At 44.3% G+C, this 120,410-nt stretch overlaps 4 protein-coding genes across 10 annotated transcripts; 3 read left to right on the top strand and 1 right to left on the bottom strand.

The window, feature by feature from the left end:
• The first annotated feature begins 12,408 nt into the window (after window positions 1-12,408).
• Window positions 12,409-19,694, top strand: LOC121567707 (phenylalanine--tRNA ligase beta subunit). Its single transcript, XM_041877937.2, has 16 exons — window positions 12,409-12,525; window positions 13,015-13,070; window positions 13,178-13,332; window positions 13,474-13,546; window positions 13,897-14,012; window positions 14,508-14,658; window positions 14,781-14,889; window positions 15,016-15,148; window positions 15,343-15,394; window positions 15,536-15,597; window positions 16,147-16,354; window positions 16,465-16,545; window positions 16,678-16,770; window positions 17,015-17,132; window positions 17,364-17,516; window positions 18,969-19,694. The coding sequence occupies exons 1-16, from the start codon at window positions 12,468-12,470 to the stop codon at window positions 19,118-19,120; spliced, it is 1,770 nt and encodes a 589-aa protein (XP_041733871.2). The 5' UTR covers window positions 12,409-12,467; the 3' UTR covers window positions 19,121-19,694.
• A 306-nt stretch (window positions 19,695-20,000) lies between these two features.
• On the bottom strand, window positions 20,001-46,915 carry LOC121567705 (sphingosine-1-phosphate phosphatase 2-like). 2 transcript variants are annotated; one of them, XM_041877935.2, is made up of 5 exons: window positions 46,789-46,915; window positions 29,042-29,203; window positions 25,089-25,268; window positions 21,411-21,500; window positions 20,001-20,901 (listed from the first exon to the last, which is right to left on the bottom strand). In XM_041877935.2, the coding sequence occupies exons 3-5, from the start codon at window positions 25,266-25,268 to the stop codon at window positions 20,356-20,358; spliced, it is 816 nt and encodes a 271-aa protein (XP_041733869.1). In that variant the 5' UTR covers window positions 29,042-29,203; window positions 46,789-46,915; the 3' UTR covers window positions 20,001-20,355. The 2 variants fall into 2 exon arrangements, with proteins under 2 accessions (XP_041733869.1, XP_041733868.1); XM_041877934.2 differs by lacking the exon at window positions 46,789-46,915 and adding an exon at window positions 32,710-33,074.
• Window positions 42,054-45,346, top strand: LOC121567706 (E3 ubiquitin-protein ligase RNF182). The gene has a single exon (XM_041877936.1). The coding sequence runs from the start codon at window positions 42,830-42,832 to the stop codon at window positions 43,589-43,591; it is 762 nt and encodes a 253-aa protein (XP_041733870.1). The 5' UTR covers window positions 42,054-42,829; the 3' UTR covers window positions 43,592-45,346.
• Window positions 46,916-50,137: 3,222 nt separating the features above from the next.
• On the top strand, window positions 50,138-82,666 carry LOC121567703 (paired box protein Pax-3-like). Of its 6 annotated transcripts, none has more exons than XM_041877932.2 (9): window positions 50,138-50,633; window positions 51,797-52,032; window positions 52,263-52,317; window positions 52,885-53,028; window positions 73,550-73,749; window positions 75,361-75,526; window positions 75,732-75,949; window positions 79,083-79,365; window positions 80,717-82,666. In XM_041877932.2, the coding sequence occupies exons 1-9, from the start codon at window positions 50,549-50,551 to the stop codon at window positions 80,749-80,751; spliced, it is 1,422 nt and encodes a 473-aa protein (XP_041733866.1). In that variant the 5' UTR covers window positions 50,138-50,548; the 3' UTR covers window positions 80,752-82,666. The 6 variants fall into 6 exon arrangements, with proteins under 6 accessions (XP_041733866.1, XP_041733865.1, XP_041733863.1 ...); XM_041877931.2 differs by having other exon boundaries at window positions 52,260-52,317; XM_041877929.2 differs by having other exon boundaries at window positions 52,263-52,389; window positions 80,717-82,665.
• Window positions 82,667-120,410: the final 37,744 nt, after the last annotated feature.

Raw genomic sequence — 120,410 nt, 5'->3', positions numbered from 1 at the left:
GACCAGAACATTGCCAGTATGCAGCTGGGCATGTAAAGTGATCTAGAACTTTGACTAAAGACACGAGGTGGGAAGAAGAAGATCCCATCTCAGACAATCACGAGTGCATCTGAGTATCTGTTCTATTTGAACCCTCCACTCCAAACCAGGACAACTAAGGACATTGTGACCTCTGGTGGACAACCAGAGCCTTACACCCATCGACACCTTCCCAATAGGAGTGACTGAGTTCAACAGAGAGACGACGAACAAAGACATAAACAAGTAAATACATTCATGAATTCTTCTCCGAATGGGCGGTGGTTAGGGTGCTAAGTATTCTGATTACTGTGAGCGTAGTTTCCAAATGTATGTACGACAAGTTTGAATCTCTCTCCCCCTCTCTCTCCCCCTCCACTCTCTCTTCCTGACCCCTCCCTTTTGATAGCCAAGCAGTAATGCTGTTGTTAGTCCACTAGGGACCTGTTTCCATTGTATTACATTTCTAATCAATAACCTATACCGTGTGTGTGTGTGTGTGTGTATGTATGTATTCTGTGTTATTATTTAGTTAGCTAGTAAATAAATAATTAAGCCAATTTGTGTATTGCTTATTCATAAGTAAGGTTAGGGTTCTTGCGGATTCAAGGATTATGCGACGTTCAGAATGAGACTGATATGAGGTAATGATTAATACGTGACTTATCGATATATAACATATATACAGTGAGGGAAAAAAGTATTTGATCCCCTGCTGATTTTGTACATTTGCCCACTGACAAAGACATGATCAGTCTATAATTTTAATGGTAGGTTTATTTGAACAGTGAGAGACAGAATAACAACAAAAAAATGCAGAAAAACGCATGTCAAAAATGTTATAAATTGATTTGCATTTTAATGAGGGAAATAAGTATTTGACCCCCTCTCAATCAGAAAGATTTCTGGCTCCCAGGTGTCTTTTATACAGGTAATGAGCTGAGATTAGGAGCACACTCTTAAAGGGAGTGCTCCTAATCTCAGTTTGTTACCTGTATAAAAGACACCTGTCCACAGAAGCAATCGATCAATCAGATTCCAAACAGGAAAATTGTGAAATTCACACACTTATCAAGAGAACACGTGGTCACCCCTACTGCCTATGTTCTGGCGGACTCACTAAACAGAAATGCATATTTTGTAAATAATGTCTGAGTGTTGGAGTGTGCCCCTGGCTATCCGTAAATTTTAATTACAAGAAAATGGTGCAGTCTGTTTTGCTTCATATAAGGAATTGAAATGATGTATACTTTTACTTTTGATACATAAGTATATTTAAAACCAAATACTTTTAGATTTTACTCAAGTAGTATTTTACTGGGTGACTTTCACTTCTACTTGAGTAACTTTCTATTAAGGTATCTATACTTTTACTCAAGTATGACAATTGGGTACTTTTTCCACCACTGCTGACATCATGATTTGACCTCATATTTTTCCGAGATCCCAGTTGTCTTGAAAGCACCTTAGGTATCACCTTTCCCTTCCCACCTGGGACTGGCAGACCAACAAGGGTGCGTTCACAATACATCAACGGTTCTACCCTGTTACACTTGGTCTTCGATAATCCAGTGTGACTGTGAATTAACTATTTGAAATGGCCGTTTAATTCGATACCAAATGTCAATATGAGACTTTTGGTAGGAGTAGTGCTTTATACCAATAATTCAGATTGGCATTATCCCGGACAGCTACAGCCGGCTTCGAGGGGTCCTTCAGTCTTGGAGGAATTTATAGTGTTGCCAACTTAGCGACTTTGTCGCTATATTTAGCGAATATTCAGACCCCTCTAGCGACACTTTTTCAAACAATCGACTAGCAATTAATCTAGCAACTTTTTCTGGTGTTATTGGATACTTTTGGGAGACTCTGACGTGAAAGCACGTATCGTTCTTACTCTTCTCAACAAGCAGCGGGTGCTGCCGTGGGCCCCACCCTCGTCCCAAAGCACTCACAGGCGGCTCAGTCGACGCGCAGCAGTCCCTCCCAGCTGCAGTCAGAGCAGGAGAAATGAATCGCGCATAAGGGAAGCCGCCGCTGTCTGATCCCGCCCTGGCTTACATTCAGGGCGGGATGTAAATGTAAAATGTTCTTTGTCTTGTCAAAGTCGCGTCAATTCAAATCTGGTATTAGGAACAAAAGAGGTCAACACGACTTCTAAGATATACTAGTTATTTTAATTAATGCAAAAACCTTCAATGGTAAATATGATGTTTCGTATATACAGGCTCTTTGAAATACCTCGCAGGGCATTATCAGAGAACTAACACATTGTTTCAGATTCAATACTCAAATACTCTGACAGAGGGAATTTCCCACTTCTCTGCTGGCCAATCAGAGTAAAGAACTGAGTGTGGTTTAAACTCTACTCAGCCAATCCGTTGGTTCAGGGGTTGGTCTCATCTCCTCGGCGCCATTTGTTGCACACTTCAGCCAGGCACAAGATTATCATAACAACCTATCATAGTGAGAAGAGCCAGCTCCCTTAGACATCATTCCTACGTCCAAGGAAGGCTCACAGATCACAAAGAACCAGTATAGTCTAGAATTTGGAGGCAAATCCTTATCTCCCTTTACCCCCTAATACAGCTCTTCACATCAATCACAGCCTTGCCAGGTGTCACAGCCTACATTAGCCCAGTCAAGAATGCATTCTTTCTAAGTTAGTCATCCCATCAATTTAGGAGAATAATAAATCCCCAATAATCCCCCTTTTCACACCTAATAAGGTGTGATTCAAAAAATAAGAAAACACAGATTGTCATTCATTATAATACAATACAAACAAAAAATCACACTTTTATTAATAGGCCATAATGATACAAAAAAATTAAAACCCTCAGTTCATCTACACCCCACTTGAAAATTGTTACCAGTCATCAAAGAACTTCAAACCATCACATAAGAAAAGACAAACATTCACATGGTTAACTTGATTAATAAAGCATAAAACACAGGATTAATAGAACACAAAACATAAGACTATTAAAACATAAAACACAAACAGAGAAGTATATTTTGGCCCCCTTTAGACACCCTCTAGTGTCACTCCACCAAGCCTGGTAGGTCATATCCTCCATTCCTAGGTTGGAGTCCAGGATTGGGCCGTATCTCACCATCTGTTGGGAAATCACCTTCCCCATCTCCTTTCTCACCAAACCTCAGACACAGGAAATAAGACAACATCCACAAAGAACAAGTATACCCATAGAAGCTATAACTTCACCCAGAATAGTTACAACAATAGTTTTCCATTTATCAAATATGTTATCAAACCAACCGTTTATGGAGCTATCAATACCAGATCTCTCAGCCAGTTTGTTCGTCAGTGTAGTTACTCCCCTGAAGCTCTTTTGTCACGGACCCGTCTGGTGCTATATTGTTTGAGGATGAAAATACAGCACATAGATCCAAACAGAACACAAACTCCGCCCCTCTCAGCCAAAAGCATATCTAAAGCTATACTATTCTGCCTTGTCATTAAGATAGTTGCCGCTGTCTGCTCATCTAATCCCTTTATTGCATCACAAGTGTGGTTTATAAATCTTTGCTGGTTATAGTAAATATAATTTATCCAATCTACGTTTTTATTAATTGTTGACTACCAAAAAATACTTGATTCAAACTCAACTGCGATCTGATTCCTAGCTTTGAATTGTTCTGGAACCTCTCGAGGTACTCCTATCCCATCACAGGATCCTTTCATCAAAGGATCCCGGGAGGAGGTCCTACTTTCTACGTGACAACTCACCAGTCTCTGACACGTTTGATTGTTTGCATATGTAGTTGAGTTCACAATCAGTTATCACCACACAACCATCAGATGTCAGCACAGGCCTGGTTTTAGTTCCTAAAATCCTCTGGCTGCAACAAAGAGGAGTGATTAGTCATGGTCTCTTTCAGTTGTGATATTCTCTGTGTAGGAGCAGAACTAAGATGCCCTACTCTGTATCCTATCTTACTAGTCCTAGAAAAACAATTAGAATCCCCTGAGACTTCAAACGTAGGCAACCTAGGTCGGAATGACTTTGTTATCGGGGGATACAGATAGTTCAAGTTACTACAAGACTCTTTCACCACATTCCCAGGTGGCTTGCATGGAGGATAAACCTGTTTTTGCGTACTTCAGACTTTCAGACAGTACCTACCCTTCTATGGGTCGCACTGCCATTTCTGGTAATTCCCTATTTTCACAATACTTCACCTGTCCCTAAACTGTGCACGGAGACCTACACATCCCCCACGCTCTCGACATGAGCAACTACATAGTCCCAGGATGTACACGGCGACACACATAGAGTGATGTCCTCCCCTAAAGTCCCTAATCTTCCCCTTTCCCTACGTCTAGCTGTCTCCTATGCCTTCATAGACTGTGCTCAGGTATTATTTTATCAACTTGTTTTAGGTTAACTACTACTTTAGGAATATGGCCCCCACAATCAGACAGCTACCTACCGTCAGGAGACCTGTGAATCCCCACCTTTGCCCTGAGAACATGTCAGACGCCAACCCATTGCTTCACCTTCTACCAAACTCACACAGGGATGATCAGACAGGGTAAGGGAATCTTCGTTAAGGAGCCAACCCCCGAGCCCTAATGGTGATCGGATCTTTCTCCTAACTCTGTGTTTGTTCATCAGGTGTAACTGGGTTTACCTTTTTGCAGTGTGTGACATGCACCCAAATGGATCTAATAGGACTTGATAGGGCCCTTCCCAACAGGCCTGCTTCCAGTTTTTCTTCTTTTAGGGACTGGATCCACACCCAGTCTCCTGGTGAGATAGAGTGGGTCACCTTCTCCCTTTAGTTCACCTGTGGGGCACAAAACCTCTGACATACGGGTGTGGTTAATAAACTATCTTCACACATACATGTTGAGCTCTCATTTCTATTGTTGTTTTTTTATTTGTATTTAATCCTATCACTATTATTTAATCCTATCACTATTATTTAATCCTATCACTATTATTTAATCCTATCACAATCTTACCCCCTTTTTGACACATGATTTGCCCATGTGTCAATATTACCACCTTTCTAAACCATTCCTTATGTAATTTATCATCCTATTGCCATGCCTTTCATTTTTGGGATTATCTTTTGCTTCTTTATTGCTCCTCCCACTTCCTTTGTCTTTTATGGCAGCTAAATTCAACTTTCATCCAGTTCAGAATCAATTAGTAATCCAATCAATCAATCTCTTATCTTGTAAAAACACTTATGTTTAGTTCAAACTCTGTTCTACCCAGGCTCTCCCGGGCTTGACCTGAAGACTAATTGTTGGACATGACAAGTCTATTTCTTAGGTCACATAAGTCTTCTGTCTAGCAACAAAGAATACAAATTTCTATGTTCATGATTAACCCAGTTATATCTAATAGCCCACCAAAAAACTTCATCATCTTTAAATCACTACCAATGTCATATCCCTCGTTACTCTCTACCATTTGGATAACATCCCTGATGTATGTATGCCTCCTTAGAGTTCCAAATTACTTTACCATGGGCTACCATTGCCTTCTCATAGATAAGATCACTTAATTTACCCGTATGCAGTACATAATGGAGTACGCAAACTTTACAGCACTTTATCATTACCAAAAAGCTCATCATTTGTTTTTTGTTTTAACGGTTTTGGCGCTTCAAATATAGCAGTTTTCCTGGATGAATTTAACATTCGCCCCTCCTGTGTTATAGTGTATCCTAGGTAAATGACCTCGCTCTACCAAAGTTGAAGTTTCTTTTTGCTCACTTTGTGTCCCTGTTCTGCCAGGAAGGTTAACAATTGGATTGTATCCTTCTTACATCCCTCCTGAGGGGGATTAACCAATAGAATATCATCTATATAAACTAACATTTGCTTCCTTCCCTAGGTTCAAACTTTCCCAAATTCTTAGTTATAGCCTGGGCTAAGATTGTAAGACTTTCCGAGTAGCCTTGAGGCATTCTAGCCTAAGTCCATTTCCTTCCCTGAAAAGTAAAGCCAAACCACCCCTGACTATCCGGATGAACTTGGATACTAAAGAAAGCATTAGATAAATCTATCACTGTAAAATAGGAGTTCTCTGGTTTCAATTGGTTCAGCAATGTATGTGGATCTTGTACACATGGAACTCTGGGAATGATATTTTTATTAAACTAACTGTAAGTCCATGACCATCCTCCAGTCGGCGCTAGGTGCCTCCTTTCTAACAGGAAATATTGGAGAGTTGCATTGTACCACATCTCCAGGAATTATCACCCCTCCCTTAAGTAAATGCTCAAATGTAGGTGTTATCCCTTTTATTGCTTCTGGTTTTCATAGTATATTGCTTTTGGTATGGTCTATTATCGAATCGAGGAATCACTTGTACTGGAGCTACCCCCTTAATTAGTCCTACATCTGTTGTCCTTGTGACCATAATTTGAACGGAATTGCTTCTAACTCAGCCTCCTGTTCCTGAGTTAAGAAAATATCTTCCTGTCATCCATTAAAACTTATCTCCAGATGGACACTGGGCTGGGTTTTTGCTCTCCAATTTAACTTTCTTCTATATCTCCCAGTGGAGTGGCCATACTGATCCCTATTTGGTGTATTCTGCCAGTCAGTAATGTTTTTCCCCTGTTTTATCCATTTACCTAGTGATAACCATTCCTCTGAATGTTATTTCACTAGGGCAACATGGGGGCTCCACCTTTCTCTGTACAGCCTCTGGCTCTGTGAACCCATTTTAACCCAATTTGAAAAAACAACAATCACAAATAGCCAGGCCTCACTCAATTTGATAGCTCACTTTTATGACCTAAATACTGCCTAACTGAGATGAGCTAATCTCTTTCTCCTAGTTATAATCTAAAGATGGTAGTACACACAAAACATGATAGATATTCCCAGTCTTAACCCATCAATAATTGTTTGTATCATTCTAATTCCTCCTAACTAATCCATTAAACCACTCAAAATTCCTCAAGTATACAATGATTATTTAATTGATTACCCTAACTCTGCTACATGTGATCTCATCTCAAATGATCCATTTATCAATTATTTGTTCAACGCCCTAGGAAAATCTGTCTCCCCTTCTATTGTTCCTGTCTCCCCTGTAAATGTCATATTTGAGTTATTAGCCAATACAATCACGGTTACATCAAATGTTCCCTCATTTAATGGTATTTTCTTCCTAATATAACTTCCCTAAATGAGATTAAATCCCCTGCCTTCCTCTACTATCCTTATATCATTACTGGATCAATGATAATAACTGTAATAACTATCAATAATACTTGTAATAACTATTTCACATTAAATTGTGTCTTTTTTCTGATAATGTTATAATTGTAGCCTATTCCATCACTTTAATTTAAAATATAAGTTTATTTAACAAATCCATAACCCACTACAGGCTGGCGCTATTCCCCAGCACAACAGCCAATGCATACTTTCATCCTAACCAAAATAAATTATCGTTCTATAATCGTCCAATTATTTTGTATTTTTCCCGCTAACCCATTTCAGTTCGCTATTCAATTTATTTAACTGCTCTCTCTGATTAGGCCCTAATTAATAAAACAAATACTTGCTATCGTTGGTCAGCATACGCTTAATGACATTCCTACCATCCGAACTATACTGTCTCTCACCCTCCCCTTGCTCCTTCGGGGAGAGCGCATGGTAACCTTATAACATATTTTCATAGACTTTTCTAGAATACTTCTATTTAAGCTATCTCATTCAACCTTTCACATTTCTCATTCCACATAGTAATCTAGGTATATAGCCCCACTGCGAAAGCTTTGTCTACTGTCCCTACCTGTGTTCGAACCAGGGACATCGCCAGTCACTCCACACCATCTGCGATGCTCTCAAAGTAACTACTCCCAGTTCATAGAGCAAGTGACGTCACCAAATGAAAATCGCAGTAGCTTTCACCTCAGCAAAAACAACTCTCTCTCTCTTACTCATTCCCTATTGAATATGTGAGTTTTTCTATTTAACCCCCTACAAATAGTCCATTCAACATTACCAAACTAAATACTCCATCGTACTCATTCAATCAACACATCAGCCGTGGAATTTACACTCATAAATGCAGATTGTTACTCCATGCCTTGAAATGATAAATAGATTTCCACCAATAGTACCATTAATGATCTCATCTTACCCTCTGACACAAAATGAAGTTCCCTCACTGTACTACGTTAGCTCTACCATGATAATTAGTTCAATTTAACCCTCTATTTGCTTTGTACTATATTATACATTACGTCTAAAACAACATTACTTATGGTCAGTTTATTCCAATCACATTATCCAACAACGCCACAATCTTAAACTCATATGGGGCGGCTGGCAGTTTAGTGACCAATAGCGCCGCGCCAACAACCGAGAGGTCGCCGGTTCCAATCCCCGAGCCGACCAGGCGAAAAATCTGCCGATGTGCCCTCGAGCAAGGCACTCAACCCCAATTGCTCCCATAAATCGCTCTGGACAAGAGCGTCTGCCAAATTACCAAAAACGCAAATGTAAATATTCTCTACTTTCCCACCCATGACGCACGTCTGCGTTCGGTGAGCAAGTTTAGAACATTCTCTCGTCAGATACCCACATGCGTTCCCAGCCATCTCCCAGTCTTTTCATGGCTCCAAAAGCCACACTTTCGCTCTCTCCAGCCCCTCCCCTCGCAACTCTACCTTTTTGAGGAGCTGCTTCTCGTCCCAGCGTGCCTCCAATATTCCGCCGTTACTCAAAGTACTCCAGTCCATTTATTTAAATCAAATAATTCCCACCTAATTAGTTAAAGTTGGTTCACGTTTATAAACCGAATTATTTCGGTCTAATTGTTTAACCAGTATTTTGCACGGTCAAACATCAAACGTTAAATCAAATAATAAACCAAATAGCCCAAACCAAGCACCTAAAACCAGTATTATGCTATGTCAAACATCAAACCTCAAATCAAATACTAAACCGAATTGCTTCGACACAACTATTCAAAAGCAGTATTATGCTATGTCAAACACCAAATGTTATATTTCAAATATATCAGTTCAAACGTTTTAGTTCAGTCACACTCATTCATCACTTTTTATTTCATGTTTTCGATTGTCACTGACGGGTTATATGGTTTGAGTAACCACAAATCCAACATTTATTCCCAAATTATACCGTTTGAACAGCCACAAACGTCTTTTGATTCCCAATTTGTTTTCTATCAAGGTATACAGGTTTATTATTCACACTTTCATGCATACAACAACACTCGCACTGTCTAACTTTTTATAGTACCTCCTATGGGTGTCTTTTGTTAACGTTTGCACAATTTAAACCTTATTTCCTATTTGTAATTCTCATTATTTACTGTTTTAAAATATTCTTTGTATTCACAGCCAAAAATGGTACACAGTTAAGCGTAGTATACAGTTATCACACAGCAAAAATAGTACACAGTTATCGCCCTCACTCACAATACACAGTCATAATCCTATCATACAGTCAAATATGTCACACAGTCATAAATGACACCCATGTCACACAGTCATAAATGACACACTTATATTCCACTCACAATCTATTTGGGCACACAGCCCCGTCTACTATCTTTAAAAAATACTCCGCTGAACCTAGCCATATCCTCGAAGTTATGGACCTTGCCAGTCGCTAGTATTTATCTAAAATTTCCCGAACCTAGCCGTATCTCAGTTACAGACCTTGCCGGTGTAATTCTTCGAACCTAGTCGTACTGTCGTAGTTACGAACCTTGCCGATAGCAATTACTTAAACCAATTATTCCCTATATCTTCCGAACCTTAGCCGTATGTCGCAATTACGGACCTTGCCGGTAGATGTCAGCATTGTCTCCTGAACCTAGCCGTCTCTCACGGACCTTGCCGGTAGAACCAATGCTCTCTGTGGTACCATGGTTTAACATCACATTTATCACAGGTTTGCATGTCACAATATTGTGCTTATCTACTCATAATAGTTTCATAATTTAGTTCACTTACATCAGACAGGTGTTTCACAAAATTAATTTGGATACAGCCAATGTGCAGATCTTTGGTTATTTAACAACAGGTATCTGCTTACCTTTTTAGAAGCCCGGGCAGTTTGTGAAACACAGGTTCGATGAAAGAGTTGACCAAATGGGCCGGACAGTATCCAGCGAAGTCCCTTCTACCAGATCACGTCGGGGTCACCAATTGTCAAAGTCGCGTCAATTCAAATCTGGTATTAGGAACAAAAGAGGTCAACACGACTTCTAAGATATACTAGTTATTTTAATTAATGCAAAAACCTTCAATGGTAAATATGATGTTTCGTATATACGGGCTCTTTGAAATACCTCGCAGGGCATTATCAGAGAACTAACACATTGTTTCAGATTCAATACTCAAATACTCTGACAGAGGGAATTTCCCACTTCTCTGCTGGCCAATCAGAGTAAAGAACTGAGTGTGGTTTAAACTCTACTCAGCCAATCCGTTGGTTCAGGGGTTGGTCTCATCTCCTCGGCGCCATTTGTTGCACACTTCAGCCAGGCACAAGATTATCATAACAACCTATCATAGTGAGAAGAGCCAGCTCCCTTAGACATCATTCCTACGTCCAAGGAAGGCTCACAGATCACAAAGAACCAGTATAGTCTAGAATTTGGAGGCAAATCCTTATCTCCCTTTACCCCCTAATACAGCTCTTCACATCAATCACAGCCTTGCCAGGTGTCACAGCCTACATTAGCCCAGTCAAGAATGCATTCTTTCTAAGTTAGTCATCCCATCAATTTAGGAGAATAATAAATCCCCAATAGTCTAAAATAAATCACTGCACAGAAATAAATCACTGCATTTGACTCACACAGCCTCAGTCACTTACTCACCTCGTCCACTGTGTGTGTGCCTCTCTGTGACATAAGCTAAACATCTAGCTGGCTAGCTCATCATGTCTCAGTCTAAACTGTACACTCAAAAATACAGAAAGGAGTGGGAATCAAACCCTGAATTCAAAGGCTGGTTGAAGCCGTTTATTGGAGATGATACACGGGCATACTGCCTGTATTGTAAGGCTGATTTCTATGCCAAACTTAGTGATGTAAAAAAACACATGACAACTCAAAAACATACTCAAAAGGCAAAGCCTTATAACAGTTCCACCCAAAACAAGCATCCATGTACAGTGATCCTCAAAACATATTGTATCTGACTTTTTTGAAGTCAGTGCTGGGTGAGATACAGTTGGCCATCAAGGCTTTTGAGGAAGAGCAAGTAGATCCTCTTAAGCTACTTGACAGCTTGGTTAGCCTGATCAAGTCTGTGAGCAGCAGGGTGCTGAATCCACTGGCAGATGTTTATGTACTCAAAGGGCCAATAGATGGATACATCAGTCCCAAACCGTACCTTGGTTACCTTTTTGAGTCAAAGGCAGCTGAGCTCCACCTTGCGCCTGAGGATGAAAACAATGTCTGAAAGCGGTGTGTAGCCTTCACCATCTCCCTCACTAATGAGTTGAGGGTGAGACTGCCGGACAACATCGAAGCATTGCAGTACATGTCAGTTTTCAATGTGGAGGAAACTCTAAAGAAAAAATAGCCAAGCTCCTTGGCTACTCCCCTGCAGAGATAGACAAGATTGTCCAGCAATGGCGTGCCATCCATCTTAGTAAATGGAATGAGACAAAAACACACTGGGCTTCTGGAGTGAGATTTGGAAGTTCAGGGATACAGCTGATATCAACCCATTTCAAGAACTTGCCATGGCTGCTGTGTCTGTGTTGTCCTTGCCAGACTCGAATGCTGAAGTCGAGAGAGTATTCAGCCAGATGAGTGTGGTAAAAAGCAAACTTTGAAATCGGATGTCCTTGCAGACCCTTAACTCCATCCTGTACATTCGATATGGACTGAAGCTGTCTGGTGAGGCTTGCTATGAGCACCAGTTGCCTGATAATGTTTTGCAGCTTTTTGGCACATCAGCTGCTTACTCATTTAAGTCAGCTCCCTCAGTTGCTGAACCTGCCATAGAGAGCCTTGACCAAAATGACCATGGCCCACTCTTTCTGTGTGTGTGTGGAGGGGGGTCTGGGAAAAAAAAAAAAAATCACCTGAATTAGGGCCAGACTAGTTACCATATTTTTCTCACATTGCCATTGACAGTTTTTTCTATTGTCTCTTTTTGGTCCATTTAGATTGTTAATGTAGATTGTATACAAAAAAAAATGTTTAAATGTTATGGTTAAAAATGAAAGCCTTGTAGTTCTAAACATATTTAGGGTGTTTTTTACTCACTTTTTGTCTCTCCCACGACGTTATTCCTCTCTCCTACAGCGTCCATCACAATTACATGCATATGGCAATTATGCATATTAGGTAATGACGTCATTTAGCGACTTTTAGGACAGCCAATAGTTACTTTCCTTACTGAGGAATTGGCAACACGCCAGAGGAAAGAATAGTAGCTAGCGGTTAATAGTGGTCAACATGCCGACTGTCAGTGTCAAAAGGGATCTTCTGTTCCATGCCTTGGGCAGAACATACAGTAAGAAATGTTACTTACCTTTTTAAGTAATAGATATTCAGTAAATTGTACAATTAAACTAGTCTGTTTCTGCGTTGTGTTTTCAGACAGAAGGTACCTAGATATAGCGAGATAGCTACCTAGCTGCTGTGGCTACTTAGCTTTAGCTAACAGTGGCTGATGCCGTGGCAATAACAGCATATCACGCTTTTTTTGTGGGTTGTTTAACAACATATCACATATTTTACATACACAACGGCATCTACTCTGTTTCTACTGAATAGTGATTGAAAACATGATTTGATAGTGTTGACAGAACTGATGATGCTTGTTATTTCACGACGATTGCATCATTTCCCTGTCCAGACCTATCCTAGCCTACTACTGAGCACCACATAGCTACGTCCATTTAACTAGTAAAATCTGATTAGATGAAGAATGGAGGTGGGACCATAATAAACGAATTATTCCAACATATTAAAATGTTATTCTCTTTCCCCTTGATTTCAGCTGATGAAGAATTTGATGAGTTGTGTTTTGAGTTTGGGCTGGAGCTCGATGAGATTGTGAGTAGAAGACTGTGAGGATGAACCTCAACCATATCCACTTGTTTGTGTGATAACCAATTTAGGGTTTTCTGGCAAACTATCCTCCCTCTAACCCTGTCCTTCAGACCTCCGAGAAGGACATCATCAGTCGTGAACAGGGGGACACCAAGGCAGAGGGGGCGTCTGATGTGATTCTGTATAAGATTGATGTCCCAGCTAACCGCTATGACCTGCTGTGTCTGGAAGGACTGGTCAGGGGCCTGCAGGTCTTCAAGCAGAAGTATGTAAACACATCTATATGGAGAATTGTGTGCTTAAACATGACTCTTACATTGCCAAAGTATTTCAGCTTGTGCTGCTTTATCGTGCGTGTTGTGTCTTCAGCTGTGTATTGACATGTCCATGTGTGTCTGCGCTCCAGGATGGAAGCCCCTCGCTACAGGCGTGTGAGTCCAGCCAGCAGAACGCCTCAGAGGCTGGTCATCACAGAGGAGGTGGGTGGAAAACACGGACCAGAATATCTGTTTAATGACCTGGGTAGAGTGTAGGGTTGGTTCATTTGGTCATCACAGAGGAGGGGGGTGGAAAACATTGACTGGACTTTCAGTTTAAGGTTCTGGGCAGAGTGTAGGGTTGGTTCATACATCTTGTCATGAATGAACCACCTCAGCAGTCCTTTGTGACAAGATGATGAATTAAGATATTGAACTGTTGATGAATGCCTCTACATTTGTAGAGTCTGTGCAAAGGAGGCTTTGGGTCAATTGTTGGAAGTAAGATCTTTTTTTAGAGATGAATGAGAGAATCCTGACCGACTTTGGGTGCCCCTGTGTGCCTGTCGCAGACGGCTGCTGTGCGACCCCATGCTGTGGCTGCAGTCCTGAGGAACATCACCTTCACACAGGAACGCTACGACAGCTTTATCGAACTACAGGAGAAACTCCATCAGAACGTCTGTAGGTTAGTCAGACACCTATCACATCTCTACCTTCATAGAAACATATATAGAACTCACACACACACACACAGGTTTAACCAACTCAGTGGCCTTGAGGTTAGTGTCCGCCCTGAGATTTGATGGTTGGGGGTTCTGTCCCCGTTTGAGTCATACCAAAGACTCTGATGCCTCTATGCTTGGATTGGGGTAAGGCCCTGCGACAGTGTAGCGTCCTGTCCAGGGAGTGTACATGTACATCAAGCTGTCTTACGCTACAGAAACAGGAGATAGGCTCCTGGCCATATGGGCCATTCTGGCTCGGACAAGGTTTACTTACACACACGATTTTACCTCTGCATATTTATTGTCAATGTTTTGGTCAGAGACCTTTTTCAATACCGTGCCTCATACCTCCGTGATGGCTTTCAGTCTATTCTTCTCTGGGAGTCTCTGAGATGTGTTGTCTCAGTGGATGTTGTGACAATGTGTGTGAGTTGACTGTAATGTGTGCTCTGTAGGAAAAGGACTCTGGTTGCCATCGGCACCCATGACCTGGACACCATTTCAGGCCCCTTCACCTACACAGCCAAGCCACCTGGTGACATCCGCTTCAAACCTCTCAATCAGGCAAAGGAGTACACCGCACAGGAACTCATGAGCCTCTACAAGGTGAGCAGGGATTGGCTACAGAGATCATGAGCCTCTGTAAGATGAGTTGTGATTGGCTATGGCTAGAGATCTTTTATTTCTGTCGTCCAATGTTTCAATTTGTTTGTATTTCTCCCTCTCAGACAGACAGCCACTTGCGACACTATCTGCACATCATTGAAGACGAGCCTTTATATCCTGTCATCTATGACAGCAACGGCATTGTCTTGTCTATGCCTCCAATCATCAATGGTGAGGACACACACATACACACAGGTTATAAGCCAAAACTATTAACCTAGTGGACTTCCAATATTGATTAACCCATCGTATGCTGTAGATACTGTTCTAACAGGTCCCCCCTCTGTTGTTTTTCAGGGGACCATTCCAAAATCTCCTTGAATACAAAGAATGTTTTTATCGAGTGCACAGCCACTGATCTTACCAAGGCAAAAATCGTGTTGGACATGATGGTGACGATGTTCTGCGAGTATTGTGAAGAGCCTTTCACGTGAGTCCAGGCAACAGCTGTTTAGATTTCTATCACTGAAATGAAGTAACTAATAGCTGAACCTAATGTTTTTTTAGTGTAAAATAAGACCATGAATTATTGGAAATCTGTCAAAGTTATAGTCGTAAGAAGTTCCTTTGCCCGGCCCCACTTTAAAAGACTAATCTTGATCTATCTCACATTATCTCTCTCAGGGTAGAGGAGGCTGAGGTGGTGTACCCAGACGGCAGGACCTGCCAGTACCCGGTACTGTATCCCCTACCATCACTCTGTAGTCTGTATCCTATTGTGTGAAAATATATTAGAACCCACTGGTCAATATGTACATTCAGACTACCACATGCTATTCGTAACCCTCTACCTTCCTGCTATACCATGTGACCTCAGGAGCTGGCTTACAGGAAGGAGACTCTGTCAGCAGACTTCATCAACCGCAAAGTTGGCATCAGGTAACTAAGTGGCTTCAAATAATATCCAACCCTGTTCGTGTAGAGCAACCATCCTGTAGGTTTTCACTCCAACCCTAATCTAGCGCATATGATTAAATAATTAGCTGGTTGATAAGCTGAATCAAGTTAGTTACAACTGGGGTTGGAGTGAAAACCTACAGGAGGGTAGCTTTCCAGGAACAGGGTTAGAGTTAAAACCTACAGGAGGGTAGCTGTCCAGGAACAGGGTTAGAGTTAAAACCTACAGGAGGGTAGCTGTCCAGGAACAGGGTTGGAGACCCCTGCTCCAAATGCTAAGTAGAATGCTTCCAACATGCCTGCAGATGCTTATAAATGGTTTACATTTACATTGATATATTTAGCAGATGCTCTTATCCAGAGAGACTTACATGAGCGATTAGGGTTAAGTGCCTTGCTCAATGACAAAAAAAATGTTACCTAGTCGGCTCGGGGATTCGAACCAGCAACCTTTCAGTTACTGACCCAACGTTCTTATCCGCTAGGCTACCTGCTGCTGTTTAATGGTTGTTATGGTTTGTTTGTCTCCAGTGAGTCGACTGAGCACATCGCCCAGCTATTGACCAAGATGTGCTTGCTCTCAGAGGTCATGAGCGACGGCGAACAGATCGAGGTGGAGATCCCGCCCACGCGCTCTGACGTCATCCACGCCTGTGACATCATGGAGGATGCCGCCATGGCGTACGGTTTCAACAATATTCCCCGCACCACGCCGCGCACCTATACCGTAGCCAATCAGGTGAATAGATTCTTCAGCAGGTTATTCATTAACGAAGTTGATTGGTTGTTGCCGGGCGCTGCTGGTTGGGTGGTATTAAGTGGTGAGATCTGTGACTGTTGTGTTTTTAGCTCCCACTGAATAAGCTGTCAGAGCTGCTGAGACAGGACCTGGCTGCTGCTGGATTCACGGAGGCCCTCACCTTCGCCCTGGTAATGACCTCGCACACACTCACTCTCTCTCCCTTTGTGGACCCCAGGAAGAGTAGCTGCTGCAAAAGCTAATGGGGATCTAAATAAATACACACACACATTTTCATGTGTTCTATCTGTCTTCCTGTGCAGTGTTCTCAGGAGGACATAGCTGACAAGCTGTTGAAGAACATCTCAGAGACCAGAGCATGTCACATCTCCAACCCCAAGACAGCTGAGTTCCAGGTGAACCACCATTACCTTAGATGAATCATGTCTCAATGATAACATTATAAACGGTCCCCCTTTGGTCTCTGAATGATCTCTTACGATTGGTATACACTACACCAATTATCAAGTAAAACAGTTGAATGGATTCTGTCACCCCCTGTTGATGTGAGGGGTTTTCTACATAAGAGGGTGCTGTGTGACTTGGTGGGTGTGTCAGGCTCGTGGTGGCGTTAACGGCGGCGCTCGTCTTCTCCACCAGGTGGCGCGCACCACCCTGCTCTCAGGCCTGCTGAAGACTGTGGCTGCCAACAGGAAGATGCCTCTGCCTCTCAGGCTGTTTGAGATCTCAGACGTGGTGCTCAAGGATGAAACCAAAGGTGTGTGTGGGTGTGACTCAAGTATTCATAATAGAGGGTATTCATGGATATGTGTAGAAATAATGTCATTGTATACCTGCCTTTCTAATTTCTTTATTAGGACAAACATTCATTTACATACTGATTCCCTCATACTCAAGAATACACACACTGTCTTTTTCAGTTTTTAAAGACATCCTACAGTATATCCTAACAGCCATGTTGTCCTCTCCTCTACTCTCCCTCTGTCAGACGTGGGGGCCAGGAATAACCGTCGTCTGTGTGCCGTCTACTACAACAAGAGTCCTGGGTTCGAGGTGATCCACGGCCTGATGGACCGGGTCATGCAGCTGCTGGAGGTCAAACCAGGCCAGGGCAAGGGCTACCACATCCAGGCTGCCGACGGTAAGACAACCAGGGAACCATCTCAGTCATTTAAATTGGACTCCGTTTCCTTCAATGGCAACTGATTGGTGAAAGCTCTGGATAGGTTTTCTACTGTAATTCAAAAGACTATTGTAGTGTGAGACAGTCCTGTCATCCCAGTGTGGGACTTGGGCCATCTCAGTAGTCTAAACTGGAAGGAAATAAAAATAGTCGTTTAGACTACTGAGATGGTCCCATACTGGGATGACAGGACTGTCTCACACTACAATAGTCTTCTGAATTGCAGTAGAATGCCACCTAGAAAGTCCCATATCAGTTCACGCCTATCCTCAACATACAGTACAGTTGTGGCTGTATTTCCAGAGCCGGAATGAAATATTGTGATTATAGGGGGTATTTTGTCGACTCTAGCGAAGTGAATGTTTTCCCATTGCACTAATGAAGCCTGTTCCACAAATCAGTGTTTTTATGAGCTGTGGGTTCTGCAGGGCTCCAGTAGCTCTAACCCCTCCCACTCCCCTCACCACAGGATGTGTGTGGCTCTCCTGACACAATCAGACATTGGGGAAATCGATCGGCTCAAGTACCACAGAAAGAGGGGGGGTGAAGAGGGAGAGCAGGGGTGTGGAAGGTGAAGTTAGAAAGAAAGAAAGAGGGAGATGGCGGGTAAGAGAGCGTGTAGTCAGCAGTGGGAGGCAGACTGCATGTGAGTGATGCCGGCCTGTTGGGGGGGGAGAGACTCACTCACTCACTCGGGGCTGAGTGGTTAGGGGAAGGAGAGCCTCTTAAAGCGCAGATGCCCACGTTTCACTTAACAACTGTGACAAATTCAGCCCTTCCCCTTCACTGTTAAAGACTGTACCCTCCTGACTGTCTGGCTAGTGTTGACCCTGGCTCAGTGAGAATGAATCTGAGAGGGTATTCAGGGTGTGTGGAATTGGTTGTCACTTGTCAGGCTGGCTGTCTGGCACTTAGCTATTAGTGTACCATTTATAAAGATGGGTTGTCATGGTGCTGTCCTGCTTTGGATAACACACAGATCATGTAGAGAGCTTTCTGATGCTAGTTATGAGTAAGCATCTGAACGGTGGGCTCAGGAGTACATTAGCTTTAAGGAGCAAAGCTGCGTGGGAAGAAGTGAATCACCATGGAAGAGAACAGAACAGCATAGGAACGGAACGTAGCATGTCTGTGGAACTGGAGTCATGGCAACCCTGAGCCTAGATGGTCTCCTCCTTGAACAGCCTCTAGCAGTCAGTGTTTTAAAAAACTTAATCAGTGAGTTGTCTCTCACATCTGACAATAGTTCTGTCTCATTATGTATTGATCTTGGGTCTCTCGTCTGTGCAGAATCATTTATTCAGAGACTACACTTATGATAATGCTTATTTTAACTGGACCACTGTGAGAAACCTCTTCACCTCTCCTTCCTTACCGTCCCCCTCTTCTGTTTCCCCTCTTTTCTTTCAGATTCCACCTTCTTCCCTGGTCGCTGTGCTGAGATCTTTGCGCGAGGGAAGAGCATAGGACGCCTCGGGGTCCTTCACCCTGATGTCATCAACCGCTTTGAGCTCACCATGCCATGCTCCGCCCTGGACATCGACATCGAGCCCTTCCTGTGATGTCACACGCCGAACCTGTAACACCACCAAACTCATCAACCAACACAGGTTCATCTACTCATGCTCAGTCCATCTCAACACAGGCTTTCCCAGCTCCAGCAGAGTACGGCCCAACCTGCCCCAGCGGAACTCACATTTTCACGCAAATCTCCCATGGACATCACATTGAAAACTTGAGATATGAGTGCGAAAGTTAGGATTCGGCCCCAAATGAATTGTTCAGTTTATATAATGCGTGGTATTTCTGTTGGACAAATGTACAACTGTGTATGAAGTAACCATATAAACTGTAGGCTGGTAGATACAAAGTATGTGGCTGTATTTTTATCTCCATGGTAATTAATGTTAATATAAGATGTCAGCCTGACTCAGTCCTGTGTTTCTGAATTAATCTCAGTCCTGCTTCACATGAGCTTTAACCCATATACTGTACTGTACCATTTAAAGACATTGCTCTAAGCAATAGTATTGATTCCAGTCATTTACATTTTAAAGGTTTGTCATACAGTATATAGGCCTTATGCACTGTATGAGTATTAAATAACAGGAAGCCACGAAGCTGTGGTTCAACAGGTTTCATTGTGATGTGTCTGACTGGTATGGTCTTGTTAGGTGGGTTAATGCTCCTGGGCGGAGCGTCATCTACTTGATGAAAGATACAACAGGACATGAACTCTGACATACGATACAGTACTGTAACTATGCAGGTGTTGCTTAGGTATGTTTCAATGTGATGTGTGTGATAGTGAGAAAAGAAGAAGGAGATATGGGCGGCAGGTAGCTTAGTGGGTAAGAGTGTTGTGCCAGTAACCGAAAGGTCGCTGGTTCTAATCCCCGAGCCGACTAGGTGAAAAATGTGTCTGTGCCCTTAAGCAAGGCACTTAACCCTAATTGCTCCTGTAAGTCGCTCTGGATAAGAGCGTCTGCTAAATGACTAAAAAAAATTAAAAAATTATCAAGGACTTACAAAAGTAAAGGGATAAAACAGTCAGAAATAACAAATAATGCAAGTAACATGTTGAAAATAAAATCGGTGTAATTTAGAATCTTTTAATTTGTCTTCAGTCTTACAAAGTTACACGATAATGTGTGAAAAATATAGAATCAATGTCAGATGTATAAAACATTTAAATTCCAGAGAACACTTGAATGATGACAGGATCCTACCATGTTTATGTATATATATATATATATATATATATATATATATAGTAACAGTTCATAAAAGCATTGGGTCATAGCAGTGCCAGTCCTATGAACAGTCTATTGACCAGAATAGAGTGGACCAGGCCTATGGATATATAGGTGGTGAATTTATACGGCACCTCGATCTCCTTCCTTCGCCTGGCGTCTCTGTCTTTGACTGACACTCCATACCAGGAGCACAGCACCCACAGACTGGCTGTCTTCATCATCTGTCGAGTCGCCACCAACGCCACGACACCCACCACAAAGCGGGCGCTGCCCAGGGCTAAGCCACCCAGTGTCAGTGCTGGCAGGGGTATGGGTAGCACCCCCTGGGGCTCAAACGTCTCCCCCAGCCTCTCATTTACCCAGTAACCCACAGAACAGCCTGCACCCACCCCCAGGATAGTGGTGGTGTCCCCCCGCGTGGTGGTGTAATGGTCCAGCTCAGGGTAGGTGTAGCTCAGGAAGAGGGCCAGTACCAATGCCCCGATGGGAGAGAGTGGGGAGGTGAGCTGGAGCCGGTCGAAGGTTTCCCAGTATGGATAGGTGACCAACATCAATGTGGCTGAGATTAGAGCACCACAGATCACATCCTGAAACCAGCAGGGCGGGTGAGTATATAGATATATATACAGATATATTCATAGTAGTTTGAAAGGTGAGTGGTCTTTATGGTGATGAAGTGCTAGTCTGAGTCAGAGGAGGCTGGTGGGAGGAGCTATAGGAGGACCGGCTCATTGTAATGGCTGGAATGGAATTAATGGAACAGAGTCATACATGTGGTTTCCATATGTTTGATACCGTTCCATTTATTCCTTTCCAGCCATTACAATGAGCCCGTCCTCCTATAGCTCCTCCCACCAGCCTCCTCTGGTCAGAGTGTTACTCTGGAACCTCCCTTATCTCCTCTTTACTCCAAAAACCCTTTACAGGTCATAATGAACTACTTATTCTAATGTAATGACATGATGAGTGTCAAAGTGAAAGGCAGGTCCCCCTAGCTAAGAGTGCCAGCCAGACATACAGTATGAATAATAAATCCTGCATTGGGTCTGAATGCTTTATACAGTACTGTCGGGGCAGAGCATCGGAAGAGACTCACCAGAGCAGAATGCATGCCTGTGTACAGACGACTCAGACACACCAACACAGACAGCACCACCGCCACAAGCAGACCCACTTCAAACTGGAACTGTGGACAGAAAATAGAGGTACACACAAATCACACTCAGACCACAGGAGGACGGGCTCGTGGTAATGGCTGGAGTGGAATGGTATCAAACACATGGTTTCTATGTGTCTGATGCCATTCCATTCTCTCCATTCCAACCATTATTATGAGGCGTCCTCCCCTCAGCAGCCTCCACTGACTCAGACGTGGGTACACATGTGCACACACAAACTACTACAAAATACACAACTATCTGATAAGAGACATTCTCTGATACTCTGATAAAGGATGGATACGATCTGAAAACCTCATCAGCTTGAGTCTGTCAGACTATGAAGGTGGAACCAAGAAATTCCCAACATTTTTCAGTACAGAGAGTATCGGAACGTGCTAAATCCACCTAGCCAATCGGAGGGAAATGGATGTATTCCTTATACACCTTTCCAATCCTCCAGATCTACACACGGCTCTAGGGGTAGGGGTTGTTTCTGGGCAGGGCCCTTATCTTCCACTTCTTTCTCTCCTTCTCTCTTTTCCTCTTTGTCTAGCCTTTTCCTCCTGTTGATCAAGTCCTCCTTTAGTCAATCCCCCTAAGACAACTACATCTTCTGTCATCCATCTATTCTGCCACTGACATATAGACTTCCTTAAAGTCATCCTCTCGTTTTACTCAACTGTCTCTCTCCATCTCCCCTTCCTTCCCGCTCCCTCCTTTCTATAATTTACCTGTTTGTGTTTTTGTTTCCCTCCATTTGTGAAGAGAGCCCATGTCATGTGTATTCATTGACCTCCTTTTCTCCTTTTCCCCCTCTCTCCCTCTCTCCCTCCCTCCCTTCCTGCTTCTCTCTCTCTTTCCTATGTCTGTTCCTTTCCCTTGCAGCTGGGGGGGCCTTTCAGAAGAAGTTACTGAAGAGAGGACTCTGAATGGACACAAAGCATGCTGGGATGGAGGGGCCACTGTGATTGACTGTCCTGACCTTTCACCCCTCAGAACCTACGAGATCGCCTCAGGCCATTCAGACCACTGCACCAGACCACTAAACATCTATAGCTATGTGCCCTCTCAGAAACAGAAACTAAGTCACCACATGCGTAGCTATGCATGCTCTCTCAGAAACAATGTCACCACTGCAGCACACTACCACTGTATCTGAGGCTGGTGTTGTTTGAGTAGCTGATTGATTGATTGTTCTGTGTGTGTGTGTCTGTGTGAGAGAGAGAGCGAGAGAGAGAGATTGACAGTCATTTACTCTATGTAGTCTATCAGAGGAACAAACAGCAGCTGTGTGGGTGTGTCTGATGGTGACTGATGGTGACTGGCCACTCCGCCCCTCCCAGCACATTGTCCAGGAGGGGCAGTCAGGAGTCAGGGTCAGGACTCAGGAGAGACAAGCCCCCTCAACAGAGATGCTTCCACCTATTTCAGGTCCTTCAAGTCTGCATACACTGAAGGTCTGGAGGCAAGTGGTTGTTTTCGGACAAGGCTGTACAGAGTCCGGCAAACTACACTGAACAAAAATATAAATGCAATATGTAAAGTGTTTGTCCCATGTTTCATGAGCTGAAATAAAAGATCCCAGAAATTTTCCATACGCACAAAAAGCGTATTTCTCTCAAATTTTGTGCACAAATTTAATTTGTTTATTTCCCTGTTAATGAGCATTTCTCCTTTGCCAAGATAATCCATCCACCTGACAAATGTGGCATATCAAGAAGCTGATTAAACAGCATGATCATTACACAGGTGCACCTTGTGCTGTGGACAATAAAAGGCCACTTTAAAATGTGCAGTTTTGTCACACAACAAAATGTCACAGATGTCTCAAGTTTTGAGGGAGCGTGCAATTTGCAGGCTGACTGCAAGATTGTCCATCAGAGCTGTTGCCAGATAATTGAATGTTCCTTTCTCTACCATAAGCCGCCTCCAATGTTGTTTTAGAGAATTTGGCAGTACGTCCAACCGGCCTCACAACCGCAGACCACGTGTAACCACGCCAGCCCAGGACCTCCACATCCGGCTTCTTCACCTGCAGGATCGTCTGAAGAGGGGTGGGGTGCTGAGGAGTATTTCTGTCTGTAATGAAACCCTTATGTAGGGAAAAACTCATTCTGATTGGCTGGGCCTGGCTCCACAGTGGCTGGGCCTGGCTGCCAAAGGGGTGGCAGGCTAGGCCCACCCATGGCTGCACCCCTGCCCAGTCATGTGAAATCCATAGATTAGGGCCTAATGAATTTCTTTCAATTGACTGATTTCCTTATATGAACTGTAACTCAGTGAAATTGCTGCATGTTGCGTTTACATTTTTGTTCAGTATATACACTACATGGCCAAATGTATGTGGACACTTGCTTGTTGAACATCTCATTCAAAAATCATGGGCATTAATATGGTGTTGGTCCCCCCTTTGCTGCTATAACAGCCTCCACTCTTCTGGGAAGGCTTTCCACTAGATGTTGGAACATTGCTGCGGGGACTTGCTTGCATTTAGCTACAAAAGCATTAGTGAGGTCGGGCACTGATGTTGGGCGATTAGGCCTGGCTCGCAGTTGGCGTTCCAATTCATCCCAAAGGTGTGTTCGATGGGGTTGAGGTCAGGGCTCTGTGCAGACTAGACAAGTTCTTCCACACCGATCTCGACAAACAGTAAAGGTCCTTCCCCAAACTGTTGCCACAAAGTTGGAAGCACAGAATCGTCTAGAATGTCATTGTATGCTGTAGCGTTAAGATTTCCCTTCACTGGAACTAAGGGGCCTAGCCTGAACCATGAAAAACAGCCCCATACCATTATTCCTCCTCCACCAAGCTTTACAGTTGGCAATATGCATTTGGGGAAGTAGCGTTCTCCTGGCATCCGCCAAACCCAGATTTGTCCGTCAGACTGCCAGATGGTGAAGCATGATTCATCACTCCAGAGAACGCGTTTCCACTGCTCCATAGTCCAATGGAGGCGAGCATTACACCACTCCAGCCGACGCTTGGCATTGCGCATGGTGATCTTAGGCTGGTGTGTGGCTGCTCGGCCATGGAAACCCACTTCATGAAGCTCCCGACGAACAGTTCTTGTGCTGACTTTGCTTCCAGAGGCAGTTTGGAACTCGGAAATCTTTACGGGCTACGTGCTTCAACACTCGGCAGTCCCGTTCTGTGACTTTGTGTGGCCTACCACTTCGCGGCTGAGCCGTTGTTGCTCCTAGACATTTCCACTTCACAATAACAGTACTTACAGTTGACCAGGGCAGCTCTAGCAGGGCAGAAATTTGACGAACTGACTTGTTGGAAAGGTGGCATCCTATGACGGTGCCACGTTGAAAGTTGCTGAGCTCTTCATTATGGGACATTCTACTGCCAATGTTTGTCTATGGAGATTGGATGGCCATGTGCTCGATTTTATACACCTGTCAGCAACGGATGTGGCTGAAATAGCCGAATCCACTAATTTGAAGGTGTTTTCACATACTTTTGTTGGCACCAAACTCTCCATGTTTACTTTACATCTATGGTTCTGTACAGGCCTTGTCCCAGGGGAGTGTGCAAGCGATGGGTCTCCCCCAAGACTGAGTAGCAGAAGCTTGGGACCCAAGGGGATCAGGGCGCTGCTTGGGCCTCACCTGAACCCTGGAAGGGGCACTGAGGAGGAGGGTGAAGAAGATGGCGATGGTGGCCATGACGTGGGTGGAGGGAAGGCCATACTCAGCGTCCACACGCTTCTCCAGCTTAACCACCGGGGGCGATAGAGGGCGAGGCAGCTTCAGCACATCCTTCAGGGCCTGGCCGATGTACATAACCATCTGGAGTAGAGGAAAGAATTAGAAGAGAGGAGAGGAGAGGAGGAGAAAAGGAGAGCAGAGGAGAGGACAGGAAAATAGGAGAGGCGGAGAGGAGGGTAAATCTTCGTGAAGGGCTTTACAAATACATTTGATTGATTGGTTGAAACTCTGTACACTTTTACTGTGGAAATAATAAATAAAAAACATTCTAATGTATGAAGCTAACCTGATTGTTCAATGCTCCATTAAGAATGGCCACATAGTATCCTATAAATAAGTAATCATTCAGTCGGTAGCAACCGGTTTGCAAGAAGACGCAAGGCACACTTCTATAAAAGGAGCACAGTCTGCAGTTGCCCAGTAACACAATCTACTTTAAGAATCAAAGACAGCCATGAGCTGTTGACACAGTGTCTTCAGTTGATGGTGACTGTCTACCCCTACAGTAACACAGAGGCCCTGTACACTCTCAGGTTCTGACACAATGATTATGAAACAACTGATATTTTAGTGATACAACAGAGAGTTTGTGCAGAAAAATGATGTTGTATCACAACTTTTGTGCGACAAATGCATTGTACATCAGTTGTACAACCTGAGTGTGTACGGGGCCAGAGAGGGTGTGCAGTGTGCAGGCCATGCCAGGCCAGGGATGTGCGGCCAATCAGTACACACTGACTGTCTACTACACATCCTTAGGAGACGGCACTAGTGGGACATGGGGGCTGACCCTCCACCCAGGCTGGGGGGGGGGGAGAGAGAGAGAGAGAGAGAGAGAGAGAGAGAGAGAGAGAGAGAGAGAGAGAGAGAGAGAGAGAGAGAGAGAGAGAGAGAGAGAGAGAGAGAGAGAGAGAGAGAGAGAGAGAGAGAGAGAGAGAGAGAGAGAGAGAGAGAGAGAGAGAAATGGGGTAGGAATGAGTGTGCAAGCTACAGAAAGAAAGATATAGAGGTGGTGACTATTCCTACTGACAGGATGGGGACACTATAATCAGTGAGTGTTTGTGTAACCACGGTCCATGTGAGATAAAACTGCCTACAGGCTTCTTATCCTCATGGTTAACATAGCAACCAGAGATTATAGACTGAAAGAGAGAGGGAAAAGAAGAGGAGGAGGGAGGGAGGGAGGGAGGGAAGAGAGTCACTATCTATCTCTTTAGCAATCAACCGTTTGTTCCCTGGGAAGAAATACTGTCCCTGATACTACTGCCTCCAAGACACGGGCACTGTTTACTCTGCCTCCACCCCAATGGACATTTATTTATTCATCACTGCTACAGTTATGAAGTATATAGTGCTATTTCTGTTTATATTGTTGTAGTTTTTTTATGACCATTTTTATTATTTTATTTCACTTAGTCCTGCATGTTGCAAGATGTTCACTGTACCCTGCAATCACACCTGCAACCCCTGTACATGTGACTATTAAACACGCTGAATCTGAATCTGAATAATACTGTACCCTGCCCTTGTTAACAGGCCACCAGTCATATCAATCCCACTGATACTGTCATCAGATCAACCTATACAGTGGGCCGACACATTAGGCTCTTTGTGTGGGCCACATCAAAGGACTGGCCAGGCACCATCACATGAAGAGATGAGTTAAAGATGGTCCAGGTCATAAACAGATTGTAGCAGTGCAGATTTAGCTGAATGAATGAGAGTATTGATCGGGCCCAGTGTCACTCTGGACTTTGATCTGTCAACATGGGAGGGTGGTGGGAAAGGAGGGGTGGGGTGGGTTGGGGAGGGGTGGGGTGTTCCTGCAACAAGATCTCATCGTTTCCCTTTGAAATCTGATATATTATGGATGAAAGTCTATTTTAGATGCATTTATTCTGAGTGGTTACAGCAGAAATTCCGCGTGGTTACAGGGTTAAAACAGAAACAACTCAAAGGTTAACAGTTTAGGCATTGATTCCGAGGGGTTAAGGTTACGGTTTGGGGAAGGCTTAAAACAACGTAATAAAAAACAACTTGGTTGTGCAGTGGTCTAAGCAGCGCACTTGAGGTTTGAACATTATCGAATTATCGACATTCTGGTGACCTTTGCAAATATCAGAAATCGAAGTTTATTTCTAGTCAGACTGGCTAGAGGGGGCAAAGGGTCATCTGCCCTGCTGTCATGGAGAACACATACAGTAGTTGGTTTGTTTTATGATTATGTAATAAATGCTGGCGTAAATCCTGTCAATACAGCATGCTTTAGGAAGAGGACCAGAGTGGAGAGGGTCACAGACTGTAATTTAGTGATGTTAGTTATGATCATTAAGAAAAACCATGTGTTACCATGGCAACTGAAGTTACCCTGTAAGTAAGGTGTGTGTTGTGATAAACGAGAGGAGGAGTGTGCGTGCGTGTGTGTGTGTGTGTGTGTGTGTGTGTGTGTGTGTGTGTGTGTGTGTGTGTGTGTGTGTGTGTGTGTGTGTGTGTGTGTGTGTGTGTGTGTGTGTGTGTGTGTGTGTGTGTGTGAGGGGACAGCGTGAACCCTAGAAAACACCAGCTTCAAAATAAAAGGGGGCTTTACAAGTGCAGGGCTGTTTGCCCTGAGGGCCGTCAGACCCAATGGTTCCCATAGAGAGAGAACCTCAAAGCAATGACGTGGTCAATAAAACAGACTGTGTGTGTGTGTGTGTTTGTGTGTGCGTGCGTGCGCGCGTGCGCGCGTGCGTGCGTGTGAGTGAGCAAGCAAGCATGTGTGTTGGAGTTTACAGGTGTCTGGGTGTTCAGAGTTCACTCCCCAAACCGTTCCTCCCCTGGGGCAGAACATGGGCAGGTCGCTCAGAGGACACACACCTTATTCTGGAGGAGAGGACACATACTGCACACAAACTCACTGTCACTCAAATCAGAGCGTGTGTGTGTGTGTGTGTGTGTGTGTGTGTGTGTGTCTGTCTGTCTGTCTGTGTGTTTGAGCTTCATGGTCAAAGCATAACTAGATGCAGGAACATGGATGATCTATGAGAATAAACGATTCATTATTAGATTGTTTACAACTCAGTAATAAACAGTTATAACACAATGGTTGAAATTGTGTGCTTGTTAATTGGTGCTTGTCAAATAGTGAGTCATTTAAGGACCCTCCTGTTCTGTTATATTGCCTGTCGCTTCACCCTGTAGTACCAGTCAACCTGGCCCATGTGGTCCCTGTGGCCTGGGGACATGGTGGTGAGGTCAGAGAAGGGTAAGGGGGACAGGGATGCAAGGCTGGGTCAGAGAGGGGTAAGGGGGACAGGGATGCAAGGCTGGGTCAGAGAGGGGTAAGGGGGACAGGGATGCAAGGCTGGGTCAGAGAGGGGTAAGGGGTGAGAGGAGGTGAGGGAGAAGGAGTAGAAGAGCTTCATTGTCTCACACTCTCTCTCTCTCTCTTGCACATATAATAAAACATGAGATTGTATGGGATGTTCAAGCAAGGCATCAGTCTGTGACCTCCAAGTCATACCATATCTGACTTATGGTGTGGTTATTTCCAACAGTTTAACATTTATTTTCTGTAATGAAACCGCAGGTGTGAATTGAATAGGTAGCAGTGGAAGAGAGAGAAGAGATGTATGTGTGGGAGGATGGTTTGAAGAGCAGAGAAGACTGTGTCTGCATCCAAAATGGCACCCCAATCCCTATATAGTGGACTCTATTGGCCCTAGTCAAAAGTAGTGGACTATATTGGGCCTATATAGTCCACTATATAAGGAATATGGTTCCATTTGGTATGCAGAGTACAGTCTTCTCTGCTCTTCAAACCATCCTTCCTCACATAAATGTGTTCTCTCTTTTTGCAACCACTGGTGACTTACGGTCCAGATGTTGACGAGGCGTCTGCAGAGGAAGGGGTCCAGGTTCCAGTGTAAGCAAGGCGGGAAGGTGATGTAGAAGACCTCGTGACCCAGCCCAGCTGACACCAGGAACAGGAAGTATAGAAGCCGGTTCCTCACCTCATACTGGGGCCTAGCCGACACCTGTGGGTGGGTACAGAGTTAGGACCTCACATATTCGAAGAGGAGTAGTCTCTCTAGACAGACAGGTTTCTGAGACTAGCATTCACAGTGTAAAAGCACAGTAGCCTACAGTATAATAACAAAAAGGAGGCTGATTGCAGGTCATTGTCATTCCAATAATTTTCACTCATCTGTAACCATATGCTGAACAAGATAACCACTTGTAGCCTCAAATGAACATATAGTGAAATTAACTATTTGTATATGACCTCGGCTCGACCTGTACAACTTGTACAAGTTGGCAGGAGCAGACTCATGTAGAAAATAATAGACCATGAAGCATTGTTATCAATTCCAGCCTTTGGACAGCTTTGTCAGTTGCAGTCTTTATGTCACGAGTCACATGGATAGCCTATGGAACGCGATGAATGGCAGTTTACTTCTGATTTCAATGTAGAAAAATGTTTTGTCTTTTGGAAAATAATTTGACAAACATGTTTTAGGCACTGCCATTTCCGGGAGTCACCATCAGGACAGCCAATGTGTGATGGCGGGAAAAGAGAAACAGAAGCATGTCTGATCCAGTTGTGATAGCATCCTCATCCGCACCAGCCAAAAGACCATCGACAGTCCTCATCAGGTTCGACCTGCTTTCGATATTGAATGTCTGTTGTATCTAAGTTTAAAGTAGCTTAAACTAAATAATAGCCTAGGCTAACTGCTCAAGTCAGGTCATGGGCTATGTAGCCTATGTTAAGTCACATTTGAATAGCCTAACAAACACAGATGATGGGTTGTTTGTTTAGACTACTCATAGCCTACTTGGTTTCATTCTTCAAAACAAATGCAATGAATAAGAATGCAAAACAAATCTTGGCTATCGGATAATCAATCAGTAAGCAATCTGTAGGCTACCTTCAATCAAAGAAAGGTGGACTAACAAGAAAAGACTGTCGGAAGGTACAGGGCCGGCGCCAGAACGAATCAGTTGGACGGGCATTTGATTTCCATAGGGGGCATGTTATTTTCACGGGACAATTTTTTAAAATTGGTTTTATAGTAAAGACATATACATTCTTAAGAGTCAATTGATGCACTTGTGCGTCAATCTAAGTAACATAATACAAAAATCCCATCAAAATCTGTAAATTTAAGCTAGAGATATCTGCATGGGCTGCGTCTCAATCCACCACATCAGCCTATGTCGGCCTTCCTCATCAGCGGTGGAAGGTGGCCGAGCTACAGCGGTGTTTGTCAGACCATGAGACATCCTGAAAATCGGTCTTCTCACAAAAATGTCTGTAGTGTCCGAACGGTTACAAACTAATATGACCACTCTATGGAAAGATGAGACTCTCACGAACACAATGGTGTTCTCTGTTTTGCTCTACAGACCCCCACAAGCTTCATGGACTCGTCTGAAGGTAACCCGGTACCAGTAAAAAAATTTATGAAAGTATGGAGGTAGTTTTTTGCCAACAAAAAAAAGGGGTTAAATATGTGTCCAAAAACGTAAATATTTCCTGAGCTTTCCTATATCTCCTAGATACAGGGCAGACATTTCAAAATCCTTATTCCTTATGATTTATTTTGGGATTGTCTGTTTTGCCATTTATGAATGTGTTATGTAATGCCTTCTATGGGCTATAGTAGTAAAGGCCACATTCAATATTTTATCACATTATTTGTTTGTTTTTTTAAATGTATACCTACAGGGGTCCTAAAATTCGAAATAAAATAGCTAAATGATTCATGGCCATCTTAAAACAGTTCCATATAATAATATGCCATTTAGCAGACGCTTTTATCCAAAGCGACTTACAGTCATGTGTGCATACATTTTTACCTATGGGTGGTCCCGGGGATCGAACCCACTACCCTGGCGTTACAAGCGCCATGCTCTACCAATTGAGCTACAGAGGACCACAATGTTAGTCTAGTAACGTGGCATGAACATAACCAGTCAATATGTTTTCATCTGATTGTCAAACAAATCACTTCATAGGCAGCACATAAGTTTCAAGTTTGGGGAAGCTTACAATTTATTCTACTATTTCTACCAATCTGCGTGCCAGTTATGATTTTCATTTATGCATTTTCGTTGAACAGGTTCATTTCAATAATAACGTTTTCATTTCTCAATATCATTATGACTTGGTTAATCATAAAAATCTGAATTAATCTAAAAGTTCAAATGGACACATTGATACACCGTGATCTAATTGGTGGCTAATGAACTGAGCGCATGCATGGAACTTAGAGATAGCCTATAGGCCAATGTAGCAGTAGGCCTATAACTTCCATTGTAAACTAAGTAAATATACATAAAGCCGACAAATAAAAACAGTAGCAAATATCCAGATGAAAATTCAGGTTCTTTCGATCACATTCATCTCTCTACTCCGCCTGTTTGCCACCCTTTCTATCTTTCTTGACATTAACTATCGCTAGTGAAGTGCAACATTGTATCAAATCAATCAACTGGGTCCAGCCCGCCAGCGAACTTGCAACATTGTATCAACTAGCCTATTCCGGGCCTTCAAAGTTTTCCAGTGAGCTCGGGACAGACAGCTGTTTTTGGGAAAATTGTTCAGGTATTTTATGACGTTTCCACTGGATATATGGGCTCATCAGATAATGATATGTTGCTCTTTCACACCGAGGCTTGGTGATTAGTCTACAAACATTTCCCTCAGCATTTCCCTTTTAAGCCTATTGGACGTGCTGCCTATTCAAAAAGTAGGTTACCTTCACAGGTTCTTCCAAAATAATTCCAGCATCCGAACAGTACACTGTGCCCCCGCAAACCTCCCTTCAATTTGCAAGGCTGAAACTATCTCACTGGAGAAAGCATCCGAGCGAGCAAAACAGCGCCCCTATGTCTCACAATATATAACCCATGTATCTGATGCTATCTGGCCGAAAAGAGTATGACATGCCATACTCTTTTTGATCAGGCAGCATCAGATACATGGGCTACACATACTGAGACAGAGCGGTGCAGTTTCGCTCGCTTGGATGTTTTATATGATTGATGAGTCCTTCTGTTGGTGTGCGTTTCAGTCAAATAAATTATCAATATTTAAATATTTTATTTGGATGGGCAAGGAGGTATGGTATAGGCTACCTTCCCAAGGCCCGCCCATAACGCAGGACCTGGGAAGTTAGCCTATAGCCCACTGGGCACAGACATCATTCAATGTCTATTTTTCATTTACATTTGGTTGAGTTGTCAACTAACATGAATTAAACATAAAATCAACAGAGAATACACCATGTCATTGGATTTACAGAAGGTTAAAAGTTGGGTGAAAAAATGAAAAAATGATCTTACATTGATTACTTGTTACTTTTTGCAAATCCAATCAGTTTTCCACGTTGATTCAACGTCATCACATTGACTTTTTGGGTTGAAATTACCTGGAAACAACGTTGTTTCAACCTGTTTTTGCCCAGTGGGAGCCTACTTTCTTCTGTTTCTCAAACTCAATAACTCATTCAAATCTCATAGAGAAGTTTACACTTACACCAACACCGTATCCATTTTCCTTGTGTTTGTCATTTGAGTTGCTGTCCTGTTCATTGGTAATAGCGTGTCCATTACCGCACCGCAGTCGAGTAAGTTTGTCAGGTGCGTCCGCGTCTTGGAGCGGGGTCTCCCGCGGAGGGTTCGCCCAGTTTCCGTTCTGATGCGCGGCTTCGATGGGGAACAGACCGCATGCCCTCTGGAACTTGGCCACAAGCTCCGAACCATGCAGATATTTAAGCAGTTTGAGCATCGCAACTCTCTCAAGAATAGCCTATGAAGTGCATGAGAATAGACTGGCAGGTACAGACTAAGGCAGAGCGCGTTACTCACCCTTGGGCTCATCCCACACAGAGGTGTGTTCTCTGTGCATGCAGGTGCGGTTTGACAGGTGTGTGTGGGATACGCCAGGAGCACCGAGCTGTCATAAAGCAAGACGCATTCACCGACCTTTATTCTAGGTGATAAGATCAGCCACTCTTTTTGAAACCCTTATATTTACTTTAAAAAAGATTGCCAATGTATTCTAATAGTCTATGCCAATCGGCCTGTAATTTTGAGATAACAATGTAGCCTATGTTTATCTGCAGGGCCTGTGTGTGTGTGTAGTGTGTGTAGTGTGTGTGTGAATGTGGTGTGTTACATTTTAGTCGTTTTGCAGACGCTCTTATCCAGAGCGACTTACAGTTAGTGAGTGCATACATTTTCCATACTGGCCCCCGTGGGCACACATTTTCCATACTTGCCCCCGTGGAAATCGAACCCACAACCCTGGCGTTGCAAGCGCCATGCTCTACCAACTGAGCTACAGGAGGCCTGTATGTGGCATATGTGGTGTATGTGTGTATGTGGTGTATGTGTGTGAATGTGGTGTGTTTGTATGTGGTGTGTTTGTGTGAATGTGGTGTATGTAGTGTGTGTGTGTATGTTGTGTATGTGGTGTATATGGTGGGTGTGTGTATGTGGTGCATGTGGTGTATGTAGTATGTGTGTATGTGGTGTGTGTGGTGTATGTGGTGTGTGTGGTGGGTGTGTGTATGTGGTGTATGTGGTGCATGTTGTGTATATGTGGTGTATGTGGGTATGTGGTGTATGTGGTGTGTGTGGTGTATGTGGTGTATGTGTGTATGTGGTGTGTGTGTGTATGTGGTGTGTGTGTATGTGGTGTATATGGTGTGTGTGTGTGTGTGTGTGGTGTGTGTGTGTATGTGGTGCGTGTGTGTGAATGTGGTATGTGTGTATGTGGTGTGTTTGTGTGTGTGAATGTGGTGTGTGTGTATGTGTTGTGTGTGTGTATGTGGTGTGTGTGTGTGAATCGAACCCACAACCCTGGCTGTGGTGTGTGTGTGTATGTGATGTATGTGGTGTGTGTGTGTATGTGGTGTATGTGTTTATGTGGTGTGTGTGTGTGTGTGTGTATGTGTTGTATGTGGTGTGTGTGTGTGAATGTGGTGTGTTTGTGTGAATGTGGTGTACGTGGTGTTTGTGGTGCTTGTGTGAATGTGGTGTATGTGGTGTATGTGTGTATGTGGTGTGTGTGTGGTGTATGTGGTGTATGTGGTGTGTGTGGTGTATGTGGTGTATGTGGTGTGTGTGTATGTGGTGTGTGTGTGTATGTGGTGTATGTGGTGTGTGTGTATGTGGTGTGTGTGGTGTATGTGGTGTGTGTGGTGTATGTAGAGTATGTGGTGTCTGTGGTGTATGTGTGTATGTGGTGTGTGTGTATGTGGTGTATATGGTGTGTATGTGGTGTGTGTGTGTGAATGTGGTGCGTGTGTATGTGGTGTGTGTGTGTGAATGTGGTGTGTATGTGTGAATGTCGTGTGTGTGTATGTGGTGTGTTTGTGTGTGTGAATGTGGTGTGTGTATGTGTGAATATGTGTTGTGTGTGTGTGTATGTGGTGTGTGTGTGTGAATCGAACCCATAACCCTGGCGTTGCAAGCGCCATGCTCTACCAACTGAGCTACAGGAGGCCTGTATGTGGCATATGTGGTGTATGTGTGTATGTGGTGTGTGTGTGTATGTGGTGTATGTGGTGTATGTAGTGTATGTGGTGTGTGTGTGTATGTGGTGTGTGTGTGTGAATGTGGTGTGTGTATGTGGTGTGTGTGTGTGAATGTGGTGTGTGTGTGTATGTGGTGTGTTTGTGTGTGTGAATGTGGTGTGTGTGTATGTGTGTATGTGGTGTGTGTGTATGTGATGTATGTGGTGTGTGTGTATGTGGTGTGTGTGGTGTATGTGTTTATGTGGTGTGTGTGTGTGTATGTGGTGTATGTGGTGTGTGTGTGTGTGTATGTGGTGTATGTGGTGTGTGTGGTGTATGTGTTTATGTGGTGTGTGTGTGTATGTGTTGTATGTGGTGTGTGTGAATGTGGTGTATGTGGTGTATGTGGTGTATGTGGTGTGTGTGAATGTGGTGTATGTGGTGTATGTGGTGTATGTGGTGTATGTGTATGTGGTGTGTGTGTGTATGTGGTGTATGTGGTGTGTGTATGTGGTGTATATGGTGGGTGTATGTATGTGGTGTATGTGGTGTATGTGGTGTGTGTGTGTATGTGGTGTGTGTGTGTGTATGTGGTGTATGTGGTGTGTGGGTGTAAGTGTGTGTATGTTGTGTATGTGGTGTATGTGGTGGGAGTGTGTATGTGGTGTATGTGGTGTGTGTGTATGTGGTGTATGTGGTGTGTGTGGTGTATGTGTTTATGTGGTGTGTGTGTGTATGTGTTGTATGTGGTGTGTGTGTGTGAATGTGGTGTATGTGGTGTATGTGGTGTATGTGGTGTGTGTGGTGTGTGTGAATGTGGTGTATGTGGTGTATGTGGTGTATGTGTGTATGTGTATGTGGTGTGTGTGTATGTGGTGTGTGTGTATGTGGTGTATATGGTGGGTGTGTGTATGTGGTGTATGTGGTGTGTGTGTATGTGGTGTGTGTGTATGTGGTGTATGTGGTGTGGGTGTAAGTGTGTGTATGTGGTGTATGTGGTGGGAGTGTGTATGTGGTGTATGTGGTGCATGTGGTGTATGTGGTGTGTGTGTATGTGGTGTGTGTGTGTATGTGGTGTATGTGGTGCATGTGGTGTATGTGGTGTGTGTGTATGTGGTGTGTGTGTATGTGGTGTATGTGGTGTGTGTGGTGTATGTGTGTATGTGGTGTGTGTGTGTATGTGGTGTATGTGGTGTCTGTGTGTATGTGGTGTGTGTGTGTATGTGGTGTATGTGGTGTGTGTGGTGTATGTGGTGTGTGTGGTGTGTGTGAATGTGGTGTATGTGGTGTATGTGGTGTATGTGTGTATGTGTATGTGGTGTGTGTGTGTATGTGGTGTGTGTGTATGTGGGCTCATCCCACACAGAGGTGTGTTCTCTGTGCATGCAGGTGCGGTTTGACAGGTGTGTGTGGGATACGCCAGGAGCACCGAGCTGTCATAAAGCAAGACGCATTCACCGACCTTTATTCTAGGTGATAAGATCAGCCACTCTTTTTGAAACCCTTATATTTACTTTAAAAAAGATTGCCAATGTATTCTAATAGTCTATGCCAATCGGCCTGTAATTTTGAGATAACAATGTAGCCTATGTTTATCTGCAGGGCCTGTGTGTGTGTGTAGTGTGTGTAGTGTGTGTGTGAATGTGGTGTGTTACATTTTAGTCGTTTTGCAGACGCTCTTATCCAGAGCGACTTACAGTTAGTGAGTGCATACATTTTCCATACTGGCCCCCCGTGGGCATACATTTTCCATACTTGCCCCCCGTGGAAATCGAACCCACAACCCTGGCGTTGCAAGCGCCATGCTCTACCAACTGAGCTACAGGAGGCCTGTATGTGGCATATGTGGTGTATGTGTGTATGTGGTGTATGTGTGTGAATGTGGTGTGTTTGTATGTGGTGTGTTTGTGTGAATGTGGTGTATGTAGTGTGTGTGTGTATGTTGTGTATGTGGTGTATATGGTGGGTGTGTGTATGTGGTGCATGTGGTGTATGTAGTATGTGTGTATGTGGTGTGTGTGGTGTATGTGGTGTGTGTGGTGGGTGTGTGTATGTGGTGTATGTGGTGCATGTTGTGTATATGTGGTGTATGTGGGTATGTGGTGTATGTGGTGTGTGTGGTGTATGTGGTGTATGTGTGTATGTGGTGTGTGCGTGTATGTGGTGTGTGTGTATGTGGTGTATATGGTGTGTGTGTGTGTGTGTGTGTGTGGTGTGTGTGTGTATGTGGTGTGTGTGTGTGAATGTGGTGTGTGTGTATGTGTGAATGTGGTATGTGTGTATGTGGTGTGTTTGTGTGTGTGAATGTGGTGTGTGTGTATGTGTTGTGTGTGTGTATGTGGTGTGTGTGTGTGAATCGAACCCACAACCCTGGCTGTGGTGTGTGTGTGTATGTGATGTATGTGGTGTGTGTGTGTATGTGGTGTATGTGTTTATGTGGTGTGTGTGTGTGTGTGTGTATGTGTTGTATGTGGTGTGTGTGTGTGAATGTGGTGTGTTTGTGTGAATGTGGTGTATGTGGTGTTTGTGGTGCTTGTGTGAATGTGGTGTATGTGGTGTATGTGTGTATGTGGTGTGTGTGTGTATGTGGTGTATGTGGTGTGTGTGGTGTATGTGGTGTGTGTGTATGTGGTGTGTGTGTGTATGTGGTGTATGTGGTGTGTGTGTATGTGGTGTGTGTGGTGTATGTGGTGTGTGTGGTGTATGTAGAGTATGTGGTGTCTGTGGTGTATGTGTGTATGTGGTGTGTGTGTATGTGGTGTATATGGTGTGTATGTGGTGTGTGTGTGTGAATGTGGTGCGTGTGTATGTGGTGTGTGTGTGTGAATGTGGTGTGTATGTGTGAATGTTGTGTGTGTGTATGTGGTGTGTTTGTGTGTGTGAATGTGGTGTGTGTATGTGTGAATATGTGTTGTGTGTGTGTGTATGTGGTGTGTGTGTGTGAATCGAACCCATAACCCTGGCGTTGCAAGCGCCATGCTCTACCAACTGAGCTACAGGAGGCCTGTATGTGGCATATGTGGTGTATGTGTGTATGTGGTGTGTGTGTGTATGTGGTGTATGTGGTGTATGTGGTGTATGTGGTGTGTGTGTGTATGTGGTGTGTGTGTATGTGGTGTGTGTGTGTGAATGTGGTGTGTGTATGTGGTGTGTGTGTGTGAATGTGGTGTGTGTGTGTATGTGGTGTGTTTGTGTGTGTGAATGTGGTGTGTGTGTATGTGTGTATGTGGTGTGTGTGTATGTGATGTATGTGGTGTGTGTGTATGTGGTGTGTGTGGTGTATGTGTTTATGTGGTGTGTGTGTGTGTATGTGGTGTATGTGGTGTGTGTGTGTATGTGGTGTATGTGGTGTGTGTGGTGTATGTGTTTATGTGGTGTGTGTGTGTATGTGTTGTATGTGGTGTGTGTGAATGTGGTGTATGTGGTGTATGTGGTGTATGTGGTGTGTGTGAATGTGGTGTATGTGGTGTATGTGGTGTATGTGTATGTGGTGTGTGTGTGTATGTGGTGTATGTGGTGTGTGTATGTGGTGTATATGGTGGGTGTATGTATGTGGTGTATGTGGTGTATGTGGTGTGTGTGTGTATGTGGTGTGTGTGTGTGTATGTGGTGTATGTGGTGTGTGGGTGTAAGTGTGTGTATGTTGTGTATGTGGTGTATGTGGTGGGAGTGTGTATGTGGTGTATGTGGTGTGTGTGTATGTGGTGTATGTGGTGTGTGTGGTGTATGTGTTTATGTGGTGTGTGTGTGTATGTGTTGTATGTGGTGTGTGTGTGAATGTGGTGTATGTGGTGTATGTGGTGTATGTGGTGTGTGTGGTGTGTGTGAATGTGGTGTATGTGGTGTATGTGGTGTGTGTGTGTATGTGTATGTGGTGTGTGTGTGTATGTGGTGTGTGTGTATGTGGTGTATATGGTGGGTGTGTGTATGTGGTGTATGTGGTGTGTGTGTATGTGGTGTATGTGGTGTGGGTGTAAGTGTGTGTATGTGGTGTATGTGGTGGGAGTGTGTATGTGGTGTATGTGGTGCATGTGGTGTATGTGGTGTGTGTGTATGTGGTGTGTGTGTGTATGTGGTGTATGTGGTGCATGTGGGGGATGTGGTGTGTGTGTATGTGGTGTGTGTGTATGTGGTGTATGTGGTGTGTGTGGTGCATGTGGTGTGTGTGTATGTGGTGTATGTGGTGTGTGTGGTGTATGTGTGTATGTGGTGTGTGTGTGTATGTGGTGTATGTGTGTATGTGGTGTGTGTGTGTATGTGGTGTATGTGGTGTGTGTGTATGTGGTGTATATGGTGTGTGTGTGTGTGTGTATGTGGTGTGTGTGTGTATGTGGTGTGTGTGTGTGTATGTGTGAATGTGGTGTGTGTGTGTATGTGGTGTGTGTGTGTGAATGTGTTGTGTGTGTGTGAATGTGGTGTGTGTGTATGTGGTGTGTGTATATGTGGTGTGTGTATATGTGGTGTGTGTGTGTGTGTATGTGGTGTGTCTTTCTTTTTTTCTTCTTTTAATATATATTTTTCAACATATAACCTAATGAGGCCAAATGTGGTTAAGGCTATGCTATATGCCTTTATTCAATAAGTGATATTGAACATGAAGACTTAATGGGTCAAATAAAATACGTATCTACTTTAGGCCTTATACAGAATAATAAAACAAATAGGCCTAGTCTACAATATTCCCAAAACGGGATATGCTGCAAGGTGCAAATTGCCTATGTCCGTTTAGGTTATAGGCCAACCGAAAATTATAATATCCTCCTGAGATCCGGAAAAAAAGTTTGGGATTGTTTTTTTAGTGTTTGGGGTGAGAAATAAAAACATGTTACCAAGAAAAAAATGTGAACAAATATTGTTATTTCTCTTTTATTGTAAGTGCAAAATTGTCCTCTGTAGTGGTCATCAGGACATACAGGTAAAAGTCAGTAAATTAGAATATTTTGAAAAACTTGATTTATTTCAGTAATTGCATTCAAAAGGTGTAACTTGTACATTATATTTATTCATTGCACACAGACTGATGCATTCAAATGTTTATTTCATTTAATTTTGATGATTTGAAGTGGCAACAAATGAAAATCCAAAATTCCGTGTGTCACAAAATTAGAATATTGTGTAAGGGTTACATTTTGAAGACACCTGGTGCCACAAACTAATCAGCTGATTAACTCAAAACACCTGCAAAGGGCTTTAAATGGTCTCTCAGTCCAGTTCTGAAGCCTACACAAACATGGGGAAGACTTCAGATTTGACAGCTGTCCAAAAGGCGACCATCGACACATTGCACAAGGAGGGAAAGACACAAAGGTTATTGCAGAAGAGGCTGGCTGTTCTCAGAGCTCTGTGTCCAAACACATTAATAGAGAGGCAAAGGGAAGGAAAAACTGTGGTCAGAAAAAAGTGTACAAGCGATAGGGATCACCGCGCCCTAGTCAAGATTGTGAAAAAAAACCCATTCAAAAATGTGGGGGAGATTCACAAGGAGTGGACAGCTGCTGGAGTCAGGGCTTCAAGATCCACCACCAAGAGACGCTTGAAAGACATGGGTTTCAACTGCCGCATACCTCGTGTCAAGCCACTGTTGACCAAGAAACAGCGCGAAAAGCGTCTCACCTGGGCTAAGGAAAAAAGAGCTGGACTGCTGCTGAGTGGTCTAAAGTCATGTTTTCTGACGAAAGCAAATTTTGCATTTCCTTTGGAAATCGAGGTCCCAGAGTCTGGAGGAAGACAGGAGAGGCACAGGATCCACGTTGCCTGAAGTCTAGTGTAAAGTTTCCACCATCAGTGATGGTTTGGGGTGCCATGTCATCTGCTGGTGTCGGTCCACTCTGTTTCCTGAGATCCAGGGTCAACGCAGCCGTCTACCAGCAAGTTTTAGAGCACTTCATGCTTCCTGCTGCTGACCTGCTCTATGGAGATGGAGATTTCAGGTTCCAACAGGACTTGGCGCCTGCACACAGCGCAAAATCTACCCGTGCCTGGTTTACGGACCATGGTATTTCTGTTCTAAATTGGCCAGCCAACTCCCCTGACCTTAGCCCCATAGAAAATCTGTGGGGTATTGTGAAAAGGAAGATGCAGAATGCCAGACCCAACAACGCAGAAGAGTTGAAGGCCACTATCAGAGCAACCTGGGCTCTCATAACACCTGAGCAGTGCCAGAAACTCATCGACTCCATGCCACGCCGCATTAATGCAGTAATTGAGGCAAAAGGAGCTCCAACCAAGTATTGAGTATTGTACATGCTCATATTTTTCATTTTCATACTTTTCAGTTGGCCAACATTTCTAAAAAATCCCTTTTTGTATTAGCCTTAAGTAATATTCTAATTTTGTGACACACGGAATTTTGGATTTTCATTTGTTGCCACTTCAAATCATCAAAATTAAATGAAATAAACATTTGAATGCATCAGTCTGTGTGCAATGAATAAATATAATGTACAAGTTACACCTTTTGAATGCAATTACTGAAATAAATCAAGTTTTTCAAAATATTCTAATTTACTGACTTTTACCTGTATATATGAAGAATAACTACATTACATTAAAACACAGCTTCTAAACCAAGAGGCGTAACATCGCGAGACTTCCGGGAATGCTTGGGAAACAGACCAAACAGACCGCCACCTACCGTCCTGGAGTGTGGGCCAGAGACAGGGATAAACTAAATCCTACCTGCCAACCCCGTTTCTCTTATAAAAGATAACAAAATATTTGAGACTATATCTAATGACGCTCTACTCAATATACTCTTTAAACTAATTTCCTGTATCCCCTTCTCCCTAATACTAAATCTGATCCTCTCTCTTTCCCTCTGATACTGCCCACACTGTTGCCCATACAGTCTCTATTTCCTGACAATCATGTTCGTCTATATATCGAAGGCGTGCTTTGATTGATGGACTGCACATGCGCAGTTTGGCGCGAGACGACCGTTAGTCCGGATGAAGTGTTTCTACGCATGAGCTTTGCTAGCCAACGTTGTCATGAAGTCGCCTACAAGTGTGATCAGCCTATCTTCACACCGTACTGCCTTTGACTACAGACAATGGGTACAGTAGGTGAAAAACATAGTTGGGGCATCTGGTAGTCCACTGCAGAGGACATTTCTTCATAAACTCTTATTTAATCTATTTTTTTTTAATTTTTTTTTACAGTCTTGACAGCTGACTTAAATGTTGCTGAGATATTCACTTAGGCCTACTAGAAACAATTTGAATACCAAACTCATAAAAAATATCATTAATAGTTAGCCTACACACACTTCTTTTGAAATGTCTATAAAATGTGCAAAATTTTGATGGCAGACATTTCTTTTGACCAGGAAGATAAAGTCAATGTCACACCCCCACACGTGATATCACTGAAAAGCTCAGAATTTCCTTTCAAAGGCACAACAGGACTTAATACAGTGGTTTGAATGGCTTCAGAGATACAGACCAAGAACTGACGACCACTAGAGAGGGCAAAAATGAATTGCTGGGTCTCAGGAGGATATAAAACCAAACAGTATGAACACAGTTTATGTCACAGGGGGCCCAATATTAAACTTTGCATTTTTGACAGAGTCTATAGTTTGAACTCATGAGCTGTTTTGATTTAATGATGGCGCATCCCTTCTGTATAGCATGATGGCGGCGGACCTTGTTTTCTCTACATCGCCTCTCGTTCAGACTCCCAGAGAGGGCTGAAAACGGTGTCTCTTGTCCTCTCCTTTCAACCCAGGCGGTTTCGACCAACCGAGAAGAAAGATAACAACCATGAACTGTGTGTTGATCGCCGCCTTACTGTCTCCTCTCTCTGCGGGCTGAGCACAGATCACTCCCGCGGATTAACCCCAACCCTCGCATCGAAGAGTCATCACGAGCATTACATCACCCGATTCCCACACCCCGAAGCGTAAAATGAGACCCCATTTCATATTTAACCAGCGGATCTGAACACTGGTGATGATGGGTGACGCCTGGATTTTCATTTTTTGACATCGTGGGGATTATACAAATATATCAACAATGTCAACGTAGGCTATACAATTCATCAGAGAGATGATGTCGCTTTTATGAACAGGGGATAGACGAACACCGTCATCCGCATCTCTGCCTGTCGGCTCCTTTGTGTTCGTAGAGAATGTGAATGGCGAAAGATGACATGGCAGAGGTAGATTCAGCATCAAGTGGAGCGGAACCCACGGGCGGGCTGGAGATAGCATTCCCGTACGAGGAGTATGAATGCAAAATATGTTACAATTATTTCGACCTTGACCGTCGTGCGCCAAAGATTTTAGAATGCTTGCACACATTTTGCGAGGAGTGCCTGACCACACTCCATCTCCGCGAGGAGCGTCCATGGCGCATCAGCTGCCCTATATGTCGCCACAGGACGCCCGTGCCGGACTATCGGATACAAAACCTGCCCAATAATACCAAGGTAACGGAGGATTTCCCATTGTACATTGACTCTGACCCTCTGCCTCAGGATGCTTTGCCCCTGTACCCTCCCCCGTTGCACCCCGCACTCGTCGCCCTCAGGCGCGAGGAGACATCGGGTGCGTCCACGAGCCAAGCTACCCCCTCCACTACCTTGTCCACGGCCACTACCCTCTCCCAGGACTCCGTGCGCTATGACAGCTGTCAGAGCTGCAAGCGGGTTGCCCTGACTACGGGCTGTGTGTGCGTGATATTCTCCTTTCTGTCCATGCTGGTTCTGCTCTTCATGGGCCTGATCTTCGTGCACAGTCACAGCAGCCCGCCCTCGCCCGCGGGACCCATTTGCCTGTCGGTGGCCAGCATCCTAGCCATGTTCTCGGTAGTCGTCACGTGGCTGATCTGCTGGTTAAAATATAGACCCGATCACGAATCAGGCCGCTCATCTGGAACGAATAGGAGGAACGCCTGATAATGAAGATGAAGATGATGATAATCATGATGATAATGTACTGTGTGTGTGATTATGTATATACTGCTGTATACTAGCACAATGTCCCTCCCTTTCCTTTCCTTTATTTTTTTTATTTTTAGAAATAAACATTGTCCAGAACGGCCTTTTAACAGTAGGATATAGCAAACACCATATAAAGGCCTTCATCTGCTCATTGAGCAGTAAGCCTACAGTAGCCTACCATTGATAAATTCATACATGCACTTGTAGGTCTACCTATGGAAGGCTTATATGATGATGGGTAACCTTGCCTGAGACCTAGATTAACTGCCTTTGCTCCCATACTAGACTGGTTGAATGCACAGAGTTGAGGACCTGGGTTTGATACCAGTTTCCTGAAAAGTATACATTACCCACTATGCCGCTCACTGTATGAAAACCTGTCCTCCCTCCCTTGCATCTCAAAGACGCACCTGCCTATGTTATTGTATTGTGGGCTATACAATTCCACATGCATAGGTTAGAGATTTTGTATCACAGCTATAACAGGCCCACTGTTATTTGAGAAGTCACTAATATATGTAATTGAGAAGTCACTAATGTAAGATGTGTAAATAGTACAGTATCTATGAAGACAGGAGAGGTGTCATTACTGGTATTTAAATGTACATGGTGTTTAGGTTACCAAGAGTAGGTCTAGAGAACAGGTGCCTGCTCCATTCTTATTTGAAATGTGCTCCGGTGGTAGGCCTACACTTGTGTACATCTCTCTGGCCTTTCTCCTGCCTGTGTAGTCAGATCATTATCATCTGCCAGGCCTCTGAAAGCTCGGGTTCTGCTCATATGTCAGAAAGCATCCTCTTCCCTTCCTCCTGCCTGTCAACTGAGCATCACCACCGGTCTGACAGACAGTGAATGTGAAAGCAAGGTTCCTTCCCACCATATTGCTTTGAGTCTTGTTGTCATTCACTTCAGATCATTGATGAGCTTCTTGAAGAAGGGAGGTGGCATTTCCTCAATTTTCGAATGAGGCGCTAATTTACCCCTCTCTTTTGGGAGACTAAAATGAGATGGATTGGATTTGTCAATATTAGTCAATAGGCCAGGGGTATTGAAATCAGGGCCTACAGTGCTGCATTGGTTCCCCTATAATCAGAGACTGATGAGTGGACTCTCTGTCCAATCAATGATATTAATCAATCACTTAACTACCATAGAAGGAGAAATAATCCCAACAGTACTACTGTAGACCACAAGGTTTAGATTTATACAGCCCTAAAGCTATTACATTTTGTATTTACTTTAAACTGTATGTGCTCTGTGTAGAACAGACACTGTTGGGCCCACTTGCTACAGACGCATGTCTTTTAGGATTCACATAAAAATATGCACATAGGAGAAGGCTGGGATTTACAGAGAGTTATATCCAAGCACTTACTGCCCTAACACATTCACTTTAACATTGCCTCACAATCAAACATGATTATGGACCTGGCCTCTAAAGATTGCCACTCCTGCTTCAATCAACCTGTCAGACTGTCAGTATAACCGTTAGAAGATGCACTTTCACCCTCTTATTTGACACAAGTAAAGGGTTTATATACTGTATATTGTCTATTATTGTATTCATTAATTATGGGAAAAAAACAAAAAACGTATGTTTTGGAGTTTGTTGGAAATGTCATTGTTGTTAAGGTACTAAAATGTATTTGCACAGATAAATGTTACGTATGTGCTGTTTAAAACAGTTCAGTAATAAAGAAAACAGTACGATGTTTATGTGCAATGATTCTTTCTCTTAAAACTTTGAAATTAGACATATTGTTGATGGGCATATCAGTAGAGAATACTTAAAGGGATAGTTTGGGATTTTGGCAATGATGCCATTTATCTACTTCCCCAGAGTCAGATGATCTTGTGGAAACCATTTTTATGTCTGTGTCCAGTATGAAGGAAGTTAGAGGTAGTTTTGTGAGCCAATGCTAACTAGCGTTAGCACAATGACTGGAGGTCTATGGGTATCTGCTAGCATGCTAACAGATACCCGTAGACTTCTAGTCATGACTGGAAGTCTATGGGTATCTGGTAGCATGCTAGCAGATATCCATAGACTTCTAGTCATTGCGCTAACACTTGTTAGCAATTGCGCTAACACTTGTTAGCAATTGCGCTAGCACTAGTTAGCAACTTCATTCAAACTGCGCGCAGAGACATAAAAATGGTATCCACGAGTTCATCTGACTGGGGAAGTAGATAAAAGGCCTCATTGCCAAAATCCCAAACTATCCCTTTAAGAACGGACTATTAATTGTTGATTTTTGAGTTATCATAGATGCAACAAGCCATAGAATAGTCCTTGGCTGAAGAGACACCCTCTTGTGGTAGACACAAATAGACTAGACTAGAAAAAAGGGTTTCAAAAGGGGTTTTCGGCTGGACTCATAGGATAACCCTTTTTGGTTCCAGGTAGAACCATATTGGGTTCCATGTATAACCCTTTGTGGAAAGGGTTCTACATAGAACCCAAAAGGGTTCTACCTGGAACCAAAAAGGGTTATTCAAAGGGTTCTCCTATGGGAACAGCCAAATAAATATTTTTGGTTATAGATAGCACTTTTTTTCTAAGAGTGTAGAGCATTTGCTGTATCAAAATGCATACTGTCATTTTGACACTACTGTTTTCTTGAGTTAAATTGTCTGCAGAGTAAATTCACACAAAAAAAATCCTCTCTTCAAGCCCTCTCCGGGCCCAGATGTCTACTCTAAGGTTATCTGTAAGTGACCAACACAATCCATTCAGGACTTGCCATATCTGTGTTCCTGTTGAAACAGAAACTTCCTTTGCGGTTGGAGGAAGGTCATGATTAGGGTTACCAGGGTCAACCCCCTCTCTGCCCAAGATGAGAAGAATACAGCCGCGGGTTCACGGGTCATTACACATTATGTAATATCTTCCACCACCTGGCAATCCACATGGCTTGTAACAACCGTGCCTTGAGTAACAATCTGTTCTGCTTCCAGTATACTTCCCTAAGTGTGGCTTGGGTAGGATGGCAGGTAGACAGATGAGAGAGGGCTTTTCAGATGAGCAAGTCAGGTATTGGGTTGCTTTGGTTCTGAGGCTGAGCCCACCCCTGACCATGCAACATCCATGCACCATTCTGTTACCCCAAGGAGAGAGAGGGTGGGTTTTGGTGCACTGCTGGGAGACTCACCTGAGGGCAGGCCTCGTGGGCCGGGGAGCCATGGTGAGCTCTGGCTGGGGGAAGAGGAGGTGTGGAAAGGATAGGTTCACCTGCAGGCACCTCTACCGCCACCTCCTGGTTAACATCAGAGCGAGAACGAGGCCTGGAGGATCAGGGGAAGAGAGGGTGTTAGCTGAGCTGCCCTATATCCATTCATTCTCCCCTTCCCTTGTTTTCCTTCAATGTTTCTTATTTTTTCCATCATTTTCTCAGGTCAATTTAATTGTCTAGACCATTATGCAAGGATGGAAATCTGCTAGTATATGAGGCCCTGATCCAGAAGTTTGACACCCCTGTTTTACAGGCTGTGGTGATAACATTTCAAACGTTTTGTAATTTGCTAAAGCCCCCCTCCCTCTCTTACCAACCAACTATCCATTCATCGCTCACATTTTTCTGTTTGATTAAACATAATTTGCGTTCCCATATCTCCACTTGTCAGGGCAAACATATTTTCACTCATTTAATTATTCTAACAAGATACTTTTGTGTTAAATGATTGAACACAGAACCATAAATAGCTATCAATATAGCCTATACGTGGCATCTGGTTGAACATAATTACAACAACATCCCCAAATTATTTGATAACTCATAATATGGTGTCACTAAACATTTATATCATGATAAACACGGTAAAACATTTAGAGACATAGTTAGGCATGTTTTTATATAACTTTGTTTAATAACCATCTCGTCAGTCTTCTAGTTAGTCTATATCCATTTGTTAATTCGACTTTTTTTTGTTTTTTTGTGAATTGTTAATCTATAGCTTTAATTTAAAAAATATTGGACAAATAAGTGTTATAGATTTGACTCCGACTCTGTATACCTGATGCAACTAATTTACTTCTCATCAAGTGAAATTTCTAACTTTGAATTTCATCCCCGGTAATGGATTAGACACGGAGATTCTGTGTTGCTTTCAAGAAGGCCGAGATATGCATCATCGCTCTCTGTTTTCCTTCATTCCCTCATTTTTTTTTAGAGTACACTATCCAGTTTCAATAAGTTCAATGACCCCCAAAATCGCCACGTTAGCAAATGTAAGACAAATGTTTTGCCAGAATGTCCAAGAGGGATGACACTGTTAGGTGTAAAGTAAAAAATCCTATCATTTCACTAAAAGGTGACTTTTGATGTTCTTAAACTAAAATATTTATATTTAGGAAAATTGTCCTAATAAAATAACTTTCCACAAATAATCTTTGTGCAGCCCATCAAAGCCTTCCATACACGACATAATCATCAATGTGATCATTGTATTCTTTACAATATGTTCTCACCAGCAACTTCATATTGGCATGTGCCAATATACATTTTCTTCCCATCGAATTGATCTGTAAAAATGGTTTTAAATAGGCTGTTTAGGGAAGTATAAAAGCAATACATCAATGACTATTATAATATTTTTGGTCATCAATATTTGACCATTTTCCTTGTTCAAATAGGCTATTTAAATGTGAAGTAAATTGACAAAACTAATATTAATTTTATTGAATTGGTTTCCTCCTCCTAAGGGTTCAGTGAAGGACAATAATCTGCTCTTTAGCACGTGAAAGGACCCGCGTTTCCCCCGCGTATTTTCTCCCCCCGTGCAGCTATTGTCTACGCGGGTTCTAACAGAAAGAAAACATTTTAAGTGTTTCAAAGGTACAAAAGAGGCTAATGTTAATTGAGGCCATCTAAAGCCAGTGGGATACATATTTTCTACGTAAATAAGAGAAGTATGATAGTGCTTACGTTCGATCTCCCCGCTGTGCCCACTTTTCTTCTAGGTGATCTTACGGGGTTGGAGAGGTGGAGGTAAAGACATAAAAGACCTGGAACATCAGGTGCGTGTGGAAGATTTCCAACCAGTGGCTGCTAATCCGGTTAGAGCGCACCTCGGCACCTGGATGGGTAACGACCTCTGTGATTCTGCACCCCACGCGCAAGCACCACCTTATGGAGATAATAAAATATAAAACGGGTGGTATTTGGGATGACACACAATGAAATGAAAACGCTTACAAAACAATAAATTATAGGCCTACATTATTCACCAAATCGATGAAGAGGGTATTTATGTTACTTATTGCATTTGAAAATATCAGCCAAAAATAAAACAAGGCCATGGGATTAATGTATGACAAAAAAATGAAACGTTTACTCCAACATCATCCAAATACCATTACCATCCAAAAGTGATCGGATCATAAAAACAGAAACATTGTAATACGTGTGTGTTACTCTATATACTCTTGGGACTAAATCAATTAAACTTAAAAGCAAACATGCAACTAACCAAGTAGAGTTGAGCTCCTTTAGATGGACAGTGGAGGGAAGAGGGGTTTTGTCTGAATTCAAAGGTTGGGAAGGAACCTGTGCTCCTTTGATTGATAGGGTGGCTCTAAAGAGCATGGCTGCTTTGACTTCTTCTACAATGCCCTGCACTGCAGCCAAACTTTGAGAGAGAGAGAGAGAGAGAGAGAGAGAGAGAGAGAGAGAGAGAGAGAGAGAGAGAGAGAGAGAGAGAGAGAGAGAGAGAGAGAGAGAGAGAGAGATAGCAATGCCCCTTCCTTGTGCGATTGCCTATAGGGACACTTCGTGTCTTTTCAGCTAGCAAGGCAACTATAAATAAATGCCCGACAACACAATAGTAACGTCTCTGTCAGCAGAGCAGAAGTTCTTTACCGCTGTCCTGGCGTCGTACCCTGCTGGGGCGCGAGTCCCCGTCAGACGGCTCTCCTCTAGGTAGTGCGCAATCTAAAAGCGACAATAAATTCCTCGAGGTGCACTAACTTTTGCTGCATTTGTCTTATCTTCAGGCCATGGAGTGAGAACAAATGGGTGCATGCGCTCTAGGAAAAAAATACCTTAAATTAAACACTATTGTATGTTGAGTGACTAATCAATATGGCAACATCTAAAACTACACGTTACGTCATTTAGCAGACGCTCTTATCGAGAGCGACTTACAGTTAGTGAGCGCATACATTTTTTTTTTTCATACTGGTCCCCCGTGGGAAACGAACCCACAACCATGGCGTTGCAAACGCCATGCTCTACCAACTGAGCTACACGGGATTAACTGTATAGTTAATCAACATCTGCGTGTGAATTTATGATCTGAGGTGCTGTCACATCTGTCAATGAGATGATGGAAGACCGTTCCTCAGTCCTGTCCCAAACAACGTCTCTGACAACAACTGAGGAAGAAAGTTTCCTGCACTGTTAGCCAATCATTACGCACGCCCAAGAGCCGGGTCTGCCTCCTCTAAACCAATCACAGCGCCTGGACCACTGATGGGAAAGAAGTGCAGCACAACTAATAAATGATCCTCTGGGTTTTGACCATCTTCCCTCACTCTGAACGTGTGTCAACAACAATAGCGAGAACAACATCACTTGTATGAGTCTTGATGACACCGCAGATTCCATCACGTATCCAAGTGCCTCTCGACTGGTGAAACATCAACGCACAGGCGCACTCTTCAGAAGTCTACCTCCAGTTATTCCTGATTTGGTAACTTGGGCTCTTTTCTTCGAGAGTCGGGAGTGTTTTTTTTCTCCCGGGACGCTGGTTCCTATCTAGTCCAGTGGCTACCCTATCAAGGCTAACCTTCCACGAACTGGAATACAGGACATTTTTACTCATAATTTCCCCCACTGGTCAAGCTCCATCGTCGGCAGCTCCGCGTTCTCCTCTCTGGCGGGAGGTTAGCAGAAGGCGTAGGGTTGTGGAGGTATGACTGCGTTGGCTGGGGCAATACCAAGGATGATGCGCCCCATGCTGGCTCAGAACTACCCCCACAGTGGCTTCCCATTGGAAGGTAAAATCAAAAGTCGAAACAACTTTTTGAGCACTGCTTGTGGGAAGATTTGGGCTTCGATGCTTAATAATTAAAGAGCGATTATTAATATAGGATACTCTGTGAATTCAATCCTGAAGCCTACCCCATAAGCCCCCCTCCTAAACAGTGGTGGAAAAAATACCCAATTGTCATACTTGAGTAAAAGTAAAGATACCTTAATATAAAATTACTCAAGTAAAAGTGAAAGTCACCCAGTAAAATACTACTTGAGTAAAAGTCTAAAAGTATTTGGTTTGAAATATACTTAAGTATAAAAAGTAAATGTAATTGCTCAAATATACTTAAGTATCAAAAGTAAATGTAATTGCTAAAATATACTTAAGTATCAAAAGTAAAAGTAAAAGTACGAATAATTTAAAATTCCTTATACTAAGCAAACCAAGGGATGTTCTCTTAATAAGTGTGTGAAATGAACCATTTTCTGTCCTGCTAAGCATTCAACATGTAACGAGTACTTTTGGGTGTCAGGGAAAATGTATAGAGTAAAAAGTACATTATTTTCTTTAGGAATGTAGTGAAGTAAAAGTAAAAGTTGTCAAAAATATAAATAGTAAAGTAAAGTACAGATACCCAAAAAAACTACGTAAGTAGTACTTTAAAGTATTTTTACTTAAGTACTTTACACCACTGCTCCTAAACATAAACTTGGTCGTATCCAATTGTAAAAAAATGGATTGAACTGTTAACCTCGTCTTTTCGTCTAGTTTATTTTGTAGTGGTTATTGACATACCTTTTTGTATTTATCTATTTGTTTGTCTAATTTTGAGAATGAAACTATTAATTTAATAATTTCCTAATCTCTGAAAACAAAGTTTTTGTTTATTTACAGAATATGTACAGGGTCATATAAGTAGGCTATACAACTTTCTATATGAAATCAGAACATATCATTACTTAAGGCAACTTTTAAGGCCTTTTATTGTTACCAAAACTTTCAGTTTAAAATACTTATTTTTGTATTAGGCTATTGTAATATTTTTATTTATTTAACAACATTTGTAGTAGCCTTGTGGTGTTATTAGTAGCATATGACGGAATCAATGTTAGTTGTTGTGTTGTAGGCCTATAGTTTATAATCATGAAGCCATCTGGTGACCATTTTGTGTTTTCTTTTACGCAGTCTCTACTCCGTTAGGCCAAGGCAGAATGAACCAGCTCGGGGGAGTTTTCATAAATGGCAGACCTTTGCCCAACCATATCCGTCATAAGATCGTCGAAATGGCCCACCATGGAATCAGGCCGTGCGTAATCTCCCGTCAGCTCCGCGTCTCTCACGGTTGCGTTTCCAAAATCCTCTGCCGGTACCAGGAGACCGGCTCCATCCGACCCGGGGCCATCGGGGGAAGCAAACCCAAGGTAACGGAGAGGGAGCACGAGCAGGTGAAAGTGTTGGGTTTTGTATTGTCATGCATTTTATTCTCCTATTAAAACTGTTTGTCTCGAGGTATGACATGTTGGGTTAAAATGTAACAAGCGACAGGTTGGGAAAGCATGTAAGAGGCCTATATTGTGTTGCTGAGTGCAAGTAGACATGTGCTCTTTATTATGCCTTAATACATTTATATTATTTGTCGTTTCCTTAGCAGGGGACGACGCCTGATGTTGAGAAGAGAATAGAGGAGTACAAGCGGGACAACCCGGGTATGTTTAGCTGGGAGATTCGGGATAAATTACTGATGGATGGGATATGTGACCGGAACACCGTTCCATCAGGTAAAAAGAAACATCTGCATTCTGTCATAATTGCTGCCCATTTAAATGGGTGCAATCTTCACCTGCAGCCGTAGATTGTTCATCATCATCATCACCATCATCATCGTCTTATTTATCATAATGGGCCTCATGTATTTTCCGTCTCAATAACCACATTTTACCACAATAAAAAACAGTTTACTCTCTGAAAACAAAAACGTAAACAACTGCTGAAAATTATTAGTGGGGAAATAATAAATACTATAATATAATTGCCATGTTAAGTTTAAGTTAAGATAAAATCATAAAAATTATTGCAATGCGATTATGGAAGCTAAAGTCAATCGATTTTTAAAAATGATTCATCTGTTAATATCAAGTTATATTTATTTGATGCTTCATCACCGTAGATTAGAAGAAAAAATCAAATCAATAAGTGCAGATTGTTGAACTTTTATTTAGACTTTCCCAGCTTATTATTTATTAATCAGTGCTCTGTAATTTCTTGTAACACAGTGAGCTCTATCAGTCGCATCATGAGGAGTAAATTCGGAGGGAAGGGAGATGACGATGATGATGAAGATGAAATCGAGAAAAAGGAATTAGAAGAACACGAACGGCGGGCCAAACACAGCATCGAGGGCATCTTAGGAGACCGATGTGAGTGCAATCATAAATAAATTAATAATTAATGTTCTCTCCTCTATAGGCAACTTGTGTGAGGCAGTTACTTGTTGCTTAAGGGGGAAGGCCCTTCATATACAGGCCTACATTTTTCCACTGTGCACTTTAATGTTCTTTGAAACGGTGAGGAAACCTCTCGTTTATTCAAAACTCAACAAAGATGGACAGATAAAGGTTTTCATCTTGTTTTATGTAAGCTTATTGACTTTCAGAAATCATTCTTGATAGGCTAGGCCTACATTTTCACCATTGGTGTCACCTGTCCTTACGGGTTGCCATTCATTTTTAGACTTTGTGAGGTAGATAGGCCTAGTCTGTCTCTAACTCTAAAAAGTTTTAGTTGTTGTAAAGTTGTTGCTTTTCGATGCGATGAAAGCACAGGGAGTGTGTCTTCCTTTGTCGACCGTCATAAAGTGCACTGGATTGTTTTGAATTCTTTATCGACCATATCGCTCCTGCTAATGCTTGTCCCATGAGGCGTTAGGATAATTCAAACAGCAGGTGATAGATTTTGTGGGAAAGGGAGGATTGCCCCTTGTGAATGTGTTTGTGTGTGTGTGTGTGTGTGTGTGTGTGTGTGTGAGAGAGAGAGTTTGAGAGAGGGAGAGAGAGAGAGAGATCATTAAAAAATGAAAAGTTAACGAATGTGTAACCACACGTGCTTACACAAAGTGAGCAACACACATGAGATTTGTTACCGACAAAAGGTACAGGCCTCGAATCAGTCGAATGTTCTTCATGCAAAAGTATCCTATAGATTTATTCGAATAGCCGTGCATATTCTACTTCTGCTACATATATTTCCATTGCATTTATTTAATGGTTTATGTTAGGCCACTTTGCTTATATATAGGCAGACTTTACCTTGTAGGCCTATTTTAAAACGTCTTTATCATTCTAATAACATTGTTATTAGGCCTATACATGCATTTTAATCGAGATGCACATAGCCCCGTTTGTTTGAGGAAATACCCCCTATCAAAAGTATATAAAAAATAACCAAAAACTTTTTCAACCCCTAATTGTCATGGTGTATTTCAAACAAAGAAATCTCATAACATCCCTTTTACGGTTTCCTACGATTTATGATGAACGAATTCGCAGACCTATTCCATCTCAATGCAGCTGCTCTCTCCGCTCTACTGTAAAATGCAGGCACAGTAAAACAAATCAGAGAAAAAGACGGGGAGTTGGAGGGGACAAAACATGCCAAATGAGTTGATCAAACATTTGTATAACAGTTCCATCCCTCACAAAGCCAGGCTTCGAGCACACAATCGGACACTTGAGGATGAACTTGGGAGACAAAGGCGGGAGAGTCCATTGAGACTGACGCTTCGGTTTATGCGCGGACAAAGCCTGGCATCGCCGCAGCTTGGTCGCCATAAAAGAAGGCAACCTGTTTATAATTCAGTCAGAAAAGGAGAGGGAGCTTCCCAACAAAAGGCCGAGAAAAGACATTATGAACCCGCAATGAAGGATGAATTATTCAGGTCCGCCAATAGCCGCTGCTCGAGCTAGGTCTAGAGACTGTTCACCATGGAGAAATGGCCGTTTTCACCTACAAAATGTTTCTTTTGGAGTCTTTTTAGGTCGTCTAAAGAAGCCGACTGCCATTCAAAACCTATCAAGCCCCCTTTCACTCTCTCTCTCACACACACAGACACACACACACACACACACACACACACACACACACACACACACACACACACACACACACGCACACACACACACGCACACACACAGCTATAGTGTATAGGCCTAACTGATATTTACAAAACATAACTTTCAAATCAGCTTAACACGCTGATTTAATGGCGAGATGAATTAAACTTCTTGATAATGTGTTACTTTTCATTTTGGACATGCAGAGCATTGCCGACATAATGGTTTACGAAAATACTAACTTTTTGTGTATTATGTGCATTAAGGTTATACATTTTGTGCACACTCACATATTTTACACAGTGTTTAAAAGTTATAGTTTTTTTTTGTGCTTCTGGTTCCTGCTTTCAACACCTTTATATAAGCCTACGTATGTTGTTGTTAATGTCACCGATGATTTATTTAGGCAAGTTACAAATTCCAATACCACAAGATAAGAAATTATATTTTCTGTGTATAGCTCATAAAATGACAAATATTTTCCAAAAGATATGCATGTGCTACTTGATGGTTATTAATAATTTAACTCATAGGCCCAATAATTGTAGTCATTTGATTATTTTTATAAGTACAAATTGTTGCACAATATATTTTTCTTACCAATATATGCCTAATGATATACAAGTGGCTAGTAACATGCCTCTCTGCATGGTCTATTATTAAGTCTTTGATGCCCTATTCCTGCCCTCTTAAACATTAATAATGTCTTCTAAATGATTTGATATTGTGCTATGTCACATTTAATGATCGAGAGAGTGTATTAAAGACTCCTTTGGTGAATGGGGACCAATGTTCTCCCCGGAGAGGCGCGCTTGGCCTCGAGCGGCGGTCACAATGGAACATGCGCACTGCTGCAATCCTCACCCATCATGCTATCACCCCCTTGCGCTCCCAAAATCTCTTCAAGCGGATTAAATCGAGCCCTTTATTTCATCTTACTTTCATCCGGAGAGTGAACCCGCCCCTCTCCCTCACTTTCCTTCTCTTTCTCTCTATGCCTGCGGCGCACATTCGTTTAATATCTATGGTTCATCTTCAGGAGTGCAACCGCTAACAAAAGAAAGTCAGTTCGTTGTAGAAAAGTCCCTAAAATTAAGTTCTCCGCTAAGCCATTGACCCCTCTGATATTTGTCTTTATCTATTGGGTTGCCAATAAATGTCACATTGTTTTATTAATTCCAGAATGTAGGCTATAAGTTAATATTAACAAGCCTAATAGAGTAGCAGTTTCCGTTGTAAACGTTGTCAAGGGTCCACGTTCTCATTCGGGCTCGCTTTACCTCAGTCAGTTTGCTATCCTATTTCCATTCATACCGGTCAAATGTTCATTGTAAACTAAGGGCTAACGAAAAATGTAAATGACCTTTACCACGACAATGCTTTGACTTGAAACGGGAACACGTAACGTTTGCACTAATATCAGTTGACTATTCTAATGCATAGTTTAGGCTATTATGCGTAGGTAATAAGGGTTGTAATGAGCGCACATTCCAAATTGGATGGAGTTTGGACCTGAGGACTAGGCTTTTAATGGCACTCTAGAGATCGTCTTTTATGGGTATAGGGATGCCAGCAACGTAATTTCTCGACCTTTTTTTTTTTAACGACTTTTAGTTTTATCGAGACCTGTGGTGTTCACTATTTTCGTGCGTTTTTTTCTGTCTGGTCTCATTTGGAATGTTGTTTTTACAGCCGCAATTACCATCTGAAAAATATTTTTTTTCAGCCAAGCGGGTCAAACATTGATGAAGTAGATGTTTGTTGAGACCATTGTTGTGCGAGGGAGGAGCACTAGTTGAGCCCCTGGTCGTTCAGAATTCATTGTCATTTCCCTTAAGTGTCTACATCAAAGGCAGCTCGTTTGGATTTTTTTGTCTGGGGGAAAAAAACCGGAAATGTGTTTCGAAAATCTCAAGCTCCCTAAATTGCAGCCTCGTGCACCACAGTGCCTAAAACGATGCGCAAGCATACCCTCACGCCCAAATGTGTTTGGAATAAAGGCTGGTGCAGTTTGACTTGAAAGTAGACAGTAGGGCAGGCTATCTTTCTCAATTCATGTATTAGAGAAAATACATTCCACTTAGAATTACAATAGTTGAACACATTCTGCCATTCTTCAGAAAATACTTTTCTTGATGTCCAGTCAGTGCTCCAGTCTCACTAAATGCCTCATGTACATATTTTCTATTTTGGCACAGTTCCTGCATAACCATTAGTTGATGTTGGATATAATAGTTTCTCTGCCTTCCAGAATCTAAAAGGCTAACATTGAATTAATTAACCCTAGAAATAGAGCTAATGATTGATAATGTACACAGTGGCCCTCCCCTCTCTCCTCTTCTCTCATATTTCCAGTGTATCTTCTTAACCTTACATTGCTAATTAAAATTACCCTGAGTAACACTGATGATACATACAGAGGAGACTTGATGGCCCAGCACATTTCCATTTATACCCAGACACACACAAAATTCCCCATCTGAAAGACAAACAGTCAAAGGGGGATAACTTTATTTTGTGAAAGGGAATCCTGGAAAGGGCTAATTGAATAAGTCTGAGATCTTTGAAAACCTGCCATGGTGAGCGCAGTCGTCATGTCATAATTAGGTTTATTGAGGCGCAATCCGCCAATCTGCTGCCATTCTCCCAGCCTCATTGTGCCCAGAGCCAGGCCAATAGCTGCAGGACAAAAGGGAACCAAGAGCTGACAATACATGAAAGGGCCAAAAGATTTAGCTACTTTTGTTACAGAAACTGAGCAGGACTTTGTTTGTGTAAATAAAGTTGAGGAACTTGGTGTCCCCCGCTACTCAGGCGAAGGATGGAGCTTCTATACAATTTAATATGTGGGCACACACTGGATTAGTGCCTGGAGGAGAGAGGGAGGGAGGGAAGAGAGAAGGGAGAGGGGGGGTAAAAGAGAATGGTTTGAGAGAGTATTAGGGGCTATGTTTGTGTATTTAGTGTGTGAGTGTTTGCAGAGTTATGTTCTGCATGGCTTCTGATGTTGGATTTGTGATGTTCATCATTGTTTTACAGCGGCACTGGAAGAAGAGTGAAGAGTGGTGAGATGAGGGTTTGCTATTGTGGGCATCTGGTTTGTGAAGCTTAAGAGGCATTGCAGTTGGAAACACATTACACACTATACTGTAGCATAGATCCATGGTCAAGTTCCCATATCACGTTCCCATATTCATCATAAGGTTCCAGTTCTTATGTTTTAAGGTGTTAAAGATGCTCCCTGCTGAGAATCAGTTATCTTCAAGGATTCAGTTACACTCCAAAGGCACATTCCAAATAATGGCTGATGCATGCGTGTCACTGAAGCTTTCACACAAGTCATGCATTGATATTTTTGAGTGAAAGTTTTTGAGTTATATGTGCATTTCAAGTTAGGGAACAGAAGAATTAGACTATAGGGAAACTCAGTAAGATGACATGATTGATTCCACTCATGGCACATTCCATGTATACTCTTAAATAGACTTCAGACTTTATTTATTCTCTGTAATTTTCACCTTGTAAACATGACCTCACAATTAAAATATCCAGCAGTAGATGATTCATACATTCATAAAGGTAGTTCATTAAAGAGAGTTATAGAAAACATGACAACCTTGACATCTTCGGTTCTTACATCTTGTGTTCTATACGAGAAGCTGTAAATAATAGTAACTTCTGGCACATTAATGGTTGTTGCTATGCTCTCTAGCAGCGATCAAAGTAGGGTGAAGAAGCTCTATGGAAAATGTACAATATGTGAGTATGTCTGGAACATGAAAATTATTAGAGTGTTGAGTGCTTGTGATTCTTGTTTTAAGGCTTAGAGCGTCAGAGAAACATAGAGTTAGACTGGTTCTATATAGAGTTAGACTGAGGTTATATAGAGTTAGACTGAGGTTATATAGAGTTATACTGAGGTTATATAGAGTTAGACTGAGGTTATATAGAGTTAAACTGAGGTAATATAGAGTTAGACTGAGGTTATATAGAGTTATACTGAGGTTATATAGAGTTAGACTGAGGTTATATAGAGTTAGACTAAGGTTATATAGAGTTAGACTGAGGTTATATAGAGTTAGACTGAGTCTATATAGAGTTAGACTGAGGTTATATAGAGTTAGACTGAGGTTATATAGAGTTAGACAATTTGTAAGTCGCTCTGGATAAGAGCGTCTGCTAAATGACGTAAATGTAATGTAAATGTTAGACTGAGGTGATATAGAGTTAGACTAAGGTTATATAGAGTTAGACTGAGGTTATATAGAGTTAGACTAAGACTATATACAGTTAGACTGAGGCTATATAGAGTTAGACTGAGGTTATATAGAGTTAGACTGAGGTTATATAGAGTTAGACAATTTGTAAGTCGCTCTGGATAAGAGCGTCTGCTAAATGACGTAAATGTAATGTAAATGTTAGACTGAGGTGATATAGAGTTAGACTGAGGTTATATAGAGTTAGACTGAGGTTATATAGAGTTAGACTGAGGTTATATAGAGTTAGACTGAGGTTATATAGTGCAAAATAGCGACTGCCCTAAATAACATGACCATCTGATGACGGGAAATATCAGTCTGTCTGAGGAATGTGTCATTCAGTGTGTCCCTGGGCACGAGGGCACAGGGGGCAAGGGGGAGCACCAAATCACTCTCACTAACCCTCGCCTCGGGCTCTCTCTGTCCCTCTCCTCCTCTACTCTCCTCTACTCTCCTCTATTCTCCTCTCCTCTCCCCTACTCCTCCTCCCCTACTCCTCCGCCTCGCATGAGTTTTTTTAATAATGGCGTGCATGATGACAATCCAAGCATAAAAACATAGTTATCTCCAAATGAATGGGGGCTCTATGCTTCATTAAAGCCCCTTTCTCCTTTCACACCCCTATTGTGACCCTCTGATATCAATTCAAAGGGCAATTAATGAATGCAGGCCAACTTTGAAGTGGGGGGATGGAGAAGGGGGAGGGGCTCGGGGTTTCCCCCTTCACCCGTGATGGACTTGCCACATTCAGCCAAGCTTGCCAAAAGACGGTTTGACGTGAGTGAAAGAGTGAAAAGGCCTGTGAAGGTCAAGGAGAATGGCTGCCATAGAATAAGGCCTCTCTTTATCTGATAGAAGTATTCCACCAAACACAACGGCTAGAGAAAAAGAGAGAGAGAGAGAGAGGGAGAGAGAAGGAATGGGGCGAGAGGTTGTATTTACAAGTGTGTGTGAGTGTGTGTGCATGTGCAGAGGAGGGATTGGAGTGTCAAAGCTGTGGAACGCAGGGCAAAGGCAACTGAATGCAGTGGTTGAACAAGGAAAGGCAGACAAAGAGGTGTCAATCACTTGACTGAGGTAGGGGTATAAGGCTCTGGACAGGGCAAGGGTAGGGGCATAAGGCTCTGGACAGGGCAGGGGTAGGGGCATAAGGCTCTGGACAGGGCAGGGGTAGGGGCATAAGGCTCTGGACAGGGCAGGGGCAGGGTCATAAGGCTCAGGACAGGGCAGGGGCAGGGTCATTAGGCTCTGGACAGGGCAGGGGCAGAGGCATAAGGCTCTGGACAGGGCAGGGGCAGAGGTATAAGGCTCTGGACAGGGCAGGGGCAGGGGTATAAGGCTCTGGACAGGGCAGGGGCAGGGTCATAAGGCTCTGGACAGGGCAGGGGCAGGGGCATAAGGCTCTGGACAGGGCAGGGGCAGGGGCATAAGGCTCTGGACAGGGCAAGGGTAGGGGTATAAGGCTCTGGACAGGGCAGGGGCAGGGGCATAAGGCTCTGGACAGGGCAGGGGCAGGGTCATAAGGCTCTGGACAGGGCAGGGGCAGGGGTATAAGGCTCTGGACAGGGCAGGGGCAGGGGTATAAGCTCTGGACAGGGCAGGGGCAGAGGTATAAGGCTCAGGACAGGACAGGGGCAGGGTCATACGGCTCTGGACAGGGCAGGGGCAGGGTCATAAGGCTCTGGACAGGGCAGGGGCAGAGGTATAAGGCTCTGGACAGGGCAGGGGCAGGGTCATAAGACTCTGGACAGGGCAGGGGCAGGGTCATAAGGCTCTGGACAGGGCAGGGGCAGGGGTATAAGGCTCTGGACAGGGCAGGGGCAGGGGTATAAGCTCTGGACAGGGCAGGGGTAGGGGCATAAGGCTCTGGACAGGGCAGGGGCAGGGTCATAAGGCTCAGGACAGGGCAGGGGCAGAGGTATAAGGCTCTGGACAGGGCAGGGGCAGAGGCATAAGGCTCTGGACAGGGCAGGGGCAGAGGTATAAGGCTCTGGACAGGGCAGGGGCAGGGTCATAAGGCTCTGGACAGGGCAGGGGCAGGGTCATAAGGCTCTGGACAGGGCAGGGGCAGGGGTATAAGGCTCTGGACAGGGCAGGGGCAGGGGCATAAGGCTCTGGACAGGGCAGGGGCAGAGGTATAAGGCTCTGGACAGGGCAGGGGCAGGGTCATAAGGCTCTGGACAGGGCAGGGGCAGGGTCATAAGGCTCTGGACAGGGCAGGGGCAGGGGTATAAGGCTCTGGACAGGGCAGGGGCAGGGGTATAAGCTCTGGACAGGGCAGGGGCAGAGGTATAAGGCTCAGGACAGGGCAGGGGCAGGGTCATAAGGCTCTGGACAGGGCAGGGGCAGGGTCATAAGGCTCTGGACAGGGCAGGGGCAGAGGTATAAGGCTCTGGACAGGGCAGGGGCAGGGTCATAAGGCTCTGGACAGGGCAGGGGCAGGGTCATAAGGCTCTGGACAGGGCAGGGGCAGGGGTATAAGGCTCTGGACAGGGCAGGGGCAGGGGTATAAGCTCTGGACAGGGCAGGGGCAGAGGTATAAGGCTCTGGACAGGGCAGGGGCAGGGGCATAAGGCTCAGGACAGGGCAGGGGCAGGGGCATAAGGCTCTGGACAGGGCAGGGGCAGGGGCATAAGGCTCAGGACAGGGCAGGGGCAGGGGCATAAGGCTCTGGACAGGGCAGGGGCAGGGGCATAAGGCTCTGGACAGGGCAGGGGCAGAGGTATAAGGCTCTGGACAGGGCAGGGGTAGGGGCATAAGGCTCTGGACAGGGCAGGGCAAACTGGGAGGGAGGGAGTTCACTTTGCTCTCTATAGTAGAACCTAGAAACGGCAATATAATGTTTTTTTTATTGTAAGGAACTATAACTTGTTGTTACTATACTATTACCATGTTATTAACATTTAATTACATGGCGTAATGTAAAGCGCTACCAACAGTCAAAGATGACAAGAGCTGCGCTCTTGTAAAAAATAAAGTCGCATTGAGTTAACTCCCCAGTGGTCAGTCAGTGCCTAGCTCTCTCTTCCTGTCAGACTAGGGTAAGTGGGGTCAGAGGTCAACGACGTAGGGTCATTCTCCATCATCCCTACGGGAAACAGGGTTACAATCATATTTGGGTCAACATGACAGGTAACAGCTTCCTGTTGTCCCGCCACAGCACATACTCTCATAACTCTCATTGCTGTCTAGAGGTTTTCTCTCTGGAGGTTTTCTCTCTGGAGGTTTTCTCTCTAGAGGTTTTCTCTCTGTAGGTTTTCTCTCTGGAGGTTTTCTCTCTGGAGGTTTTCTCTTTAGAGGTTTTCTCTCTATAGAGGTTTTCTCTCTCAAGGTTTTCTCTCTAGGTTTTCTCTCTAGGTTTTCTCTCTAGGTTTTCTCTATAGGTTTTCTCTATAGGTTTTCATCGTTTGAGGAGAGCTTGGTCACTCTTTATTTTCTTGAAGCTTGATGAGGTTATGAGTTATGAGTTATTCTTTCTCTCTCACCACATCATCTCTTTCGCACACACACACACACACACACACACACGCACGCACGCACGCACGCACGCTCACATGCACACACGCGCGCACGCACGCACGCACGCACGCACGCACGCACACACACACACACACACACACACACACACACACACACACACACACACACACACACACACACACACACACACACACACACACACACACACACACACACACACACACACACACACACCCTCGTTGACAGTGCAGACAAACACACAGCGCTCTTCACACACTCTCAATTACAGGGCAGCTGTAGAGGTCAGGGCTCCTTCTTAGCAAGTCAAGTGAGCACCCCCAAATCTCCTTTAACAACATGCTAGAGGCGCAGATGGGCCCATAAGCTGTCAGTTAACCATTATCCTTCAGTCCTTCAGGCATCTGCCCAGTCTTCTATGTACTGTTTAATGCAGTTGGGCAGTCACTTAGTCCCCCGGCCCCTGAAAGGGACCAGCGTCACTCCCCGCCCAAATAAATGCTTCATTTGTTTCTTCAGCCTTTGGTTTTGTTTCGGAGGTGGGCACATGTCACTGGCTCAGTTACCCTCTTCATTTACCAACCACCCCAGAAGAACTTCCATGGCTGTACCCGCCGTCCGTCCAGTAACTCCCATGAGAAGGTTGTAAACAGAAACACATATGGTCAGCCACCCTACCCATCCACCAACCCACCATGGCCAAAATTGAGCTCCATACATTCAGTGCATCCCGCCTCCATCTCTCTGTGGACATTTTAAAGCCTTTTTGTCCCCACTCGCAGTCCCCACAAAACCAAGCTGTACGATTTCCAGGAGCACAGTGTGTTTCAGTTAAATCCTCTATTCTTTACCCTCATTTTTTGCTCTTTTGGCTCTCTTCAGGTTGTTTTGGATCAGGCTGCTATGTGCTGTATGCCTCTCAGGGCTACAGTTTGGTTAAATTAAACAGTTTTCTTTTCTGTGCTGCTCCCCTTCTCTCTCTGCGGCTTAAAGCAGCAATGCTCCGGCTCCCCGGCGGTCCCAGCCCAAGCCAGGCTTCTTCTCTGGGTCTCTGACATTCAGATTGCTTTGACTCTTTTAAGGATTGCACTGTGTCTTTTGGGGTTTTACAAACTGGCAAGCCTACGGGTCCAATCCCACACATACTGTAAACCCACTCCCCTCACAGCTGAGTCCAATCCCACACATACTGTAAACCCACTCCCCTCACAGCTGAGGTGAACTGAAAATACATGGAAAAGTACGTTTGAGAGTTTAGCTGGAGTATGAATACAACATTTTAAGATACAGGTTATGTATATATAGATATGTGGGATTGGTGGATAATTTGATTGCAAAGGCTATTCAGCAGTGCCAAATAAAAGCGATGAGATCCATTGATAGGGAAGCGGTGGGCGGCTGCTTGGACTAACGGGGCACTCAGAGACCACAGGTTACAAAAGAGCTGTAAAGGATCTGATTTTCACTGCTGTGTGCCGAGTTTACTAGCTAAAAAAAATAAGCACATTCATCCTGTTATACAATTATTCTTTTTATTTTACGTGGAACTATTCTTAACTCAGGAGTAATGACCAAAGTAGTATTAGGGAAAAATGGTAAACTCAATGCTATGTGCTTAGGCTTTAAATATGTTGGTATGAATTTGTTTGTGTGACCAATGTGTGAAATAGTGAATATCTATGTCTAAATTAGAATGTACTGAAAAAGCAGCAAGTACATGAGTTTATGAGTGAGTGTATGAGTGTATGAGTGAGTAAGTTTATGAGTGAGTGAGTGTATGAGTGAGTGAGTGTATGAGTGAGTGAGTGTATGAGTGAGTGAGTGTATGAGTGAGTGAGTGTATGAGTGAGTGAGTGTATGAGTGAGTGAGTGTATGAGTGAGTGAGTGTATGAGTGAGTGAGTGTATGAGTGAGTGAGTGTATGAGTGAGTGAGTGTATGAGTGAGTGAGTGTATGGTGAGTGAGTGTATGAGTGAGTGAGTGTATGAGTGAGTGAGTGTATGAGTGAGTGAGTGTATGAGTGAGTGAGTGTATGAGTGAGTGAGTGTATGAGTGAGTGAGTGTATGAGTGAGTGAGTGTATGAGTGAGTGAGTGTATGAGTGAGTGAGTGTATGAGTGAGTGAGTGTATGAGTGAGTGAGTGTATGAGTGAGTGAATGTATCTTCACACCACTAGAGTTACCGTAGGGCTGACAAAGCTCATTAACCTAGAAGTAGAAGGATGGTCTATGTAATGCACTGTCAGTCCCAATTTTCACAGTCTACAGAAACCTAGGCACTTGTGTGTGTGTGTGAGAGTGTGTTGCTCTGCGGCAGAGCACTGAGAGCAGTGGGCGTTAGCGGGTGGCAGGGGAGGTGTGCTTACTGCCATATCACCAGGTACACCTTTGGCACCTCAACCCCCTACCACGCCACTTGGTGACGTGATGTGACATGACTCTCTCTCTCTCTCTCTCTCTCTCTCTCTCTCTCTCTCTCTCTCTCTCTCTCTCTCTCTCTCTCTCTCTCTCTCTCTCTCTCTCTCTCTCTCACTGACACACACAACAACAACAACAACAGAAATGCACAGTGATAGAAGCCTGATTGTGGTAGCCTACATTTGAATAGGAGAACAACAAAGGCCTCCTCCTTCCTCTACCCCTCAGGTGCTCCCATGGTCCCCTCCAGGCTGCAGAGGAAGGTTTTGGGGAGCCCCCCAGCTGTGCCCCCCTTCCCTTGCCCCTTTCTGGCCCTCTTTGTGCCCCCCGCTCCCCCGTGGGGCAGGTGACAGGCCCCTCTGTGCGGGTCGAGGCGGCCATGACGGATTCCACAGATGGAGCGTGCAAATCGCCAGCAAAGACCTCAGCCTTAGAGCAACAAAGAGAGAGAAAGAGAGAAATATGGGGAAGAGAAAGAGAGAGACAGAGTAGGCAGAGAGAGAGAGATGGGGACGGGAGAGAGGGATTGGAAGAAGGAGACAAAGAGTCTGTGAGAGAAAGAGATGGGGAGAGAAAGAGTGAGAGAGGGAGGGAGAGGGAGGGAGAGGGAGGGAGGTCTAGGTGGTGTTTAGTTAAAGAGAGTTGCTCTGAAAGGAGTGTTCCGAGTTGGTCTGTGAGTTTAGTTGCAGTATGAGGTGTTTTTGAATTTCTGGTATGTTTGATCTGGAAGTGCAGAAGAGGATTCATCTTTTTATAGTTCAACTAGATTAATGTCCCTAAATAGTTTTGTCACATGAGAGTATATCAAGACGGGACTGCAAACCTACAAGAGGTGCCATACTGACACTCCGTTTGAAAGACGTTCCCTAGGATCCCCAAAGCAGACTAGCCATAACTGATAGGTAATTCCAAAGTAATTAAGGATTTTCTACTCGGCATTCCCAGAATCTAAATCCCTGTGAAATTCTTTGGAACGCTGTTGCATGCTGGTAACTGTGAGGAAACTAAGCATTCCCTATGGGCCTCCAGGAACTGAAGCTACAAAGGCTCCTCTCTGTTTTTCACCAGCAATCCTGTTTCAAATAATGCCCCCCACTCCAACTCCTCCACACCCCAAATTCCTACCCCACCAGCCACCACTACCACCACCTAAAAAACCTCCACCCACCCCTTGGTCCCTCCTCTCTATAATAAGTATTTGCATTTGTCGTTTGGTTGGTGATGTGGCTTGACGATGTTATGAAGTCAGGAATTCAAAGGTTTGTTCTACTGGAAGCTCACAGAGTGAAAAATTCATTAGGCGGTTGGAGGTAGTAGAGATATCGTTTTCCCTCTTGATTCATTGTAATGGTCTTAACCGCGACCGGCAGCCATTTTATGTCTTGGTTCTGTTTAGTGTGGATGGGAGCAGCTGAAAGGCCTGTATGTGTGAATGTAAACAGAACTAGAAAGTGGTAGCATTCTGATAAAGTGCAAAGTAGAATAATCTTCCCAAATACCCAAGGGCAACATCTCTCCCACCCCCTACCCTTTCTCTTTCTCTCTCCCCCTCTCTCACATTGTTTATTGTTTCTTTACCAATTTGCTCTTAATGCATCCTAGTGCCATTGGTGTTGAGAATGGAAAGTGCTGAGGGGGGAGTGGATCAGTTTCACATGAGGAACCCCAAGCTATTCAGGTTTTCTTGTATTTTATTGTTGCTTCTGAGGGGGAACTAATACAGTGTTGCACAAAAACTTCTCCTCCGCTCCAGGGAATTCATTAAGTGTAACACAAAGTCGGCGAGCCAGCCTCAATGAACTTCTATTCTGAAGTAGCTAAAGGCCTACTTGAACTGCCTGGTAGGAAACCAGACCATACGCTTAAGAACAGAGTACACAATTGTATTAAAACTGATCTTACTTTAACTTGAAAAGTAGACATACAAAAGCTGTCAAGTCTCATATCATCACACCAACTCAATCAAGCTGAAGCTTCCACTCAGTGTCTGACTGTGTGTGTGTGTGTGTGTGTGTGTGTGTGTACAAAGTTGAGCTGGGACGATAAACTGAAAATTATAGACACCGACCAAATCGATCACCTATCGCAGGCATTTTGCTGATATTGTTCATTACGATAAGTAGCCTATACTAGAGAAATGTGAAGTTTGAAATGAAATAAGTATGCTAATTTGGGTGATTGTTAATAGGACAATTGACGGTACAACCATAAAACTAGTAGTAGTTTTTACTGTGTTATCTGTTAAATACTGTTAAATCAGAAGTTTACATACACCTTAGCCAAATACATTTAAACTCAGTTTTTAACAATTCCTGACATTTAATCCTAGTAAAAATTCCCTGTCTTAGGTCAGTTAGGATCACCACTTAATTTTAAGAATGTGAAATGTCCGAATAATAGTAGAGAGAATGATTTATTTCAGCTTTTATTTCTTTAATCACATTCCCAGTGGGACAGAAGTTTACATACACTCAATTAGTATTTGGTAGCATTGCCTTTAAATTGTTTAACTTGGGTCAAACATTTTGGGTAGCCTTCCACAAGCTTCCCACAATAAGTTGGGTGAATTTTGGCCCATTCTTCCTGACAGAGCTGGTGTAACTGAATCAGGTTTGTAGGCCTCCTTGCTCGCACACGCTTTTTCAGTTCTGCCCACACATTTTCTATAGGATTGAGGTCAGGGCTTTGTGATGGCCACTCCAATACCTTGACTTTGTTGTCCTTAAGCCATTTTGCCACAACTTTGGAAATATGCTTGGGGTCATTGTCCATTTGGAAGACCCATTTGCGACCAAGCTTTAACTTCCTGACTGATGTCTTGAGATGTTGCTTCAATATATCCACATAATTTTCCTTCCTCATGATGCCATCTATTTTGTGAAGTGCACCAGTCCCTCCTGCAGCAAAGCACCCCCACAGCATGATGCTGCCACCCCCGTGCTTCACGGTTGGGATGGTGTTCTTCGGCTTGCAAGCAACCCCCTTTTTCCTCCAAACATAACGATGGTCATTATGGCCAAACAGTTCTATTTTTGTTTCATCAGACCAGAGGACATTTCTCCAAAAAGTACGATCTTTGTCCCCATGTGCAGTTGCAAACCGTAGTCTGGCTTTTTTATGGCGGTATAGGAGCAGTGGCATCTTCCTTGCTGAGCGGCCTTTCAGGTTATGTCGATATAGGACTCGTTTTACTGTGGATATAGATACCTTTGTATGTGTTTCCTCCAGCATCTTCACAAGGTCCTTTGCTGTTGTTCTGGGATTGATTTGCACTGTTCGCACCAAAGTACGTTAATCTCTAGGAGACAGAATGCGTCTCCTTCCTGAGCGGTATGACGGCTGCGTGGTCCCATGGTGTTTATACTTGCGTACTATTGTTTGTACAGATGAACGTGGTACCTTCAGGCGTTTGGAAATTGCTCCCAAGGATGAACCAGACTTCTGGAGGTCTACAATTATTTTCGGAGGTCTTGGCTGATTTAGTTTGATTTTCCCATGATGTCAAGCAAAGAGGCACTGAGTTTGAAGGTAGGCCTTGAAATACATCCACGAGTACACCTCCAATTGACTCAAATTATGTCAATTAGCCTATCAGAAGCTTCTAAAGCCATGACATCATTTTCTGGAATTTTCCAAGCTGTTTTAATGGCATAGTCAACTTACTGTATGTAAACCTCTGACCCACTGGAATTGTGATACAGTGAATTATAAGTGAAACAATCTGTCTGTAAACAATTGTTGGAAAAATTACTTGTGTCATGCACAAAATAGATGTCCTAACCAACTTGCCAAAACTATAGTTTGTTAACAAGAAATGTGTAGAGTGGTTGAAAACGAGTTTTAATGACTCCAACCTAAGTGAATGTAAACTTCCGACTTCAACTGTATATATATATACAGTGGGGAGAACAAGTATTTGATACACTGCCGATTTTGCAGGTTTTCCTACTTACAAAGCATGTAGAGGTCTGTAATTTTTATCATAGGTACACTTCAACTGTGAGAGACGGAATCTAAAACAAAAATCCAGAAAATCACATTGTATGATTTTTAAGTAATTAATTTGCATTTTATTGCATGACATAAGTATTTGATACATCAGAAAAGCAGAACTTAATATTTGGTACAGAAACCTTTGTTTGCAATTTTCAGAGATCATACGTTTCCTGTAGGTCTTGACCAGGTTTGCACACACTGCAGCAGGGATTTTGGCCCACTCCTCCCCAGATCCTTCAGGTTTCGGGGCTGTCGCTGGGCAATACGGACTTTCAGCTCCCTTCAAAGATTTTCTATTGGGTTCAGGTCTGGAGACTGGCTAGGCCACTCCAGGACCTTGAGATGCTTCTTACGGAGCCACTCCTTACTTGCCCTGGCTGTGTGTTTCGGGTCGTTGTCATGCTGGAAGACCCAGCCACGACCCATCTTCAATGCTCTTACTGAGGGAAGGAGGTTGTTGGCCAAGATCTCGCGATACATGGCCCCATCCATCCTCCCCTCAATACGGTGCAGTCGCCCTGTCCCCTTTGCAGAAAAGCATCCCCAAAGAATGATGTTTCCACCTCCATGCTTCACGGTTGGGATGGTGTTCTTGGGGTTGTACTCATCCTTCTTCTTCCTCCAAACACGGCGAGTGGAGTTTAGACCAAAAAGCTCTATTTTTGTCTCATCAGACCACATGACCTTCTCCCATTCCTCCTCTGGATCATCCAGATGGTCATTGGCAAACTTCAGACGGGCCTGGACATGCGCTGGCTTGAGCAGGGGGACCTTGCGTGCGCTGCAGGATTTTAATCCATGACGGTGTAGTGTGTTACTAATGGTTTTCTTTGAGACTGTGGTCCCAGCTCTCTTCAGGTCATTGACCAGGTCCTGCCGTGTAGTTCTGGGCTGATCCCTCACCTTCCTCATGATCATTGATGCCCCACGAGGTGAGATCTTGCATGGAGCCCCAGACCGAGGGTGATTGACCGTCATCTTGAACTTCTTCAATTTTCTAATAATTGCGCCAACAGTTGTTGCCTTCTCACCAAGCTGCTTGCCTATTGTCCTGTAGCCCATCCCAGCCTTGTGCAGGTCTACAATTTTATCCCTGATGTCCTTACACAGCTCTCTGGTCTTGGCCATTGTGGAGAGGTTGGAGTTTGATTGAGTGTGTGGACAGGTGTCTTTTATACAGGTAACGAGTTCAAACAGGTGTAGTTAATACAGGTAATGAGTGGAGAACAGGAGGGCTTCTTAAAGAAAAACTAACAGGTCTGTGAGAGCCGGAATTCTTACTGGTTAGTAGGTGATCAAATACTTATGTCATGCAATAAAATGCAAATTAATTACTTAAAAATCATACAATGTGATTTTCTGGATTTTTGTTTTAGATTCCATCTCTCACAGTTGAAGTGTACCTATGATAACAATTACAGACCTCTACATGCTTTGTAAGTAGGAAAACCTGCAAAATCGGCAGTGTATCAAATACTTGTTCTCCCCACTGTATATATGAGTCTGTAATACCAACATGTTTCAAGCAGACCACCATAGTCCCCGTGCCCAAGGACACTAAGATAACCTGCCTAAATGACTATCGACCCGTAGCACTGACGTCTGTAGCCATGAAGTGCTTTGAAAGGCTGGTCATGGCTCACATCAACAACATTATCCCAGAAACCCTAGAACCACTCCAATTTGCATACCGCCCCAACAGATCCACAGATGATGCAATCTCTATTGCACTCCACACTGCCCTTTCCCACCTGGACAAGAGGAACACCTACGTGATAATGCTATTAATTGACTACAGCTCAGCATTCAACACCATAGTGCCCTCAAAGCTCATCACTAAGCTAAGGATCCTGGGACTAAACACCTCCCTCTGCAACTGGATCCTGGACTTCCTGACGGGCCGCCCCCAGGTGGTAAGGGTAGGTAACAATACATCTGCCACACTGATCCTCAACACGGGGGCCCCTCAGGGGTGCGTGCTCAGTCCCCTCCTGTACTCCCTGTTCACCCATGACTGCATGGCCAGGCACGACTCCAACACCATCATTAAGTTTGCCAACGACACAACAGTTTTAGGCCTGATCACCGACAGTGATGAGGCAGCCTATAGGGAGGAGGTCAGAGACCTGGCTGTGTGGTGCCAGGATAACAACCTCTCCCTCAACGTGACCAAGACAAAGGAGATGATTGTGGACTACAGGAAAAAAAAGAGGACTGAGCACGCCCCCATTCTCATCGACGGGGCTGTAGTGGAACAGGTTGAGAGCTTCAAGTTCCTTGGTGTCCACATCACCAATGAACTATCATGGTCCAAACACACCAAGACAGTCGTGAAGAGGGCACGACAAAGCCTATTCCTCCTCAGGAGACTGAAAAGATTTGGCATGGGTCCTCAGATCCTCAAAAAATTCTACAGCTGCACCATCGAGAGCATCCTGACTGGTTGCATCACCGCCTGGTATGGCAACTGCTCGGCCTCCGACCGCAAGGCACTACAGAGGGTAATTGCGTGCGCCCAGTACATCACTGGGGGCCAAGCTTCCCTGCCATCCAGGACCTCTATACCAGGCGGTGTCAGAGGAAGGCCCTCAAAATTGTCAAAGACTCCAGCCACCCTAGTCATAGACTGTTCTCTCTGCTACCGCATGGCAAGCAGTACTGGACTGCCAAGTCTAGGTCCAAAATACTTCTCAACAGCTTCTACCCCCAAGCTTCTACCCCCAAGCCTGAACAGCTAATCATGGCTACCCAGACTATTTGCACTGCCCCCCCACCAACAACACCCCCCATATTTTTACGCTGCTGCTACTCTGTTAATTATTTATGCATATTCACTTTAACTCTACCCACATGTCCATATTACTTCAACTACCTCAACTAGCCGGTGCCCCCGCACATTGACTCTGCACCGGTACCCCCCTGTATATATAGCCTCCCTACTGTTATTTTATTTTACTTCTGCTCTTTTTTTCTCAACACTTATTTGTTGTTGTTTTATTTTACTTTTTTATTTAAAAATAAATGCACTGTTGGTTAAGGGCTGTAAGTAAGCATTTCACAGTAATGTCTGCACCTGTTGTATTCGGCGCATGTGGCCAATAAAATTTGATTTGATTTGATTTGATTTGATAATATATATATATATATATATATATATATATATATATATATATATATATATATATATATATATATATATATATATATAATACTTTTAGTGTAGGAGCTGTTAGAAAATGTCAGCCTGTTTTGGTGGGATGGAGCTTCGCCCTGCCTGGTGACATCACCAGGCGGTAAAGTAGTTAATAGACCAATAAAACTTGAGTTCAAACCTTTGCCAATAACAGCTAGTTTTCAGTTTTCCCCTCCCCGACTCCCAGACAGTCCTAAGAAGCAATTTTTGTTTATTTTGACTGTTTTAAATTAAAACAATCACAGTAAGGTACTTAATTGTTACTCAGAAATGATTTGATATTGAGGTAAAAAAACGGCTGCATTGGATAATAAAAAAAAAACGTGGTGCACATTAATGTTATAAAGTATCGTTATATTTATCAATATTGCATAATTTCAGGCAATTCAGGCAAGGATTTTTGTCCATATTGTCCAGCTCTAGTACAAATATGCGTGTCTGTGCACAGAGACAGACGCAGGGACACTGAGGGGCAGAGTAAAGCTGGCCGTTGAACACACAATGGCCTGTTGTCACCCTGGCCTGAGGAGAGTCTCTGATCTCTTGGTCTCCCTGGCCTTGGGTCTGTCTGTCTGTCTGTCTGGCTTGGCCCTGCCCTAGGTTACCACTGTGTTACCACTGGGCCGTAGCTTTAGAGAGCCTCGTCAATTCACTGCCTCTTCTGCTGAATTAGCTTTTAAAGGGCCGGCGTTTCTCTCTGAGCAAACAAGACCAGCATGCACCTGCAAGTGGTGTGGAGGGGGTGTATGGGGGGGCTGCTGCCCAGTCCCTCTCTCCATCCCCAACTGTTACTGGGGCTCCAGCAAGACTGCAACTGTAGACAATGCAGGTTCCCCCCAACACTCTCTCTCTCTGTCACTGACCCCCCTTTCCCCCCTTAAAAAACGAACGGTCCCTGGATCAAAATTAGGCCTTTGTGTGGCGCTTAGTCCTCTCAATCCCACTGCCGCCGCGCCTCGGGAACCTTGTCCTGTGGGATTATTTATAAAAGCACACAGAATTCCCCTCTGAATGGAAGTCTGTTGGTGCACAAGACAAGAGGGAACATTGGGAGGGATGGAGGGCGTTGGGAGGGTGGTGGTGGCCCCTCCTCTGAAGAGGTTTATGTAAACAGAGAGCATGGGGCAAAAAGGAAAGCAAACAAGTTCACACTTCAAGTGGATGGACGGATTCATCCTTCTGTTATTCACTCTCACTCTGAATCACTACACCTCTTTTTCTTGAGGACTCTCCCTATTGATCTCCCTGCATTCTATTTGATCACTGTAGTCGGGACAATGAGAAACTGAAGATGTGTTTTTTAAGACTTTTCTATAAACCAGTCGAGTCAGTTAAGATCAAATTATTAATTACAACGACGGACTTGATTAACAGAATCTAGTTTAAAAAACGTCAGTAACTGTTACCTGTGATAATGATACTGTACTAACAGCATGAGAGCCCTAACTGTGCATCTGTTGGAGCAGCGAGCCACTCAGATGAGGGGTCAGACGTGGAGTCGGAACCAGACCTGCCTCTGAAGAGGAAGCAGCGCCGCAGTAGAACCACCTTCACGGCCGAACAGCTGGATGAGCTGGAGAGAGCCTTCGAACGAACACACTACCCTGACATCTACACCAGGGAAGAGCTGGCTCAGAGGGCCAAACTTACAGAGGCCAGAGTACAGGTAGACTACACACACATCAAACACACACATTCTTTATCACACATCACACACAGAGATGCACACACACACACACACACACACACACACACACACACACACTCACACATGCACACACGCACTGCACACACACGCACACATTTCTGGCCTGCCCCTTCATCCTGTCTTCCCAGGGGTCCAATCTGCAGGGCCAACTCTGATCTACGGCCCAGAAAATTCCCCACAACAGCTCCCATATGGAGGCTGTACCGGGCCCAGCATGGGGCTATTACATATGGAATCAGCATGAGTCCCGCCAGTCACACACACTGACTCTCAGCAGCAGCAGCCATACCCAGCAGAGGGGGGCCTGTTCAGTTAAATGTTAATTTATTGATATGGATGGGTTCATTTAACCGCTCTGTCCCTGTGAATGGATCAGCCAGGTCACCCGTAATACAAGTCAGTATTTGACGTCCATCCATGTCTGAAGATGCTGGGAGATGACGTGGAAACCGGCCACTAGGGGCAACAGTGAGCGCTGTTACGTTCAAGTAGGTTTCGGTTTTGCTAGGGTGTTGTGGACGGGGAGGCGGATGGGTGTAAGCATCTGCCTCTGATTCCAAATGTTGCAAGTTTGAATCCAGCGATAGAAAGTTGCTTTTGCATCTGCCTCTGATTCCAAATGTTGCTAGTTTGAATCCAGCGATAGAAAGTCTGCCTCTGATTCCAAATGTTGCAAGTTTGAATCCAGCGATAGAAAGTTGCTTTTGCATCTGCCTCTGATTCCAAATGTTGCTAGTTTGAATCCAGCGATAGAAAGTTGCTTTTGAGATTTTTGTTTTAAGCCTATCCCAAACCTTAACCACTACCTTAACTATTTGGAGTTAATGACTAACCTTAAGATTTCGGAGATAATGCCTAAACTTAACCCTAACCTTAGAAATTAGGAGTTAATGCCTAAACGTAACCTTAAACACTTCGAAATTTGACGTTTCAGAAACTTAGATTAAAGTCTAATTCTGACGTGAGACTGTGAGAGCTAGTTGGAATGGATATGAGTTTTGAGGAAAGCACAGTCCTCAAATACGATTTTCTTATTCTCATTAACTACAGTATTTGAAGCTTTGGGTGACTCTATGGCTATGGAACAGGACTGAAATAAGACCATCAGTGCTAATTTTTAGTTAGATTAATTTATATGGGGGAAAACCGTGTAAAATATTGTTGTGTTGCTATGGCCAAGTCCATGTTTAAATGATGTTCCTGTGGTGAGGCATGAGATGTGGAGATAGAGAGGGTCTTGTTGGCTGCAGCCAGGAGTCACATGGGCTGGTCTGGAGAGGAACACATGACCCCCCCCCCCCCCGCACACACACACACACTCAGACAATAACACACAGGGTTTACACACACACACACACACACACACACACACACACACACACACACACACACACACATAATACATAGAAAGCAGATACTAAAAAAACGCAAAGTCATACAAAAACATACATTGACTAATAGAGAGATATATACACATATGCACAAATAACAGTCATTAACATTAATTTATATGAGAATGAATGTTTAAGACAATGTAAGATCTCATGTCATGTATTCCTCTTTCCCCAGGTGTGGTTCAGTAACAGAAGAGCCCGGTGGAGGAAGCAGGCTGGAGCTAGTCAGCTCATGGCCTTCAATCACCTGATCCCTGGGGGGTTCCCGCCCTCTGCTATGTCCAGTCTCTCACCTTATCAGCTGTCTGACAGCCCGTATCCGCCTACATCCATATCACAAGGTGGGACACGCTATAAACAAGGCCACAGGCTAAATAACTCCCTGTGTGTTTCAGATATACAGCTATTGCTCTCAGAGTTCAGACCCTTGAGCTTGATTGGCAAAGTCATGTATTGTTAAATATTGACTACAATGTAATAATCTGTCAATTGAGAGACAATATATGTAAATAAGAAGTTCTTCCTTTCTATTTGTCCTTCACTTAGCGGTGTCGGAGCAGGCCAGCACGCTGCACCGGCCCCAGCCCCTGCCCCCGTCCTCAGGCCACCACCAGAGCTCAGGAGGGGGAGGACAGGATGGGGGGTCTGCCTACTGCCTGGCCTCTGGACGCCACGGCTTCTCAGGCTACTCCGACAGCTTTGTCACGTCAGGAGGCCCTCCCAACCCCATGAACCCTGCCATCGGCAACGGCCTCTCTTCCCAGGTGAGTCAAACGGAGCTACGGATCTACACACACAGAAACACAGTTCATATTCTTATCTATGTCGGGAGGTGGAGGTGGAGGTGGGTGTGAGGTGGAGTGCAAGGACTTGAAAAGGACAGAGGACAGACACGGAGGAGGACAAATGAATGAGGAAAAGATGAGACAATTATGGCCAATTATACAGGCCTGAGGCTTATCGTTCCTTTACCTAAACATTAAGGGCTGTCCTAACAGGCAGAAAATGAGATTTCAGACGCCTCAGACAATAATACACAGGGTTTACACACACACACACACACACACACACACACACACACACACACACACACACACACACACACACACACACACACACACACACACACAGAGTGCTTCAGAGTCACTTTAGAGAGTGTGACAATATGGACATGAAGGATGACTGACTGGAGAGGCTGACATGGTTAGGCAAAAATGACATTTACACAGGTCACATGGTGGGAAAGGATTTATTTTTTAAATGTTTGATATTATTGATGAACGTTTAAAATACTTATTGGTAATTTGTGAGACATTTATTTTGTTCCGTTTAATCTACCGAACTGTGTTCAACTGATCTAAATGACAATGAATAGGCTAAGTCATAAGGAGGGGAGATATCGTCTATCAAAGAAAATCTATTGTATTCTCGTCATTTCTTACCAGTCATTGTGGAGGCACTAACTTCACCTCAGTCGGGACTGCTTATTGTCTTGAAAAACTTTTCCAAATACTAAATATTTTCAGACAATATTCAGTATTTTTCTGATGTGGTAGGACAAATATAGTTTTGCTTCCAGTCTCTTCATCATCGCCTCTAGATCTTCCGGCGCTTCAGTCCATCAACACGCGCATAATATCCTTGCGCTTTTGCACGGTAATAAATCAAGGTTCCAGTGTCCAAATTGATTGCTACCGAATATGAATTGAATTATGTGTGTAATTTATGTAGATTACTTCCTATGTTTTGTTACATATATAATTGGTGCAGGCTATCTACATTTTTTTGGTACGTGTGTGGAATGTAGGAATGTATAGTTCTAATTAGTTTAAATTCTGAATTAACTTAAATTGGATGGTTCTTTCATTTATAAAATGGTTATGAAGACTGTATATTGAAGATCAACTAGGCCTACTCTATTTAGAAACTAGAAATAAGACGGATTGATCATTATTATTTGCATGCAAGATGTGGAGAACTTTTGCTGCATGTTGGCACAACACACAATTCTACAAATCGAACACCCCTTATCTCTCCTCTCTCTCTCTCTCTCTCTCTCTCTCTCTCTCTCTCTCTCTCTCTCTCTCTCTCTCTCTCTCTCTCTCTCTCTCTCTCTCTCTCTCTCTCTCTCTGATAAATGGGGTGCCTGACCCCCACATGTTTTCCATTTGTAAGGAACACACCACAACCTCTTCAAGGGTGTTTGTCAAGATCCCACTGACAGGGCTTCTGTATGACAACCATAATGTATGTGTGAGAGTGTGTGTTTTAAGGTTCATGGGAAACTACCCCTCCCTGAATCTCTGTTGAGACTTTCTTTACGTTTATCTACACCTCCCTCTCTTACGCAGTCAATACTCAGCTACCTTAGGCAATCAGGGAAACACACACACACATAAACACACACACACAGACACACACACACACACACACACACACACACACACAGTACATAAACCGGGAGGCTTCTCATGACTGCATTCTTACAATGTTTGTCTCCACATTCCTCAGTATGAAAGTCAAGTCCTCATTTATTTGTATATACAGTATATTGTATGAGAGAAGCAGGAATGTCCTGTACATCTCAGACTTCCCCCATTCCGACATTCTTCCCCGGCTCTCCTCTGCTGTCCGGCTTTTCCTGGACACGCTGATTTGGGGCCGCTGGACACGGCAACGTTCCAACATGGAACACCCCGGCAAAGCTCAGCCAGGAGGCATGTCACGCTAAAGAGACAAGGAGAGAAGAGAGAGTGAGAGATCAAGAAAGAGAGACAGAGAGAGAGAGAGAGAGAGAGAGAGAGGTATAGCGTTTTTTGAAAGCTGTAGTTTCTTGGAGAGACCACGCCAACCGTCCATATACTTTTTCTGTTTAAACAGAGTGTTCCAAAACGCAGGTAATTTTTTGAGAAAATGTTACTGGGGTCGAGAAACACAACTCCCCTCTCAAAATCAACATGGGCTCCTCTGTCCCCTGCCTGGGAAATGACTTAAGCGGGACCATCTGTGTGTGTGGATGTAGAATAATATGTGACTTATAGGGCCAGAAAAGCCCTACATGCAGTGAACCTGCTTTTCATTAGGGCATCGACAGAGGCTAGAGGTCTCTGTTTAGAGGGATTTGATGCATTTAGAGGTAGGGAGGTTTAAAGTGGCCATGTTGGGTTTGGATATGATATCTATTTAGTGAGATGATCTTGAGTCACAGCTATTATCTGTTTATTAGACACTTTTGTTGAACTTTCTTTCTTATCCAGATAAAGTTAGTGAGGGTTTGTTATCGGCTTGTTCTGTCTGAACCTCCTCTACAACGACACCCTTCGGCTCTTTTCCGTCCTTCGCTCGCCAAGAAATATTCCCCCAAATTCGATTATCGGGTGGCTAATCAACAACAGGTCAAAGCCTAGCCTGTTTCTCTGTCTGCAGCTTGTCTCCTGTGGTCCAGAGGTTTTTCTCTCTGTTTCCAAAGGTCTACTATGTTATCTGTGTTGGGAAATCTTTGGTGATAAGTCTTTATCTCATCCTATGCTTTTTGGAGCGGCGGCAGGAGGGAATTTCCAAATAAGTGGAGTAGAGGTTCTGAGACAAATTGGTTAATTCTTCCTCTGTGGAGCTATCTCTGCCTGTCTGGAAAGGCCTGGTGGAAGTGTTTTGATGTCAGTGGAGGGGAACTTCCTGTCTGAGTTAGGCTGTGTTGCTATGTGTTACGGGTGGGGGTTGGGCGTGAGGTATGGAATGATACATAACATAAAGCTTTGCCAAAGCTTTAGATATGAAACCAGGTGGTGTAGGCCTAAGTTCCAAAATCACTTAACCACCTATCTGAATGGAACGTCAATAATGTCACTGTAACGTCAATAAAACTCATCCTCCCTTCCTCTCCCTCCCTCTCTCCAGGTGATGGGTCTGTTGAACCCAGGCGGGGTGCCCCACCAGCCCCAGAGTGACTACGCCCTCTCCCCCCTGACAGGAGGCCTGGAGCCCCCCGGGGGCATGGGGGCCAGCTGCTCCCAGCGTCTGGAGCACATCAAGGGTCTGGAGGGCCTGTCCAGTGTCCCCAACATCCCCAGTCTCCCCTCGCTGCCCAACTCCCAGTCCTACTGCCAGTCCTCCTACAGCGCTCCTGCCTACAGCGTGGACCCCGTGGCCTCCTACCAGTATGGGCAGTACCACGGACAAAGTAAGGTCAATATCGCTCACTTTTATTACCACTTAAACACTAGGAAGTTATCTCTCCAATCACATTAACTGTAGCCGCCTTGAGCTTTCACCGCTCTTAAGTCTACCGCACCGATACATTTACAAAGGACAAATGTGTTGATAGGACTCTAGCAGTGTTCACATGACGTGTTTCCATCCAATAAAAACAGCAGGGTTTCAGACAGGAAGAGTTGTTTGATCCTATCTCTGAAGTAACACTGAGTATATTGGATCATATCTGTCCTTTGGTATATTGTAGCTCACATCACCTCACTTCGCCTGTCAGCAATTCAGTTCATTCCTATCAAACAGTACTGATAGTGTAAGATAGGCTCTCCTGGAACGTTTCCTTATGGGAGGCTTGTTTAACAGTGAGGCGGCCCTTCAGTTCACATTAACATTACACTAAGGTTAACTCTGACATCAAACAAACGTTCATGTAACTCTCAAAAACTGACGTCATCCACATGCGTTCAGCCGTGATTAGAGCACCCTGCAGTTTTCAATTTTCCTCTGTGGGGGGCGACCTGCACGGGTCACCCAATCAGGTCAGTCTCTCGACCTCGCAGCAACCTCGCCCTTCAAAGCAAAGGCAACCGTCCATGTAGCTGACTGCTACGGATTTAAAAAGGACTGCAGGTATCGAGTGAATATTTAACCTAATATCCGAGATAAATAAATGCCTAATGAAATATCTTTAAGAAATATGTAAGTGGACAGAAAATACACACGCACACACACACACACACACACACACACACACACACACACACACACACACACACACACACACACACACACTCACACAAACCCATCAGAGGCACTACATCTTGATGTCATTAATCACAGAGACTGGATACCCATGTGCGGTTAGGTCTGTAGAATGGGAAAAGGTATTTTCTGGGGGGTGTAAGGATCCTAATATCCTCTGGCAGGGCGGCAATTAGAAACAGGTGTGTGGTGTGGGCCTGCTGAGGTCAGCTGGGGAAGCAGTATTGAACTCTGTCCCAGATTCACTTGTATTGGGCCTCTAGTGTCAAGCCTAACCCAGCCTTAATGGGGCTGATATCAAGTCTGCCCACTTCCCCTCTCTAGACCACACACACACACACACACACACACACACACACACACACACACACACACACACACACACACACACACACACACACACACACACACACACACACACTGCTGCTGCACTGTTAGACTGATCACCATGATAATGCTGCTCCCATGGTTCAAACCCTCTTTATCTCTGTCAGTGATATCATCACCATCTTTATTTTTAAATTGAGGATAACTCATAACTCTTCTGTTTTTCCTTTTAGGTGCCCTTCATTATCTGAGACCTGAGATCACCTGAGGATCTGCCCCTCTAAGTGACACAACATTCCAACCATATACTGAGGAACAAACAAAACAAACAAACATGTAGAAAATAAACATGTCAATCAAAGAGGAAGCTTTGAGACATCATCATAAACAGAACTGTAATGTATACTACAGCTCTTCCGTTCCCTTCATTATGTTAAATGCTCAGTGTTTAAAAACATTCTGTTGAACTCTCACTGTGTTCCGTTGATAACGTTGATCTTTTGTAGCTTTAGAGGGATTCCTAGGGTTCAGGGGTGACTTTGGGGAAAGTCACAGGTGAAGGAGGAGGAGGAGGGAGGGTGGACTCAGGGGTTTTGATGGGCAACAGGGCTGATCCATCGAGGGGTGCAGTTCCCCCTCATAGAGGCCTATTAGGTCACGAGGCTCACGACCAAGAGACACATGAGAAAACAGGACCACCCTACCACAGACCAACCCAGCTGACCAGAAGTGCAATATCACGTACCTCAGAGTCAACAATGCCATCAAACAGATTAAACAAAAAAGATATTGTGTCTTAAGAACATTCTGGATAAACATTCGAATCATGTTTGAGTAATTTTTTATTACATGTGCCTATGGAGGCTTCGAGGTCCAAAACAAAGAAACAACAACAACAACAACCACCAACATCGTCAGTACTGCTATGATAGCAAAGCCACAGGGAAAGGTGGGACGCACATTGTGAACCATTGAAGTCATTCCAAGCCCATGTGGAGCAGATTGATTCAAGGAAAAAAAAAGAAGTCAACAAAAAAAACGTATGAAGTATTACGAAGCCAAATAGTTGTTTACATTTTATTCTTTGCTTTTGTCTTTTGGTTTGTCTTGTTGCAAAAACAGAAAGATCAATAGTGTGGTGTTTACGTCATTTCCTTATTTATTCTCTCTAAAGTATCTAAACAATTCTGCAACATTATTCTTAAACTTTCTGCAATGTTTTAGTTAAGTTACTACATCACATATCTTATAGGAATACTGTGTCCGTCTGTTCACTAAATGGTAGCTGGATGTCTCAACAGATCCAAAGGTTGCTACAAGCACTCAGCGGTCAATTGTACATTTGTCTGTAACAGAAAGAAAAGTGTTTTTTCTTTCCAATGGTTTCTTTCATTTTTATATATTTTTTGTATTATTTGACAGAATGATATGATGCAATGTCTTGTGTACAAGCGCAGTATTATTACTATTTATAATAAAAAATACAATGACTAAAATAGTTTTAATTTCGTTGAAAGTTACACTGTCATTTCAAGGTCATTTTCATCTCAATGCAATCTTTGTGTATGAAATGTTCGTCATCAGTGTGCAGTAAATAAATGACAGTGACTCATCGCAATATAAAATACAAAAGAATAGAGAGACAAGCATGTACTTTTCAAATAAACGAATTTAAACCCCTAAGCCCTATGTAAAAATAGAACCATAAAGAGAGGTTCCTGACATGGAGTTGGACTTGAACACAACAGCCTTTCTTATAAATAGTACTCAAGACATTCAAACATCTGCACAACCTATTAAAGCCCACTGGCCCTTGATACTGTAACAAACACACTTCTGTTTCACAAATTCTAAATGAGAATAACCCTCAGAGCGTTTGGACAAACAGAACACCCTCCTCCCCCTCACTCTGCAACCTCGCTGCCCCTTACCCCTCTCAGGCCTTGGTCATACACACAGAGCCCCTCTGTCTGTGTGTGTGTGTGTGTGTGTGTGTATGTATGTGTGCCACCCTGAGGATATTAGCCCTAATTAAAACACTCGTCTGATTAATCGAGTCTCCTCTCAGCCCTTGGAGGGACCACACGCTTTATAAATAAAGATTATGGCAACAGAAATGCTGGCCCACATTGGATCAATCATACAGTTGCCATTTTTATTTACTAATACAAAATAATTGGGCCAATATGAGGACACAAACATAAACTTCCACACACACACACACACACACACACACACACACACACACACACACACACACACACACACACACACACACACACACACACACACACACACACACACACACACACACACACACACACACACACACTGTTTGCTTTCCTAATCAGGCAGTACCATTAAAGATGAAGACAAATCGCTGTCGTTGTAAAAGTCCCAAGCAAATCTGCGACCACAGAAATGTGTTTCACTAATGTAACCTCCTCTTGAATTGAATACACCCCAGAGTCTACTTAGAACCAAAACTATTTTAATGGAGATAAAGATATACATGTATATATAACATTCTTATTTAGCCAGTTCATTGCACCATGGGTTGTCAGTAGTGAATATGGCCCTGTTAGTGGTTACCAGGGGCCTCTGTATCCCTTATTTACTTCACAGTCATTCACCCCCCCGGGTCATGTGAACTAACATGACCCAGAGATCACACTGGCAGCTGCCTCTGTCACTCCGACTTGATGTGTGTGTGTGCTTTTGCTTCTGAGTTTGTGTGTATCGACAACTACAGTATTAGTGTGTATCTGGGAGTGTATTCCTGCATTATACTATATTATACTATAACTATGTGTCACGCCCTGGCTCTGGGGACTCTTTAATGTTGAGCCAGGGTGTTAGTTTCTATGTTTAGTTTTCTAGGTTTATGTTCTAGATCGTGTGTTTTCTATGTTGGCCAGGGTGGTTCCCAATCAGAGGCAGCTGATTCTCATTGTCTCTGATTGGGAACCATACTTAGGCAGCCTGTTGGCACTTTTGTTTTGTGGGATCTTGATCCGTAAGGTTTGTGTTTAACCCTAGGACTTCACGTATCGTTTTGTTGTTTATATAAAGTACTCATTAAAAGATGTACGCCTATCACGCTGCGCCTTGGTCCGGTTCTTACAACGACCGTGACAGAAGATCCCACCTCGACTGGATCAAGCAGCGTGACGAGGAGAGAGGATGGACTTGGGAGGAGATGAGTGCGAGTCTGGCAAGAGGGATGGAGGCCTTGAGCACGGGGGAGAGACAAGCCCAATACATTTTTAGGGGGGGGGCTCACACCGTGGACGGCGAGGCCGCGATAGAGCGGTTCGGCAGGTTTGCAGAGGAGGCCGCCAGGTTACGGGGGCCACTGGTCACGAGGGAGAAGGAGAGTGTAGAGGCACGGCGAGAGGTACTGGGGTGTGTTACCAGTCCGGTCCGGCCCGTTCCTGATCCCCGCACAAGGCCAGTGGTGTGTGTTCCCTGTACGGTCCGGCCTGTTCCTGTCCCTCGCACCAAGCCTGTGGTGCGCGTCGCCAGCCCGGTCCGGCCTGTTCCTGCTCCCCGCACCAAGCCTGTGGTGCGCGTCGCCAGCCCGGCCCGGCCCGTTCCTGCTCCCCGCACCAAGCCAGTGGTGCGCGTTGTCAGCCCGGTCCGGCCTGTTCCTGCTCCCCGCACCAAGCCAATGGTGCGCGTTGCCAGCCCGGTCCAGCCTGTTCCTGCTCCCCGCACCAAGCCAGTGGTGCGCGTCGTCAGCCCGGTCCGGCCCGTTCCTGCTCCCCGCACCAAGCCTGTGGTGCGAGTCGCCAGCCCGGTCCGGCCTGTTCCTGCTCCCCGCACCAAGCCAGTGGTGTGCGTCGCCAGCCCGGTTCGGCCTGTTCCTGCTCCCCGCACCAAGCCAGTGGTGCGCGTCGTCAGCCCGGTCCGGCCCATTCCTGCTCCCCGCACCAAGCCAGTGGTGCGCGTCGTCAGCCCGGTCCGGCCTGTTCCCGCTCCCCGCACCAAGCTTGTGGTGTGCGTCGTCAGTCCGGCACGGTCCGTGCCTGTTCCACCTGTGCCTGGTCCGGCACCGGTCAGCTGCTCCACGCCGGAGCAGCTGACCAGCAGGGCCAGACCACGAGGGCGAAAGAGAGAGTGGTGGTCGCGCCCGGAGCCGGATCCGCCTCCAAGGCGGAATGCCCACCCGGCCCCTCCCCTGTGGTGTTTGGTTGGCGCGGTCGCAGTCCGCACCTTTGGGGGGTGGTACTGTCACGCCCTGGCTCTGGGGACTCTTTAATGTTGAGCCAGGGTGTTAGTTTCTATGTTTAGTTTTCTAGGTTTATGTTCTAGATCGTGTGTTTTCTATGTTGGCCAGGGTGGTTCCCAATCAGAGGCAGCTGATTCTCGTTGTCTCTGATTGGGAACCATACTTAGGCAGCCTGTTGGCACTTTTGTTTTGTGGGATCTTGATCTGTAAGGTTTGTGTTTAACCCTAGGACTTCACGTATCGTTTATTGTTTTGGTCATGTGTGTACTCATTAAAAGAATGTACGCTTATCACGCTGCGCCTTGGTCCGCTTATTATGACGATCGTGACACTATGTGTATAAATAAGTTCTGTATAATATCTCTGTTGGTCAGCGGATGTGTTTTGATTTTGTTTTTATGCCTCGGTCAGCAACCACCCTGTCCAGGCACTTAACCCCTGAACCGGCCAACAGGCAGACAGTCTCTCATCGGGCCCATCCACTGGGCCTGACCTGGGCTCTCCTCGTTCCCCTCACGCGCTGAGGACAACTTAACCACACAACCCCCAGGATATTAGTGCACGGAAAAAAAGATACAGTGAGGGAAAAAAGTATTTGATCCCCTGCTGATTTTGTACGTTTGCCCACTGACAAAGACATGATCAGTCTATAATTTTAATGGTAGGTTTATTTGAACATTGAGAGACAGGATTTTGTTCCACTCCTCTTTGCAGATCTTCTCCAAGTCATTAAGGTTTCGAGGCTGACGTTTCGCAACTCGAACCTTCAGCTCCCTCCACAGATTTTCTATTGGAATAAGGTCTGGAGACTGGCTAGGCCACTCCAGGACCTTAATGTGCTTCTTCTTGAGCCACTCCTTTGTTGCCTTGGCCGTGTGTTTTGGGTCATTGTCATGCTGGAATACCCATCCACGACCCATTTTCAATGCCCTGGCTGAGGGAAGGAGGTTCTCACCCAAGATTTGACGGTACATGGCCCCGTCCATCGTCCCTTTGATGCGGTGAAGTTGTCCTGTCCCCTTAGCAGAAAAACACCCCCAAAGCATAATATTTCCACCTCCATGTTTGACGGTGGGGATGGTGTTCTTGGGGTCATAGGCAGCATTCCTCCTCCTTCAAACACGGCGAGTTGAGTTGGTGCCAAAAGCTCAATTTTGGTCTCATCTGACCACAACACTTTCACCCAGTTCTCCTCTGAATCATTCAGATGTTCATTGGCAAACTTCAGACAGCCCTGTATATGTGCTTTCTTGAGCAGGGGGACCTTGCGGGCGCTGCAGGATTTCAGTCCTTCACGGCGTAGTGTGTTACCAATTGTTTTCTTGGTGACTATGGTCCCAGCTGCCTTGAGATCATTGACAAGATCCTACCGTGTAGTTCTGGGCTGATTCCTCACCGTTCTCATGATCATTGCAACTCCACAAGGTGAGATCTTGCATGGAGCCCCAGGCCGAGGGAGATTGACAGTTATTTTGTGTTTCTTCCATTTGCGAATAATCACACCAACTGTTGTCACCTTCTCACCAAGCTGCTTGGCGATGGTCTTGTAGCCCATTCCAGCCTTGTGTAGGTCTACAATCTTGTCCCTGACATCCTTGGAGAGCTCTTTGGTCTTGGCCATGGTGGAGAGTTTGGAATCTGATTGATTGATTGCTTTTGTGGACAGGTGTCTTTTATACAGGTAACAAGCTGAGATTAGGAGCACTCCCTTTAAGAGTGTGCTCCTAATCTCAGCTCGTTACCTGTATAAAAGACACCTGGGAGCTAGAAATCTTTCTGATTGAGAGGGGGTCAAATACTTATTTCCTTCATTAAAATGCAAATCAGTTTATAACATTTTTGACATGTGTTTTTCTGGATCTTTTTGTTGTTATTCCTTCTCTCACTGTTCAAATAAACCTACCATTAAAATTATAGACTGATCATTTCTTTGTTAGCGGGCAAACGTACAAAATCAGAAGGGGATCAAATAATTTTTTCCCTCACTGTAGGGAGGTTTGTGAGAGAGAGAGAAAGAGAGAGAGAAACAGACAGACAGCCGAAACTGAAATCTTGTTTATACAAAGGAAAACATGCGTCCTTTGTAGTGATCTTGTCCACATTCTGATTGTGCCAACATTGCAGCTGTTGCATCTACACATGGTAGTGAAATGTGTCTCTAATCTGACCAGATATCCTGGACCCTCCCTGTATGCAAATTATTTGACAGATATTATTTAAAAATAATTGTATTTATTTATTTTAAGACGCATATTGATGCCATAAGTCAATGGCGTCACTTGTCAATGATTTTAGAGGGAGGGATTATTATGATTTAAATGGTTACACTGTCCAGATTCATCTACACCTGTAAGATATCCAGACACCACCCACGAGGTGGTCAGGAAGATCAGATCACAATGTCTTTTAATCGTCCACACATGTCTAAAAATGTGGGCACAATCAGAATGTGGACAAGATCAGGACAAAGGAAACATGTTAGAACCAAGTATAAACGGCGAATGAGAGACCAAGACAGAGGAGAGAGAGAGAGAGATAAATTGGCAAAAAACACACAATTATTTTCACAGGGCCGTGGGGTGAGACAGGTACGCAGCCTAAGCCCCAACCTCTTCAACATATATACAGTGGGGAGAACAAGTATTTGATACACTGCCGATTTTGGTAGACCTTACCACTGTGACTGACCCAAAATTAAGGAAATGTACAGACTCAGTGAGCATAGCCTTGCTATTGAGAAAGGTCACAGTAGGCAGACTTGGCTCTCAAGAGAAGACAGGCTATGTGCACACTGCCCACAAAATGAGGTGGAAACTGAGCTGCACTTCCTAACCTCCTGCCAAATGTATGACCATATTAGAAACACATATTTCCCTCAGATTACACAGACCCACAAAGAATTCGAAAACAAATCCAATTTTGATAAACTCCCATATATATTGGGTGAAATACCACAGTGTGCCATCACAGCAGCAAGATTTTGGCAACCAGTGAAGAACAAACACCATTGTAAATACAACCCATATTTATGTTGATTTATTTTCCCTTTTGTAGTTTAACTATTTGCACATCATTACAACACTGTATATAGACATAATATGACATTAGAAATGTCTCAATTATTTTGGAACTTATGTGAGTGTAATGTTTACTGTTCACTTTTTATTGTTTATTTCATTTTTGTTTAACAATCAGCCAGTAAAAACTAAGAGAGAGAGACACCTTATCCTCTGTTTTATTGTAGACTATTACTACCATGACAGAGCTCTGAAAGAGAAAGAGGTTATGTATGAGGTGCAGCACATCGTAGACTGCAGGTGAGTTATCTGATCCTGGCTGTTACAGCTGGGCTGGCTGGCTGGCTGATGGGACGGATGGCAGGCTGCTTTGATGAGGCAGTGCGTTGGCTTAGCGTAGGCAGGCAAAGATGTTTTGACAGTCGTGGAGCCAGGCAAAATATAAATCTGCTGGAGTGGGGGTCACCTTGGTTCATTCCTTTCCTCATACACTGTACCAGAACACTCCTCACATGATAGTGTGTGTGTGTTTGGAAAAAAAGACAGTGGAATGGGACAGACCTGGAAAGAAAATAGTTATATTTTGTTTTTATTTGAAAATACCAACTTTTCAAATACTTGAGGTAGTCGAATATATAGTTTACATAGAGTTTCAACTAAAAAACAACTATTTTCTTTGATATTCAAATACAGGTCTCAGAAAACTATTTGGAATACCTCTCAGAAACCAAATTATATTTGAAGGTATTTGAATATATGCAAGTTATTTGAAAACCCAAGATTATTGATTTCATGGCTTTGTGATTATTACAATAGCAACATTGTTGTTACATAGAACTTTGGAAATTGCTTCATAATTGCATAAGTGGAATAAGGAACAGTCACTATTCCTCGTGTACATTAGTTACAAAAGCTCTGCTCATTGCTTTGCAATTAAAATGCAATTGCCAAAGTATAATGCAACAAGATGCTAATAAAATGATGCTCCAAAAGTAATTACGGTTTTATTACACAGGCACAATAACAGTTTAATGTTACGTTTTACTGAGAATGCTAACAGTAACTAAATATGGATATTAAGTATCGAAAAGAAACCAAATATCCCAAAACTGCCTTCTTGAATCAACTACAGCCAAGGTAGGTGGAAAATCATTTTAGCTTGTATTCTGAGTAAACTATCCCTTTAAAGATGGTATAGTGTGTGTTTGAAACAATAACGCTTACCCTCATATGGACAAAGAGTTTTGAGGTTGTTTTTGCTAAGCATCCAACTTGCTGTTTGCAATGTTTGCAAATGGCTTTGAATTACTCTGCAGTATTTTCAGGTATCATAAAATGAATTGCAGCTTGCGACCTTTTCAGTGGCATGTTGAGTCATACAGTAGTTGAGTGTCAACTTATTTATACATATCTGTACAAAATATCATTGGCTTATTGGTTTGGCTTGATTATGTACACCTTGGCCAATGGACATTCAGTAGAATGGACATTTACAAAATGTTCAGATAGAAATGTATTGTGTAGATCAAATATGACTGTCAGATAGATTGGAATAGTATAGGAGATTGTGTGTGCTCTATTCATTATATTTCTATCTTCAACATGCAGTTCCAGATACAGCCCTGCCATTAATTAAAGGCCAATCCAATAGTTTCAGAAAAGTAGTCACTTCCAGAGGTCTGTATTCAAATAAAAATTTTAAGTAGTTACTTTCTCAGATCTGTATTCAAACAGTTTAAAAAAGTAGTTATTTTCAGAGATCTGTATTCAAATAGTTTAAAAAAGTAGTTACTTTCAGAGATCTGAATTCAAATAATTTAAAAAAGCAGTAGCGGTGCGTGGGTAAAATCACTGGGGAAGCCAAGCCAGAAATAAATGCCATATTACAACCTATGTGTTGTGATAATTGCGTTGTTTGCTCTATTACCTGTTAGTTCATATGCCTTTCGACCGTGATATACTGTATAGGCCTAAGGCCGAGACAATAAGAAGACACAGTGGCAGAATAAATTCAACTACACCTTTGTTTCATCACAAAACCGGAGCACGATCTGTCCGGTGGAGTCCAAAGCATATTACATGTAACAAAACAGTTGCATGACCTACAGCAGGGATCATCAACTAGATTCAGCCGCAGGTCAATTTTTTCTTGAGCGGATGGTCGGGGGGCCGGAACATAATAAAACAAATATTTTTAGACTGCAAATTGACCGCAAGAAGCCTAAAAATATATAATATTTGACTAAAACATAATCATTTCAAACCTAGATTACATTTTGGAACATTGTCCTGCGTAGGGTGCCGTCTTTCGGATGGGATCTAGTAAAGATTCCCTGTCTTAGGTCAGTTACGATGACCACTTTATTTTAAGAATGTGAAATGTCTGAATAATAGTAGAGAGAATGATTTATTTCAGCTTTTATTTCTTTCATCACATTCCCAGTGGGTCAGAAGTTTACATACACTCAATTAGTATTTGGTAGCATTGCCTTTAAATTGTTTAACTTGGGTCAAACGTTTCGGGTAGCCTTCCACAAGCTTCCCACAATAAGTTGGGTGAATTTTGGCCCATTCCTCCTGACAGAGCTGGTGTAACTGAGTCAGGTTTGTGGGCCTCCTTGCTCGCACACGCTTTTTCAGTTCTGCCCACAAATTTTCTATAAGATTGAGGTCGGGCTTTGTGATGGCCACTTCAATATCTTGACTTTGTTGTCCTTAAGCCATTTTGCCACAACTTTGGAAGTAGGTTGGGGTCATTGACCATTTGGAAGACCCATTTGCGACCAAACTTTAACTTCCTGACTGATGTCTTGAGATGTTGCTTCAATACATCCACATAATTTTCCTTCCTCATGATGCCATCTATTTTGTGAAGTGCATCAGTCCCTCCTGCAGCAAAGCACCCCCACAGCATGATGCTGCCACCCCCGTGCTTCATGGTTGGGATGGTGTTCTTTGGCTTGCATTACCCCCTTTTTCTTCCAAAAATAACGATGGTCATTATGGCCAAACAGTTCTATTTTTGTTTCATCAGACCAGAGGACATTTCTCCAAAAAAGTACGATCTTTGTCCCCATGTGCAGTTGCAAACCGTAGTCTGGCTTTTTTATGGCGGTTTTGGAGCAGTGGCTTCTTCATTGCTGAGCGGCTTATCAGGTTGTGTCGATATAGGACTCGTTTTTACCTGTTTCCTCCAGCATCTTCACCAGGTCCTTTGCTGTTGTTCTGGGATTGATTTGCACCAAAGTACGTTAATCTCTAGGAGACAGAACACGTCTCCTTCCTGAGCGGTATGACGGCTGGGTGGTCCCATGGTGTTTATACTTGCGTACTATTGTTTGTACAGATGAACGTGGTACCTTCAGGCGTTTGGAAATTGCTCCCAAGGATGAACCAGACTTGTGGAGATCTACAATTATTTTTCTGAGGTCTTGGCTGATTTCTTTTCATTTTACGATGATGTCAAGCAAAGAGGCACTGAGTTTGAAAGTAGGCCTTGAAATACATCCACAGGTACACCTCCAATTGACTCAAATGATGTTAATTAGCCTATCAGAAGGTTCTAAAGCCGTGACATCATTTTCTGGAATTTTCCAAGCTTTTTAAAGGCACAGTCAACTTAGTGTATGTAAACTTCTGACCCACTGGAATTGTGATATAGTGAATTATAAGTAAAATAATCTGTCGGTAAACAATTGTTGGAAAAATTACTTGTGTCATGCACAAAGTAGATGTCCTAACCGACTTGCCAAATTGATAGTTTGTTAACAAGACATTTGTGGAGTGGTTGAAAAACGAGTTTTAATGACTCCAATTTAAGTGTATGTTAACTTCCGACTTCAACTGTACATGACCAAAAGTATTTGGATACCTGCTCATCGAACATCTCATTTCAAAATCATGGGCATTAATATGGAGTTGGTCCCCCCTTTGCTGCTATAACAGCCTCCACTCTTCTGGGAAAGTTTTCCACTAGTTGTTGGAACATTGCTGGGGGGACTTGCTTCCATTCAGCCAAAAGAGCATTAGTGAGGTCGGGCACTGATGTTGGGTGATTAGGCCTGGCTCGCAGTCAGCGTTCCAATTCATCCAAGGTGTTCGATGGGGTTGAGGTCAGGGCTCTGTGCAGGCCAGTCAAGTTCTTCCACACCAATCTCGACAAAACATTTATGTATGGACCTTGCTTTGTGTACAGGGGCACAGTCATGCTGGAACAGGAAAGGGCCTTCCCCAAACTGTTGCCACGAAGTTGGAAGCACAGAATCGTCTACAATGTCATTATATGCTGTAGCGTTAACATTTCCCTTCACTGGAACTAAGGGGCCTAGCCCAAACCATGAAAAACATCCCCATACCATTATTCCTCCTCCACCAAACTTTACAGTTGGCACTATGCATTCGGCAGGTAGCATTCTCCTGGCATCCGCCAAACCCAGAGTCGTCTGCAAGATGGTGAAGCGTGATTCATCACTCCAGAGAACACATTTCCACTGCTCCAGAGTCCAAGGGCGATGATCCTTACCCCACTCCAGCCGACGCTTGGCATTGCGCATGGTGATCTTAGACTTGTGTGCGGCTGCTTGGCTATGGAAACCCATATCATGAAGCTCCTGACTAACAGTTCCTGTGCTGACATTGCTTCTCGAGGCAGTTTGGAACTCGGTAGTGAGTGTTGCAACCGAGGACAGACGATTTTTACGCGGTACACGCTTCAGCACTCTGCGGTCCCGTTCTGTGAGCTTGTGTGGCCTACCACTTTGCGGCTGAGCCGTTGTTGCCCCTAGATGTTTCCACTTCACAATAACAGCACTTACAGTTGACCGGGGCAGCTCTAGCAGGGCAGAAATTTTATGAATTGACTTGTTGGAAAGGTGGCATCCTATGATGGTGCCACATTGAAAGTCACTGAGCTCCAGAGTAAGGCCATTCTACTGCCAATGTTTGTCTATGGAGATTGCATGGCTGTATGCTCGATTTTATACACCTGTCAGCAATGGGTGTGGCTGAAATAGCCAAATCCACTATTTTGAAGGGGTGTCCACATACTCTTGTATATAGTGTACAGGTATCAGGTTTTTTGCATGAGCTGCATCTCAATCTACCGCATCCGCCTATGGTGGCCTTCCGCATCTGCAGTAGAAGGTGAACGAGCTACTGCGGGGTTTGTCAGACCATGAGACATTCAGATAATCGGTCTTCTCATGAAAACATCTGTAGCGTCCGAACCATTTGAGCTACAAACTAATATGACCCCACTATGATCCATGGTATGACCATCTTAAAAACAATTCCATATGTCAGCTTAATACCCCCCGACCCCAATGGCATAAGCTTTTAGAGTTTAAATCACTTATGTTTAGTTTAATAGTGACAACTAAAAGATTCCAAAAACAATTTAGTCCAATCAATGTAAGCTAAATATCATGTGGCTGTTCATGGTTTTCACCGATTTTCAGTGTAGCTCATTCACCTTCTACCGCAGATGCGGAAGGCCACCATAGGCAGATTCGGTAGATTGAGATGCAGCCCATGCAAAAAACCTGATACACTGTACGGTATATACAGAAGTATGTGGACACACCTTCAAAATAGTAGATTCGGCTATTTCAGCCACACCCATTGCTGACAGGTGTATAAAATCTGGTACTGATTTCTCTCTGTGTGTGTGTGTGTGTGTGTGTGTGTGTGTGTGTGCGCAAGTAGAAAAAACATGTTGGCTCACACTACTTGTAGAGAAAAGCCAATGCCAACCTCTCCTCTCATGTTGCCGAAACGGTCTATGACTCTTTCATTTACATTACATTTACGTCATTTAGCAGACGCTCTTATCCAGAACGACTTACTTGGTGCATTCACCTTATAGCCAGTGGGATAACCACTTTACAATATGTATTATATTTTTTTGGGGGGGTGGGTTTTTTTTTCAAGGGGGGGTAGAAGGATTACTTTATCCTATCCCAGGTATTCCTTAAAGAGGTGGGGTTTCAAGTGTCTCCGGAAGGTGGTGAGTGACTCCGCTGTCCTGGCGTCGTGAGGGAGCTTGTTCCACCATTGGGGTGCCAGAGCAGCGAACAGTTTTGACTGGGCTGAGCGGGAACTGTGCTTCCGCAGAGGTAGGGGGGCCAGCAGGCCAGAGGTGGATGAACGCAATGCCATCGTTTGGGTGTAGGGACTGATCAGAGCCTGAAGGTAAGGAGGTGCCGTTCCCCTCACAGCTCCGTAGGCAAGCACCATGGTCTTGTAGCAGATGCGAGCTTCAACTGGAAGCCAGTGGAGTGTGCGGAGGAGCGGGGTGACGTGAGAGAACTTGGGAAGGTTGAACACCAGACGGGCTGCGGCATTCTGGATGAGTTGTAGGGGTTTAATGGCACAGTCAGGGAGCCCAGCCAACAGCGAGTTGCAGTAATCCAGACGGGAGATGACAAGTGCCTGGATTAGGACCTGTGCCGCTTCCTGTGTAAGGCAGGGTTGTACTCTCCAAATGTTGTAGAGCATGAACCTACAGGACCGGGTCACCGCCTTGATGTTAGCGGAGAACGACAGGGTGTTGTCCAGGGTCACCCCAAGGCTCTTTGCACTCTGGGAGGAGGACACAACGGAGTTGTCAACCGTGATGGCGAGATCATGGAACGGGCAGTCCTTCCCCCGGGAGGAAGAGCAGCTCCGTCTTGCCGAGGTTCAGCTTGAGGTGGTGATCCGTCATCCACACTGATATGTCTGCCAGACATGCAGAGATGCAATTCGCCACCTGGTTATCAGAAGGGGGAAAGGAGAAGATTAGTTGTGTGTCGTCTGCGTAGCAATGATAGGAGAGGCCATGTGAGGATATGACAGAGCCAAGTGACTTGGTGTATAGCGAGAATAGGAGAGGACCTAGAACTGAGCCCTGGGGGACACCAGTGGTGAGAGCACGTGGTGCGGAGACAGATTCTCGCCACGCCACTTGGTAGGAGCGACCTGTCAGGTAGGACGCAATCCAAGATTACAGTACACGCTTTCAGTTTTTGTTGTTCTAGGCTACCTGGCTAAAATGCTTGCTCGCTAGCCTAACTTCCTTTCATTGGCAATGATTAGTCTGCTAGTTAACATTAGCCTATTACATCTAGCTATACAGTGCATTCGGAAAGTATTTAGACCCCTTGACTTTTTCTACATTTTGTTACATTACTGCCTTATTCCAAAATTGATTAAATTAATTATTTTTCTCATCAATCTAACACAATACCCCATAATGACAAAGCGAAAATAGGTTTTTAGAAATGTTTGCAAATGTATAAAAAATAAACAGAAATACCTTATTTACATAAGTATTCAGACCCTTTGCTATGAGACTCTAAATTGAGCTCAGGTGCATCCTGTTTCCATTGATCATCCTTGAGATGTTTCAACAACAAGATTGGAGTCCACCTGTGGTAAGTTCAATTGATTGGACATGTTTTGGAAAGGCACACACCTGTCTATATAAGGACCCACAGATGACAGTGCATGTCAACCAATAAATGCGGTCGAATTAATTGCCATAGTGCTCGAGACAGAATTGTGTCGAAGCACAGATTGGGGAAGGTTACCAAAAAATTTCTGCAGCATTCAAGGTTCCCAACAACACAGTCGCCTCCATCATTCTTAAATGGAAGAAGTTTGGAACCACCAAGACCCTTCCTAGAGCTGGCCGCCCGGCCAAACTGAGCAATCGGGGAAGAAGGGCCTTGGTCAGGGAGGTGACCAAAAACCTGATGGTCAATCTGACAGAGCTCCAGAGTTCCTCTGTGGAGATGGGAGAACCTTCCAGAAGGACAATCATCTCTGCAGCACTCCACCAATCAGGCCTTTATGGTAGAGTGGCCAGACAGAAACAAGATTATCTGGTCTGATGAAATCAAGATTGAACTCTTTGGCCTGAATGCCAAGTGTCAAGTCTGGGGAAAACCTGGCACCATCCCTGTGGTGAAGCATGGTGGCGGCAGCATCATGCTGTGGGGATGTTTTTCAGTGGTATAGACTGTGAGACTAGTCAGAATCGAGGGAAAGATGAACGGAGTAAAGTACAGAGAGATCCTTGATGAAAACCTGCCACAGAGCGCTCAGGACCTCCGACTGGGGCGAAGGTTCACCTTCCAACAGGACAACAACCCTAAGCACACAGCCAAGACAACGCAGGAGTGGCTTCGTGACAAGTCTCTGAATGTCCTTGAGTGGCCCAGCCAGAGCCCAGACTTGAACCCGATCGAACATCTCTGGCGAGACCTGAAAATAGCTGTGCAGCGACGCTCACCATCCAACTTGATAGAGCTTGAGAGGATCTGCAGAGAAGAATGGGAGAAACTCTCCAAATACAGGTGTGCCAAGCTTGTAGCGTCACACTAAAGAAGACTCGAGGCTATAATCGCTGCCAAAGGTGCTTCAACAAAGTTCTGAGTAAAGGGTCTGAATACTTATGCAAATGTGATATTTCTTTGTATTTAATGTTTAGCAAAAATTACTAAAAACCTGTTTTTGCTTTGTCATTATGGGGTATTGTGTGTAGATTGTTGAGAAAAAATACAATTTAATCCATTTTAGAATAAGGCTGTAACATAACAAAATGTGGAAAAAGTCAAGGGATCTGAATACTTTCCGAATGCCATATATATTGAACTTCCATCCTCTCTGGCCAGAGGCAGAATGTTTGAATTTATGGTTGGATCAGAATCACCATTATAATCATTGGCCAGTAGGGATAATTAAGTAAAACCACAAGTCCAATTTGTAAGTCGCTCTGGATAAGAGCGTCTGCTAAATGACGAAAATGTAAAATGTAAATGTAAGTCCATATCCATATCTCCGTCCATGGCTAATTTAGGAAAGGGCCAATTTTAGCTAGCTAGCTAGCCACCGGTCGACAACAACAGAACAAGATGCAACAATTCAAGTTTTTTTTTCTGTTTATAATGTTTGGCTTGATGTGATGTGATTGGTGTGAAGCCAAATCCAAACTGGCTTCCCTTGACACTTTTTTTGGGTGCGCCAAGACCATTCACAGTTGAACTTACTTAGTTTAGCTTAACACTGATTTACTATTATTGTATAACAACAACAACAAAAAATTGTAGCGAGGGTGGCAACTGGGGTCTAGAATGCTTTAGTCTTTGTTTTTTTGCAATGAAATGAATGTAATGAAGAGACCACATGACCAAAACAAAGCCGGAGAACATGTGTGATCTAGGGAGGGCTGACCAAACACAACAAGTCATAATTTACACTCACACCCACAAATACTAGTAGAAACAGACATGATTTTTCTTATTCCATGGCCTTAACTTGTGACGAGCTCGTCTTTAATTTAACGTTCAATACTGTGTGCTATTTCATTGTATGTCTTTGTTGAGGGTCTGGCTTGTTTAGAAATATAACTTGGTTACATTACAATCCGAGAATCAGCACCATTGCAATGTCAGCAGAACATTGAAGATCTGAATCCTATCCATACTCTATTTGATATTGTCAATATTCATTCATAATTCCTATTATTCATTGATGTAAGTTCTAATGACTTTCCTCCTATCCTCTAGATGATTGACAGGTGAAGTTGTGTGAGTGTTTCATGGTGTAGCCATAACACAATCAAGGCATTGGGCAACATCCGGCAGTATTCCTATAGCCATGAGGATGTGCTGAAAACCTCAAACTATTTTCCATGACGGAAAAGTGGCGATGAGAGGTGCGACAGGAAGTGAAGGATGTGAAGGATTGAGACTCAAGAGACAGACATAGATAAAGTGAAACATACTGAACAAGGAAGAGAGGTTGGACATGAAACATTTGAAAAAGGGTGAAGATTAAAGTAGACACAAATTACAACATTTCTGGAAAAAGAGGTAGATCAATGAGAGACAGACCGAGAGACTGGATACACAGTCGTGACTTACGGTATATGAGTGAGAGAGACAGATAGAGGTTTTGGAAGGTAGAGGCAGCCAGATGAAGAGGGACTTTGAGAGCTGTGGGAAGCAACCTCAACCGGGAAGAGACCAAGGCAGAGGAAGAGTCTGGGAAGGTATGTGGGTGAAAGGAGAGAGAGGTTTTGGGAGGTATGTGGTGTTAAATGGTTAAAGTGGAATACCAGCTGAGGCAGAGCTGGCCCATGAATCAGGCTGAAACACCATGAAGTAACAGACATCACACAAGCCAGATGTGCCTGCTGTGAGACCCCACAAATGGAACACACACACACACTAGTCTACAACATGAATCATAATTATAAAAATATATATGTAACTGTTTTATAATCATTTAGTTTTTAGGCCTATATGAAGCAGTAATGCAGTCTAAGATCTTCGCATCAATTTGGCCTCGTTACTGTTTAATTGGGCCTTAATGTGAGAGCTGTGTGGAGCAATGAATAGTTTCCCCAAGTACAGCATAGCATCCCTGTCGACTTGAGTTACGTCATTTTAGACTCTGATTTCAACCCGTGATTGAACCCATATGATCCTAGTTTACGACCCACAAAAAGATTAAGCGAAAAAACGTCTTAACTATATGGAGTTGGATAGTTATCGAATTGAACGTGATGGCTTGTCGACCAGAAAGTCCATAACCAGAAACACCACACGTTTTTTTATTTTCCTGGACAGCGGTCTGCAGTTTCATTGTCTCAACAACAAGTAAGTCACTATATTTTTCCAGTTTAAACTGAAATATATTTTTTTCCCGTTTTTGGTATTATAATCTTGTCCTGGAAGTTTAAAAGACTAATTGCAGGAAGCCTGCAAATTAGCAACGTTACCTCAAGCTATACGATCGGGGTTGTTGGCTGGGTAATTTCTTAGTTATAAATGACAATAGAAAAGAAAACTAGTCATATTCCATAGTATTTTGTGGGCCTACATTAGAAATAAGTTAGTTGGTGTGGGCAACAAACTGGTATCCAATTAAATGTCGGAACCCTATAGGCCTACTGTGGTATAAAGTATTACATAAATCTACCTTGAATAAATTAAACATGACCACACTGAGTTTTATTAAATATTTATTCTTACAGTTTTTGATTTTGACATTTAGATATCCAGTTTTCATGAGGGCACATCAAAGGGAAAAATTATTTTGACCAGACACGGATTGAACATATACAAATGGAATCTTTTGAGTCATTCAGCGCAGCTGCTCACTTCGGTTACATTCAGAATCATTTTCAAATAGCGTATTGGATTAATGATACAAACCCAAAACAAAACGAAATTCCACTGCTTCATCCTATTTTTTTCCCTCCCATAAATAAAAACATGAATGTTTGATCACATCATGAGCAATAGGCTAATATGCAAACAGCTATTTGAAAGAAATGACGAAAACAGCTGCCCTTTCAAATTATTGAAAAAACAAAAACAAAATATGGCCTAACACTTTCATGTAGGTCCATTATTTTCCGCACGCCACATTGGGCCCAGTCTAGAGAGGCTAACCCTCTTCCTTCACTGAAACAAAAACTCTGTGGTCTCTGACCCTAAACTCTTACCAAATGTAGCCTACATCCCATCTCTTCACGGTTAATGCTATCCGGAATCATACCCTCACCTTAACCATAACCCTTAGCTAACTAACCCCAACCTTAACCCTTAATCGTTTAATTTATACTTCAATGGGGTGACGTCAGAGTTGGGAGCTTCAATCATCGAGGACATGCATTTCCGTTGTTAGAGCGGGCAACTCGGCTATCTTGTCAATATAATAGATACTCTTTCTCAACAGGCGATGAGACAATTCACGACTAAACAATGACCTCTACTGACATGCTCGAGTTACTACACAACTACCTTAATTTCCAGTCAGTTGCCTTGTCCGAAATTTTGCCTACCACTTAAACTAAATGTACCAGTGGCGGTCGGTGCCGTTTAAGATGATGGAGGACGATTTATTTTCTCCCATGAGCATGGCATTATTTCTATTAGAGCATATTGGATGACTGTCATTGATATTCCATTCACCCAGTTCAATGTAACAGTGATAGGTTTAGGCTACGACATGATTTTCCCTATACCCATCATGAGGTTTCTACAACCTAGCCTATGAATTAAAGTAAGTGAAAGTGAAAAAAAAAGCTCAATATCTCTCTCTCACTTCTTTCATTTTTGAATAAATTAATTTGTTCAAAACTGTTCAACTATTTTCTTTCTCTTTCTTTGAGTCAACTACTCAACACATTTTATGCACTGCAGTGCTAGCTGTAGCTTATGCTGTCGGTACTAGATTCATTCTCTGATACTTTGATTGGGTGGACAACATGTCAGTTCATGCTGCAAGAGCTCTGGTACACAACATCACCAAAAGTATGTGGACACCTGCTCATCGAACATCACATTCCAAAATCATGGGCTTTAATATGGAGTAGTTCCCTTCTTTGCTGCTATAACAGCCTCCACTCTTCTGGGAAGGCTTTCCACTAGATGTTGGAACATTGCTGCAGGGACTTGCTTCAATTCAGCCACAAGAGCATTAGTGAGGTCGGCACTGATGTTGGGCGATTAGGCCTGGCTCGCAGTCTGTGTTTCAATTCATCCCAAAGGTGTTCGATGGGGTTGAGATCAGGGCTCTGTACAGGCCAATCAAGTTCTTCCACACCAATCTCGACAAAACATTTCTGTATGGATCTTGCTTTGTGCCCGGGGGCATTGTCATGCTATAACAGGAAAGGGCCTTCCCCAAACTGTTGCCACAAAGTTGGAAGCACAGAATTGTCTACGATGTCATTGTATGCTGTAGCGTTAAGATTTCCCTTCACTGGAACTAAGGGGTCTAGCCAGAACCATGAAAAACAGCCCCAGACCATTATTCCTCCTCCACTAAACTTTACAGTTGGCACTATGCATTCGGGCAGGTAGCGTTCTCCTGGCATCCTCCAAACCCAGATTTGTCCGTCGGACTGCCAGATGGTGAAGTGTGATTCATCACTCCAGAGAACTTGTTTCCACTGCTCCAGAGTCCAAATGGCAGCGAGCTTTACACCACTCCAGCCGACGCTTGGCATTGTGCATGGTGATCTTAGGCTTATGTGCGGCTGCTCGGCGATGGAAACCCATTTCATTAAGCTCCCGACTAATAGTTATTGTGTTGATGTTGCTTCCAGAGGCAGTTTGGAACTCGGTAGTGAGGACAGACGATTTTTATGCGCTAGGCGCTTCAGCACTAGCTGGTCCCGTTCTGAGCTTGTGTGGCCTTCCACTTTGCAGTTGAGCCGTTGTTGCTCCTAGACGTTTCTACTTCACAATAACAGCACTTATAGTTGAGGGGCAGCTCTAGCAGGGAATAAATTTGACGAACTGACTTGTTGGAAAGCTGGCATCCTATGACGGTGCCACGATGAAAGTCACTGAGCTCTTCTTCAGTACGGGCCAATGTTTGGCTATGGAGATTGCATGGCTGTGTGCTCAATTTTATATACCTGTCAGCAACGGGTGTGGCTGAAACAGCTGAATCTATTAATTTGAAGGGGCGTCCACATACTTTTGTATATATAGTGTAGGTTGGAGGACGTCCTACGGAAGTTGTCATAATTACTGTGTAAGTCTATGTCCTCCCGAGTAGCGCTGTGCCACTAGAGATCCTGGTTCGAATCCAGGCTCTGCCGTAGCCGACCGGGAGACCCATGGGGCGGCGCACAATTGGCCCAGGGTAGGGGAGGGAATTGCTGGCAGGGATGTAGCTCAGTTGGTAAAGCATTGCGTTTGCAACGCCAGGGTTGTGGGGGAGGGAATTGCTGGCAGGGATGTAGCTCAGTTGGTAAAGCATGGCGTTTGCAACGCCAGGGTTGTGGGTTCCATTCCCACAGGGGACCAGTATGAAAAAATGAAGAATTTAATGTATGCACTCACTAACTGTAAGTTGCTCTGGATAAGAGCGTATGGTAAATGTATGGAAGGGGGTGAGAACCATGAGCCTTTTAGGTTTTGCATTGAAGCCAATGTACCCAGAGGAGAACGGAAGCTGTCCTCTGGCTACACCATGTTCCTACCCTACAGTGTGTTGTTGAGGCTACTGTAGACCTTAATTGCAAAACAGTGTGTTTTAATTAATTATTTGGTGACGTGAATATATTTAGTATAGTTTTATAACTTTTTTAATGTTTCACCATTTAAAAAAATATATAATTCACTTAGAATGGTCCTCCCCTTCCTCCTCTGAGGAGCCTCCACTGAATCATACTACATATTATTTACTGTTTAATAAAAATGAATACAGAAAGCAACAAATAAAAGCATCCTACTGAGAATGCTTAGTCTAATGCGCAATTGCGTTGATTCACGCCATTCGTTCATTTTGGTACAGCGCATCCCCTCAGTTTATTATCAGCTGTTAATCAGCTCTTTTCAGACACACGTGGTTTTCGAAACAATATTCTCTTCCTCAATAGTTTGCGGCGAATTCTACTAGATGAAAAGCTGAAATGAGTATGACATCCTGGCATTTAAACAATACTATATTATCGAAATTTCACATAGGCCTACTGTAAAACATATTTTTTTCGCATACCCCAAATGCCTACTATTTACAACACAAGTAGCCTACGGGTATTCGGACACAGCCAATTTCTTTGAATATCTAGTGTATAACCACTAGGTGGGAGTAGGAGACTGCATATCATCCCAAGGCCCTCTACTTCACACCCAACCTCCCAATGTGAGAAGAACCTCAGATTCTGTCAGTTATGAGTTTAGTTTATGCCGTTTTATCTCCCATAAGTTATGAATACTGCAGTGAGTGGTATGTAGTGTTACGGTATGTGTCTGTGTTGTGTGTTATGAAGTTGTCAGAGAAAGAAAAAAAGCCAGTCCTCCCAGCTGCCTGTCTCTCGTTCTCTCCACTCTCCACTCCACCCCTCCCCATCTCCTCCCCCTTACCCTCAATCATCTCAGCCTGCACCTGTGTGTTGTTCTCCTCTCTCTCGCTCCTCTTCTCTTCCGTCATTCCCTGCCTAGACTACTAATACCTGGTTGTTCCTCATTAGAATGTCCCGTTTGACTTGGGCCATCTGTGCCAACCGGTGCGCTCCCTGCCAGCCGTTTGATGTTGATGAGCTCTCAGACAGACGGCCGGCCACTGGTTGGTTGATCTTTTGCTTTGTAGTTTTTTTGGGGAAAGCTGTGATCTGTTAGTCTGTGACGCTTACATGGTGTTCCAAGTCCCAACTCTGTCCCGTCGTTTTGTGCTGTAGGGTAAGTTGGAGAAGTGTCTGGTGTCGGTGATTCAGACGTCTTGCTTACCTTGTCAGATGTTAGATGTCATACGTACACACGCACACACACACACACACACACACACACACACACACACACACACACACACACACACACACACACACACACACACACACACACACACACACACACACACACACACACACACACACACAGTGTTGAGAAGTAAAGAAAGATATGATTATATAAACCAGGGGTGTCAAACTCATTCCACAGAGGGCTGAGTGTCTGCGGGTTTTTGTTTTTTCCTTTCAATTAAGACCTAGACAACCAGGTGAGGGGAGTTCCTTACTAATTAGTGACCTTGATTCATCAATCAAGTACAAGGGTGGAGCGAAAACCCGCAGACACTCGGCCCTCCGTGGAATGAGTTGGACACGTGATATAAACCATGGATGTATGGTTTATGTGAGAGCTAACCATGCTGTAATTTAGGGAGTGGGAGGGAGGCAGCACTTTAAACACTGTAATGGTTGGCACTCCATCATGTTTAGCCTCTTAAGGCCCAAAGCTTTAAGCCACACAGTGCTGGTGCCCCACAGAAACATATAACTGAATAAATCATTGACTTTCTCCCTCCCTCCTCTTCACTCTCACTCTTTTACCCCCTCTAACTTTCCCACCCATTCTATCTGTTTTTATGTCTCTCTCTTCTTTTTTCTCCTTCTGTAGTTCTCTTTGTCCACCTCTTTTGCCTCCATCTCTCTTCCACTCCATTTGTCTCCCTTACTCCCATTTGTTCCCCTTTTCTCCCTCCTTTTATCTCTGGTTAAATCCTCCATCTCTTCCTCTATGTGTGTTGTGTGGCCAGTGGTGACCCAGTTTAGTTTAGCTGAGGGGGCATACAGGCAGCTTTCTGCATGTGTCACATTGTGTCGGGCTGAGCTGGGGCTGGGGCTCCTCTCCTCTCTCGTCTACTATGCTCTCGTGTCCCACAGTGCTGTGTTTAAGGTAAATATTTGTATAGCCCTACTGATCACAAGGACTGCTGGGACAGCACCTTCCCCTGCAGGATGAAATATTAATATGACCTTCTCCTCGCTCTCTCTGTCTCCTTTACCCAACCTCCCTCTCCTTTACTAAACCTCTCTATCCTTCACTCCCCTCTCTCTTTTACTTCCCCTCCCTCTCCTTCACTCCCCCTCTCTCTCCTTCATAGTCCTCTGTCTCGCTTTCGCCCCTCTCCCCCTCTCCTCTCTCTCCTCCACAGTCCTCGGTTTCTCCTTCACCCCTCTCTCCCTATTTCTCTCCTCTCTCTCCTTCATAGTCCTCTGTCTCTCCTTCACCCCTCTCTACCGCCCCTCTGCTCTCCTGCTACAGTTAATGCTGGTCTACTCTGCTTTCCTGTTGCCCAGGTTTTCTTGGGCACTGGGAAGATGAAGAAAGTAGCATAGCATTATTCTCTTTCAAATCTTGATGTTAGTTAAAATGTATATTTATACAACACAGGATCAGACATAAGACGGGGAATCTGCAGAGAGAAGAGCAGATTGGAATGGATCACCTCATTTTCATGTCTTTTCATTTTCTGTCACCTCTCTCCATCACTCCCTTTCCTATGTCCATCCCTGTCCTGTTGGCTGTCCTCCCTCCATACTGAGATACAGAATGAGAAAACAACGAGAGGGGAGAGAGGGAGGAGAGGAGAGAGACTAGGAGAGAGGACAGAGGGAGGAGAGGAGAGAGACTGGGAGAGAGGGAGGAGAGGAGAGAAAGGGATGGAGAGGAGAGAGACTGGGAGAGAGAGAGGAGAGGAGATAGACTGGGAGAGGGAGGAGAGAGACTGGGAGAGAGGACAGAGGGAGGAGAGGAGAGAGACTGGGAGAGAGGGAGGAGAGGAGAGAGACTGGGAGAGAGGACAGAGGGAGGAGAGGAGAGAGACTGGGAGAGAGGACAGAGGGAGGAGAGGAGAGAGACTGGGAGAGAGGACAGAGGGAGGAGAGGAGAGAGACTGGGAGAGAGGACAGAAGGAGGAGAGGAGAGGAGAGAGACTGGGAGAGAGACTGGGAGAGAGGGAGGAGAGGAGAGAGACTGGGAGAGAGGGAGGAGAGGAGAGAGACTGGGAGAGAGGGAGGAGAGGAGAGGAGAGAGACTGGGAGAGAGGGAGGAGAGGAGAGTGAGAGAGGAGAGGAGAGCGGGAGAGGAGAGTGAGGGAGGAGAGAGAGAGACTGGGAGAGAGGGAGGAGAGGAGAGCGAGAGAGGAGAGTGAGGGAGGAGAGAGAGAGACTGGGAGCGAGGGAGGAGAGGAGAGAGATTGGGAGAGAGGGAGGAGAGGAGAGAGCCTGGGAGAGAGGGAGGGGAGGAGAGGAGAGGGAGGAGAGAGACTGGGAGAGAGGGAGGAGAGGAGAGAGACTGGGAGAGAGGAAGGAGAGGAGAGAACTGGGAGAGAGGACAGAGGGAGGAGAGGAGAGAGACTGGGAGAGAGGGAGGAGAGGGGAGAGAGGAGAGAGCGAACAGAGGGAGGAGAGGAGAGAGACTGGGAGAGAGGGAGGAGCGAGAGAGAACCTTACAACCCTTCCTTCTCTCTTCTATTAATATTTGATGGGGTGATGACTAAAGCCAGCGCGGTGAACTCTGAACAAGTGACAGCTACAACTGCTCAGAGAAGAGAGGGTTACCGCGGAGACCAGCAACAGGAAGAGCAGGGGGAAAAACAGAACATACAGTACACAGACCTGCAGACTAAACACTGCTTTCGTCCTGGCTAAACACCTACTGAGAGGGGGAGAGAGGGAGAGAAAGAGAGAAAGCGAGCGAGAGAGTGAATGACCGAGAGAGAGAGAGAGAGAGAGAGAGAGATGGTGTGATAATCTGTGATAGTGTGTTGGGGTTGACGGAAGACAGGGAGACAGCAGCCTATGGTTCTCCGTTACTACAGCCTTAAACAAACAAACATACGCTCACACACACAAACTTTCATACAGACACACACACACACACACACACGCCTCAAATGGGCACATTGAAATATTGATGGAGGCTCTTTCCTTGGCTTGATGAAAAATCACCCTGTGATAAATGTTTCATCGGTCACGATGCATCACCTCCCGTTTCTAAAAGATATAGCAATAGCTGAGGATACACAAACACAGTCAGAATGTCTGAGAAAAATATATAAATGTTGAAAGAGAAAAAGAGAAGAAAGCTTTACGTCTTACAGAGCTTCATCTCTGTCTCTCCCTCGCTCTCTCCTTCTCTCTCCTTCTCTCTCCTTCTCTCTCCTTCTCTCTCCTCTGCTAGTTATAAACATATTACATGTGATTTTTGTTTAGGTAGATATAGGATTAATACATTCCCGGTCATAATAGCTCTTAAAGATTTTGAGTAGTCTTTATGACAGGGTGTAAACTGAGGTTGGGATGTGCTATAAAGCTACAAAGGTATGTGTCCTTGCCTGACTAATGACCGACCAAATCCTTCCTTGCATTCAGGCAAAATTCTGACATTGTGTCAGAAACATTTGCAAGTCATTACAAAAACTAAATGGAGAACTATACCCAAGTTTAACCCTCTGGAGAGCTTTACCTTTGATAAACTGTCAGAATGGCCATATTGGAATCAATGTTTAACAAGCTTCAGAACAGCCACCAAACTGGAGAAAGAAATGGGGGATGTGCAGGTCAGTTCACTCTGCCCCCCCAACTGAGTTAGGAAAGACGCCTGTATCTTTGTAGTGACTGGGTGTACTGATACACCATCCAAACTTCACCATGCTCAATGGGATATTTTTACCCATCTACCAATAGGGGCCCTTCTTTGCGAGGCATTGGAAAACTTACCTGATCTTTGTGGTTGAATCTATGTTTGAAATTCACAGCTCAAATGAGGGATCTTAAAGACAATTGTAAGTGTGGGGTACAGAGATGAGGTAGTCATAAAATAATCCATGCAATTTATTATGTGACTTGTTAAGCAAATTTTACTCCTGAACTTATTTAGGCTTGCCATATCAAAGGGGTCGAATATTTATTGACTCAAGACATTTCATCTTTTCATTTGTAATTAATTGTCACGCCAACTCCCGTTCCCTCTCTCCGGCACTCGACGTCGCCAGTCTACTAACCACCGGTCCTGGCAACCCACATTACACACACCTGGCAACCATCATTATGCACACCTGCTCCCCATCGTTATGCACACCTGGACTTAATTACCTTGATTACTTCCCTTTTATTTAGCCCTCAGTAGCCTCAGCCTTCAGGCAGTACTGGTTTTTGTTCACGTTCAGTGTGCTTCTCCTGTTTTGTTTATCTGCTTATTCTCATTATTAAACTCGCCTTCTGCACCTGCTTCCTGACTCCTAGTGTATACGTTACAGAATACTGCCTCTGAAAAAAATGGAAGCAGCAGAAGATAACAACGTCTTCTGGATGGTTGAGGAACAGGGTCATCTCAACCAACACCACGACCAGCTGACTCTACTGGGTACGACCATGAAGGAGGTCCTCCGCATTCTCCACCGCCTCGAACACCACCAGTGAGGTTCTCCATACCTCTGATGGAGGGCCTCCTACAACGGGTCATCACAGTGAGCTAGTCCCCCAGCCTACCCAGCCGTCCGCCCAGGTCAGTGATGCCCGACTGTCCCTTCCGGAGAAGTATGACGGTACGCCATTGAAATGCCGTGGCTTCCTACTCCAGTGCTCCCTCTATTTTCCCTATCAGACGGGAGCCCCCACCACCGAGAGGTCTAAGGTTGTCACGGTAATTTCCCTGCTGACTGGACGGGCGTTGGAGTGGGCTACAGTCGTCTGGCAGAGAGACGAGGAGCTGGGTTCCTATGAGAGGATAATGGCTCTGTTCAGGGCGGTCTTTGACCATCCTCCAGAGGACAGGGGGAGGTAAGCGACTTTTCCAACTCCAACAGGGTGCCCAGACTGCTGCGGAGCCCGTCCTAACCTTTCAGACTGTGGCAGCATCCAGCGGATGGAATGAGCCGGCGCTCCGCACTCTATTCCACAGTGGACTGTGCGAGGAGGTCCAGACGGAGTTGGCATGTCGGGATGACAACATATCCGTTTGGATAACCTTATTCAAGAGCACCGGTGTCCACCTCGTCTCCCTCCTTTGGCTGTCCTGAGGTAGAGCCTGAACCCTTGGAGGAAGGGGCCACACACCTCTCCGCGGCAGAGAGGCGTCGCTGGTGACAGCTGGGGCTCTGTCCCTATTGCGTCCAGGAGGGACACCAGCTTCAGCAGTGTCCGGTACGTCCCAACCCGGGATCCACTAGAGCAGAGGGGCGGCCCTGTGACCTTCCGTCTCCCAGGGTAGGCGTGAGTATTCCATTATCATCGTTTTCCGCCAAACCCTTTCTGGTTCCCATTTCACTGGCTGGCTGTCCCTCAAGTGTTGTCTCTACAGCTCTAGTGGATTCCGGTGCGGCTGGGAACTTCATGAACTTAACTTCATACATGCTCTCCTGTCCAAGCCCTGGATACGCAACCATTGGAATCTGGCACAATTACGCACCACTCACCCTCACAGTGGGACCCATGCACCAAGAAGCCTTCCCTTCCTCATCACCACCTCACCCGTACACAAAGTCATCCTCGGCATCTCGTGGCTCCAACTTCATAATCCCACCATCTCCTGGTTGAGGATGAGATTCACCGCCTGAGGACCAGGATGCCGGAGGACCTGCTTTCCCGCACCCTGTAGTCCCACGTTGGTGGAGGGTCCTGTGAGTGCCCTCCAGCCTATCAATCTGTCCTCCCGAATCATTGGCCCCGTGTGTTGGGACGTAGATGTGGACATCCACCAGGCTCTGGAGAGGGAACCCGCTCCTGCTACCATCCCTCCAGAGCGCATCTTATTCCCCACGGGTGTGAGAGATTGGCTGTTGACCTGGGCACACACATCCCTTGCTGCTGGAAACCCAGGTATCACCCGCACCATCCAATCCCTCTCCGATAAATACTGGTGGCCCACCTTGGCGCAGGATGTCGCCCACTATGTCAACTCATGTTCGGTATGTACTCAATCCAAATCTCCCTGGCACGCTCCAGCACGGAAACGACTTCCCCTTCCCGCGCCTCAGCGGCCTTAGTCACATCTGTCCATAGACTTTGTAACTGATCTCCCCCTTTCTGATAGTTTTAGCACTATTATGGTAATTGACAGATTCTCTACCTCCTGACGTTTTATCCCTCTCTCTGGTCTACCTACCGCTCTCCAGGTCGCTGAGGCACTATTCCAGCAGGTCTTTTGGCACTATGGCCTTCTGGAGGACATAGTTTCTGACCGTGGTCCCCAATTCACGTCACAGGTCTGGAAAGCCTTTACGCAGAAGCTGGGGGCCACGGTCAGCCTCACATCCGGGTACCGACCTCAGTCCAAAGGGCAGGTGGAGAGGACCAACCAGGACCTGGGAAGGTTCCTCAGGAGTCACTGTCAGGACTGGCAGGGGGTGGACCCGGTTCCTTTCCTGGGCGGAATACGCCCAGAACTCACTTCATTACTCCTCCACCGGGCTGACTCCCTTCCAGTGCGTCCGGGGATATCAGCCGGCCCTGGCTCTGTGGACTCCGAGCCAGACAGAGGCCCCTGCAGTGGACAAGTTGTTCCGACGTGCAGAAGAGGTGTGGAACGCCGCCCACGTGAGGCTCCAGCGCGCTGTCCTCCACCAGAAGGATCAGGTGGACCGCCACCGCAGTGAGGCTCCCGTATTCAATCCTGGTGATCGCGTCTGGCTCTCCACCAAGAACATCCCGCTCCACCTGCCCTGCTGGAAGCTGAGCCCCTGGTTTGTGGGGCCCTTCAAGGTCCTCCGGAGGGTTAATGAGGTAACTTACCGTTTACAACTCCCCACCAACTACCGGATCTCACCCTCTTTTCATGTTTCCCTCCTCAGGCCGGTGGTTCCTGGTCTCCTTGCTGATGCCGTCCCCTGTGACACCCCTCCGCCTCCCCTGGACATCGATGGGTCCCCTGCCTATGCCGTCAGGTCCCTACTGGACTCCCGATGTCGTGGGGGTTGGCTTCAGTACCTTGTGGAGTGGGAGGGGTACGGCCCAGAGGAGTGCTGTTGGGTTCCGGTGGCCGACATCCTGGACCCCATCTCTGCCGTCTGGACCGGCCCTCTCCTCTTCCTCAGGGCCATCCTTCTGGCCGGCGTCATCCTGCGGCTGGAGCCGCGCGGTGGGGGGGAGGGGGGGCAGTGTCACGCCTACTCCCGTTCCCTCTCTCCGCCACTCAACGTCACCGGTCAACTAACCACCGGTCCTGGCAACCCACATTATGCACACCTGGCAACCATCACTACGTACACCTGCTCCCCATTGTTATGCACACCTGGACTTCATCATTACCTTGATTACTTCCCCTTTATTTAGCCCTCAGTAGCCTCAGTCTTCAGGCAGTATTGCTTTTGTTCACGTTCAGTACGCTTCTCCTGTTTTGTTTAGCTGCTTATTCTCATTATTAAAGTCACTTTCTGCACCTGCTTCCTGACTCCTAGCGTATACATTACATTAATTTGTAACATTTTCTACAAACAGAATTCCACTTTGACATTATTAGGCCTGTGACACACAATCTCAATGTAATCCATTTTAAATTCAGGCTGTAACACAACAAAATGTCAAAGTGTGTGAATACTTTCTGAAGGCCAGTAGCAGTCGGTGCCGTTTAAGATGAGGGAGGCCTTATTTCTATTACAGCATATTGGAAGACTATGATTCATATTCCATTCTCCCAGATCAATCTAAAATCGATACGTTTAGGTTACTACATCATACTAAAATGTTCCCTAAGTTGCTACAAAAAAAAAAGTTGAGTAGTCAAGGTGACAGACAGTGACACGTTGAATACTGCCTTGTACACTCTTGCTTGCATCTAGCTGATATAGGGTGTAATCATTAGTCCAACAGTTGCAAACAAGAGTTTCTTTTGGAAAAGGTATGTTTATCCCAGTTTTGTTCTGTTTGCTTCCATTTAAGAAATATTTTAACATAATCAGCGGAATGAATACACCCCTGATCACACACAAACACAGTTCACTTTCATAGCTGCCACATACAAACAGCATGATCACTTTGTTTGTTAATTCCTTATCGCATCTACGCGCTCGCCTCCTCTCACCTTTTCCCTTCGCTTGTGGACTGCAGTGCACAACACATCAGCTGTCTGTGACCAGGTGAAAAAACCATAACCGCTAACTGCTACACACAGCCTACATTGTTGTCACCATATTAGCTAACATCATAGTCAACATAGCTACTAGAACTAACGCGTTAGTAAACCCGCTACAGTCATGCAGTACAGTGTACAGTGCCAGGCCCATCTCCCGGCTATCTACCTCTCTGTCAACCGGACGGGACCTCCTAGTGTTGACACTGAGCCCCGCCGATCCAACACGACTGGTTTGCCGATGAAATCGTCTGATGTGGTTTCAACAGGCTTCCCGTTGCGACGACCACGAAGATCCATCTGCTAGCCCCGGCCCGCTAGCACACGCAAACTACAACTGTGCTTCCTGCTCGCTGTGCTGAAGCACCAATTTGAACTGCTCTCGGACTCACATATTGCTGTTCACTGGACCTTATGATCACTCAGCTGCACAGCTGATGCCTGCTGGACTGTTCCTTTACACCAGGGTTCCCCAATTAGATTTAAAGGGCCAAATTTGGTCAGGCATGCCAAGCCAAGGGCCAACATGTTAGTTTTTTTGGCGACAGTTTTATGTTTTATCAGTTTTCACTTCTATTGTGATTTTATAATTATTAGTAGTGGTGTTAGGAGTCACATAAGAGAAAAATGAAAAATACTAAATTAGTCCAAAACCAACTATTTAATTATGAAATGCCCCTGGAGCATATTCTGTGCAAACAGTCAGCAAACAAAAAGTCCAGCAAACACATTCACTCACACACACACACACACACACACACACACACACACACACACACACACACACACACACACACACACACACAGCGCCCACTTCTGTCTGGAACACCCATGCTTTGGATATCTGCTTTCAGGCGGTCTTTCTAAGAGAAGAGACAGATGGACAAACACAGACAGACAGAGATTTTTAGTTAGGTACTTTTCAAATGTGTTATCAGAATATGCCACATTAGTTTTTGAACTTTTAAAATATGTGAACCAAATAATATCAAGCTGTTAACAACCAAAAATGTTTGACATTAATGTGACAATATAATTAATTAGCTTTTATTTGTGTATCATTTTTTTATTGCTGTGTATTAAGTTTAAAATGTTACTAACTAGTTGGATGCCATTTACTTTTATTTAAGCTGTGTAGCATATTTAGTAGGAAACATGCTATTAAATATGAAATGGTTATTTCATTGTAATAATTATTATACCACAAGAAGATTGAAAAATAGCAAAAAAATAATTGGATCTGGTTCACTCACCAATCAGTGAGAGAAGTGAGAGCGACGGAATGAGGCAACCTTTCTGATGTCAGGCTTGTATTCTGTTGTGGCAATCCTGAGGCACTGTCCAAGATGTGAATCTGAGAGTCTGTTTCTGTCCTGGCTCTTGATAGCATTCATTGAAGAAAATGCTGATTCACAGATGTATGTTGAGGGGAACATCGTGAGGAGGAGCATTGCAATATCTCTGGTGTTTTTAAAACGAGCTTGGGGAACCACGTTGATCCAAAAGTCACTCACCAGTGCATCCTTGTGTTGAGCTTTGAGCAAATCAGATGTTCCCATCTCCAAGATTTCCATCTGAAGAGCAGCCTCATCTATGGAAGGGACCAGCTTTTTGCCGTCTGCAGTCCACTGGCCGCCAGCTGACACAGAAAACGGCTGTCTTACGAAGAGAAGGATGTCAGCTGAGAGTTTAGGGGAGCATTCAAATCTTTCCTTGAAGTTTTCTGCCAGCCTGGACACAAAATCCTTCATTGCTGGATCTTCCTGCATTTTATTCTTCTCACAATGCTCACGCAGACGTGGAAAGTGCAACTTTCTCCCATGAATGTCTCTCTCCAGGAGGTGCAGCTTTGACCGGAAAGCTTCAATCGCCTCATACATGTCAGCAACAGTGTGGTTCTTGCCTTGTAGTCGCAGGTTAAGGTGATTTAGATGAGACATGATGTCACACAAAAAAGTAACATCTGATATCACCTTGTTGTCAGTTAAAAAGCTCAAAAAGTCGCTGGCTTTTTGGCTCTGCAGGCTGGATAAAAATGACACAAGTTCATCACGCAGGTCACACACCCTCTCCAACACACGGCCTTTGCTCAGCCAGCGAACGTCATTGTGGAGCAAAAGATCCTTGTGTTCAGCTGACATTTCCTCGAGTAATGCTCTAAAAAGGCGATGCTGCAGACTAGAGCTCTCACGGACAAAGTTAACTAGTCGAGTCACAGTATCCATGGTCTCTTTCATTTTTCCACACAGTTTTGCACACAAAACTGACTTGTGAATAATGCATTGAAATGCCAGGAGTGCTGGGTTAACGGCAGAAAGCCTGCTTACCAAGCCCTGGTGGTGTCCCACCATTGACGGAGCCCCGTCGGTAACAACAGAGACAATTTTACTCACATCTAAGCCATTCCTTTCGAAGAACTGTGTCAGCTCGTTGAATATTATTTCCCCGGTTGTACGCCCGGGTAGAGAAATCAAACACAGCAGCTCCTCTCGGAATGTCTTCCCATCAAAAAGTATTGCGAACACAGACAGCTGTTCCATGTCGGTTCGGTCACAAGACGAGTCTATTGCCAGTGAGAATGCTTCGGTTTTCCTCAAATCTGTGAGTAGACTGGAAAAACACTCCTCCGCTAAAACTTCGACTCTTCTGGTTGCCGTGTTAGCCGACAGCGGCACTTGCTTCAACAGCTCAACAACTTCTTTTTTTATTGGTTCCTCTTGGTTTAAAACTTCGGCAGCCATGTCGATTGCACATTGTTTAATTAACTCTGCATCGGCGAATGGCTTCTTAGCTCTTGCAAGCTTCCAAGAAACGTGTAATGAGGCAGCTGTTGCGCTCTCTTGTTATTAAGCATGTGGATCCGGTAAAAAAAAGCAATACCTCTCAGTCCAGTCAGTTTTGAACTGACGGTTCTCCTGGTCTACCTTGCGTATCTTGGCGAATGCCATGTTGGTTTGACTGGATTTAATAATTTTTTTGTGAGGAAGTGGTCAGTCCTTTTGATGAAAGAGGGTTAACTGGCGAGCGGCTGCGGCTACTGTGTGTGTGTGACACTACACTAGGTAGCTAGTCGAGTGGAGACGAGTACGCAAAGCGCGCGAAGCATGTCTTACGTATGCACGCGGTAAAGGCCACAGGTCAAGGTGTGGGATAATTTCAAAATAAAGCAGAGCCGCGGATATTACATTAATGTTTATTATAACAAGTGAATGCCAATGCTGTCAGTGTGGGCCAGACATTTGGCCCGCGGGCCGCTTATTGGGGTTGGCTGCTTTACACGGTACCCTGTCCTGTTTATTCTGTTTAGCCTCAGACAAACTTTATCGGCATTACCAGTTGTTGTCTTAGCTCTCTCTAATAACACCTGTGATTGCTTTATGCCTCTCTCCCATGTCAATATGCCTTGCCTATTGCTGTTTGGGTTAGTTCTTATTATACAATTTCACTGTAGAACCCCAAGTCCCTCTCAAACTGCCTCAAATACTTCCTTTGTTCCACCCCCCATACACGGCGAGACCGGCTCAATCAGTGCCTCCAGTGATGCTATCTCTTTCATTGTTACCCAACGCTTAGGTTTACCTCAACTGTACTCATATCCTTCCATCTCCTTTTCTGTACATAATGCCCTGAATCTTTTCTACAACGCCCGGAAATCTGCCCCCTTTATTCTCTGTACCCAACGCACTAGAAGACCAGTTCTTAAAGCCTTTAGCCGTATCCTTATTATAGTCCTCCTCTGTTCCTCTGGTGATGTAGAGGTTAACCCAGGCCCTGTAGCCCCCAGTATCACTCCTACTCCCCAGGAGCTATAATTTGTTGACTTCTGTAACCGTAAAAGCCTTGGTTTTCTGCACGTAAATATCAGAAGCCTCCTTCCTAAGTTTGAGTTATTCACTGCGTTAGCACACTCCGCCAACCCTGATGTTCTAGCAGTGTCTGAATCCTGGCTTAGGAAGGCCACCAAAAGTTCTGAAATTTCCATCCCCAACTATAACATTTTCCGTCTAGATAGAACTGCCAAAGGGGGTGGAGTTGCAATCTACTGTAGAGATAGCCTGCAGAGCTCTATCATACTATCCAGGTCTGTGCCCAAACAGTTTGAGCTTCTACTTCTAAAAATCCACCTTTCCAGAAATAAGTATCTCACTGTTGCCGCTTGCTACAGACCCCCCTCAGCCCCCAGCTGTGCCCTGGACACCATATGTGAATTGATTGCCCCCCATTTATCCTCAGAGTTCGTACTGCTTGGTGACCTAAATTGGTATATGCTAAACACCCCGGCCATCCTACAATCCAAACTAGATGCCCTCAATCTCACACAAATTATCAACGAACCTACCAGGTACAACCCTAAATCCGTAAACATGGGTACCCTCATAGATATCATCCTGACTAACTTACCCTCTAAATACACCTCCGCTGTCTTCAACCAGGATCTCAGCGATCACTGCCTTATTGCCTGCGTCCGTAACGGGTCCGCGGTCAAACGACCACCCCTCATCACTGTCAAACGCTCCCTAAAACACTTCAGCGAGCAGGCCTTCCTAATTGACCTGGCCCAGGTATCCTGGATGGATATAGATCTCATTCCGTCAGTAGAGGACGCCTGGTTGTTCTTTAAAAGTAATTTCCTCTCAATCTTAAATAAACATGCCCATTCAAAAAATACAGAACTAAGAACAGATATAGCCCCTGGTTCTCCTCAGACTTGACTGCCCTTGACCAGCACAAAAACATCCTGTGGCGTACTGCATTAGCATCAAATAGCCCCCACGATATGCAACTTTTCAGGGAAGTTAGGAACCAATATACACAAGCAGTTAGGAAAGCAAAGGCTAACTTTTTCAAACAGAAATTTGCATCCTGTAGCACTAACTCCAAAAAGTTTTGGGACACTGTAAAGTCCATGGAGAATAAGAGCACTTCCTCCCAGCTGCCCACTGCACTGAGGCTAGGAAACACTATCACCACCGATAAATCTACAATAATCGAGAATTTCAACAAGCATTTTGCTACGGCTGGCCATGCTTTCCACCTGGCTACCACTACCCTGGCCACCAGCTCTGCACCCTCCGCTGCAACTTGCCCATGCCCCCCCCGCTTCTCCTTCACACAAATTCAGACAGCTGATGTTCTGAAAGAGCTGCAAAATCTGGACCCCTACAAATCATCTGGGCTAGACAATCTGGACCCTTTCTTTCTAAAACTAGCTGCCGAAATTGTCGCAACCACTATTACTAGCCTGTTCAACCTCTCTTTCGTAACGTCTGAGATCCCCAGAGATTGGAAAGCTGCCGCGGTCATCCCCCTCTTCAAAGGGGGTGACACTCTAGATCCAAACTGTTACAGACCTATATCCATCCTGCCCTGCCTTTCGAAAGTTTTTGAAAGCCAAGTTAACAAACAGATTACCGACTATTTCGAATCCCACCGTACCTTCTCCACTATGCAATCCGGTTTCCGAGCTGGTCATGGGTGCACTTCAGCCACGCTCAAGGTCCTAAACGATATTATAACCGCAATCGATAATAGACAGTACTGTGCAGCCGTCTTCATCGACCTGGCCAAGGCTTTCGACTCTGTCAACTACCGAATTCTTATTGGCAGACTAAATAGCCTTGGTTTCTCAAATGACTGCCTCGCCTGGTTCACCAACTACTTCTCAATGTGTCAAATCGGAGGGCCTGTTGTCTGGACCTATGGCAGTCTCTATGGGGGTGCCACAGGGTTAAATTATTGGGCCGAGTCTTTTCTCTGTGTATATCAATGATGTCGCTCTTGCTGCTGGTGACTCTCAGATCCACCTCTACGCAGACGACACCATTTTGTATACATCTGGCCCTTCATTGGACACTGTGTTAACAAACCTCCAAACGAGCTTCAATGCCATACAACACTCCTTCAGTAGCCTCCAACTGCTCTTAAACACTAGTAAAACTAAATGCATGCTCTTCAATCGAACGCTGCTGGCACCCGCCCACAAGACTAGAATCACTACTCTCGACGGGTTTGACCTAGAGTATGTGGACAACTACAAATACCTAGGTGTCTGGTTCGACTGTAAACTCTCCTTCCAGACTCACATTAAGAATCTCCAATCCAAAGTTAAATCTAGAATCGGTTTCCTATTTCGCAACAAAACCTCCTTCACTCATGCTGCCAAACATGCCCTCGTAAAACGGACTATCTTACCGATCCTTGACTTCGGCGATGTCATTTACAAAATAGCCTCCAACACTCTACTCAGCAAATTGGATGTAGTCTATCACAGTGCCATCCGTTTTGTCTCCAAAGCCCCATATACTACCCACCACTGTGACCTGTACACTCTTGTTGGCTGGTCCTCACTACATATTCGTCGCCAAACCCACTGGCTCCAGGCCATCTATAAATCACTGCTAGGCAAATCCCCGCCTTATCTTAGCTCATTGGTCACTATAGCAACACCCACCAGTAGTATGCGCTCCAGCAGGTATATCTCACTGGTCATCCCCAAAGCCAACACCTCCTTTGGCCGCCATTCCTTCCAGTTCTCTGCTGCCAATGACTGGAACAAATTGCAAAAATCTCTGAAGCTGGAGACTCTTATCTCCCTCACTAACTTTAAGCATCAGTTGTCAGAGCACCTTACCGATCACTGCACCTGTACACAGCCCATCTGAAATTAGCCCACCCAACTACCTCATCCCTATATTGTTATTTATTTTGCTCATTTGCACCCCAGTATCTCTATTTGCACATCATCTCTTGCACATCTATCATTCCAGTGTTAATACTAATTGTAATTATTTTGCACTATAGCCTATTTATTGCCTTACCTCCATAACTTGCTACATTTGCACACACTGTATATATATTTTCTGTTGTATTTTTGACTTTATGTTTTGTTTTACCCCATATGTAACTCTGTGTTGTTGTTTTTATCGCACTGCTTTGCTTTATCTTGGCCAGGTCGCAGTTGTAAATGAGAACTTGTTCTCAACTGGCTTATCTGGTTAAATAAAGGTTAAATAAAAAATAAATAAAATAAATAAAACAGTCAGCAAGCAGTTTAGCAGTTACACTGGCGGGCCCCGGTGGCAATAAATTAATAAAACTTGGAAAAGTTCCAGTGTTGAATCGCCATAGCCAGCTAGCTAACATGGCATCCCTCTCTGTTTGGACCTCCCCTTCCTCCTCTGAGGAGCCTCCACTGCTGAAGACACTGTAGGTACCATTGACTTGCATTGGATTTGTGACACAAATGCAAAAAAGTTAGCATTTGAAACAGTGGCCAGGTCAACAAAACCAAAGCATGGGTTGCTGTCCTATCTGGTCCATAGACTGCTTACAGGGTAAGGAAATCAATATGTAATTTTGTAATTTGGCCAAATATCCGTTTAACTATCCGTATGGTGCTGTTCCTAACAGCAGGAACAGCACCATCTAGAGGTCAGAACCTGGTAATATCAGGAAGTAGGATGGGACATAAACCCAACAACTTCAATGACTAATTTCTCTGAACGGGGAAAAAAACATCACCAAATTCACTGAATACATTAACAGTGGCAATTTTAGCATGTCAATCTTGGTGGGGAAAAAAACAAACATTGTGGGATGCATGCCAGCATAGCCACTACACAACACAACACTAAACAATACATTAGTTGCACTATAACGGTGACAAATGGTGCCCACAAACTGTTAGGGCCTACATAAAGTACCAACAGCAGTCCCAACACCTTACCACTGCTACACCTGACTATCAGCAGAGCTTTGTCTGGCAGCGAAACAGTTAATTCAGCCTCATTTACTGCCTTTAAAAAAAGCATAGCTGATATGGCTGACTTACTTAAACAAATGTGGTTTCTACTGAGAATTGAGATATACAAACTATGGCATAAGGGGACGACAGGCGGATAAGAGGCAATCCGTAATTTTGATTAAGACAATGAGCGAGCTAGGACGGACGTAGTCAATATAACTATTTTTTCAGCACTTTTGAAATGTACAGCGACAGAATTCAGTACATGGGCCGTTCTTACAGTGTTCTCCCTGTACAACAAGTCAGAACCGTAGGATAAATAAAGGGGGCATATAAGCAGACAATGAAAGCTCTTACAATTTTCAATGATTACATTTCTCTAAAACAGGTTATAGGCTACATGTGCACCACCAAGTCAGAACAGTAGGCGAAATTAAGAGGTGAAAATTGACCAAATTATAAGGGTGAGGCACATGGGCTACTAACAGCTTACTACACAACATACACTTAGTATTACTTTCTCACTTAGTATTACTGTGCTCACTTGAACAGGAAGGTGGCGCGGCGGTCCTTCGTGGGCAAATTTTGTCATCAAAGTAAGAGCCCGGATTTACAATTCCGTGTTGGATGACCGTTCAAAACATATTTTCCCAGTCGGAGCTCGTTTATTCCAGATTTCCCAGTTTTTCGCAGTTCCAGTTGTTTTGAGCGCGGCAACAAATCATGCTTCATTGACAGCATGGCCAATGTTGAATATTTATCATTTTAAACTTGGAAAAGAGCCCCTTATGTCACGGTTTCGGCCGAGACTGCTCCTCCTCCTGGTTCGGGCAGGAGGAGCGCACAGGAGTTCGCCCTGGAGTTCCGGACTCTAGCGGCGGATGCGGGGTGGAATGAGAGGGCCTTCATCGACCATTACCGGTGTAGCCTACGAGAGGATGTTCGTCGTGAGCTGGCCTGCAGGGACACCAACCTATCCTTCGACCAGTTGGTGGACATCTCCATCCGTCTCGACACCCTGCTGGCTACCCGCGGACGTCCCGAGTGGGGGTCGTCCATTCCACCCTCCAGCACCTCCGAGCCGATTCCCATGGAGTTCGGGGGTGCTGGTGCTAGAGAGAGGAGGAGAGAGAACCCGAGGGGGGCCATCCCCTGCACCAACTGTGGCCGTGGAGGACACACCGCGGCCAGGTGCTGGGGAGGGTCTCCTGGGAGAGGGGACAACAGGTCACGCACTGGGGAGTCATTTCAGGTGAGTAGGCGCCCCACTTACCCAGAGCTCTCTGTTGGTCACATGAGTATTCCTGTGAGATTTCCACAGGTGGCACCTCATTCCCAGCATAAGGCGCTAGTAGATTCAGGCGCAGCTGGGAATTTGATTGATCGTGCATTTTGTTATAGGGTAGGAATTCCCCTTCGGCCGGTAGAAGCCCCCTTTCCTGTCCACGCCCTAGACAGCCGGCCGTTGGGGTCGGGGCTGATCAGAGAAGTCACAGCACCACTTAAGATGACGACGCAGGGGGGTCATGAGGAGATCATTCAGTTTTATCTGATTGACTCTCCTGCGTACCCCGTGGT

This window comes from Coregonus clupeaformis, chromosome 6 (genome assembly GCF_020615455.1).
Source record: "Coregonus clupeaformis isolate EN_2021a chromosome 6, ASM2061545v1, whole genome shotgun sequence".
Taxonomy (NCBI): Eukaryota; Metazoa; Chordata; class Actinopteri; order Salmoniformes; family Salmonidae; genus Coregonus; species Coregonus clupeaformis.
The sequence above is the reverse complement of the archived record's forward strand: the minus strand, read 5'-3'. Positions and strand labels throughout refer to the sequence as shown.

Bases quoted from the DNA above. Each gene is read 5' to 3' on its own strand.
- LOC121567707 (XM_041877937.2), top strand. From the start codon at position 12,468: ATGCCGACTGTCAGTGTCAAAAGGGATCTTCTGTTCCATGCCTTGGGC. The intron at 17,133-17,363 runs GTGTGTGTGGGT...TCCCTCTGTCAG, and splicing joins GCTCAAGGATGAAACCAAAG to ACGTGGGGGCCAGGAATAAC. The intron at 17,517-18,968 runs GTAAGACAACCA...CTTTTCTTTCAG, and splicing joins CCACATCCAGGCTGCCGACG to ATTCCACCTTCTTCCCTGGT.
- LOC121567705 (XM_041877934.2), bottom strand. From the start codon at position 32,961: ATGCTCAAACTGCTTAAATATCTGCATGGTTCGGAGCTTGTGGCCAAG. The intron at 29,204-32,709 runs GTAAGTGTAAAC...ACCCACCCACAG, and splicing joins AAAATGGATACGGTGTTGGT to GTGTCGGCTAGGCCCCAGTA. The intron at 21,501-25,088 runs GTGAGGCCCAAG...TTCTGTCCACAG, and splicing joins GTGCCCCTTCCAGGGTTCAG to TTCCAGTTTGAAGTGGGTCT.
- LOC121567706 (XM_041877936.1), top strand. From the start codon at position 42,830: ATGGCGAAAGATGACATGGCAGAGGTAGATTCAGCATCAAGTGGAGCG.
- LOC121567703 (XM_041877928.2), top strand. From the start codon at position 50,549: ATGACTGCGTTGGCTGGGGCAATACCAAGGATGATGCGCCCCATGCTG. The intron at 53,029-73,549 runs GTGAGTGCAATC...CTGTTGGAGCAG, and splicing joins GGGCATCTTAGGAGACCGAT to CGAGCCACTCAGATGAGGGG. The intron at 75,950-79,082 runs GTGAGTCAAACG...CCCTCTCTCCAG, and splicing joins GCAACGGCCTCTCTTCCCAG to GTGATGGGTCTGTTGAACCC.